The sequence below is a fragment of the Rutidosis leptorrhynchoides genome, chromosome 6 (genome assembly GCF_046630445.1).
Source record: "Rutidosis leptorrhynchoides isolate AG116_Rl617_1_P2 chromosome 6, CSIRO_AGI_Rlap_v1, whole genome shotgun sequence".
NCBI classification, from domain to species: domain Eukaryota; kingdom Viridiplantae; phylum Streptophyta; class Magnoliopsida; order Asterales; family Asteraceae; genus Rutidosis; species Rutidosis leptorrhynchoides.
In genome coordinates, this window is record NC_092338.1 from 73,183,474 (window position 1) to 73,327,652 (window position 144,179).

General features: G+C 33.1%; 5 protein-coding genes and 2 pseudogenes across 5 annotated transcripts; 2 read left to right on the top strand and 5 right to left on the bottom strand.

The window, feature by feature from the left end:
* Positions 1-8,346: 8,346 nt before the first annotated feature.
* On the top strand, positions 8,347-23,284 carry LOC139853756 (proline-rich receptor-like protein kinase PERK4). The gene is made up of 5 exons (XM_071843119.1): positions 8,347-8,416; positions 8,507-8,577; positions 8,656-8,732; positions 8,823-8,970; positions 23,189-23,284. Exons 1-5 carry the CDS (start codon positions 8,347-8,349, stop codon positions 23,282-23,284), a joined length of 462 nt encoding a protein of 153 aa, XP_071699220.1.
* Positions 23,285-24,155: 871 nt separating this feature from the next.
* Positions 24,156-41,162, bottom strand: LOC139853757 (uncharacterized). The gene is made up of 5 exons (XM_071843120.1): positions 41,029-41,162; positions 39,255-39,651; positions 38,673-38,850; positions 37,620-38,564; positions 24,156-24,643 (listed from the first exon to the last, which is right to left on the bottom strand). Exons 1-5 carry the CDS (start codon positions 41,160-41,162, stop codon positions 24,156-24,158), a joined length of 2,142 nt encoding a protein of 713 aa, XP_071699221.1.
* A 6,795-nt stretch (positions 41,163-47,957) lies between these two features.
* LOC139853758 (proline-rich receptor-like protein kinase PERK1) lies at positions 47,958-55,492 on the bottom strand (annotated as a pseudogene).
* A 951-nt stretch (positions 55,493-56,443) lies between these two features.
* LOC139852894 (proline-rich receptor-like protein kinase PERK15) lies at positions 56,444-59,651 on the bottom strand. Its single transcript, XM_071842237.1, has 7 exons — positions 58,867-59,651; positions 57,949-58,500; positions 57,678-57,764; positions 57,513-57,583; positions 57,358-57,434; positions 57,121-57,268; positions 56,444-56,999 (listed from the first exon to the last, which is right to left on the bottom strand). Exons 1-7 carry the CDS (start codon positions 59,486-59,488, stop codon positions 56,538-56,540), a joined length of 2,019 nt encoding a protein of 672 aa, XP_071698338.1. The 5' UTR covers positions 59,489-59,651; the 3' UTR covers positions 56,444-56,537.
* Positions 59,652-68,687: 9,036 nt separating this feature from the next.
* On the bottom strand, positions 68,688-72,172 carry LOC139852281 (probable chlorophyll(ide) b reductase NYC1, chloroplastic). The gene is made up of 10 exons (XM_071841541.1): positions 71,724-72,172; positions 71,243-71,321; positions 71,024-71,159; positions 70,843-70,917; positions 70,537-70,732; positions 70,278-70,346; positions 70,039-70,178; positions 69,726-69,848; positions 69,222-69,414; positions 68,688-69,106 (listed from the first exon to the last, which is right to left on the bottom strand). The coding sequence occupies exons 1-10, from the start codon at positions 72,000-72,002 to the stop codon at positions 68,918-68,920; spliced, it is 1,479 nt and encodes a 492-aa protein (XP_071697642.1). The 5' UTR covers positions 72,003-72,172; the 3' UTR covers positions 68,688-68,917.
* Positions 72,173-84,249: 12,077 nt separating this feature from the next.
* Positions 84,250-87,383, top strand: LOC139853759 (uncharacterized; annotated as a pseudogene).
* A 1,160-nt stretch (positions 87,384-88,543) lies between these two features.
* LOC139853221 (uncharacterized) lies at positions 88,544-89,492 on the bottom strand. The gene has a single exon (XM_071842597.1). The coding sequence runs from the start codon at positions 89,393-89,395 to the stop codon at positions 88,646-88,648; it is 750 nt and encodes a 249-aa protein (XP_071698698.1). The 5' UTR covers positions 89,396-89,492; the 3' UTR covers positions 88,544-88,645.
* Between the last annotated feature and the right edge of the window lie 54,687 nt (positions 89,493-144,179).

Below are 144,179 nucleotides of genomic sequence, written 5' to 3' on the forward strand. Positions count from 1 at the left end.
TATTATTCGAGTTATATTTATATGCGGTTGTTATGCTAGCTTGTAGAATTGGTGAATTATAGCTTGTTACTGTGACGATAAGCTAATTGTGTTTGCTAGCATGTTTGCGATTTGTGTAAGTGTATGCAAGTAGGTATAATTATATATGTATTCGTATAATTAATGCATTCACTAAGCTTTGCTTACCCTCTCGTTGTTTACTTTTTATAGGTTCAGTTGTGGATAAGGGTAAGGGCATTACCTTGGATTAGAGATCCCGCTTCGTTAGGGGACGCTTTTGGATGTGTTGACTTTTGGGAGTTTGACCGAAACGTGGGTAGTTTAATCCCAAACGCCATGCTCATAGTGTAGTTTGGTACTTAAACTTTTTGGTGGTCGAAACTTATAAATTGTATTAAACTTGTATTTTGGGTCGTGTGGGCCCCGCTTGTAAAACATCATTTTTATGTTTAAATCGTGATAGTTTTACATATTTGAATGTGTGGTTAAAAGCGTGTCGTCTAAAAATGTCGGGAACTAGTCGATCTTTTTCGCATTTGAAACTTTCCGGACAGGCCTGAATGGCGCGCCGCACGGCTATCCTGGGGCGCCGCGCCACTTCACTGTACAGCAATTTTTTTTTTTATTTTGTATTTTCACGTGGTTTGGTCGCGGGTTGGTTTGGGTTGTTACACGTTGTTGGTATGGATTGGCTCGATCATAATAGAACCGATATTGCATACCATGAAAAATTTATTCGTGTGAAGACCCCAAGTGGGGGAGAGTTAATTATTCACAGTGATAAGCGTAGAACACTTGTGCCGATATGCACTTTTGCACGGGCACGTCGTTTCCTTGTTAGTGGTGGCATGGCTTTTCTTGCCCATGTTGTTGATACTCGGGATGAGCCACCACCCATTCGTGAAATTCCGGTGGTAAATGAGTTTGAAGACGCTTTTCTAGATGAGTTACCGGGTGTTTCGGCGAAAAGACAAGTTGAATTTTGCATTGAGTTGGTTCCAGGAGCTACTCCCATTGCTAAAACTCCTTATCGTTTAGCGCCGACGGAAATGCAAGAGTTGTTAAATCAAACCCAAGAGCTACTTGAAAAGGGTTTTAACCGACCGAGTGCTTCGCCATGGGGCGCTCCGATTTTATTCGTGAAAAAGAAGGATGGTAGTATGCGGATGTTCATCGATTACCGGGAGTTGAATAAAGTGACAATCTAGAATCGTTATCCATTGCCTCGGATTGAAGATTTGTTTGACCAACTCCAAGGTGCTACGTATTTCTCTAAGATTGACCTATGGTCCGGCTATCACCAAATGCGGGTCTGTGAGGAAGATATTGAGAAAACGGATTTTCGAACGCGTTATGGGCATTTTGAGTTTGTAGTTATACCTTTTGGTCTTACGAATGCACCGGCGGCCTTCATGGACCTTATGAACCGAGTGTGCCAACCTATGTTGGACAAGTCAGTAATTGTGTTCATTGATGACATACTTGTCTATTCGAAAAGTATGAAGGAACATGAACATCATTTGAGGGGTGTGTTAAAGACGTTGCGGAAGGAGGAGTTGTATGCTAAATTCTCTAAATGTGAATTTTGGCTAAGGGAAGTTCAATTCCTTGGCCATATTGTGAACGAAAATGGTATTCAAGTAGATCCGGGGAAGATAGAGACGGTCAAGAGTTGGGGACGGCCGACTACGCCTACGAAAATCGGAAGTTTTCTCTGATTGGCAGGTTATTATCGTCGGTTTATCCAAGACTTTTCTAAGATCGCTTCTCCATTGACGAAATTGACGAGAAAGAACGCAAGATTTAATTTGGAGAACGAGCAAGAAACTGCTTTTCAATTGTTAAAAGAGAAGTTATGTCAAGCTCTGGTGTTAGTATTGCCGGAAGGTGTAGAAGACATGACGGTTTATTGTGATGCTTCTTTAAATGGGCTCGGGTGTGTTCTAATGCAACGGGGTAAAGTCATCGCTTATGCCTCTCGACAATTAAAGGAACACGAAACGAGATATCCGACTCATGATCTTGAGTTGGCGGCGGTTGTGCATGCGTTGAAAATTTGGCGCCATTACTTGTATGGTGTCAAGTGTATGATTTATTCGGATCACAAGAGTTTGAAGCATCTTTTCGATCAAAGAGATTTGAATTATCGTCAACGTAGGTGGATGGATGTAGTAAAAGATTATGATTGTGAAATACTTTATCATCCGGGCAAGGCGAATGTGGTCTCGGATGCGTTAAGTCGAAAGAGTCATCACCCGGCGTTATGATTGGGATTGTTACGTATGATTATTACTAACGATTTTCTTGAAAAACTTGGTGTGATTCAAATAGAGGCTTACGTTCACAACAAGCATGCGGAACGAATAGTGGGGCAATCGGAGTTCATTACTATGGGCTCGCGTAGTTTGATGTCTTTTCAAGGAAGAGTGTGGGTGCCTAAGATGGGGGATTATCGACGAGTGCTACTTGATGAAGCACATAAGTCAAAGTATTCCATTCATCCGGGCGCAACAAAAATGTATCTTGATTTAAGGAAGGAGTATTGGTGGCCGGGCATGAAACGTGATGTTGTTAAGTATATTGAGCAATGTGTCACGTGTTTGCAAGTTAAAGTCGAACACCAAAAGCCGTATGGTAAGTTACAACCGTTAGAAATCTCGAAGTGGAAATGGGAGCACATTACCATGGATTTTATCACAAAGTTACCAAAGACGGCGAGAACCCAATTTGATTCAATTTAGGTGATAGTTGCCCGATTGACAAAAAGTGCTTTGTTTCTTCCCATTCGGGAAGCGACATCATCGGAGACTTTGGCTAAATTGTTTATCAAGGAGGTAGTCGCTCGACATGGGGTTCCTATATCTATTATTTCAGATCGAGATACCCGTTTCACATCTCGGTTTTGGGAAAAATTTCATGAAGATATGGGCACACAATTGAAATTGAGCACGGCGTATCATCCTCAAACGGACGGTCAAACCGAACGTACGAATCAAACTTTGGAGGATATGTTACGGGCGTGTATTATTGATTTCGGTGGTAGTTGGGATGAGCACTTACCTTTGGTGGAATTCTCATACAATAATAGTTATCATACTAGTATCGGGATGCCACCTTACTAGATGCTTTATGGGCGGAGGTGCCGAACTCCGATTTGTTGGGGTGAGGTTGGTCAAAAAGAAATCGGGAGTACCGATTTGGTTTTAGAGACGAATAGCTAGATTGATATGATTCGGGATCATTTGAAAAGGGCGCAAGATAGACAAAAGTCGTATGCCGACAAGCGTAGATGAATGATCGAATTTCAAGAAGGTGACATGGTGATGCTTAAGGTTTCGCCATGGAAAGGTGTTATTTGGTTTCGAAAACGGGGAAAGTTAGCTCCTCGGTTTATTGGGCCATTTAAAATTCTAGCTCGTGTTGGTGAAGTTGCGTATCGTTTGGAATTACCAGAAGAGCTTGCGGGGATCCATAATACATTTCATGTTTCCCATCTCCGTAAGTATCTTGCGGATGATTCTTCTTGGGTACCATTAGATGAGATTGAGCTAAACAATAAGTTAGAGTATATTGAGGAGCCGATTACTATACTCGATGAGAAGGTCAAACGGTTGAGGAATAAAGAGGTGAGAACTTATAAAGTTCAATGGCGTCATAGTATAGGTTCCGAGTTTACTTGGGAGCCCGAAGAGTTTGTGTTAGTGTATCTTCCCTCTTGTCATGCGGCTTGGATCGTGAGGACGTGCTCCGATTCAAGTGGGGGAGAGTTGTAAGACCCTTATAATAATTGTACAGCAGTGTAATTATGGTACATGAAGTGTGGGTGACTTTGTATATTAAAACGGAAGTCAGAGAGTGATATGGGCTGGGTGCGCTCAGCGCACACATAGGGGTGCGCGTGGTACACTCCTCACTGTAGCCGGGTTCTGCATGTTTTAATTAGATATTTTGATGGGCTATTTGGTAATTTCACTTGTGGACGAGTTGGAGGCCAGTAGGTCAGATCTTGGGGTGTCATTCACTCCATTTCTAACAACCTCATCCTATCCACTTCAATTTTAGAGAGAGAGTGAGATTCTTGTGTGAGAAAACTCAAGCAAAGGAAGAAGGAGCTAGTTTTGAGTCTTAGCTCGAGTTATAAAGTTGTTCATCTCTTCTCTAGCTACGTTTTGGTTGTAGTGGTATGTTCTAACTTTAATTTCCTTACTTTGATTTTGTGTAAGGGTTAGGGTTTGGGATAGTGAACATAAAACCCATATTTTTACGATTTTTGGTGTTCTTGGGTAAGATTGAGTCATGAAGACTCAATGGTAACTAACCTAGGGTTTCAAAGTGGTAATTGATGTTTATGAGTCCTAATTGGTTAGTTAATTACTAGCACACCTAGCTAATTGGTAAATGGGTGTTAGTTGGGTTAGTGGATGACCCGAAATGGGTATGTTGACTTTAAATGAGTCAAAGGGGTTAATGATTGACCTAGTTGGGGATTATGGGTATGAATTACCCTAATTATGTTATAGTTAGTGTTGTTGGACCTTAATCACTAGCTTTTAAGTGATTAATGGTGTTCTTGACCCTTAAGGGCGGTTTTGGTAAAAATGGGCCATTTAATGCATTAAGTCATTAAATGCACATAAGTGAATTGTTGGTATTTAGTCCAACTAGATTATGTATTGATTGAAGTACTTATTATATTAGGTACTTTGCTTTGAAGCTTGCGAAAGTATAAAACCATCACCGAATCGTTAAGGTGAGTGGAATAATTATATGCATAGCAGCGTAGGTATATAATGTATTTATTTGTTGTAGCGTGAGATGTGAAGTGTCGAAGTGTTAAGACACCACGTTTCACGTGACGAGTGAAGCATCGAGGTGTTAAGATGCCACTCTAAGTAATTGACGAGTGAAGCATCGAGGTGTTAAGATGCCACTCGGGGTGAAGCATCGAGGTGTTAAGATGCCACCTAGGAGTGAAGTGTCAAGGTGTTAAGACGCCACTCTGTAAAGTAAAGAGTGAAGCATCGAGGTGTTAAGGTGCCACCCTAGGGATTAGTGATACGAGGTACTAAGTACACTAATGGATGTTATGAACTCCGTTGGCCTTTCGCGAGTGCCATTCCCTTGTACGATTGGTTAATCATGGTTATTGTGTTGTAAGCGAAAGCATGTTATATTGTTCGAGTTATATATATTTATGCGATTGTTATGCTAGCTTGTGGTATTGGAGGTGGGTAGCCTCGTATTGATGATAAGCGAATTGTGTTGCTAACATGTATGCGGTATGTGTATGAGTGTTTGCAAGTAGGTATATTATATATGTATGTTTATAATTATTGCATTCACTAAGCTCTACTTACCCTCTCGTTGTTTATCTTTTTATAGGCTCCGGCGTTGACAAGGGTAAGGGCATTCGAATGGATTAGAGATCCCGCTTGTTGTTTAGGGGACGCTTTTAGGATGTGATAGCTTTTGGAGTTTGACCGAGACTTGGGTAGTTTAACCCCAAACACCATGCTCATAGTGTCATTTGGAATTTTACTAATGTGGTCGAAACTCATGATTTGTACGAAACTCGTAAAACGACCGATGTGGGCCCCATTTTGTAAAACTCATTTTATGTTTGAATCGTGTGAGTTTTAACTATTATATCATGTTGTGAAAAGCGTTTCGTCTAAATATGTTGGGAGGTGGGAGATCTTTATTTGAAAAATTGCAAAACCGGACAGAACTGAAATTGACATGTGCGCGCCGCGCACCCTGAGGGGGTGCGCGTGGCGCACTCCACTGTTATAAAAAAAAATTGGTTTGTGCGTTCGGTTGGTTATTGGTTTGGGTTGTTACAATTTTCAAAGGACAATAATTATTGATCATATGCCTTATAAAGTCCCGTGGTCTCAAAGGCAAGTAATTAATATTGACTTTTGTAAGCAACACGAAGCTTGTTCTTGATAAAAGATTTGTGAAAGAAAAAGGTAAGATATGAGATAGATTTAATTTCTAATATGTGTAATTACTAATTATACATGTATAATATGTGGGATATGAGTGTTCTAACTTCTAATAAATCCTATGAAATCTTGTGAATGCAACACAAATCTTGCATCAATAGAAAAAACATTAATGGTTTAGAAATATGAAACAAACTATTGAATACAAGTGTGTACTCATTGACTTATAATGTGTGTTAGCAATTTCACATATCAAGTGACACACCTAAAAACAGCCAAGATGAAATGAGATTCATATGGGTTATCAATCTATATGAAATTAGAACTTAATATAACTTTCTGAGAAATAAGTTTCCAAATTAAAGATTATTCACTGTCAGCAGGTACATAAGCTACATAATCAAGCTTATTAGCACTCCATCCTCCAATTATTGTCCTATAATTAAAAATTTTACCTTCATACAAAAGACAATTTTTTAAGCAAAGTAATATCTTTCTAAACGAAAGTATATTTTATAAGCGAAATCTTGATATGTGTCCAAATACAAAAAAAAATATAATGTTAACTTCATAAGATGAGAAGTTATCATAGAACTAAAGTAAAAGCATTTAAGTAGAATCAATGAGTTTCCTATTTGTCTAATCTCTAGGTTAAATCTGGATGACACCCTCATAATGTGATCTAAACTCTAACATCAAAATCAAGTAATTAAGTACTAGCTTGTCAGGCAAATCTACAATATGAACTTGCATAACAAAATATAGTTAGAGAAATCGTATATGGCATAAATACAGATCATGTCCTACGTAATCAGATACATTGGGTCATATATGATATAGATCAAACTTGCAATGTGAAAAGTCTTTCCTCAAATTGAACTTCTATAGTTAAAAAAATCAGCTCCAATTGTAACCTTGTACTGATTACTAAACTTTTGATTCACATATCTATATTAACACAAATTAAGGAAAATAGAACCACTACATTTTACTTTTAATAGCATACTCTTGTGATTATATCCACTTAAATACAGATTTTTGAAATTTAAAAATTGGTGAAGGATACTGATTCATATGAGATGCCTTACCAACTTTGTAAACAGTTGTTAAACACATAAAAATATTTAAATATATGAAAACAGTTATGAATCATAATTGAGTAAAATTATGGATTCAAATAGATATGCAGACCCGCTGTCACCGAGGATTATGACTTTGAGCAGCATTCGACGACGGGATGCCACTGATTCTGATGAAACTCTTTGATTTAGTTACTATATCTATAATCTATAATATAGAATTGAGTATATAAGTAATAATAAGGTTATAAGGGTTTGAATCAGAGATTAAGGCTTTGTTATTATATCTAAAAGAAATGAAATGAAATGAAATGAAAGGAATGGAAGGGAGGGGAGTGGAATCCTTTTAATTTGGAAGGAAATATTGGAAAGAAAATTAGGCAAAATGATCAATCCATTTTCTTTCCTTTCTTTCCAACCAAAACTCATGAACACCATATATTTTTTAATTTCGTCCTGGTCCCTTTTTTTTCCTTCCATTACAAAACTCTAGAACAGAGCCTAACGATACAGATTCACAATCAGGAAAAGATGAACAATTTTTGCACTTTTCGTCTTATTTTTGGTTATCGTCCTTATAAAACTGTTGAATGTACGAATTACCCCCTTTCAAACATTCAGTGCCTTCCGGGTAACGGAGGAAATTTCTGTTTGTATTTTAACTATTAACTTTAGTTACAAATTTACCCCTTGTCACTTAACTCGGGCACATTTTAGTTAAAAAAATTTCAAATAAATCGGCTAGATGTTTGCATCAATTGAAACTCACAGTGAATATGGGCGTGGAATGCCACTTTGGCGTTTAATAGAGAAAGTTCATGTCACCTCTTAATTTTATTAACTTTTGAAAAAAGATTTTTTTTTTATATCTGAATGGAATAGATTACCGAAAATAGAAATACATGTAAAATAGGTTACCTTTTTATGTAATTTGTCATACTATAAAAGATGGTTTACACTATAGTACTATACTTCTTTTTGATAATTTACGACTAAAAATTATGGCAATTATTATCAAAATTGGTAGGGTCCAATCGATTTGATGAATTAGGAATCGAAGGTTTGTAATGTACAAGCTCTTATGAGTTTGTTCCTAACAAAGCTATGGAGTTCCATTTACATGGTATGTTAATTTCATCAGATTTTATAAAAAGATTTGATCTTTTTACATTATCGTTAATAAAATGTCATTAAATGTCTAAATAATGTTTGGTATGTTAATTCCATCAAATTTTTGCAAAATTTGAGCTTTATTCCATTATCATTAATATAATGTCATTACATGTATAAACAATATTTCAAGGAAAAATCGTCATGTGATGGAGTTTGCAACGCGAATGCGTATTGCTCTTGGATCGGCTAAAGCGCTGGCTTATCTCCATGAGGACTGTAAGTTCAATTTCATTAACGTTGATAAAATGTTTTGACAAAATGGTAATAAAAAACAGTTGTTCTACAGCACCTTTTCTATGTTTGCAGGCCATCCCAAAATCATTCATCGTGATATCAAGGCTGCGTATATTCTTATCGATATGAACTCTGAAGCAAACGTAGGATATTTTCTTGTTTCTTAATTGCCTTTTTGACGTATACGAGCTTTCGTTTATAAAGTTTACATTTTTCTACAGGTTGCTGATTTTAGGCTTGCCAATATTACTTCTGATCTTGCTACTCATGTTTCAACCCATGTGATGGGAACTTTGGGGTATGCCTGTTTTTTATTGATAAATATACATTTAAATATAAAATTTTATCATCTTTATTAATTTTTTTTATTTGAATTAAATGTGAATAGTTATCTAGCACCGGAGTATGCGTCGTTAGGCAAACTGTCAGAGAAATATGATGTTTTCTCATATGGGGTCATGCTTTTAGAATTGATTACTGGTCGTAAACCTGTTGATTCCGCTAATACTTATATGGACGATAGTTTAGTCGATTGGGTAAGTATTCATGGTCTTTTTTTCCATACATATATCAGTTTTCTAAAAAAAATAAAAAGGTTTTAAAGGACAATAATTGTTGATCATATGACTTATATAGTCTTGAGGTATCAAAGGCAAGTAATTAATATTGACTTTTGTAAGCAACACGAAGCTTGTTCTTGATAAAAGATTTGTAAAAGAAAAAGTGAGATATGAGTAGATATAATTTCTAATATGTGTAATTACTAATTATACATGTATAATATGTGGAATATGAGTGTTCTAACTTCTAACAAATCCTATGAAATCTTGTGAATGCAACACAAATCTTGCATCAATAGAAAAAATATTAATGGTTTAGAAATATGAAACAAATAGTTGAATCCAAGTGTGTACCCAGTGACTTATAATGTGTGTTAGCCATTTCACATATCAAGTGACAGACCTAAAAACAGCCAAGATGAAATGAGATTCATATGGGTTATCAGTCTATATGAAATTAGAACTTAATATAACTTTTTGAAAAATAAGTTTTCAAATTAAAGTTTATCCATTGCCAGCGGGTGCATAAGCTACATAATCAAGATTATCAGCACTCCATCCTCCGATTATTGTCTTATAATTAAAAATTCACCCTCATACAAAAGACAATTTTTTAAGCAAGGTAATATCTTTCTAAACGAAAGTATATTTTATAAGCGAAATCTTGATATGTGTCCAAATATCAAAAAAATATAATGTTAACTTCATAAGATGAGAAGTTATCATAGAACTAAAGTAAAAGCATTTAAGTAGCATCAATGAGTTTCCTATTTGTCTAATCTCTAGGTTAAATCTGGATGACACCGTCATAATGTGATCTAAACTCTGACATCAAAATCAAGTAATTAAGTACGAGCTTGTCAGGCAAATCTACTTTCGTAATTGCTGACTTGATTTACATATCAACTTGCATAACAAAATATAGTTTGAGAAATCGTATATGGCAGAAATGCAGATCATGTCCTACGTAATCAGATACATTGGGTCATATATGATATAGATCAGACTTGCAATGTGAAAAGCGTGTCCTTAAATTGAACTTATATAGTTAAAAAAAATCAGCTCCAATTGTAGCCTTGTGTTGATTACTAAACTTTCTATTCACATATCTATATTAGCACAAATTAAGGAAATAGAACCACTACATTATACTTTTAATAGCATAATCTTGTGATTATATATACTTAAATACAAATTTTTGAAGTTTAGATACCGGTGAAGGACAAAGATTCATAAGAGATGTCTTACCAACCCTATAAACAGTTGTTAAACACATAAAAACATTTAAATATATGAAAACAATTATGAATCATAATTGAGTAAAATTATGGATTCAGATAGATATGCAGACCCGCTGTCGCCGAGGATTATGACTTTGAGCAGCATTCGACGACGGCACGCCATTGATTCCGATGAAACTCTTTGATTTAGTTACTATTTCTATAATCTACAATAGAGAACTGAGCATATAAGTAATAATAAGTTTATGAGGGTTTGAATCAGAAATTAAGGATTTGTTCTTCTATCTAAAAGAAAAGTAATGAAATGAAATGAAATGAAATGAAATGAATGGAAGGGAGTGGAGTGGAATCCTTCCAATTTGGAAGGAAATATTGGAAAGAAAATTAGGCAAAATGAACAATTCATTTCCTTTCCTTTCTTTCCGACCAAAACTCATGAACACCATATATTTTTTAAATTCTTCCTGGTTCCTTTCTTTTCCTTCCATTATAAAACTCTAGAACAGAGCCTAACAATACAAATTCACAATCAGGAAAAGATGAACAATTTTTGCACTTTTCGTCTTATTTTTTGTTTTCGTCCTTATAAAACTGTTGAATGTACGAATTACCTCCTTTCAAACATTCAGTGTCGTTCGGGTAACGAAGGAAATTGTTGTTTGTATTTTAACTATTAAGTTTAGTTACAAATTTAACCCTTGTCACTTTAAGCAGGCACATTTTATTTAAAAACTTTTCAAATAAATCGGTTGGATGTTTGCATCAACTGAAAATCACAGTGAGTATGGGTGTGGAATGCCACTTTGGCGTTTAATAGAGAAAGTTAACGTCACCTCTTAATTTTATTAACTTTTGAAAAAAGACTTTTTTTTAATATCTGAATGAAAAAGATTACTGAAAATAGAAAAACAGGTAAAACTGGTTACCTTTTTATGTAATTTGCCATACTATAAAAGATGGTTTACATTATAGTACTATACTTCCTTTTGATAATTTACGACTAAAAATTATGGTAATTATTATCAAAATTGGTATGGTCCAATCGATTTGATGAATTAGGGCAATGTTGCATGCATAAAAATCATGGTTGGTTATCAAATTTAGGAATCAGAAGGTTTGTAATGTACAAGCTCTTAAGATCATACCTAACCATCACAAAACTTTCTCCAAACCCCAACAGTTTCTCAAACTTGCTCCCTAACTGAATGAGAATTGAATATGTGTCATCCATGACAATCTTCTTAATATAACTAGATTAATGCATTAAATACGATCATCTAATTCAATCCACCCATTTTGCAATAACGTGAAAAAGCTCGAAAGTGATATAATTAAATAAACCTTGAGGGCAGTTGAGGAAGCTTTGCTTCCAATGGTGTCCCCGGATGACGGGTCAGAACCAAGTAAGCACCGACTTCGTTAAGAATGCTCTAATACACAATTTAGTGGATTTGTCATAAATTATGACAGACACATCTTCACCAAAAAACCATAGACTAAAGACTTGGTAACATAACTCTAAGGCTTTGTTTTCTAGTTTTATTTTGAAGGAAAAGTATATGAAGTGAAATAATCAAATAAAGTGAATTGTTATTTCTCAGTTTTAATGTTGGAAGGTAGGGGGAAGAAGTACATATATTATTTATATATTATTTAGTATAATTTTCTTTTCATCTTTTTCTTCTAAATTGGAAGAATAATCTTCCTTCTCATTCATTTCGTTTCTTTTTTTTCTCATTTGATCTTGAAACAGAGTCATTGAGGCAGACACTAAAGTCTCATTTTGCAATAAGTTATTCACATATACACGTTTTTTTTTAAAGCAAACATTTTATTAATCTATACACAAGTAATACACAATATGAAGGCCACAATACACACGCCTCTAACTCGATCCATATTACACGCAAGGTGTCAATGTTGCCAAGATAGTAACATTTGACACTATTACACAAGAACACTATTATGAAACCAAGTATGCCAATCTATTTGCTTCGATTTGCATCTTTTCGCGATCCATTCGTAGCTCATCACTTGTATCTCACTTAGTGCCACCGGTGTCGTCCAACAATTATTTTTAAAAACCTTGTAGTTGAGATTTTTCCAAATAAGGTAACCACATGTCCACTCGACTGCCTGCCATATCTTCGAACCCAAATTTGACATCGCACAATTTGCTTGACCCTTGAAGATTTCACTAATGCTTAAGTTTGTCAATCCCCCAAAACCCCATCAATTGTATATCTTTGTCCAAATCTCAAGACTTAGATGTAACGACCCGTCCTTATCCACCTGGACGAAGTCATTAACATTTGGTCCCATTGCGATGATCGACTCCAAGTATTGTCCTTAAAATGAGCAAATGCACAGCGGAAGACTTAATTCGTACCTGAGAATAAACATGCTTAAAAGTGTTAACCAAAAGGTTGGTGAGTTCATAGGTTTATCATAACAATCATTTCAATATATTAATAGACCACAAGATTTCATAATCATAAACATAATACACTCGCAAGTGTATGTAAAGCATTCTAAGTGGTTGAGCACTTGGTAACCATACTTAACATTTAATCAACGTCGCATATTCCCTTTATTATGAAATCTCACTACACCGTACCAAGTGTAGTCACGAAACGAAGTACTGTGCAATCGTTGAATACTGGTCGTCCAGTCCGGTTGGGGTTGTCAGGCCCGATAGATCTATCAACAGGATTCGCGTTTACAATACCCATGTAAATAGTAGTTACCAAGCTACAGGGAAATATGCCAGTGGTACAACTCAACGTAGAATATATTTTTAAGTACTTGTGTCTATTTTGTAAATATTTTTAAAAGCAGCGCATGTATTCTCAGCCCAAAAATATATATTGCAAAAGCAATTAAAAAGGGAGCAAATGAAACTCACCATACTGTATTTTGTAGTAAAAATACATATGACGTCATTTAACAAGTATAGGGTTGGCATTGGATTCACGAACCTATATCATTTATATGTATATTAACACATGTAATGAAAATCGAACAGATTTATATCTTATTAGTGATTTAAATTATGTGTTCCATTAATAACTTAATTAATTACATTTATTAATATTTATTACATAGATATTACTATAATTATGTCACGTATAATAATTATATTTTATATAAATAATATTTGTTGTAATAATAATGATAATATTAATGGTAGTTATTAGTAATACAAATGAAGATAATAATAATAATAATAATGTTAAAATAATAATTTTAATGTTAAAATAATAATAATTTTAATAATAATAATAGTAATAACGATAACAATCTTAATAATCCTATTAATACAAATGATAATAATAATAATAATGATAATAATAATAATAATAATAATAATAATAATAATAATAATAATAATAATAATAATAATAATAATAATAATAATAATAATAATAATAATAATAATAATAATAATAATAATAATAATAATAATAATAATAATAATAATAATAATAATAATAATAGTAATAATAATAAGGAGGGCTACCTTTAAAAGTTTTTCCATCAAAAATACCCCAGACAGGGTTCGAACCCAAGACCTCTCGTTCACCCACCATCACATTAACCATCTAAGCTATTTCGTTTTTCTATTTTAATGAATAACCGGAATCTATATAACCCTTATCATTCGTTTATCTTCCTCTCATTAAATCTCTCGAGCCAGGAATACAACACAAGTCCAACCAGAGGTCACGGCCCATGTGCCTCGGCCCAACATGGAAAAATCGAATCACGGCCCAAATAACATATCATGGCCCCATTTCAAGCAGGTAATCGATCAGTTGTATAAATCGATAATTTAAAAGGAAAATTTCGGTTTATTTTTATTTTTAATCATGAAAATGAACTAGTGAAGTGCATGTGACCCAACAACCCTACCCGTCTGTCGGCAATTCACCTTCAATTTGTCCCCATAAATTCATTAGTGTGAGAATAGAACGTTATAAACTAATACCCCATACATCAATATTCTTTACTTCATATTTTGTTTTCTTGTTTTTCCCTTTTTCTTGCTAAACAAAAATAGTAGACGTACACAGCAGCACATGATAGCAGTAGTTGCAAAACGAAATAAATAACGGTGACGTGAGGTGGTTGTTGATTGTTTACGAGGTGGCGAGGTGATCAAGATAATGAAGGAAAAAAAACAGGAAAGAAAATGGTTGTGATGGTGTATTGACGAAGATGTAATGGTTTGGTCATTTAACATAGTGACGGGTCTAAGTGGGGGTTGAAGTGGTTTTGGGTCAGAGAATAGAAACAGAAAACAGAAGTTAACGGGTGACTAGATGATGATTTTGGTTGTGGGGTTCACGATGTGGTGTTTGTGGTTTATACAAGAAACAGAAAAATAGTGACGGTATACAAGTAAGTAACATCTCACTTGTTAAGTTTTGGTGACGGTGATCGTGGAAACTAATAGTATCCTGCAATAGACGAATCAACAAAAATAAATCATTGTTGCAGTAGCCGTTGATGCAAGTGATGGTGGTTTTCATGTTTGTAGTGAGAAGGAGAGGGATTCAAGATGGTGGAAAGTGTAGGGTGAAGGAGAGGATCAAAGTGATGATGGGTTGAGAAGATGACGAGGGTGGTTTGTTTACATCGACATAACAGAAAGTAAATAAATGGGTTTCAAATATGTAAAGGTGGTGAATTGTTTAACCGGTGGTGGTTGTTCTTGATTTAAAACAGAAATAACAGTGATGGAAGATGAGAGTTTGAGGGGGATAGTGGCGATTTGGGTTGTGAATGGTTGAAGGAGTTGATGGGCAGGAAATAACAAAGCGGCAGTAGCAGTTAGAGATGTGATAGTTCAAATGGGTTTGTTCTTGAATTTACGAATAGAGATCAAGGATGAAGAAGGATAGAGAAATAGGGATGTGACTAGTTAAAGTGAGCGAGGGGTTGAAGTGTAAATGGTGGATGATGATCTCGGTTGCCGATCATGAGGGTGAAGTTTGGAGATGGTGGTCAGTTATCAAGAAGAAGAAGAAATACATAAGTTTTCTAATAACACACAAGAGAGATGAATAAAGAGAGTGGGAGAAGATGGTAATATATATAACCTACAGAAATTCTTAATTCAATAAGATGTGATTTAGTTCACGGACGAATAGGGAACAGTAATATATAATAATATTTTACTCTTATGCGGGCAATCAATTGAGATTGTGAGAAAGGATACAAGAAGAAACAGTAAGCCAATCAGTGTTTCAATTATCTACGGGATGATAGCTATGTGAAATAGATTATGATTTCAAATCCGTATATATAATTTTATATAAATAATATTTATATTTATTAATTATAATTATATTAATGATAATTAAAATACTAATAATAATAATAATAATAATAATAATATGATGATATTAATAATTACAATAATAATGATCTTAATAAATTTAATAATGATAATAATAATAAAAATGGTAGTAATAATTTTAATTAAAAATGATAATTTTTAGTAATACCAAACATAATTTATTTTACGTTTTTAATTCTAGTAACTATAAAATTTTATTAATATATTTTAATTTATTATGTACACCTTTATATATATACATATCTATACACAATTAATTGTTCGTAAATCGTCGAGAATGGTCGAAGGTCAATTGAATATATAAAACAGTTCAAAATTTTGGAGACTCAACCTAACAGATTTCTCTTATCGTGTCAAGAATATTAAATCATATCGAGAATTTGGGTTAAAATTAGTCGAAATTTTCCGGGTCGTGACAGTACCTACCCGTTAAATAAATTTCGTCCCCGAAATTTGATAGAGGTCGTCATGGCTAACAATAAAAATGTTTTCATGACGATATGAGTTGTTAAATCGAGTTTTATCATCATTGAGTAATATAAATAAAACAATTCGATTACGCGAAGAGTATAAGTGAAGCTATCGCAAAAGATTGAAATAAAGAAATAGAGATTCATCTTAACTTTTAACGTAGTTATGCTTGATTTCCGGAATTCATGGAATTCAAAGAAAATCTTCTAAACAGAAAGAAGATGTATTAGCACGATTTATTAGCAATTGTTGGAATTACGGAATAACAGAAATATCAAGGGAATATTTCCGTGATATGCTTAGAAATTTAGTAGAATGAAAAAGTCGTGTAACATGGCACATGATGGGGGTAAGATCTGTGAACCTTCATCATATTCCATTAGAAATTTAGCATGACTTACTGTAATATAATTACGTTGGCCTGACGTCATTATATTATACTAACTCATGCTTCAATTCCCAACACTTCTCTAGAAAATCATTCATAATTCAAACTCGAATTTTTAAAGAAATTTAGAAACTAAAATAGTTTCCTTTATGACGTAACACGGATGGTACGAAGAGATAGATAATTTTGAAAAAAGATATTTATGAAGGTATCTTCAAAAATATCTAAGATATTTATAACGAAAGATACGATGATATCTTAGAATTTAAAATATTTAAGATCAGAAGATGATGAAGAATTCCGTCCGCAAGGATTTAGACTAATTAGGAGCAAGATATTCGCTAGAGTTTTCGTCAGATACTGAATCGTCTGGATTCGTTAAGTATATGTTTACTCCTTGTGATTTGTCCACAGTCTCCTTCATGATTTGCTCAATTCATTTTTCAGTATCAAATTTTCTATCGAGCGTTCCTAATACTTCCTTCTTTATCATTAACTTTTTGGCCATTAAGACCATCTACAACATGCTACTTCGTCAGCATTTTCAAAGTTAACGGATCTGAATCATTGGTTATCAATCGAGGTGGTTTCAGGAGAATTGCATTTTTAGAGGATTAAACGCTGATGGTAATAGGATGGAATATAAAAGGTTCTCCAGTAACGATGAGGAAAGCCAATTGTATATATCAAGGTTATAATAAGACTTATTCGAATGAAAGGTCGAAGTTGCTCTGCTGAAGCTGTGACAAAATTGGCTAATTTGAAGAGGAATTGCAAAGTTATTTTGGGTAATAATAACGCCAAAGGAGCTAGCACGAATATGCGTTAAACGTTTACTCAGTTTCCGAGGGTTTTTCAGGTGCATAACTATATGCATAGATCTTTTCTTCCATAGATGAAGTGCGGTTGGTTCTTCTTCTCGATTGAGATGTTTTCAAGAATCATGAAAGGTTTGAACGCAAATTGTAATCGTCAAGATACGAATGAGGTTTAAGATGAAAATCAAGTGGCAAACTTGAAGAATTGTTTAGTTTCATATGTTAAAATCAATATTTTAATTCATTTTAATTGTCCAAAGTTAGCAGTCCAATAGTCCAATTGTCCAATAGTCCAATATATTCATATATAATTTAATATATAATATTCGAATTAATTAATACGTATCGTGACCCGTGTACCGGTCTCAGTATTGATCACAACTCAAACTATATATATATTTTGGAATCAACCTCAACCCTGTATAGCTAACTCCGTCATTTGCATATAGAGTGTCTATGGTTGTTCCAAGATAAATATATAGATGGGTCAATATGATATGTCGAAACCTTGTATACGTGTCCCGTTATTTAAAGTGCGTAAAATAAATACAGAAATTAAATGACGATAAATAAAATTGCGAGAATGTAAATTGCGAGAATGTAAATTGCGATAATTAAATTGCGATAAATAAAACGTAACCAGATAGCTAGGAACAGTTAGCTAGGAACAGTTAGCGTGGATTCTTAATAATATTTCAATTAGTTAGTTCGTTTGTTTCTAACAAATTTTATTTTGTCCGATATTTTCTTCATTATGCCACTTGTTGGATTCTGATAGGTCAAAATCCAAATATGAAATTGAACGAAAATGGATTCTGTGATGAACGGATACGTATATCTATGGATATAAGTAGAATAGTGACTGACTGTTGAATCAGAGTCGAAGAATGTACAGTGCAACTTATTAATGTGAAATCTAAATATTCCTTGGGTATTACCTACCCGTTAAAATATTTTCACCATTAACAGTTTGTACAAACAAATTTTAAATTACAATCTTTATGAAAATATACTTGCATATATATATTTTCTTCAGATGTAATCATGGATTTAATGAGTTAATATGATATTAATCTCATTTGATTTACTGTTAGAACAAGAATATATAATCTTTAAAACATTAGAGATTACATAATCGTCATGTAGAACAAAGGTAATTGATATAGAACGATACGTAGAACGAAAATAAAGTAGATAGGACGATACGTAGAACGATGATTATGCTCGAGGTACAGAATGAGATGTTGAGGCATGTGATGTTGAAACTTGGGTTGGTGATACTGGTGTTGATGCTGGTGGTACTGTGGGTGCCGGTGTTGACGGTGATGCCTGCAAGTTGTGCATCGTACTCTTCAAAGCTACTACTCGAGCATGAAGTTCGTTGACTTCTTCTATTATTCCGGGATGATTGTCGGTCGGAACGAGCGAATGAATAAGGTTTAGAATTGTGGATAGAATATAATCGTGGCAAGATATTCGGGCAACGAGAGTGAAAATGGTGTTTCGAACAGGTTCGCCGGTAAGTGATTCAGGTTCTTCGCCAAAAGGTGAATTCGGTTGGTGGAAGGGATCGCCTTCTTCTCGTCTCCATTGGTTAAGTCGACTACGAACACATCAGATGTATTGGGGATGGCTGATTGGTTGATTCATTTCGGTCACACTGCTTTCAGAGTTTGAGTGAAAATCCATATCGGAATAGTTGTCGGAATAACTATCGGAATCCGAGGAATTCGAACTGGTTGAGGGATTCATCTCATATGATCAGATGAAGGATTTTCGATAAGAAATAGATTATAGGATGTAGATTAGTACCCTGCAATACATAATTTACATATGCATATATAATACTAAAATCCCATAAGTTACGGAGGAATCTACGGAAGCTGTCAGACAAAGTCTACAGTAGCAGATACGCTAAGATATGAATTTTATCTATACACTATTCATGCAGTCAATGCAGTAAAACGTGTCTAGACTAAGAATGATAAGCAGGAAATTTTCGACACGGAATGATAATCAAAACTTTTGACATGCAGACACGGTCGAAGTTCAGACTCACTAATGCATCTAATCAACTATTAGTTAGACACACTAATGCAAGACCTGGTTCGCTAAGACCACCGCTCTGATACCACCTGTAACGACCCGTCCTTATCCACCTGGACGAAGTCATTAACATTTGGTCCCATTGCGATGATCGACTCCAAGTATTGTCCTTAAAATGAGCAAATGCACAGCGGAAGACTTAATTCGTACCTGAGAATAAACATGCTTAAAAGTGTTAACCAAAAGGTTGGTGAGTTCATAGGTTTATCATAACAATCATTTCAATATATTAATAGACCACAAGATTTCATAATCATAAACATAATACACTCGCAAGTGTATGTAAAGCATTCTAAGTGGTTGAGCACTTGGTAACCATAATTAACATTTAATCAACGTCGCATATTCCCTTTATTATGAAATCTCACTACACCGTACCAAGTGTAGTCACGAAACGAAGTACTGTGCAACCGTTGAATACTGGTCGTCCAGTCCGGTTGGGGTTGTCAGGCCCGATAGATCTATCAACAGGATTCGCGTTTACAATACCCATGTAAATAGTAGTTACCAAGCTACAGGGAAATATGCCAGTGGTACAACTCAACGTAGAATATATTTTTAAGTACTTGTGTCTATTTCGTAAATATTTTTAAAAGCAGCGCATGTATTCTCAGCCCAAAAATATATATTGCAAAAGCAATTAAAAAGGGAGCAAATGAAACTCACCATACTGTATTTTGTAGTAAAAATACATATGACGTCATTTAACAAGTATAGGGTTGGCCTTGGATTCACGAACCTATATCATTTATATGTATATTAACACATGTAATGGAAATCGAACAGATTTATATCTTATTAGTGATTTAAATTATGTGTTCCATTAATAACTTAATTAATTACATTTATTAATATTTATTACATAGATATTACTATAATTATGTCACGTATAATAATTATATTTTATATAAATAATATTTGTTGTAATAATAATGATAATATTAATGGTAGTTATTAGTAATACAAATGAAGATAATAATAATAATAATAATAATAATAATAATGTTAAAATAATAATTTTAATGTTAAAATAATAATAATTTTAATAATAATAATAGTAATAACGATAACAATCTTAATAATCCTATTAATACAAATGATAATAATAATAATAATGATAATAATAATAATAATAATAATAATAATAATAATAATAATAATAATAATAATAATAATAATAATAATAATAATAATAATAATAATAATAATAATAATAATAATAATAATAATAATAATAATAATAATAATAATAATAAGGAGGAGGGCTACCTTTAAAAGTTTTTCCATCAAAAATACCCCAGACAGGGTTCGAACCCAAGACCTCTCGTTCACCCACCATCACATTAACCATCTAAGCTATTTCGTTTTTCTGTTTTAATGAATAACCGGAATCTATATAACCCTTATCATTCGTTTATCTTCCTCTCATTAAATCTCTCGAGCCAGGAATACAACACAAGTCCAACCAGAGGTCACGGCCCATGTGCCTCGGCCCAACATGGAAAAATCGAATCACTTCCAAATAACATATCATGGCCCCATTTCAAGCAGGTAATCGATCAGTTGTATAAATCGATAATTTAAAAGGAAAATTTCGGTTTCTTTTTATTTTTAATCATGAAAATTAACTAGTGAAGTGCATGTGACCCAACAACCCTACCCGTCTGTCGGCCATTCACCTTCAATTTGTCCCCATAAATTCATTAGTGTGAGAATAGAACGTTATAAACTAATACCCCATACATCAATATTCTTTACTTCATATTTTGTTTTCTTGTTTTTCCCTTTTTCTTGCTGAACAAAAATAGTAGACGTACACAGCAGCACATGATAACAGTAGTTGCAAAACGAAATAAATAACGGTGACGTGAGGTGGTTGTTGATAGTTTACGAGGTGGCGAGGTGATCAAGATAATGAAGGGAAAAAAAACAGGAAAGAAAATGGTTGTGATGGTGTATTGACGAAGATGTAATGGTTTGGTCATTTAACATAGTGACGGGTCTAAGTGGGGGTTGAAGTGGTTTTGGGTCAGAGAATAGAAACAGAAAACAGAAGTTAACGGGTGACTAGATGATGATTTTGGTTGTGGGGTTCACGATGTGGTGTTTGTGGTTTATACAGGAAACAGAAAAATAGTGACGGTATACAAGTAAGTAACATCTCACTTGTTAAGTTTTGGTGACGGTGATCGTGGAAACTAATAGTAGCCTGCAATAGACGAATCAACAAAAATAAATCATTGTTGCAGTAGCCGTTGATGCAAGTGATGGTGGTTTTCATGTTTGTAGTGAGAAGGAGAGGGATTCAAGATGGTGGAAAGTGTAGGGTGAAGGAGAGGATCAAAGTGATGATGGGTTGAGAAGATGACGAGGGTGGTTTGTTTACATCGACATAACATAAAGTAAACAAATGGGTTTCAAATATGTAAAGGTGGTGAATTGTTTAACCGGTGGTGGTTGTTCTTGATTTAAAACAGAAATAACAGTGATGGAAGATGAGAGTTTGAGGAGGATAGTGGCGATTTGGGTTGTGAATGGTTGAAGGAGTTGATGGGCAGGAAATAACAAAGCGGCAGTAGCAGTTAGAGATGTGATAGTTCAAATGGGTTTGTTCTTGAATTTATGAATAGAGATCAAGGATGAAGAAGGATAGAGAAATAGGGATGTGACTAGTTAAAGTGAGCGAGGGTTTGAAGTGTAAATGGTGGATGATGATCTCGGTTGCCGATCATGAGGGTGAAGTTTGGAGATGGTGGTCAGTTATCAAGAAGAAGAAGAAATACATAAGTTTTCTAATAACACACAAGAGAGATGAATAAAGAGAGTGGGAGAAGATGGTAATATATATAACCTACAGAAATTCTTAATTCAATAAGATGTGATTTAGTTCACGGACGAATAGGGAACAGTAATATATAATAATATTTTACTCTTATGCAGGCAATCAATTGAGATTGTGAGAAAGGATACAAGAAGAAACAGTAAGCCAATCAGTGTTTCAATTATCTACGGGATGATAGCTATGTGAAATAGATTATGATTTCAAATCCGTATATATAATTTTATATAAATAATATTTATATTTATTAATTATAATTATATTAATGATAATTAAAATACTAATAATAATAATAATAATAATAATAATAATAATAATAATAATAATAATAATATGATGATATTAATAATTACAATAATAATGATCTTAATAAATTTAATAATGATAATAATAATAAAAATGGTAGTAATAATTTTAATTAAAAATGATAATTTTTAGTAATACCAAACATAATTTATTTTACGTTTTTAATTCTAGTAACTATAAAATTTTATTAATATATTTTAATTTATTATGTACACCTTTATATATATACATATCTATACACAATTAATTGTTCGTAAATCGTCGAGAATGGTCGAAGGTCAATTGAATATATAAAACAGTTCAAAATTTTGGAGACTCAACCTAACAGATTTCTCTTATCGTGTCAAGAATATTAAATCGTATCGAGAATTTGGGTTAAAATTAGTCGAAATTTTCCGGGTCGTGACATTAGAGGACATAGAACAAGCGAGTGGTCAACCGACTCAATCCCGCCATCACAAATCGTGCAACAGATTGAATTTAGGTCGACGCCTCTTTTGTCTAGTTCCTCTAAAACCGGGATACGCCTACGCCTAGCTCTCCACACTAGAATCTCGACGTTCTTCGTAACCAAATTATTTCTCAAAGTCTCCATACTATTATTACCAACTTTAAAGGTATATGATTTAATAATATTAGTAACAGCTTTGGTTGAAAATGTAGCGTTATTTACAAGCGTCCACACCCATGAATCCGCCTTATCCTTGTCGCGATGTTGCTGATCATGAAGGCGATCGAGCTGTTGTAGTTCATCAGTGACTCGGCCAGCAGGCTGTCGAGCTATTCCCACCTTCCAACACAATGTTCGCCGTCCCAATTTGTTCGGTCCATCACAGTTGCTTGAAGATTTGTATCCAACCTAGATAGCCTCTTGAACTTGTCTTTTAACGCACCATTAATTAGCCACGGATCGTTCCAAAATGAGGTGAAACTACCGTCACCAATTGTCTTCATGAAGGAATTCCTGAAATTAATACCAAAGGAGTCTATATATTCTCCCACATTAACAATAGTATTCCAAGTAGAGTTATAAAAACACGAATGATGTGTCCCACCCGACCCCAAATGTCCCGATGACCCGTAAATACTCGAAATATCTTTGACCCACAACGAAGTGGTTTAGATTTTAAACCTCCACCACCACTTGCCAATCAAAGCTAAGTTTTTATTTTTTAATGACCCCAAGTTTAGCCCACCCTCCTCGAAAGGAAGAATGACCTCGTCCCATTTAACCCAAGCAATTTTGGAATCACTCCCCGCCCCGCCCCAAAAGAAGGAACGTCTTATGCACTCTTATTTTTTTAACACACACGAAGGGGCACGGAAGAGCGAGAAGTAGTACAACGGCAAGCTATTGAGAACCGAACTAACAAGAGTCAAACACCCACCGAACGACACCGTACATGCTTTCCACTCTGATAACCTTTTCTCAAATTTGTCTATCACCAGTTTCCAACTACTATACTTACTCATTTTTGCACCTATAGGAAGCCCGAGATATTGTAAAGGGAAAAGACCCAATATTGCACCCGAATAGGTTAGCCGTAGATTTAACAATATTTTTTTCAATTCCAATGCCAAATAACTTACTTTTGTTGTAATTTACTTTCAAACTCGAAGTAAGCTCGAATCACTTAAGGAGAGACATGAGGTTTTCGATGTTCCCGACACTCCAAGATCCGAAAAAAATTGTATCATCCGCATATTGGAGGTGAGAGATGAGTACATTATCTTTACCAACTCGGACACCATCAAATAAACTACTTCTAACTGCGACCTTTGTTAAGAGATTTAGGCCTTCCGCCGCAAGTATGAAAAGAAAAGGCGAAAGCGGATCACCTTGTCGCACCCCCCAGCCTAACTTGAACTCTTTTGTAGGTGATCCATTAACAAGAACGGATATGCTAGCCGATTGAAGACAAGATAGGATCCAACTCTTCCATTTTGACCCGAACCCCATAATTCCCATTATTTCCATTAAAAAATCCCAACTCAAACAATCGAAGGCTTTCTCGAAATCGAATTTAAACACTAAACTTTTCATATGCTTTTGCTTAAGGAAGTCCACCGTCTCATTTGCAATTAAAGCACCATCAGTAATGTTTCTACCCCCGTTAGCTACATATTAAAAACACAATTTCATCCCTGCTATGAAGTATCCACCCATGGCACCTTTCCCATATCGTTTGGGGGGGTAAAGGGGAGGAGGGTTTTACTTGGCCGTGCCCTTGGATCAGTTTCAAGGTTTCCTCCCGGGCAGCGGTGGGGGCGGGGTTATTATCGTTGCATTGGCATAATCGAAAAGGGAGATGATCACAACGGGTGATTTAGTCCCCCTTGGGTGATCCCAATCGATGTTCAAAAAAAAATGTTTCTACCCTTTAAAAAAGCACTTTGTTCGTGGCCTACAAGCTTCGGGACAACTTTTCTAAGACGGTTCGAGAGCATCTTCGCCACAATTTTGTAAAAACTACCAATTAGACTAATCGGCCGATAGTCGTTGAGGTTAAGAGGCTCTAATTTTTTTGGAACAAGAGTAATAAAAGAGGCGTTACACCCGTTTGATATTTTTCCATCACACCAAAAATTTGAAATCGCCTCAATTAAATCATGCTTTATGATATCCCAAAAATTTTCGAAGAAACGCAAGTTAAAGCCATCCCGTCCAGGCGCTTTCGAACTACCACAGCCTTTTATTGAAAGGACCCGTTCATATACATTATAAACGATTCACAATAGTTGATTACATTGCGAGGTATTTGACCTCTATATGATACATTTTACAAACATTGCATTCGTTTTTAAAAGACAATCTTTCTTTACATCGAAAATTGACAGGCATGCATACCATTTCATAATATCCACTATCCAACTATAAATTGATTTAATAATAATCTTTGATGAACTCAATGACTCGAATGCAACATTCTTCGAAATATGCTATGAAAGACTCCAAGTAATATCTTTAAAATGAGCAAATGAACAGCGGAAGATTTCTTTAACACCTGAGAATAAACATGCTTTAAAGTGTCAACCAAAAGGTTGGTGAGTTCATTAGTTTATCATAATCATTTATTTCCATCATTTTAATAGACCACAAGAATTTCATTTCCAGTTCTCATAAATATACGTCCCATGCATAGAGACAAAAATAATCATTCATATGGTGAACACCTGGTAACCGACATTAACAATATGCATATAAGAATATCCCCTATCATTCCGGGATCCTCCTTCGGACATGATATAAATTTCGAAGTACTAAAGCATCCGGTACTTTGGATGGGGTTTGTTAGGCCCGATAGATCTATCTTTAGGATTCGCGTCAATTAGGGTGTCTGTTCCCTAATTCTTAGATTACCAGACTTAATAAAAAGGGGCATATTCGGTTTAATAATTCAACCATAGAATGTAGTTTCGATTACTTGTGTCTATTTCGTAAAACAATTATAAAAGCAGCGCATGTATTCTCAGTCCCAAAAATATATATATTGCAAAAGCATTTAAAAAGGGAGCAAATGAAACTCACCATACTGTATTTTGTAGTAAAAATACATATAACATCATTGAACAAGTGTAGGGTTGGCCTCGGATTCACGAACCTATAGTAATTATATATATTTATGTATTTGTCAATATTTGTCTAATAAATTAGGCCAAGTCATAGTGTACCACAATCTAATGCTCGAGACTAATGTGCAAAAGTCAAAGGTTAAAGTAAAAACGAGGTCGCATGCAAAAATACAATAACTTATACAAAAATGATTTTTCGGTCAAACATGACTAAACGGCCACTTCAGCGATTTTTAGAAAAATTATCGGAACTCCGATTGATAAACGGCCAAAGATAAAAGTTACACATTACCAAAAAGATTAAGCATTAATTTTTACAGAAGTAAACTAAACCTAGACAACTCGTAGTTGCCAACGCGGTTTCGGCGTTTCAAAGTTAATTTTTCAGCTTTAATAAATTTACAAAAGTGACCGAGTAGTCTACTTTGGAGATTTTTAGAAAATTCCTCGAAACTCGGATTGACAAACGGTCAAAGCCTTCAAATTCTCGTTACCACAAAGATATAACATGATTTTTGGCAAAAGTAAACACACATCAGGTCGACCATGACAACTGATACAAAACTGACATTTTTAACAAAAAAGTTTCAGCTCTTTTTAGAATTTTAAAATGTGACCCAATAGTCAACTTTGACGATTTTTAGAAAAATCGTCGAGACTCGAATTGACAATTGGCTAGAGTGGTTTGTTAGACCTTACAGCAAAGAATTCAGTGGTATTTTTGTTTTAATCTGAAACAACGCAGATAAGCGAGAATTTCAGTTTCCGTATCGACGTTTCATCAAAATTTACAAAACTTCTTTTATCCATAACTTGACAACCGTTCAACGAAACGAGACGTGCTTTATATGAAAATTCATCTACTCGACGAGTAGAATCCAAATAACCACTTTTTATTACCCAGAAAGTTAGTTCACTAATTATTATCAGCAATTTTAATTACGAAATTAATTGTTTAATTCATAACTTTCTAACCGTTCATCGAATCCATTCGATATCTAAATGAAAAATTCTTAATTTTTCGCTAGCTTTCCAATGACATGCATATCTTATACCTTATTTCATCCCTAGTATAACAACCTTTAAGATTCAACATAACCTATCTAAGGGCAATATCAAATGTACAAATATGCATAATCCTAATTTCTCGAGCACTAGTCAGGGATACACTATTAGTATGTAAAAATTAAATTATGAGTACTCACATATCAATATTGAGATTCAATATTGCAGGAAAGGTACGTAGACGCAACGAAGATGATAAACACTAATTTGACCTCATGAGCTATACCCATGATCCATACCCATGACCTCCATAGCTATAACCCATAACTTTCTTAGCTCTATCCCGCTCGCAAGACCCGTCTTGTAATAATTCACTCATGACTTCGTCGTGATATTTTATGTATAATAATAATACTAATACTAATAATAATAATAATAATAAGATTAATAATAATATAATAATCTTTAATTATAAGATATATAATACCTACGTACTAATATGAAGAAATGAGTGCAATTATGAATCCATTCAATCCCAAACGCATTTGATTTATAGACGGCTCACATGAAGGCAGGTTACATCACATAATCATTTAACCTTTTATGCCGACAGTCGTTTTATATTAATATATATATTATATTAAATTTATATAATTACTTATATATTATATTATATTTACGGTCATGGTAAAAATATAATTTTTACAAAAATGACACGGACGTTGTCACGTGACTCATGTCCCGTTTCCGGTTTTTCAAACGAAGTTTCGTACGTTTAAAAAAAAAAAAAAAAAAAAACTAGCCTTTTAAGTTATGTGACGTGTACCTTTAATAAAAATTAGACTTAATTATCAATAATTTATCTTTATAAAAATATCACTTATAAAATTTAGGGTTGTGGTCATTTACTTATTTAAATCAAAGTCTCGTTGTTTATCAAAATATTTTATTTTAAATTAAACGTTTTGTGATATTTACCTCCCCTCAAAGTATAACTTAATCTTTTGAGTATTTTGGTCATTTCCTTTTATAACTCATAGTCTCGTTATTTATCAAAACATTTTTTTTATAACATTAGTTTAAATCAAAACATTTTATGACTAACTTGATATCATAAATTTATCACTTCGAAAAATATATATATATTTTCATTTTAAAAATATTAACTCGTACGTATCGTGTATAATGGAAATATTAATGTGGTAATATAATACTTAGTTTTTCACAACTGATAATAGTTCTAATTTTATTTTAAGTTCGTTAGAAAGTCCTTTTAGCACGTTACGTTATACTTCAAACTTAATTTGATATAATTTCATTTATGCGCCAACGTTTCACTTACCTTCCATACCTTAAATAAAATATCTTAATATTGATCGAATTAAATCAACAAGTGTTACTATCGTTTAATTATTTTAAAATCATATATAATTTAATATTTATAAACACGTTGTAAATGCACATTGCAAGTTATTTATCTAACAACCAATATTCCAACTTATGTTATTTAAACAGAGATGTTTTAATAACCAAATTGTATTTCATTGAAAATCGTTTTAGCACGTTTGAAAATAGACCAATCAAGTATTATGTAATTCAATTCTCCACTAACTTTTGTCTAACTCTCGATAAGTGACACTTTGTTCTTACTTACAAATCTCTTTACCATTTTTTCCGAATACCGTTAAAAGTAAGGGTTTCCTAATTCAAAGTGGACCTCATACAGAGACTCATAATCATAATTCAATGTATCTGATAATTCAATCATTTGATATTATCTTATAATCTCGTTGATAAACTTAGGTTGAACAAATACATTTATGTAACATATTATTCATTCAATACCTTGATAGCATTTCCAAGTTCATAAAATAGATCTCATATCTTATATTCACAATAACTAATCCGTTCAATGTTTCATTAATATAACTCAATTTAAAATCGAACATATGTATATGTATATATATATTTATTTACACATAATTGTTCGTGAATCGTTTGGCATGGTCAAAGGATATTTGATTACAGAAATATAGTTTCAAAACTTTCGAGACTCAACATTACAGATTTTGCTTATCGTGTCGGATATATATAGAGATTAAAGTTTAAATTTGATCGGAAATTTTCGGGTCATCACATTACCTACCCGTTAAAAGAAATTTCGTCCCGAAATTTGATCGAGGTCGTCATGGCTAACTAATAAAATGTTTTCATGATGAATATGAATCGATAATAGAGTTTTATCATAATTGAGTGATATAGATAAAACGATTTGTTTTTGTGAAGAGCACGAATGAAGCTATCACCTAAGAGTGAAAATGAATAAATGCAGGTTTGACCTAACAGGTGGGGTAGTTAAGATTGACTTCCGAAATTTAAGGAATTTAGAAGAAGATCTCCATAATAAGATTTGATTCGTCGGTAATTAAGGAGATTAGGATCCTCTTTGGTTATACGCGATAATCTGCTTTGATTGCTCTGTCTATAAATCCACCCCCTTCGTTTCCTTACAACTCACACCTTCTATTCTTTCTTCCTCAATTCATACTTTAAAGTACTCATTAATATGCTCCATCCCATCCTGATCCTTGATATCCTCTTAACTTTCATATCTGTCATTCTTCTTTTTAATCTGCCACCGGAAGAATCTATTTACTTTTACTATACCCTAGGGTTTATAGTGTTTTTAGTTCTCCCGTTTCTTTACGTTGCTATATGCATCGATATATACGGTTTGTAATTTTCGGGTTGTTGCTAGATTTTATATCCCCCCTTATATTTCGATGTCCCTGCTTCTGTCTTATATAATCATCGTCATCCACAGTTAATGCTCTCTTCTATTTACTGCGGTTTATACCCCAGTTTCTATTTCGGAGCTTTATCCTTTCGTTTCTTCTTCTTGCGATTAAATAGCTCTTGTAATGGTCCAGAATTCGTAGGTATGGATTTCAGAATGAACATAGTAATTGTTCTAAGATGGAATTTGAAAGGGTACTATCTTGATTTGTCAAATTACCAGAATACCCTGAAAAAGACCGAATCATCAAGAAATATTTTCTTGATATGTTTAGAGATTAGATAGAATGTAAGAGTCGTGTAAATGGCACATGATGACGGTATGTTCTGTGAATCATCACGTTCCATTAGAAACCCAGCATGAATTACTGTAATATAATCACGTTGATCAAGTGTCATTATATTATACTAACTCATGCTTCAGTTTCCAACACTACTTCAAAAACATTCATATTTTAAACTCAAAGGTTTACAGAGTATAGGAACTAAACAGTTTTCTTTTTGATGTAATACAGATAGCGCAAAGAGATAAATGATTCCAGATAAGAATAGTTATGGAAATATCTTCAGAAATATGGAGGATATTTATAATGAAAGATACGATGATATCTTAGAATTTCTAATATCAGAGGATGATGAAGAATATTGTCTGTAAGGGTTTAGTGTCAGGAGCAAGGTATTCGTTAATGACTTCAGCAGATACTGAATCATTTGGATTCTTTGAAGGCAGGTTTAGTCTTTGTGATTTGTCCACAGCCTCCTTCATACTTTGCTCAATCCGTTTTCCAGTTCCAAAACTTCTCTATTTCTGAGCTTTGTTAATACACTAATCTTTATCATCAAACTTTTTACTGCTAAGGTCGTTTACAGTTTTTGTTGCTTCATCAGCATTTCGAGAACTAGTTCGCGGTTCAGAGTGTTTTTCAGAAACTTCACATTCGAAGTATGTAAGCCTTGGAAATAGACGTTATGTATAACTGTTGGCGTCAACATGCTGTGAGATTTCAAAATACTAATTGCTAACTCCCAATGATTCGTATGAGATGAGTAAATGATGAGGTTTCGATAAATATAAAGATTCTTCGGAATGCCCAAGATCAGTGAAGTTGTTGGTAAGTTTATTGCTAATGTGGTGGAATATGAAAGGTTCTCCGGTAACAAAAGGGTAATCACATATATCAAAATTATGATAAGGCTACTCCGAATGAAAAAATCGAAGTTGTCTTGCTGGAGCTGTGATATAATTTGCTACTTTGCAAAGGAATTGCAAGGTTATTTTTGCTAATAAATGCCAAAAGATCTGACACAGATATGTGTTGAATTATGACTTTGGTTTCGAGAGCTTTTTAAGTACATAACTGTGGGTAATATGTGGTTGGATCATCATCTCGATTGCTCATTATTTGAAGTGTCTTCAGAGATTTTTGAAGGGTTTGAACATAGATTGTAATCGTTTGTATACATTTGATGTTCTAACACACTTTTGAAGTCAAAGTATAGCTTTGAAAGATGTAGGAATCTAAAAGTAATGGTACCGGTTATATCTCGAATTGAATTCTGAGATTTTAAAATCAGAATACGTAATTGGGTTTGAATGAGTATGGTTGTTTTGATTTCTATGAAAGAATGTATATTATTATGAAAGTAGGAAGTATAATTGATAATTTGCTTAATCTGATTCGAAGAATGTAACATATTAATTGTGAATTTATATATATCTCTCGGGTATTACCTACCCGTTAAAAAATTTTCACAATTAATATTTTGTACATAAGAATTTTATTACAGTCTTTATGAAAATATATATGTATATATTCTCCTCAGATGTAACATAGATTTTAATGAGTTAATACTAAATTAAACTCATTCGATTTACGGTTGGAACTAGAATTGAATAATTCCTTGAAGGTTTAGAGGTTACATAAGTATTTCTTCAATAATATTGAAATTATGAATCAATACTTCGTTATTTGTTGAGAAGTGATGTTGGTTTTCATTAAATTCTTGTGAACTTCGCAAAGTACGAATGATGTTATCTGAAAAGTTTCGGTTACATCAATGATGAAGTGTAAATCAAATATATACTTGATTTATTAGGAATTGGAATTTGTTGAATTGAGACAGAGATTGTAGTTAACGATGGTTAAGTCGCGGGTGAGGGACGTACATTATTGCATATTTGTAATATGAATTAACTGAGTAGTTAAGATTCACACACAATAGCTTAGCACGGAAAGATTTGTTTTTTATTTCAAAAAAAAATATATATATATATATATATATATATATATATATATATATATATATATAATTTCTTCAGAGGGAATGAGTTAATTCTTCATAACTTGTTGATACAATATACACGTTATTGATTCGTAATGATGTTCACAGTAATTCTTGAACTGACGGAGTTTGTGATGTTATAGGTGTTGTTGATTCTGATGTTGACTGTACTGACGATGCTGGTGACGTTGATGGTACTGTTGATGCTGTTGGTAAAACAAGTTTAACTTGTTAATCACACACCATTTTTGTCAGGGTTTCTACTCTTCTTTCTATCATTTTGGTTCGCTTAACTGATTTATGGTTAGGGCTAGATTAGATAATCTCTAAGACTTTAGAGATTATATAATCGCCTAGGAATGTTTCTCCAATGAAGTTATGAATTAATACTTCGTCAGTTATTGTTGTTGGTACTCCTTGGTATCTATGGTGCGTATGACGTTGATGCTCGTGGGACAGATTGTGAAGTTGAGGTTTACAACGCGGTTGTGGTTGGAGGTGGTAATGGTACTGTTGGCGTTGATGATGGTGGTACTGGTTATGCTGCTGGTGCTGCTACTGGTGTTTGTAATCTCTGCACCATATTCTCCAAAGCCACTACCCGAGCGCGAAGTTCGTTGACTTCTTCTATTATTCCAGGATGATTGTCGGTCGAAACGAGCGGATAAATAAAATCTAGAATTTGATGTAGTATATAATCGTGACGAGATACCCTGGAAATGAGAGAGAAAATGGTGTCTCGAACAGGTTCGCCGGTAAGTGCTTCAGGTTCTTCGCCAAGAGGGCAATGTGGTGGATGGAAAGGATCGCCTTCTTCTTGTTTCCAATGATTGAGGAGGCTACGAACCCATCCCCAATTCATCCAGAATAGGTGATGACTGATTGGTTGATCCATTCCGGTCACACTGCTTTCGGAGCTTGAGTGAGATTCCATTTCGGAATCCGAGTGACTTGAACTGATGACAAATTCCATTTCGTACGATTGGATAAAGGATTTTGGATATAAAAATGATTTTTCGGCTATCGGGTGATATTCTATTTACATAGGATATCTATATATAGAGATCAAAAGATTTCATTGATTACGGAGGAATTTGCGGGGTATGTCAGGTAAAGTTTAAAGTAACAGATACGATAAGATATGATTTAGCAGATACGCTAAGATATGAAGTTTGTCTATACACTACTCATGCAATTAATGTAGCAAGACGTGTCTAGACTAATAATGATAAGCAGGTAATTTCCTATGGATGATAAGAAGATGATTTCCGACTATAAACGATAAGCAAAACTTTTGACATGCAGAAACGGTCGAAGTCCAGACTCACTAATGCATCCTAACGACTTATCAGTTAGACACACTAATGCAGACCTGGTTCGCTAAGACCACCGCTCTGATACCAACTGAAAGGACCCGTTCATATACATTATAAACGATTCACAATAGTTGATTACATTGCGAGGTATTTGACCTCTATATGATACATTTTACAAACATTGCATTCGTTTTTAAAAGACAATCTTTCTTTACATCGAAAATTGACAGGCATGCATACCATTTCATAATATCCACTATCCAACTATAAATTGATTTAATAATAATCTTTGATGAACTCAATGACTCGAATGCAACATTCTTCGAAATATGCTATGAAAGACTCCAAGTAATATCTTTAAAATGAGCAAATGAACAGCGGAAGATTTCTTTAACACCTGAGAATAAACATGCTTTAAAGTGTCAACCAAAAGGTTGGTGAGTTCATTAGTTTATCATAATCATTTATTTCCATCATTTTAATAGACCACAAGAATTTCATTTCCAGTTCTCATAAATATACGTCCCATGCATAGAGACAAAAATAATCATTCATATGGTGAACACCTGGTAACCGACATTAACAATATGCATATAAGAATATCCCCTATCATTCCGGGATCCTCCTTCGGACATGATATAAATTTCGAAGTACTAAAGCATCCGGTACTTTGGATGGGGTTTGTTAGGCCCGATAGATCTATCTTTAGGATTCGCGTCAATTAGGGTGTCTGTTCCCTAATTCTTAGATTACCAGACTTAATAAAAAGGGGCATATTCGGTTTAATAATTCAACCATAGAATGTAGTTTCGATTACTTGTGTCTATTTCGTAAAACAATTATAAAAGCAGCGCATGTATTCTCAGTCCCAAAAATATATATATTGCAAAAGCATTTAAAAAGGGAGCAAATGAAACTCACCATACTGTATTTTGTAGTAAAAATACATATAACATCATTGAACAAGTGTAGGGTTGGCCTCGGATTCACGAACCTATAGTAATTATATATATTTATGTATTTGTCAATATTTGTCTAATAAATTAGGCCAAGTCATAGTGTACCACAATCTAATGCTCGAGACTAATGTGCAAAAGTCAAAGGTTAAAGTAAAAACGAGGTCGCATGCAAAAATACAATAACTTATACAAAAATGATTTTTCGGTCAAACATGACTAAACGGCCACTTCAGCGATTTTTAGAAAAATTATCGGAACTCCGATTGATAAACGGCCAAAGATAAAAGTTACACATTACCAAAAAGATTAAGCATTAATTTTTACAGAAGTAAACTAAACCTAGACAACTCGTAGTTGCCAACGCGGTTTCGGCGTTTCAAAGTTAATTTTTCAGCTTTAATAAATTTACAAAAGTGACCGAGTAGTCTACTTTGGAGATTTTTAGAAAATTCCTCGAAACTCGGATTGACAAACGGTCAAAGCCTTCAAATTCTCGTTACCACAAAGATATAACATGATTTTTGGCAAAAGTAAACACACATCAGGTCGACCATGACAACTGATACAAAACTGACATTTTTAACAAAAAAGTTTCAGCTCTTTTTAGAATTTTAAAATGTGACCCAATAGTCAACTTTGACGATTTTTAGAAAAATCGTCGAGACTCGAATTGACAATTGGCTAGAGTGGTTTGTTAGACCTTACAGCAAAGAATTCAGTGGTATTTTTGTTTTAATCTGAAACAACGCAGATAAGCGAGAATTTCAGTTTCCGTATCGACGTTTCATCAAAATTTACAAAACTTCTTTTATCCATAACTTGACAACCGTTCAACGAAACGAGACGTGCTTTATATGAAAATTCATCTACTCGACGAGTAGAATCCAAATAACCACTTTTTATTACCCAGAAAGTTAGTTCACTAATTATTATCAGCAATTTTAATTACGAAATTAATTGTTTAATTCATAACTTTCTAACCGTTCATCGAATCCATTCGATATCTAAATGAAAAATTCTTAATTTTTCGCTAGCTTTCCAATGACATGCATATCTTATACCTTATTTCATCCCTAGTATAACAACCTTTAAGATTCAACATAACCTATCTAAGGGCAATATCAAATGTACAAATATGCATAATCCTAATTTCTCGAGCACTAGTCAGGGATACACTATTAGTATGTAAAAATTAAATTATGAGTACTCACATATCAATATTGAGATTCAATATTGCAGGAAAGGTACGTAGACGCAACGAAGATGATAAACACTAATTTGACCTCATGAGCTATACCCATGATCCATACCCATGACCTCCATAGCTATAACCCATAACTTTCTTAGCTCTATCCCGCTCGCAAGACCCGTCTTGTAATAATTCACTCATGACTTCGTCGTGATATTTTATGTATAATAATAATACTAATACTAATAATAATAATAATAATAAGATTAATAATAATATAATAATCTTTAATTATAAGATATATAATACCTACGTACTAATATGAAGAAATGAGTGCAATTATGAATCCATTCAATCCCAAACGCATTTGATTTATAGACGGCTCACATGAAGGCAGGTTACATCACATAATCATTTAACCTTTTATGCCGACAGTCGTTTTATATTAATATATATATTATATTAAATTTATATAATTACTTATATATTATATTATATTTACGGTCATGGTAAAAATATAATTTTTACAAAAATGACACGGACGTTGTCACGTGACTCATGTCCCGTTTCCGGTTTTTCAAACGAAGTTTCGTACGTTTAAAAAAAAAAAAAAAAAAAAACTAGCCTTTTAAGTTATGTGACGTGTACCTTTAATAAAAATTAGACTTAATTATCAATAATTTATCTTTATAAAAATATCACTTATAAAATTTAGGGTTGTGGTCATTTACTTATTTAAATCAAAGTCTCGTTGTTTATCAAAATATTTTATTTTAAATTAAACGTTTTGTGATATTTACCTCCCCTCAAAGTATAACTTAATCTTTTGAGTATTTTGGTCATTTCCTTTTATAACTCATAGTCTCGTTATTTATCAAAACATTTTTTTTATAACATTAGTTTAAATCAAAACATTTTATGACTAACTTGATATCATAAATTTATCACTTCGAAAAATATATATATATTTTCATTTTAAAAATATTAACTCGTACGTATCGTGTATAATGGAAATATTAATGTGGTAATATAATACTTAGTTTTTCACAACTGATAATAGTTCTAATTTTATTTTAAGTTCGTTAGAAAGTCCTTTTAGCACGTTACGTTATACTTCAAACTTAATTTGATATAATTTCATTTATGCGCCAACGTTTCACTTACCTTCCATACCTTAAATAAAATATCTTAATATTGATCGAATTAAATCAACAAGTGTTACTATCGTTTAATTATTTTAAAATCATATATAATTTAATATTTATAAACACGTTGTAAATGCACATTGCAAGTTATTTATCTAACAACCAATATTCCAACTTATGTTATTTAAACAGAGATGTTTTAATAACCAAATTGTATTTCATTGAAAATCGTTTTAGCACGTTTGAAAATAGACCAATCAAGTATTATGTAATTCAATTCTCCACTAACTTTTGTCTAACTCTCGATAAGTGACACTTTGTTCTTACTTACAAATCTCTTTACCATTTTTTCCGAATACCGTTAAAAGTAAGGGTTTCCTAATTCAAAGTGGACCTCATACAGAGACTCATAATCATAATTCAATGTATCTGATAATTCAATCATTTGATATTATCTTATAATCTCGTTGATAAACTTAGGTTGAACAAATACATTTATGTAACATATTATTCATTCAATACCTTGATAGCATTTCCAAGTTCATAAAATAGATCTCATATCTTATATTCACAATAACTAATCCGTTCAATGTTTCATTAATATAACTCAATTTAAAATCGAACATATGTATATGTATATATATATTTATTTACACATAATTGTTCGTGAATCGTTTGGCATGGTCAAAGGATATTTGATTACAGAAATATAGTTTCAAAACTTTCGAGACTCAACATTACAGATTTTGCTTATCGTGTCGGATATATATAGAGATTAAAGTTTAAATTTGATCGGAAATTTTCGGGTCATCACATTTATCGCCGAACATATTTCGCCTTCGCTGAACAGCGCCTCAAGAAGGCTGTTTTCATGCTGCCCTACCTGTCCAAAACGCAAGTCCACAACAGCCCATGAAGCAATGGAGGGTCTGTTTGAATTTCTAGCCTTGAAAATATTTTCAAAGTGAGCATGCACAACCTCTTTTACTTCCTCCGGGTTTTCGCACCAATGTCCATTTATGTTCAGTCCCCTTATGTTGCACTTATTGTACTTCCGCTGTAACGATGCATGAAAGTATTTAGAGTTTTCATCCCCCTCTAGAGACCATTTAATTCGCGCCTTTTGTTTGAGCATGTTCGACTTCACCTTTTCTTTTTCCATCCATTTCCTTCTACAATCTAACCACTCTATTCTTTCAACCTCACTAAGAACCCTCGACTCTGCCCTTAATTCCCAATCTGTGGCCATCTTTTTGAGATTATTAATCTCCTCATCTAGTTTACCAAAAGAGTTGGAGCTCCAAGTCCTTAAAGCGTTTTTGACATTTTTCATTTTATCCCTAAAAATACAATCATTTTTGAACCCACGAACCGATAATTGCCATGCTTCACGGATTTTTTCTTCCACACCTTCTTTGTCTAACCATTCATCGAAAACCTTAAAAGGTTTTGGCCCGTAGTCAATTACTTTGTCCCGGAGAACTAGCGGGCAATGATCCGACAAATTTCTTTCCAACGCGATGATTGAAAGATCTTCCCACAATTGCGAAAATTTATCATTAACGAGGAATCTATCAATTTTACTAAACTTTGTCCTGTCGTCACTTATCCGAGTGTACTTTTTCCCGCTAATTGGTATCTCGAATAGTTTATTTCTCATGATAAACTCATTGAACATGGTAGCATGATGTTGAAGAAATTGATTATTGAACCTATCCTCGGCACACCTAACCTCGTTGAAATCCCCACATAGTAACCAAGTCGTATCAACACCTCACATAACCGAATCAAGAGAGCTCCAAAACAGCTTCTTATTAAGGTCATTGTGAGGTCCGTATACGTTAACAATAATAGACTCAAGCCCCGAGGTCTTCCACTTACCTTTAATTGCTAAAAAGAAATCATTTCCAACCGCATTAATTATCTCAAAGCAAGAACTATCCCAGATCAGTAGTAACCCACCCGAGCTCCCTATCGCCTCCTTTTGAACGTACCCAAAGTCACTATTCCCCCAAAGTGAACAAACCCACTGATCACCAACAGGTCTACATTTTGTTTCCTGGAATGCCGCAATACTAGGTCTTTTTTTAACACACAAATTTTTTACCCACCCGAATTTTCCTTTTACAGCAAACCCCCGAACATTTAGCGAAAGAATCTTCATAATAACATACAAAAAATGATAGAAGGGAAAGGAGATTACTGAGGATTAGGGTGTTGCCACCTTAGTCCGATTTTCTCCCCGTAGCGCCTTAATTTGGTACTATCCCCTGACACCTGCTGCGAATTGCCCAAATCCTTTGAACCCCTATTTTTCGACTTTTTGCCACAGGTCTTACACTTTCTGGTTTGGTCCTTTTCGCAATTCTTTCCACCTCTAGTAGCCTTTTTGATTCGCTTGACTCAAGATGAAGCACGCATGTTACCCATTGTATACCAATAGCATTCGTTGCAACAAGAAACCTCGATGTATTTGGAGCTTGTGGATGAAGATGCTTTCTGTCTAATTGTTTGATTTAAACCCTGGCCAGTCGGTCCTGTTTCACAGCATCCGGATGGGAATTCTTTTCCATCATTTGTTGGATCAGTTTTATCCTTTGTACTTCTATTCGTTTTAGGCCCAAGCCCAATTTTTTCACCTTTTTCTGATGCAGGTGAAAATCCATCTTCTGTTGGGCCGTAATTACCATCATCTGCTTTGCCTGAATTGGGCCCAAGCCCATTCGAATTACTTTGGGTGCATCCAAGCCCACCTATGTTAACCTTTTCGAATTCGTTATTTCTCCCCGTGTTCACCTTGGGCCCACTCGACACCTCCTTCCACACATTGGCTGACGAGGATGAAGTGGAAATTGAATCGCTAAAATCACACGAGTCATCTGCATTATTACCTATATTACTCTTTTCACACGTTTCCCCTTTTTTGGGACTAGGGCAACAATAATTGTGACGGCCCGGGAATTTCCGACCAAATTTAAACTTAATCTTTATATGTTTCCTACACAATAAGCAAAGTCGGTAATGTTGAAATCTCAAAAACTTTGAACTGTGTTCATATAATCAATTGCCCTTTTACTGCGTCGACGATTCACGAACACTTGTTTGTATATAAATATGTAAATATAATATATATATATATATATATATATATATATATATATATATATATATATATATATATATATATATATATATATGTTATTATGAATCTATATATGATTTCTATAAAATATATATAAAATAAAAAAATATTAACTATTCAGTAAATATCATCATAAAATATTACATAAATGATAAATGATATTATATCAAAGTTAACTGTAAGTTTAAATATAATTGTTACATTGATATTATTATCATTACTTTTATTATTGTTAAAATTGAAAATTGTAATATTGATATTATTATTTTTAATATAAAATATATATATAAAATTTGGTATGTATAAGTTATTATATTATTATTAATGTTACGGTTATCATTAATAAAACTAATAAGATTACTATTATCATTTTTATTATTATTATCATTATTAGTAATTAAGATCATTAAAATTATCATCATTGTTAATAATAAGATTATTGTTTGTCATATTATTACTAAGCTCTTTATTAATAATATTATTAATAATATTATTATTAGTATTATTAATAACCTTAATATATTTATATTTATTAAATATCAAAATTTAAGAAATTGATATATATACATATACAAAAAGTTATATAAATACAGAGATATATAAATATATATATATACATATACAAAATAACAGAATTATGTATGTAAATACATATATAATTAATGATATACATATAACACTACGTATATATATACTTGCTGATATAGAAAAATACGTGTTATGAAAACAGATATATACATAGTTATATATAAACAAATATAACTACAGATTTATATAATTACATATACAATATATACATATAATTACAGATGTATGCTTATATATTTATATAATCAAACGCGTTCTTTTAGTCAATATAAGAGATTTAGATCCTTGTTTTCTGTTACTCTGTGAATACTTGTCGACTAACATACACTAACTAACAAACAAATTACTACTTCAATTGTTGAATTAACATCTGTATTATCATCATATAATGATGGAAGCTGCTAAATGATAGGATCACCACATCACTACCATCTTCCTTTCTCTCTTTCTTTCTCTTTTCAATCAAATAACCGCAAACATCACCAACCCTCGCCGAATATCATTCACCATGAACACTCATCACTACCACCTAACATCATCACTGTTGTCTGCTGCATCTGTTCTATCTTTATTTTGTTTTGGAACCGAAGACCTACCTGCAACCAAACGTTACCAAACACGCCACCATGACCAAAACCCATTTGTTGTTTGTACTAACCAAACACCTTATTGGACCATTGATCTGTTAGTGCTGCTGCTGTGATATATAAACAATATTTCTGCAGCTTACCTTTCCTGTTTTTATTTTTGTTGTTGCTTCGTTTGAGAACCCCCCAAACCCTATCAAACAAACACCACCATCTAATCATCAATTTCCCGTTTATCTTTTTTCAACAATCATCACAACCCATATACTACTACTCTTGCTTGATCATTTTTTTGTATACTGTCCGACTTCAAACGCAAAAGACTACACCAACCCAATTGCTATTACACAAATAATAATGATGGTGGCTAATTCTCTTTTCCTCCTTCCTGTTGTGTGGCCGACACTTTTAAACAAAAGGGAAGTTTACTTGATTATTTTATTAGAAGCATAAATAATCATGATGAATACCATGAGTGAGATGGTGCGTTGGAAGTACTAGTACAGACTAACCCCACAACCTTTTGCTCATTATGCAATTTATATAAAAATAGATTAAATCGGTTATGGGGTCATGTATTGTTTGACCGAACATATGCATGGATATCATTTGCTTATTCTTCCTTATCTATGGTGGGACAAGTTAACAAGTAATGGCAGACAACCAATTCACAAACAACCCACTTACAAATAAACAAGTCTTTAAACTTCTGCATGCGTATTAGTTGGGACCAAGGGGGTTGTTTTGTAATTGGGTCGAGACACAAATTATATTCTTGACTGGATCGAATTATGATATTAAGAATGATACGTTGTAGTTGCAGCTCCCAAACGAATCCTTCTCAACCATGAATTTATCGATCGTTTTATTTAAAATGTATTGGGCTTATTAAATTTGCTAAATGGAGTTCCATGTATATTTAACATGTTGGGCTGTGTTTCTGTATTGGGCCGAGATAATATATAATTCTCACTTGGGCCGTATCTCTTTTCCTGTTGGGCCGAAAGGATGACAATGATGAACACTAAATTGATGATGGTTGCGTTTATGAGGGTGATGATTAGTAAGAAAAGATGATGATTTATGGTTATCATAATAATAGAAATCATATTATAATTATGGGTACGATATGATTATGATGATATATTTGATGATAATGATAAATAAGATCACGATGATGAGTGACGAGTATAAGAATGATGATTATGATTCGTTAATGTTATGTTAAATAACGATAATAATAAATATGATTAAGGATGTTATCAGGTTAGCGGGACGTCGCGGGTTCAAACTCAGACTTGGGCATTTTGTTTAGGGCTACTTCTTTGAGGTAGTAATTTTACTCTATTTATTATTTTTACTATTATTATTATTTTTATTATTATTATTATTATTATTATTATTATTATTATTAATTGTTATTATTGTTAGGTTAATTATTATCATTACTCACATTAATATAATTGATATTATTATTATCATTAGTATTATTAAGATAAATATTATTAGTATTAATATTATTATTATTATTATTATTATCATTATGAATAAAATTACTATTTTTATGGTTATTATAGTTATCATTATTATTTTTGTTATCATTAATATTATTACAAAAATTATCATTTAAATTATTATTATTATTATTATTATCATCATTACTATTATTTTCACTATTTTAGTATTATAAATTTTATTTTAATAAACAAATGACATTTATATATTTTACATCTATATTAATATTAGATACTATTTTGTTTAATAAAATGTTATTATAATTAAGTTACAAATAATATATAAATATATTAAAGCATATATATATAAATATGAGTTCTAATACATTATTTAATATTTTCAAGCATTAATATATAATATTTATAATAAATAACATATATTATATCCTAATTAAAATACTTTAATAAGAATCTGTTATATAACTACTAAGCATCTAAAATGTATAAAATAGATATAATTTATTTATTTATTAATATAACATACAAATTCTTAATATAAGAAGTATACTAATAATATTAATATATAAACTTGTTAATTGTTATTATGTGTTTTAATATATATAAAAATGATATAGGTTCGTGAATTCGAGGCCAACCTTGCATTGTTCAGTTCCGTCGTATGAATATTTTTACTACAAAATATTGGATAGTGAGTTTCATTTGCCTTTTTACCCTTTATATTTTTGGGCTGGGAATACATGCGAAATTTTTATAAATGTTTTACGAAATAGACACAAGTAATCGAAACTACATTATATGGTTGAATAATCGAAGCCGAATATGCCCCTTTTTGCTTGGTAACCTAAGAATTAGGGAACATCACTAATTTTGAGAATTAGTGCACGCCTAATTGACGCGAATCCTAAAGATAGGTCTATTGGGCCTAACAAACCCCATCCGTTTTAGCGGATGCTTTAGTACTTCGATGTTGTTTTATCATGTCCGAAGGATTTCCCGGAATGATAGGGGATATTCTTATATGCATCTTGTTAATGTCGGTTACCAGGTGTTCAATCCATATGAATGATTATTTTTGTCTCTATGCATGGGACGTATATTTATGAGAAATGAAAATGAAAATCTTATGGTCTATTAAAATGATGGAAATGAATATTTATGATAAACTAATGAACTCACCAACTTTTTGGTTGACACTTGAAAGCATGTTTATTCTCAGGTATTAAAGGAATCTTCCGCTATGCATTTGCTCATTTTAGAGATATTACTTGGAGTCATTCATGACATATTTCAAAAGACGTTGCATTCGAGTCATTGAGTTCATCAAGATTATTATTAAGTCAATTATAGTTGGATATATTATGAAATGATATGCATGCCGTCAACTTTCGATGTAAAGCAAGTTTGTCTTTTAAAAACGAATACAATGTTTGTAAAATGTATCATATAGAGGTCAAGTACCTCGCGATGTAATCAACTGTTATGAATCGTTTATAATCGATATGGACTTCGTCCGGATGGATTAGGACGGGTCGTTTTAATAATTACCCTCTTCTCTGGTCTCTGACACAGCCTCCTTCTCATCGTATTCCCCAAAAAGTTTCCTCATCCCCAAGCAAGAAGATCCTTGGTATTCCACCTCCACACCATCGCCGTTTTCCGACGATTTTTTGTTACCTGAATCTTTCTCCATTTGGCTAGCATTATCTCTTAAGGGAAAATCTTCTTCTTCCTCAATGGAGTAAATATCGTCATCACTACAAGATGCATCGTCTGAATTAACCATATCTGTATTGTAACCAGAGTAAAGTGAATCTGATTCTGAACTTGAATCATCAAGTTTGGTTTTGACCGGACATGTCGGCTTTTCTTCTTCCACATAAATAAAATAGGATTTAGACCTAAACGCAAGTTTGATTGAGTCCTTTACGAAGTCAGGTTCATGTAATTTTACAAAGACCCTATCGTACAACAAGTTTTGATTGCCTGTTAATGTGCAATTATCCAATCCGTATACATCACCCCACCATTCCGCGATAGAAGAGAACGTTTTGTCTGACCAACAAGGAACTGGTACACCGCTTATCCTTAACCAACACATACGACCTTCAGGCCAACAGGAGAAATCCCCCCTCTTAACTTTGTGGACCCAGCGTTTTAATGGATGGTCGTCTCTATTGCAAACGCTTAGGGCAGCTTCTTCAGTGCTGAAGACAATCAACAAACCTAAACCGCCCAGGAACTTAACTTCAAGATTCTCAAATCCTTCTGCCTTACAAATATTGATAAAATTTGAATGAATGTCTTTGCTTTTGGTTTCGCATACAATAGCCTTTTGCAGTGTATTATTGTTGCCCACCTCTTCATCAACTACCACAACTTTTTCTTTCAACCCCACCCCTTCACAGTTTGAGTTCAAATTTCCCGTCTTTTTGTTGTTCAACAGGTTTCGCAAATCGCCAACCACTTCTGAGAATCGTCGTCCATCTTGATGACCATTGTTTTGACCCCTATTGTTGAGTGGGATCTCATAGCTCTTTTGTGCCTCCGCCATACCTTCAGTTTTGGGATTACAGTTTTGGGATTACGCCTGGTCACTTTGAAGATACGAATGCTATTGCCATTGAACTTAACCTTTTCCAGATCCTTCAGCAAACTATCACCGTCTTTCACATCACCGAACCTAACGAAGGAGAATCGGTTTCCATTACGTAGTCTCTTGCTTGCCACGTAAACGTCCCGAACCGCCCCATAAGGTTTGAAGAGTTTCCAGAAGTCCACCACTTTCCATTCTTCCCCGAAGTTGAAAAACACGTAGGATGTTAGTCGGTTGTTGTTTCTCTTCTCGTAGTTGTTCTCAAAGTTGCCGTTGAACCTATCCCAGCCTCTTCCGTTGTCCCTCTTTGCCGGACTCACTCTCTCTCTCTGTTCTCTCTCTCCCATTCTCTCTCACTTTGCTTTGAGTTCCTTCCTATGAACCTTCCTTTTCACATATACACGTTAATGTAGCTAATATTGCTGATATCTAGCTATTGAACATTTGACTTAGTTTCAGTTTAAAATCAGCCGGTTGATTAATTAAAGATAAAATTTTATTCCTCGTTCCTGAATTTTACATCAATTTTGAGCTCTCGTCCTTTTTCTTTTTTTTGTGCATCCCTCGTCCCTAATGTATTAAAATTGTACATCCCTCGTACTCCCGTCTACTTTCTGTCAAATTCAGCCGTTAGGTCAGTCATGTGCTAAGCATGTGAGGGTATTTTCGTCAATTTACATTTTTCTTTACCATTTTAATCTCTTTTAATAAAAACAAGAACCCAATACACCACCATTAAATCTTAAAAACATAAATGAAAAAAATATAATTACAATCAAAATCACCATCAAATAGTCGCCGCTGGAGAATTCCGTGGTATTAATATTATTGGAGTCTCTAATGAGAGGTCCAACTTAATTGCAACAGATCCATCCATCTCATACTTCTGAATTAGCCATTCAAACCCACCAACTTTATGAACAAACTTGATCGCCTCTTCTGTATTGGGAGCTACCAATGCCACAAAATAGGCAGAGCTGCAACATTGTTTCAAAAATGATAAAAAAAAATAAAAAAATAAATAAGCATTTAGTCCTTGACTAAAACAAAAATATAAGAATCTATCCATTAAATGATTAACCAACACCAAGTCCAACTACCATCAATGTGATATAAAAACTAAAATCCCAAAAAAAAAAAAAAGATCCTTCAACAATAATAGAGAAGATACCGAGCTTACTCATTCAACTGAAAGGATAGGAAAGGTCCAAACTAACCTCTTGAATAAATCTGTTGAGAAACACAATACGAACAGCAGACAATTTGCCGCTTAAGCTATAATTGTACCCTTCGTAATCATCATCTTCAGCTATAATTGCACAACATTAACTATAACTGTACCTGGATAAGAGAATCAGCTCCCTAATTGCGTATATCACAAAGCCATCCCCAACAATGATCTGTACCGAGTGAAGAAATTATATCCTTCAGTGACAGAGTTTACTGATGATTCAATTGATGATTTTGAACTTCGATGTAGAAATTTTCTGATAATAATTTGTTCAGAATCGATAGATAATAATGAAAGAGATTTGTGGTGGTGGTTGAAGATGGTGGCGGTGATGGGGTTGAAGATAGATTTGGTGGAAATATAAAATTAGGGTTTTTAATTTGGGGATGATTAATATGAGATGATAAGGATGAGGGTGAAAAAATAAATTAAATAATAAAGAAAAGAAAATAATATAAAAAGACTAAAGTACCCTCACATGTTTAGCACATGACTGAACTAACGGCTGAATTTGACAGAAAGTAGACGGGAGGATGAGGGATGTATAATTGTGATACATTAGGGACGAGGGATGCACAAAAAAAAGAAAAAGGACGAGGACTCAAAGTTGATGTAAAGTTCAGGGACGAGGAATGAAATTTTGTCTTAATTAAATAATAATTAACAATGAAACCGGTAAAGTATGCCGAAGTCTGGTACGGACTACGGAGTATTTGGTACGTACAAAATGGTAACGTTTCATGGGTTGTATATTTGGTAGTTGAAATATCACCATTTATGTATTAAAAACATTCATTAACAAGCTGTCACTAACAATAGTATAAATATAAAATGATTTTCACACCCTTAATATTTAATTATATAAATTTGATTCTTGTCAACTTTAGTATACCGAAAAATTAAAGAACCAATTAAGAGGGATAACTGAAGCTCGTTATATTTTCCTTACTAAACATTGAAAGTATATCGTCTATCTTAATGTATAATACGGAGTATTTGTTTAAAAAATCAGATATATTAACCTTGCAAAAATAAATTCTTTTAATATTTATTCATCGAAAATTCTAATGGCCCTTGACTATTGTATTAGACTACTCGTTACAATGACGGTAATGTGGAGACATTTTTAGGGTTTTTAGGTGGGATGATTGTGACATGACAATGTCATTATTGGACGTGCTGTTAAAAAGTTTGGATGATGCGACAAGATATTTGTATAATTGAGAGTTGATTGAAAAAGATAATAATAAGAATTTGACATAACGTGTTTTAATTGGGTGTAATATGTCATCTATGCCCGTCATTAACTTGCCCGACCTTCACATAAATGTCAAAAACGACTCCACATAAGAGTGTCATGGGTGTTATTTTCAACACTCAGAAGAAATGGTGAAAACGACGCCAAGTAAGAGGTAGTCTAAGCAGGAAAACATGCAATCAATAAACTATTACAAAATTACAAATGACAGCTGCAATTATTATATTGTCAACTTAAATAAACAAAGTATATAACCGTGTAAAACCAACTGTCAGTATATATCCATTTCATATTCTAGTCTAACGTTAACAAATGTCTCACCAAGTTAACCAACTCTCTTTGAATGTTTCAAATTCAAAGAATTGTAATTGTAATTATTGTGTATATATTATCATTTATATATCGTTCAAAAAGGACTTATAAAAAACAATTCAAACTAAATACAAGTCGAAAAAATAATTAGCATAAACTTTTGTACAATTCTTGTCAAAACAAAATCAGAACCCGTCGCTATAACCACGACCGTCTTTCCTCAACTTGCCCATTTCCATTTCTCGGGTATTCACCCCTTCACTATTTGAACCCGACGGGTTCAACCCGTATTCACTCGTGGGTCGGCTATACTCACTGCTAGCATACTCTTGTGTGTCTAAAGCCATTTTCCTGAACTTGATCATGTCTTCGTTGTACCGAGCCGTATCGTAATCTGAACTCCTGTTGTAGACTGAACTATGCCCAGGCTTAATGCCTTCGTCTAGATCAGCAAGGGACACGTCACCTTCTAAGGCTCGAGCCACCTGGCTCATTTTAGGCCGGCGACGAGCCGAGTGGCGGACGCATACGGCTGCTCACGAGACCATTCTAGCCATTTCGTTATGGTTGTAGTTTTGTTGTAACCGCGAGTCAACGAGAGAGTCAAAGTTTCCATCTTCTAGAGCCCGAGTTAGCAATGGCCTTGCCTGCATTTTCATCATTTCATACATATAAGCCATATGATCAAACATTTATCCTTTGAAACTTTTTTATTCTTTATAAAACTGATAAATGTATGCAAAAAAGACCATGAATATTTACCGAATCGACTAAACTACCGTCCATATAAGTATTAGCAGAATCAACAGGTTTGCGTCCAGTATTCAATTCTAAAAGCATGATCCCATATGAGAAAACATCAGATTTCTCTGACAGTTTGCCTGACGACGCATACTCCGGTGCTAGATAACTACACACATTTTCCCAAATTAAAAAAATAAAGTTAAAAATAATATACCGTACGATAAAATTTGACATTAAAATGTATATTTATCAATAAAAATGGGCATACCCGAAAGTTCCCATCACACGAGTTGAAACATGAGTAGCAAGATCGGAAGTAATCTTGGCAAGCCCAAAATCAGCGACCTGCAGAAAAATGCTTTATAAACGAAAACTCGTATACGTCAAAGAAGCAATTAAGAAACAAGAAAATATCCTACCTTTGCTTCAAAGTTCATATCGATAAGAATATTAGAAGACTTGATACACGATGAATAATTTTGGGATGGCCTGCAAACGTAGAAACAGAGGCGAAGCTAGAATTTTAGGTTAAGGGGGGCTCGACTTATTTATAAAGAATAGCAATATATATTATATGTTACAATAAAATAACATAATCTTCCTTTCTAATCGTTTTATTTTTAGATGTAAAGTATATCAAATAAAATCATTGTGAATATCATTTATTTCCTTACATTTCCTTAATGTTTCCTTTCATTTTCTTTTGTTTCTTTTATTTCCATTTGTTTCCTTTCATTTCATATTATTTTCATTTGTTTCCATTCACTTCCTTTCTTTTAATTTCATGTCATTGTGTTTTTCTTTCATTTCCTTCATAAAAAAGATTCACAAATATCATCCATTTTTTTATTTATCTTTCATTTATATTTAATAAATTTTCGTCAATAATTTTAGTAGTATGTAGTAAATAATAAAAATATATATATTTGAACTTTGACGCAAATTATTAAAGAAAAAACAATTAAAAAAAAACCTTTAGAGAAAGTCGGGAATGACATCAGATTTTATTTCGTATATTGTGTAGTAAGATCTTATAATATAGTTGTCGAATCTCTAAATGAAATTTCATTTAAATATATTGTGAGCTTGGGCTGATAAAATATAGAATAGCTATGTAAATGTTCAAGAATAGAATATAAATCTACTCTTGAAAGATTAAGGTAGCAAGACTTTGTTGCTAAAGATTAGAATAGCAAGACTTTGATGCTAAAGATTAAGATAGCAAGACTTTGTTGCTAAGTAGATTAGAATACATAATAAAAGTGTAGAATAGAAATAATATGAAGGTTGGTTATATTATTTGAAGATTTGTTATCTTATACAACTCTTGATTACAACTCCTATTTATAGGCTACAAAAAACTAACTTTCTTAACCTCTAAGAAAACTTAAGAGGTAAGTATCACGAATATCGATAATTTCTTAACAACTAAGGATACTAAAATATCTATGTATCCTTAATGGATAAGATTACTTAATAACTAAGTATCCTTAATGGATAAGAATACTTAATGGCTAAGAATACTTAATAGCTAAGAAATCTTAATAGTTAAGTTTTCTTAGTAACTAAGTTTACATAACATAAGACGGATGTCTAATAACAATCTTAGATACACCAACACTCCTCCTTAAGATTGTTGTTGGACATCATAAGTCGAGTCTTCAATTGATCTAGCTTCATTCCCGTGAGAGACTTTGTAAGCATATCTGCCAATTGATCATCAGCAATATTTCAGCTAGACTTTTCCATTCTTCTCGGCTTCTCTAATAGCATGATATTTGATATTGATGTGCTTGTTCTTCCGTGTTGCACCGGATTCTCTGCTATAGCAATAGCAGACTTGTTATCACAATAGATTACTGTTGGACATTCTTGAGTTAGATCCAAGTCGGACAGCACATTTCTCATCCAAACAGCATGATTAAGAGCATATGCGATTGCTATATATTCTGCCTCTGCAGTAGATTGTGCGACAATTCTTTGCTTCTTTGAGTTCCAGCAAAATGCACTTAAACTCCTCCTAAAATTATGATTCATCAAATGAGTGTCGATCTCAGAATACCACGCCTTTGGTGCTTTCTTTAGACCATAAAGTGTCTTATATAGTCTGTACACTTTTTCTTCTTGACCAACTACTTTAAAGCCTTGAGATTGCTTTACATAAATCTCCTCCTCAAGTTCATCATTCAAAAATGCAGATTTCACATCAAGATGATGTATTTTCCAATTGCGTTGAGTAGCTAGAGCTATCAATACCTTGATCACGTCATAATGAGCCACTGGAGCAAAAGTTTCTCCAAAGTCCACACCCTTTGGCAGATCAACAAGCTTCCGTGTTTCATTTTTCTTAATCATTTCAAGTTCTGCTTTCATGGCTTCATTCCATTCATCGTGTTTGGAAGGTTCAATATAGCTTTTGGGCTCCATAACAATGTGATTACAAGACTCTTAAATATCAACAATTTTTCTGGTTCTCAAAACTTCGGTGTCAGTTGTGTCTTCGACCTCAAATTTTGGATCATCATAATGAGATTCATTTTGGAGACTTGAAATAGTAGCTTCATGCCTTTTAACTTCTTTCATCTTCCAATCCCAATAGGCTCCTTCATCAGCAGTCACATCTCTACTTTTGTAATCGACATGCGAGGCCATGAACAAGTGTTCAGTTGCTTCCTGATCTTCCTCAGAAACATTTGCTAACTGAAATTCTTTTGTTTGGCCCAGATTTTTCTTTGCTCTACAATATTTCTCAATATGTCCAAACCTTTTGCAAAAATTGCACTTAAAGTTTGGTTTATCTTTGAACCAACAATCAACTTCTTCATGATTTGTATTTTGACAAATTTTACATGGAGGAAAAGTACCTTTGTAATTTCCTTTCTTGTACGTTTTTTGTCTTGAATTTCCAGCCTTGTTATTTTTGAAAGACACTTGAAAAGCACCTTCAACCTTTTCTTCAGATCTCATAGAGACCCTTTGTTCTTGTGCTTGAAGCTTGCTAGTTAGTTCAGAAACTGTAAGCATACTAACATCACAAGATTCTTCTATTGCGGAAATTTTAGCTTCAAACTTTTGAGGAACACTTATCGTTATTTTCTCCACCACTTTCTGGTCTGAAATCTTGTCACCATGAAGTCTAATTTGATTAACAACATCCACTATTCGCGATGAATAATCTTTTACGAGTTCATCATCGTTCATTTTCAACAATTCAAACTCTCGTCTGAGAGTCAATAATCTGACAGCTTTTACTCTATCAGAACCTTCATAGGTATCTTGAATTTTATCCCACATAGCTTTTGGTGTGTCCAAGTCCATTATTGAGGTGAAAATTTGATCAGCAAGTCCTGAATGTAAACAGGTAAGTGCCTTATCTTTCTTCAGCAACTCTTCTTCATAATTTCTTAGTTGAGCAACAGTTGGGTTTGCTCTGAGTGCTGGAGGATCTTCATCAGTCTCTACAACCTTCCATAAACCTTGAGACTTCAAATATGTCTTCATCTTTACTGCCCAAATATGATAGTGCAATCCATTAAATGTTGGAATTGCTGGAGCAGTTGAACTAGATGTCATGTCTAGTCTAAAATTTCTTTATCGTGAATAAAACAGTCCCTTAAGAAGAGAGCTCTGATACCACTGTAAATGTTCAAGAATAGAATATAAATCTACTCTTGAAAGATTAAGGTAGCAAGACTTTGTTGCTAAAGATTAGAATAGCAAGACTTTGATGCTAAAGATTAAGATAGCAAGACTTTGTTGCTAAGTAGATTAGAATACATAATAAAAGTGTAGAATAGAAATAATTTGAAGGTTGGTTATATTATTTGAAGATTTGTTATCTTATACAACTCTTGATTACAACTCCTATTTATAGGCTACAAAAAACTAACTTTCTTAACCTCTAAGAAAACTTAAGAGGTAAGTATCACGAATATCGATAATTTCTTAACAACTAAGGATACTAAAATATCTATGTATCCTTAATGGATAAGATTACTTAATAGCTAAGTATCCTTAATGGATAAGAATACTGAATGGCTAAGAATACTTAATAGCTAAGAAATCTTAATAGTTAAGTTTTCTTAGTAACTAAGTTTACATAACATAAGACGGATGTCTAATAACAATCTTAGATACACCAACAAGCTAGACTCGTAATACAAAAAGATGTAAGATTACTAATTGACTATTGGACCGATTAGTTAAGATAATTTTCTCAAATTAATATACTAAATATTTGTTTCGAAATAGCAAGTTGGGGGCGGTTGAGCACCCCTAAGCCACCCTACTGTCTCCGCCATTGCGTAGAAAAGGTGCTGTAAAACAACTGTTTTTTATTTATTTATTTATTATTATTATTACCATTTTGTCAAAACATTATATGAACGTTAACGTAATTGAACTTACAGTCCTCATGGAGATAAGCCAGTCCTTTAGCTGATCAAAGAGCAATACGCATTCGTGTTGCAAACTCCATCACATGACGATTCTTCCCTGAAACATTGATTATACATATAATGACATCATATTGATGATAATGGAATAAAGTTCAAATCTTTTTATAAAATTTGATGAAATTAACAGTTAACATACCAAAAATGTTAACCAGGTCCGTGGTTATATGTTTGGTTTGATTAATTCGGTCCGGTTTATGATGATCAATACAATACAATTATCGTTTAGTTAATTCAACTTTTTGTTCGACCCTACTTAAATTGAGAGTGAGTCTATGTAACTATTCTTTATCGCTATACCATAATGGCTACAATCTCGTACGCTGTACCACCTATAAAATTTATTTGGTAATTCACGATTAAAATTAATGGCAATTACAAGCTCTTAAAAACATTTTCGATTGTTACTAAACTTTTATCTAGAATTGACTACTACATCTACATCTACATCATCTCACTCATATCAAACTATCTCAAAGAATTGAACTTGTGTCATCCATAACACTATTCTTAGAATAATCGAAACCCGTTACATTAATCAATTAAACTGATATAAAAATATCAATGCATTGTATACAATCATCTAATTTAATCCATCCGTTCTGCAATAAGTTGAAAAAACACCAAAGTAAGAACGTAGACTTTGAAGATGGTCGAGGAAGCTTTGTTCTCAATGATGTCCTCGGATGATGGTTGAGAACCAAGTAAGAGTGGATTCCATTAAAAATTCTCTAATTCACCATTTTAATGGATTTGTCCATCACCCAAAATCCATAGACTAAAGACTTGGTAACATAACTTTAATGAATATTGAATCATCTTGATAAACAGAACTAATCATTGAGGCAGACACCAAAGTCTTGTTTTGCAGTAGGTTATTCAAATATACACGTTAATGTAGCTAATATTGCAATTTAGCTCTTGAAGAGTTGACTTATAGTTTCAACTAGATTCAATATCCACCAAAACTCTTCTTATTATCTTGATTAATTTCTACTTCTGAAAGTTCTAATTCTTCTAAATCGAACATCATCCTTATTATAATTCATTTTCTCTATCACTCTTCTTCTTACAAAGTCACCAAATTTTATCACAACTTACATTCTTTTTAAAGAACTTGGTGAACAACAACAACTAACACTTAAATTTAAAGTAGGATGTGCTATTTATATCTTCAACCCAAACCAACTACAACACCTAAAAATCATCATCATAATTAAAAAACCCATTTGTGAATTTCAACATAATACATGTTCATCATCCAACATTTTATTTTAAAACAGATACATAACATAAAAAACATATATTAACCATTCAGGCTTGCCTGAGTGGCCACCGAGTTGCCCAATAAAGCACACCACCCGGGTTCAATTCCTGGCTATGCCAAATTGTTCAAAAAGGGAGTGTGACTAGAGGGTGCGCATAATGCGCAATTCACCCGGTATCAGGTCTCGCGCTCGGGGGGCTTGATTACCCGAGGTTTTACCTTCTATGAGGGAGCCAATGTGCTCGTTCATAGGAGGGTTTAATTGCTTACCCAAAAAAAAAAAAAAAAAAAAAAAAAAAAAAACATATATTACAGCTACAAATCGTAAGTACTTCATTTATTTAATGAAAATCACACTATAATTCCATACCTTTATTGCGAGGGTTTTTAAAACCCTAAATTGAGCAATTAAAAGGGGTTCAATTTATTAAATCAGGGATAGCATCAAAAGATTCAAGCTTCAACTTTTGGACTTGTTTCGCTTCTTGGTTCGCAACTCACGACAGCAGGTAGTGAGCTGTTGGAATTGAACGGGTTTAATTTTGGAAAGGAACCACCCCAAATGTAAACCGGTTGTTTCGTAACCCTAGCTCGTAATCAAATACAGAACTTTTGTATGTTAAGATTATTTTTTAACAAGCTGTTCCAACAATAGTAAAAAAATCATTTTCATGCCCTTAATCTAACTACTTAAGTATGTTTCATTATAACGGATTAAGGAGAAAATTGAAGCTCGGTCTATTTTTTTCCTTAGCAAGCACTAATTAAGGTATCGCTTGTTTTTAAGTGTGCAAATCTTATAACACGTCTTATGTCTGCACGCCCCCCTACAAACATTTTTACTACAAAATGTTTGACTTTACGATGACTTAAGATAAAATAATATCTTATTTTGTTTGCAAACTCGCAGATTTTAAAAAATGTACTTATAAGTGTAGCAGATAAGATTAATCTATTTTACAGACATAAAAACAAACATTTTTCAGTATTCAGATCTTTATACCACATCTTCTTTACAAACATAGTCCGCAAATCTTCAGACATAAACATTTTAAAAAACAAACAACACATGTCTATAGTTTCTATTAAAATTCTATAATGATTATGTCATTATTATATTAATTTCTTTGTTAAGAAATAATCAAAAAGAAAAAGAAAAAAATCTAAGCCCTTAAAGTGATATCATTAATCTAATTAATGACTAATTAAATTAAATCTTCTTATTTATTTATTTCATGTTTTTCGGGAAAAAAATTCACTCTCATTAATTATTAATTATTATTATATTATTATTCAAATTCAAATATGAGTTCTATTTACGAGATTAATTACGTTATATATTAATACGAAATACACGTCTCAATAAAAGGTTCCATGTAGGTTTTTATGACAAGGAAAATAGTAATTGTGATAAAAATTGAAAGATGGTGGTGAGAGAATATATGCAGTTCATTTATTCCGATCAAGTTAAGTATATCAACGCGTCTGTAAAAACAACGAGAAGTTTCTTAGTCGTAATCCATCGGGTCATTAAACTAATTAACTTTATCGTTTAAATTCACTTAATACCTAAAATATATTATTAAAAGATTTCATTTAAACACACCCATGATTCTACGAGTGTATATATCATCTTTCTAAATATATACTCGTAGTATCGGTTCCAAATAGTCATACATAATAAATTATGATTTAACTTTTGTGTTAGACGTGTTAATTAATAATAAAAAAAAAAAAAACAAAGAACCTTACAAAATATAAATAGATTCTTTCAATATTTGTTATCGAAAATTCTACAGGCCCTTGGATTAATATATTATGTACTGCAATTGTATTGTCAACTTAAATAAACAAAGTATATAATTCATTTCATTCTAGTCTAATAATAACAAATGTCTAACCAAGTTAACCAACTCTCTTTGAATGATTCAAATTCAAATAATTGTAATTATTGTGTATATATTATCATTTAATTTATATTTATATATCGTTCAATTCAAAAAGAACTTATAAAAAAGACCAATTCAAATTAAATACAAGTCGAAAAAATAATTAGCATAAACTTTTGTACAATTCTTGTCAAAAAAAAAAAAAATCAGAACCCGTCGCTATAACCACGACTGTCTTTCCTCAACTTGCCCATTTCCATTTCTCGGGTATTCACCCCTTCACTACTTGAACCCGACGGGTTCAACCCGTATTCACTCGTGGGTCGGCTATACTCACTGCTAGCATACTCTTGTGTGCCTAAAGCCATTTTCCTGAACTTAATCATGTCTTCGTTGTACTGAGCCGTGTCGTAATCCGAGCTCCCGTTGTAGACTGAACTGTGTCCAGGCTTAATGCCTTCGTCTAGATCAGCAAGGGACACGTCACCTTCTAAGGCTCGAACCACCTGGCTCATTTTGGGCCGGCGACGAGCTGAGTGGCGGACGCATACGGCTGCACATGATACCATTCTAGCCATTTCGTTATGGTTGTAGTTTTGTTGTAAGCGCGAGTCAACAAGAGAGTCAAAGTTTCCATCTTCTAGAGCCCGAGTTAGCAACGGTCTTGCCTGCATTTTCATCATTTCATACATATAAGCCATATGATCAAAATTGTGTCCTTTGAAACTTTCTAATTCTTTTAGAAACTGATAAATGTAAGATAACAAAAAAACGACCATGAATACTTACCCAATCGACTAAACTATCGTCCATATAAGTATTAGCAGAATCAACAGGTTTGCGTCCAGTAATCAATTCTAAAAGCATGACCCCATATGAGAAAACGTCAGATTTCTCCGACAATTTGCCTGATGACGCATACTCTGGTGCTAGATAACTACACACATTAAATTCAAATCAAAATAAATAAATAAATAATACGTTAAAGTTTGAACTAAATTGCATATTTCAAGAAATCAGGCATACCCGAAAGTTCCCATAACACGGGTTGAAACATGAGTAGCAAGATCAGAAGTAATCTTGGCAAGCCCAAAATCAGCAACCTGAAGAAAAATGTCAACTTTATAAATAAAAGCTCGTGCACGTCAAAAAGGCAATTAAGAAACAAGAAAATATCCTACCTTTGCTTCAAAGTTCATATCGATAAGAATATTAGCAGCCTTGATATCACGATGGATGATTTTGGGATGGCCTGCAAACATAAACAAGGTGTTGTAAGACTACTGTTTCTAATTTACCATTTTGTCAAAACATTACATGACGAACATTATAAAAAGCGAACTTACAGTCCTCATGAAGATAAGCCAGCCCTTTTGCTGATCCAAGAGCAATACGCATTCGCGTTGCAAACTCCATCACAGGACGATTCTTCCCTGAAACATTATTTGGAAATTTATTTAATGACACTATATTAATGATAATGGAATAAAGCTCAAATCTTTAAAAAATTTGATGAAATTAACATACCAAACACTAATTAGACATTTGTTGACATTTTATTAATGATAATGGAATAAAGCTCAAATCTTTTTATTAAATTTGATGAAATTAACGTACCGTGTAAATGGAACTCCATAGTGTTGTTAGGAACAAACTCATAAACAAGCATTCTTTGATCTCCACTAATGCAATATCCAACCAATGAAACAAGATGTTTATGATGAACACGACTAATGATCTCAACTTCGGCTTGAAACTCACGTTCACCCTGTCCACTTCCGACTTTCAATTGTTTAACGGCTACTTCTTTACCATTTGGTAGGACCCCTTTATGCACGTACCCAAACCCACCTTGACCAAGAAGGTTAGCCTCCGAAAACCCGTTAGTAGCCATTGCTAGTTCTTCATATGTAAATGTACTTTTCGAGAACCCGAGTGATAGGCCAGGAGTAGGTGGCGGAAGTGAACTTGAACCACCGGAGTAATTTGACCCTGAACCACCGCTGTTAAATGGAGGATGTTGTTGAGGTTGTTGTGATGGTGTTCTAGCGGGTGAAGGTGGCGGTCTTGCACCCATCGGTGGAGGTTTTAGTGGCGGCATCATAACAACATGATCACCCGGAGGTGGCGCATTATGCTGCCATTGTTGTGGTCCACCACCATAATCAACTATACCATCAAACACCATAATGTAATGTCATTTTCAATACTTAATTACACCTAAATGCAATACAACTTAAGTACTTTAGCTTTTACCATTTTTAATGAAATACTTGCATTTTTGTGCAACTTCATGCTAAAATAGTTACATGAAAATGTAATCTTATTTCAAGACTTTTTTTTTTTTTTTTTTAAAAAAAATCTCATTTCTGCTTACGAGTTCAACACGTTCCTTTTTAAGGGCTTATTGGTTTTTTTGAATCTCAATAGAATTATATTCAAATAAACCTAAAATGTAACTAGAATTATATTCACAATCAATCAATAAAATAAGAACCCTAATGAAGTTTTGTGAAAAAATAATAAAAATTATACCTTTAGGTGGAGGGGGTGGGGGAACATAGTAATCAGCATGATCATGGCTTCTTCTTTTTTTCTTTTTACAGCAAATAAATAAAAGACTAAAAATTGCAAGTATCAAAACACCACCGATTGCGATCCCAATAACAGCCCCTGTTGATATACCGGATGAATTGTTAGACGCCGGTGGGGATGAAGAGACACTACCGGGAGGCGGCGGAGATGATGAACTGCTTCTTGGAGGGGGTGGCGATGGCGGAGATGGTGGGCTGTTTCTTGGAGGGGGTGGCGATGGCGGCGGGTTAGAAGGGGTAGACCCAGGTGGTGACGGTGGCGATGGTGTGGTTGGAGTGGGGGTGGAAGGTGGTGGGGAGGTGGTAGTGGGTGGCGGTGGAGAGGAAGCGGGTGGTGGCGGGGACGAGACTGGGGTGACGGGGGGTGGTGGGGATGGTGTAGCTGGCGGCGGAGCTGCCGGGGTGGTTGGTGGTGGAGCTGAGGGGGTTGGTGGTGGTGGAGAGGAGGGGGCGGATGGTGGTGGGGCAGTGGCGGCGGGTGGTGGGGTAGTGATAGCTGGTGGTGGTGGTGATGTGGTGTTAGTGGGTGGTGATGGTGAAGAGACCGGCGGTGGAGACGACATAATAGGAATAGAATTGTTATTACCGGCGGTAGTCACCGGCGTGGATTTTGTATGGGGTTGTTTCAGGCGAGATTTACTCCGTGGAAGACGCTTAATTGGAAGAAAAAAAATGAAAGAATTAAATTAGATTGATCGAGGGGAAATTGAGTATTGTGGTATGATTATAGATACATTAGTTTATGTGAGTATGGATAACAGGTTGTATATAACGGTGGGCCCAACACGGAGGGGCCACGCTTGCTTTGTTTTTATTTTATTTTTTTATGTTTTTTTGTCTTTAGTAGACTGCAATTTATACCTTTTTTTTGTTTTATTTATTTATTTATAATTATATTATACTAGTAATTTTTATTATAATTATATTTATATATTTATATTTATGTATTAATATATAGTTAAAATTTCAAACGAAAAAAAAAAACGAAAACTACGAGAATTTTTAATTTACAAAGATTTTCACAAGCAAGTAGAAAATCATCCATAAACGTTGATAGATAGTAAGAATGAACATAAAATAATTTCAATAAACTTATATTTAATCAGATATATAGTTTGTTGTTCATCTGTGCATATTTTTTTTGTGAAAATCTGAACATTTCATATAATTATGAATTTAACATGTAATTTTTGGTAATGAACATATCTTTATTAATGATATAAGCGTTAATTAACATTTGCATATAATTTGTTGCATTTAAATATAAAAAACTGTGAAGTCAAAAATTTCTTGTAATTAGCAAAATCAAATTTTAGTCGAGATTGGTTTCAAGATGACGAGCCGGGAGTTGTCGGCTCGCCAATGTCGGTTAAAATATTATTATACATCGACCACTTGTTTGGGTTCAGGTTTAACATTGTTTAGAAATTAGTGAAGTAGAAAAGTGGGAGAAAATATATATATGAGATGAAGTGTAAAAAATGAGGTGTTTGAAGTGTATTTTATAAATGAAAATTGTATTTATTTTGGTATATGTATTTATTTTTCTAGTCGTTGCATTTAAATTAGTCAATGTATCCGTTTCAGTTCAACCATGTCACCAATCAACCATTTGAAACATGCCACGTCACTAAAACCATCCCTACAAGTAGTCTTCTTCTTCGTGCCTGGTTCCATCACGCCGTCGACAAAACCTACCCGCGTTAGCAGCGTGCTTGCGACGTGTTAGGGGCACATCGGGTGTAACACGGGCGTGATAAATAAAGATGGTGTTATAGTAGTGTAGATACTAAACTAAATACTAATACTATTGTGTTGTATGAAGTAAGAATTAATTTACTCTATTTAAATATTAAATAAGTCAGAGTATAGAGTTGGTAAATGGTGTTTGCTGTAAATGAAAGACAAAATGGGTTTGATTGAACCATAACACGGTGACAACCTTCCTAATATCCTTTTAATATTGCACCAAATGGTACATTTTCAAACATCCACCAATCAAATACCATAATTGAAAATTCTTAAAATATTCAATCGTAACAACTTAGATGCATTATTCATATATAATGAATAATTCACCGTCATTGTTAGTTAGATATACTAATGCTTAAAAGGTGGATAATTGATATCGATATTCATGATTCATGATAACTATTACTTGTAGTACTTATAAAGATAAAGTGACAAAAAAATAACAAAATTAACTAGGTAGAAAAACTAAAGTAAAAACAATCGGATGAACCTTAAATATTAAAAAAAAATAAAAAAAACATCTCCGGCCTATTGTTGGGACCCGTTGCGAGTGACCATGTTCCGGTGACTGGACGCCAAAAATGAGTTGCCCCACTTCATATACTCCAACGTACATGAATGTTCTTTGGTGTAACTTCATATTTTTTTGTACAACAATCATTTTTAGTACAACAATAAGTAATGCATAAATAAAATGGAAAACCTAAAGAAAAATAATAGGGTTCTAATTTGAGCACTTTTTTTAGATATTTCTATGTGGTCCCTATGATATTCAAATTTGTGACCTCATTTCCTTATCTAATGCTTTATTCTGCTTTCATAGTATCTTTAATTTTGATTCTAACAAGAGGTCGATGGAATGGAGAGGGTGGAGGGAGGTGGGTAGGTGGGAGTAAAATATCACTTGCAGTAGAAAGACGAAAATAGCCCTGAGTGCTGTTGTGAAAATACAAAAATACCTTTAAAGTGAGTGACAAAAGACAAAAATACCATTAACTGAATATAATATGCTGGTGAATAGTAAATTCATAAGTTCAAATGATATATTATTAATTAATTAATATTAATTAATTTAATTAATATATGTATCTGACTTTACATTATGCGTTTTCAACGAAATAATAAACATATGTATATATTACGAGTATTATTTTTTATCAGATAAAAAAGAGCACAAAAACAAAGAATAGGCTCACATGGGCCGGCCTTATTATCGATTGTGCCATATTATGTGAATTCAAATGATTGACCGTTTACTAGGTCCATTATTGGAGCCCGGTTGACCCGATTTACATACTTTCGTTCCATTTTATGTCACATGCTTTCTAGAATGCAATTGTTATAATAATAATAATAATATAGATATGGATAGTCAATTTTGGTGTATACATATAGTCAATTTTGGTACACAAAGTATGTATTTTTATATTGAGATTTTAGGCTATAAATACTCATGAATGCAAGCATTAAACTTGCACCATTTCTCACACTTACAAAGTGTTTCTTTCTTTCTCTCCATTATCATCTTTGTTCTTACACTTCATTATTAGTATTCTAAATCAAGAATCAAATCACTAAAGGTAGTTATAAGCCTACTGAATTATAACATCAAGAATCAAACCACTAAAGGTAGTTATAAGCCTACTGAATTATAACATCAAGAATCCAACCACTAAAGGTAGTTATAAGCCTACTGAATTATAACACGTTATCAGCACGATAATCTTAATACTAAATATGGTTGGCTCTGCCACCAAAATGATATATGGTCGGTTATACCACCAAAATGATATATGGTCGGTTATACCACCAAAATGATATATGGTCGGTTATACCACCAGAATGATATAGGTCGGTTATACCACCTGAAAAAATATATGGTCGACACTGTCGCCAAATTTTCATTTATGTTTACTAATATTTATATTTTTGTTATATAACATTTATTTATGATTGCTTACACATGGTCGACACTGTCACCTACTTATCATTTATGTTATATTAAATTTATGTTTAATGTTTATATACTTATGAATATAAATTGACTCTAATTTATCATGATGTTTGTTTTAATTTTTGATAATAGAAAATGTCGAATCTGGAAAAGCTTAAATTTACTCCTTTAGAATCAACTGGAAACAACTACATGCCATGGGTTATAAAAGTAAAAATGCATCTTAAATCAATGGGCATTCTTGAAACCATAAATGAAAACAACACTTGTTCTGAAAAAGAACAAGCTACGGCATGTTGCTTTATTCATCAACATATTGATGAATGCTTACAAAATAATTATGTGACTGTAGAAGATCCCCATGTTTTATGGGAAGGTCTCAAAAGCAGATTCAATAATCAAAGAGAAATTTTACTTCCAGCTGCAATGGAACAATGGAGAACATTAAGGTTCCAAGACTTTAAGAAAGTAAATGAATACAGCTCAGCTCTGTATAATACATGTTCACAACTTAAATTCTGTGGACATGAAATTAGTGATGCAGACATGATGGAGAAAACTTTCTCCACAATGAATGCTGCAAACATCACAGTGCAAAGAAATTTGAGAATGCTAAAGTTCAAAACATATCCTGAACTTAATTCATATCTCTTAGTTGCAGAGCAAAAATGATGAGCTATTAATGAAAAATCAGCAATCCCGTCCTACTGGTACACTTGCAATCCCTGAAGCAAATACTGCAAATAATTATAAACAGGGACAAGGACGCGGGCAAGGTCGTGGTTATAATAACCATCACCATCATCATGCCAAAAGCCATAACTATGGTAGAAACCATCCTTATGGTAATGGTAATGGGCGTGGACGTGGTCGTGGTCGTGGCCGTGGTGGTCAAAGAAATAGTAATCCACGAAAATATAAATATCAACCACAAAACAAGCCCATTAAACAAGATGTTGAAGAAAATTCTTCTAAAAATTCTGAAGAATCTTGCTACAGATGTGGTAGAATGGGCCACTGGGCTAATACTTGCCGAACATCTAAACATCTTGTTAAGATGTATCAGGATTCGCTGAAAGGTAAAGAAAAGGAAGTAAATTTTGTGGATAATATTGATCCAACAGTCACTGAGAAACCATCTGATTTATATGAAGATTTCTTGAATGTTTAAGTTGTGTGTCTTTTGAAAAATAAACGATTTAATATCGTCTGTCTTTGTCATTATGTTTGCTAAATGTTTCAGTACTATCTATTTGCGTTTAAAATATTGTGTAATATTAATGTACTCACTATTTATTTCTTATATATGAAGTTCAATATGAATTTTGATGGAATACAACATCAATCAAGTGGTGGAGATCTCTGTATAGCAGACAGTGGAACTACACACACTATACTTAAATCCGAGAAATATTTTATTGATCTAAAACCAACGGAAGGAACTATACATACAATATCAGGACCTGCTAACTTGATAAAAGGGATAGGAAAGGCAAATTTCATACTACCAAATGGTACAAAATTTTTAATAAATGATGCCTTATTTTCTCCCAAGTCAAGCAGAAATTTATTGAGTTTCTCCGACATATACCTTAACGGGTATGATTATCAGTCAGTGACAACAGAAAATGAGAAATATTTAAGTATCACTGACAAGAGTCATGTGGTTGAAAAACTGCCAAGACTTAGTTCTGGATTACATTATACACATATAAATGTACCAGAAATACATATGGTAGTTAACGAAAAATATATTGATCCTGGTGTATTCAGTTTATGGCATAACAGATTAGGCCATCCAGGATCAACAATGATGAAAAGGATTATTGAATGTACTCATGGACATCCACTAAAGGATAGAAAAATCCATCATGATACAATGGTTCCATGTACATCTTGCTCTCTTGGAAAATTGATAACTAGACCCTCACCACTTAAGGTTGAGAAAGAATCACCAATGTTTCTTGAAAGAATTCAAGGTGATATATGTGGACCAATTCATCCACCATGTGGACCATTTAGATATTTCATGGTTCTAATAGACGCATCTAGCAGATGGTCTCATGTTTGTCTGTTATCAAGCCGTAATGTGGCATTTGCAAAATTTCTTGCCCAAATTATTAAATTGAGAGCTCATTTTCCTGATTACACCATTAAAAGGGTGAGACTTGATAATGCTGGTGAATTTACATCTCAAGCATTTAATGACTATTGCATGTCTATAGGAATTGTTGTTGAACATTCTGTTGCTCATGTGCATACACAAAATGGTTTAGCCGAGTCATTGATTAAACGTTTACAGTTAATCGCTAGACCATTGATAATGAGAACAAAACTCCCTGTATCTATATGGGGTCATGCAATTTTACATGCTGCTGCATTGATTCGCATCAGACCAAGTGCAAGTCATAAATATTCCCCCCTACAACTTGCTTTTGGTCAAGAGCCAAATATTTCCCATCTTAGAACATTTGGTTGTGCAGTGTATGTTCCAATTGCGACACCACAACGTACAAAAATGGGTCCTCAAAGGAGGTTGGGAATATATGTTGGATATGAAACATCTTCAATATTAAGGTATATTGAACCTATGACAGGTGACGTTTTTACAGCACGTTTTGCTGATTGTCATTTTAATGAAACATTGTTCCCTAGATTAGGGGGAGAAATGAAAAATAAAGAAAATGATGTTTCATGGTGTGAACCTCAATTAAAGTATCTTGATCCTCGCACAAAAGAATGCGAGACAGAAGTTCAAAAGATAATGCATATACAAGAACTTGCAAATCAATTGCCTGATGCATTTACAGATACAAAAACGGTGACAAAATCATATATACCAGCAGTAAATACTCCAGCTCGAATTGAAATTCCAAAAGCTGGCAATAACGTCACTCATGAATCTTTGCCACGTCAGAAACGTGGAAGACCAATCGGTTCAAAGGATAAAAATCCTCGAAAAAGAAAATCAGCTGATAATGAAGTAAAAGAAAGTGTTCAAGAAGAACCACAAATCAGTACTCCTACTGCAGAGGAGATTGATGATGTCAATACAGAAATTGCAATCAATTATGCATATTCAAAAATATTATGGAACCGAAATGAAATGAAAAATCTTGATGAGAAATTTTCATTTAATGTTGCATATGACATCATGAATAATGATGATGATCCAGAACCAACATCTATGGTTGAATGTCAAAATAGACATGATTGGGCTCAATGGAAAGAAGCAATACGAGCTGAATTAGAATCACTCAATAAAAGAAAAGTTTTCGGATCCATCATTCTCACTCCTAAAGATGTGAAACCTGTAGGATACAGATGGATTTTTGTCCGAAAAAGAAATGAGAAAAATGAAGTTACAAGGTATAAAGCTAGACTTGTAGCTCAAGGTTTTTCTCAAAGACCGGGAATTGATTATGAAGAAACTTATTCTCCTGTTATGGATGCAATTACTTTTAGGTACTTAATCAGTCTGGCAGTTTCTAAAAATTTAGAAATGCATCTCATGGATGTTGTGACTGCTTATCTATATGGATCACTTGATAGTGATATATATATGAAGATACCTGAAGGATTTAAGGTACCAGAAGCATCAAATGCAAAACCCAAAGAAATGTATTCGATTAAATTACAAAGATCTTTATATGGGTTAAAACAATCGGGACGTATGTGGTATAACCGATTAAGTGATTACTTGATAAGCAAAGGGTATACAAATAATCTTACTTGCCCTTGTGTTTTCATTAAGAAAACAACATCCGGATATGTGATCATAGCTGTTTATGTTGATGATCTTAACATCATAGGTACAAATAAAGAGATCCATGAAGCCATTCAACTTCTAAAGAAAGAATTTGAAATGAAAGATCTCGGAAAAACCAAGTATTGCCTTGGTTTACAAATTGAGCATATGCCTAATGGTTTACTTGTACATCAAACAACATATACTGAAAAGATTTTGAAACGTTTCAATATGGACAAGGCAAAACCATTAAGTACTCCTATGGTTGTTAGATCACTCAATGTTGAAGCTGATCCATTTCGTCCATGTGAAGATCAAGAAGACATTCTTGGACCAGAAGTACCATATCTTAGTGCAATTGGAGCTCTTATGTATCTTACAAATTGTACAAGACCTGACATTTCTTTTGCAGTTAATTTGTTGGCAAGGTTCAGCTCTGCTCCTACCAAAAGACACTGGAATGGGATCAAACACATATTTCGATACCTTCGAGGAACTACTGATTTAGGATTATTTTATTCTAACAAATCAAAACAAGATTTGGTTGGTTATGCAGATGCAGGTTATTTATCTGATCCACATAAAGCTAAATCTCAAACTGGATATGTATTCCTAAATGGAGGTACTGCAATATCATGGCGTTCTCAAAAACAAACACTTGTTGCTACATCGTCAAATCATGCCGAAGTGATTGCATTACATGAAGCTACTCGAGAATGTTTTTGGTTGAGATCAATGACACAACTCATTACTGATTCTTGTGGACTAGAACGCGATAAAAGTCCAACAACTATCTATGAAGATAATGCAGCTTGCATAGCACAGATAAAAGAAGGGTATATCAAAAGTGACCGAACAAAACACATACCACCTAGATTCTTCTCATACACTCAAAATCTCATTAAGGACAACCAGATTGAAATGAGATATGTGCAATCTAGCAAAAACTCTGCTGATCTTTTCACGAAAGCACTTCCAACTGCTATTTTCAGAACACACGTTCATAACATTGGCATGAGACATGTTCAAAAGATGTAACAGCTGAAGCGATGTCTACTTGAGGGGGAGTCAACTCCATGCTGCACTCTTTTTCCCTTAGCTAAAGTTTTTTCCCACTGGGTTTTCTTTAGCAAGGTTTTTAACGAGGCAGTAATTTATAGTTGATCTTCAACAAAATAAAATTGCTATCCAAGGGGGAGTGTTATAATAATAATAATAATATAGATATGGATAGTCAATTTTGGTGTATACATATAGTCAATTTTGGTACACAAAGTATGTATTTTTATATTGAGATTTTAGGCTATAAATACTCATGAATGCAAGCATTAAACTTGCACCATTTCTCACACTTACAAAGTGTTTCTTTCTTTCTCTTCATTATCATCTTTGTTCTTACACTTCATTATTAGTATTCTAAATCAAGAATCAAATCACTAAAGGTAGTTATAAGCCTACTGAATTATAACATCAAGAATCAAACCACTAAAGGTAGTTATAAGCCTACTGAATTATAACATCAAGAATCCAACCACTAAAGGTAGTTATAAGCCTACTGAATTATAACAGCAATAACAATAACAAAGCATTTGATTCTTGAAACATATATCCACTTGCAAGATTGGATTCATGTTGGTTTTGACTATTATAACAGCCACAATAAACGATAACATATTCGGCTTTTAACTTTAATCACGAATATTTACGTATCACTTTAGTGAAACTTGAACTTTCAATTTCTTAGTTATATGGTTCCTCTTATATAGCTGAACTATGAGCCCTTTTGAAAGACACATCTGTTTAGCATCTACTCAAAGCATCCGAGCACGATGCTCATCATCCTATTATCGCACAATGCTCGTGTGGCCCACATAATGTAAATATGTACTCCGTAATATATAAACCATATATACACGATTACACGTTATGCATCATACCATCGGTGATGGAACCAGAAATTTTTTTCACCGGCGGCGAATTTTTTTTTCAATAGCGTTTAGTAAATTTTTTTCTTCTATTCTTTCATGAAAATACAATCTTTTGGGTGATTGAGCTTTTAGGTTGGAGTAAAATCTGGAGGCTTTTGGTCAAAATCAAATTTTAAACTTGAAAATTTCAAATCTACGTGGAGTAAAATCAAAAAATTTAAAATTTCAACACTGAACATTTCAAATTCACTGGGGGCATGTGCCCCTTGCCCCCGTGTAGTTTCGCCCCTGTGATACGATATTCCAAAAATCTGTCATTCAGTTTACTCAGGGAGTCAGGGATGATGATATTATTTACTCGAGTATATACGATATAATAATATACTTGAACCAAGTCTATGATATATTACCATCAAAATTTACAAATTTGAATATATCATTTAATTTAATTGCTTTGGGCTAAAATTTTATACAATATCCACACAACATATCAATGTTGAATACATTCACAAACCATAGTTGCTTGAAGCAATTTCTCATCCATTTCTTCAGCAATTTAGTCATAGATTGAGCAGGATCATCATCTTATAATGCTATGATCTCTAACTCTCTAAGTCCCCGGTGATGCATGTCCGGTTGTACTTTCAAGAATTATGAATGCACAAACAACTGAAAGTGAAAACACAGACACCCAAGTGTTTTCTGTGTACAATTCAATTGCATCCGTAAACGAAAAACGAGTTCTGCTCTCTGCCCAGTTTCTTATTCTATCTGCTTCTGCAGCATATAATGCTCTTCCCTGCATCACACAACAGTTCATCTTTTAAAGATGTTCGATGCAGATCCATTTGAGTGTATGGCATAAAATTATATAAAAAATTTTGACACTTCGTATTTTAAAATTCTTGTATTACCTCATTATCGAACCACCGTTTTCTTCTTAACCAAGCGGTGACTAAAGCAAGCAAGATTCTTGGAGGAGTTAAGTAGTTAATGGCTTTACCACTTCCTTTTACGACCCGCATCCGTGGGACCAAAGTTCTAGCAACTGTCTCCGGTAGCTCGCAGATTATGTTAAACATTTGCTTATTCTGAATACTTGATCCACTGCGCATCACAAAAGTTGAACAAATTTAGTACTTATGGTCTTTGATCTATTCTAGAGGTGACAATGTCAACCCATTTACATGGGTTCATTTAGGTTATGCTTTATCTCTAACGGTACAGATGGGTTGAAAATTTGATTAAAAAAATACTCCGTTTGTTTATGGGTCGGCCCAACAAGACCTAACTCATTTTGAACCATACTAAAAACTAAAAGATTTGTTTGACTGAAACCATTTTGGTCCGTTAACCAATTAGCCACCTCTCGGCCTCTAATCAAAATAACACACACGACAACAACGGGGTTATCTTACCTCAACAGCAAGTCAGTCAGAACCATGCCGGGGGAGGCTGTATGAACTCCAACGTTAGACTTCTTGCATTCTTTGAACAACGAAGACTGAAGTTGTCTAAGACCACATTTGGTTGACCCGTACCTATGGTAAACAATAAGAGATCCAACGACGCAAGCATATATCATCAGCTGATTCTAAAACAGAAAAACCAGTAACAAGCCTTAAACTGTACCGTTAAAAAAAATAATAATAATATAAATAAGCCTTAAACTGAACACGAAACTGCGTTCGAAATCTTATAAGATAAAATACAATGTCAAGGAAAGCTTACACAGCGGTCAAAGGGGTGCTTGAACCACCCGAACCGGCACCATCCATGTTGAAAATATGACCTCCTCTGACCTGGTTACCCATGACACGCATCGCTTCACGAGTGCACAATATTGATCCAACCAAATTCGTAGAGACAATCTAATCATACATGAAAGACATAAATAACTTCCGAGTTGAGAAAAATCTTTCCAATGACATCATTTAGTAGATAATATATAATTATAAGTAGAAACAAACCTGTTGTATATCTTCATCACTGAATTCTAACAATGGTCTAAAACCTTTGTTTGTCCCCGCATTGTTTATCTGCGGATTGATTCAAAGGTTAAGAATAATTTGCAACAGAGAAAGTAACTAATTTCAAAATTCAACTCCCGTATTCTTTTTAATACGTTATAGAACAGAAAAGGGGTGTAAGGATGTGCATTTAAAAGTGATTATGCGATAACATTTTACTAATGCAAATCGAATGCAATAAAAGAATTTAAGTGCTAACCCAAATGTCAATGGAACCAAGTTCGTCGACAGCATAGTTTGCTAATTTCCGAACATCGTTAGGGTCACAAACATCACATGAAGTACCCACCACTTTCGCATATGCTAATTTTTTCAAAGATGCTTTTTTTGTGGTTTCCAGGCCTTCTTGTAAACTCTCCTCAAGCTCTTTAATGGTCATGTCAACAGATTCTTGGCTGTTCTTGGTATAAGAAAATAAAAAAATAAAAAATATCAGTTAACAAATATATGAAACATTTTTTATTTAAATATATGATGACTTGAAATTCTTGATTATTAAAGTTACCTTCTTGAAGCAATAACGACACGATCCCCAGAAAGTAAAAACTCACGCGCAAGAGCTTTTCCAAGCCCTCTAGTACTGTACAAGCAATGATGCACAAAGTTGTGAAATGGAATTGAATTGAACTGAACATTTTAAAATGTAATCGTACTTTGTAAACTGTACAAGAAAGAGAGATGTGTACCTTCCGGTTATGACCACATTTCGTGGACCTGCACGGCTAACTTCATCCAACACCATGTTTGAACCAATCATGGTTCCAATTATAATGCCTCCAAGCCAACTATACCATATCAAATCATTCATTTGACCTTCTCCACCTTCATATGAAACTTCAGTTAAAATTTTTGTGTTTAATTCATAAATCTCTTAATCTTATTCAAAAGATATCTGTTTGACTAACCTACTAAATTGAATCCAACTGCAACTACAACGCCGGTGCTCATCATGGTTACAATATATCTCCCTAAATGAAGAGCAATCTACACAATTTCAAAGATACATGCAATAGTGATAAGGGACAACAATTAACTTCATTAACCCCTAAATTTAGCATAAAGTTTGTTACTTTATTTATATTGCTATTAACCTGCTTAATTGAATGCTTGAACAAAGTTTATTGGTACTAATTTCTCTTCACATTAAATTTAGTTTTCAATATTCTAACCAATTCTATTAAGCAATAATAAGATAAGATCAAGAATAATAAGGTATAACAAATTCAAAACTAGGTCTTTTCAACAAGACATAAAAAAACATATAAACTCACATAAATTCTTAAATTAATAATACACTACTGTACTACTACAATTAATAGTGAAAATTAATTGTATAACCGCATAATTTAAGTACAGGTAATCATAAAACAAAATTCAAGAACTAACCTTTGATAAATTCTTTTCCAATTTCTGGATCGAGCTATCATTCCAAATAATCAATGATTTAATCGCTCCCAATAACTTAAAATTACTAAAAATCCTATCTTTTTCATCATTATCTTTCTTGAACGACCTACAAGGTTGCACACACAACCCACGTTTAGAAACTGAGAGTGAGTCCCACAAGACTGATCTCCGGCAGAAACCCAGTTTCAGCGGCGGCGATAGGGTGGTTCTACGGTGGCCATCCGACAAAATTGCCTGAAATTTGGCTACAGTTGCCATTTCTCAAGATTCTGGTAAAGGTCTCTAATTTCTTTATAATTAAGCGTTTGTGGGGTTTTATTACATATGGGTTTTATGGAAACTGAGATAATAATTAATAATAATTAAAAAAATTAAGTTTATAAAAAAAAGTAGATCGGAGATTGTGACGACCACACGTTACAGAAAGCTGATCATCTGGTCCCGTTAGTTTGGCATGATAAGTTGGTTTCTTTTTTGTTGAAGTTCCCAAATTACCCTCGTGAATGGCGCCACGGTTTTTACACCGTTTGTTGATCTGAGGGTAAACTTGTCTATTTATTTTTTTCCTATTTGTGTACAAGCAAAATCCTAACTTTCACGTTTATTCATACAAAAACAAACAAAACAAACTTTGGACACATATGAAGTTTTAAACCTTGAAGTTAAGTGTACGTTATTTGTTTAAAAACCTGCATTTGGATAATGAATTATTATATTGTCACAGCTTTGTTCCATAGTTGACCTGTTAAACACAGGTGTAAAAATTATGTTGATGATGAAGGCATGAAGCAAAAGGAAGAAAAAAAGGAAATTTCTTAAAGTAGTTGTTTTAACATGATCAAGAATGATGACCAGTAATATATGATTGCTTCAAGCAATATCACTCTTTTTAGGTTGTTTCTTTCACTTTTGAACTAGAAAAAATTACACCGGTAGTACCTATGGTATGTACACTTTTGCACCGATACACCTAAACTTTTATTTTTGCACCGTTGATACCTGAGGTTTTATTGAATAATCTCACACTAACAACCGTTTACTCTGTTAATGTGTAGGGTGTGTGGTTTACAAATCTAAAAAAATAAATAATAATAAGGGGTAGAACTGGATATTATTAATAGTATGGGGACCAGTTATACAAATTACTAAAAGGTATACAAATTACAATAGGGCTGATATTCCAGACACTCCAAATTACTAAAAGACCGACTAATTATGCAATGTTGATGCTACTAGTTTTCTCACACTATTCGTTGTAAATGCATTATGATTCACTTTTTAGCATTTTGTATTTTCTGGATCAGACAATTTTTCTGATACGGTTAAAACTGAATGTATGAGTTGACATGTGTACTGTGCAGTGTGCACCCAATTAGCCATGACAAATGATTACTTTAATAATTTGTACATAAGATCTTTTAAGGAAGTACTTATCTATTGTGAATATCAATTTTATATTAAGTTAATTAATCACATGCATCTATAAGGTGAAGAGGAACTGTAGAAAATCTTAACTAACTAGCCATAATTGATTCTTGTTCTCATATGAAAGTATGAAACAGTTATGTGATTTTGGATTTGCACGAGCAATGTCAACAAATACAGTTGTTCTACGGTCAATAAAAGGTATATATAGTTTTATTTTATTTTTTTACGGCGAAAAATTAATATATTAAAAACTTCATCAAAACAATGAAGCTAACCGAAAAATTACACTGCAAGAGGCATAAAAAGCCCAAAAGTAATGAAACGACAAACTATAGAAAAATACATTGAACAACACTCTGAGCAAAATTAAGGCACTTAAATCATAGGAGAGCTTTAGAGTCTAAATTGACTTTGAGATCATCTTGAACGAGGCTATGCCGGCAAATACAAAAACACCGAAGACGATGTAGTAATTGTGAAGGAATACGAACCAAAACCTCGAAGACGTTACAAAACGAACAACCTTGAAAAACTTTGAAAGAATTGAAGGAAGTTGTTTAAAAGCCGACACCTCAAATTGAAACCGGCCATAACCAATCCAAACCAGGCAACAAACCGCATTGACACCGTCATTCGCCCTATTAACTTGTTTCCGATCCTCATGGTTTAGATTTGTAGGTTGGAGTCTCATCGTCGGTCATATTTTGCATAAACTCACCAAATTTGACCATTTCTTCTTTAAAAGAAAGCTTTTTGCCCCCAAATTGAACTTGACTGACTTTGTTATCCTTTACTTTTGAATCATTACCAACAACATGATGGATTTCACTAGAAGTATCGAACATACCAGAGAGATTTGGAACATTATCAACCCACTTGTCTTCGATGCCCTTACCTTTATCCTTACCGCCTTTGTTCTTAATATGAAGGAAAGAGACGTCAGCGGAATCTAACCGAATGCATCTTGCTTTGAGTTTTTCACATTCAGCTTTGCAATTACTGTCATGACATTGACATTGCTCATTTTGCTCAATGTTAGTGGGATGGTTTGATTTTAATTTTGCAGCAAAGGTTTCATCATTATTGGTACACGTAATATTTTTAGGAGAGTGGTTGGAAAGAGAATGGGAAGAGTTGTTTGGCGAATTATTAGATAGGGTAGGATAATCATTAAGGTTAAGGTTGTAAGGTGTACGTTGCAAAGAGCCATTGGGAGTCGTTTGTATCTTATCTGCATTTGCCAAGTTGTCTGGTTCAATGTAGCGACCCCGACAAATCGTCAAGTGACGGCGTCGGCTACGTGGGTCCCATTACCTGATTATAAGTCTTTAAGATAACGTTTGACCAAAATATGTCGCCTTCATTTCAAAATAAAGATTGTTTCAAAGTTTACAAGAATTGTTCAACCAAAAGTTAAGTTACAACGTTATAAGTACGATTGAAATCTAGGCGACACGGTTTAAAGTAAAGTCAAAAGACGCTCCATGAAATGCATGTATACTCGACATCGGATGCAAGTATCAACTAGTAAGCGGAAGCATGTTTCACATATCGTGCAAGACCTGAGAAAAACATAGAAATCTGTCAACGAAAAACGTTGGTGAAATCATAGGTTTAAGTAAGTAAGTACAAGTGAACCACAAGATTTGCATCAATGAAATAATAGTAATACATTCCAAAAGTTTGTTTCACGAGCACCCAATTATCAAAGCTTAACATTCCTTCCATTGTATACCCCATCACTTAGTGCTAGAACAAACACTGATTCTCGAAAATATATTTCATCCGTAGACGGTAGCGAACCGTCAAAGATGAGGGTTGTCAACCCATATGGCCATATAACATAAGTTCTCGCTTACACCCGGCAAGTGTAACTAATGATAATCGAATTGAGGATTTTTGTTCTAAACTCGTATGTAGAATGTTTGTTTTCCCGTTCTTGTGTTCACTTAGTTCAAAAGAATCGTTTATGTTTTCTCATCCCAATATAAGTTCAAAAAGAGTAAAAGTGGGACTATGATCTCACCTTGAGTGCAAGAGTTAATAAAGTACTTCAACAAGTAGACGCGTGCAAAGACAAAGCTAGTCTTGACCTAAACATATAGGTTGTATCAATAACGGTAAACACAAACGGTCAAAGATGTTCAATTAGTCCTATGGCTCAATACGACTCGATTATGTAGCATGTGAAGCAAATTGTCAAGTTTCATGCAAGATACAAGTATAGAATCATGTTAGAAAGATTGCATAATTAACTGGTTAAGTTTGACAAAAAGTCAAACTTGGTCGGGTCAAAGTCAACAAAAGTCAACACGTTCGGGTCGGGTCCCGGACAAATTTTCTATGCTAATTATTCATATACAAGTATATTAAAACAAGTTTCATGTGAATCGGAGGTCGGTAACTAGTCAAACATTTCGCGTGAATTGGGACAAAGTGGGCAGAATCTGGCCAGGCCAGATTGCGCGCCGCGCGGGGATGGGGCGCGCCGCGCCACCATCTGTGCAGGTCTGTTTCTGTTTTTCCCAAGTATGCACGAGCCAAAATCAATTCTAACACAACAATTGACCCGCAAACACTTATAATGCCTATCATATATCGTTGGAAAGGTATTTTGACGAGGAATACAACTAAGCACATTTCATCAATCAAACTTCCACTTACAACAACCAAAAACCGTAATTAAACATTCATAATCAAAGTTCAAGTTCCAAAAACGCATTTTATGATTCGGGCAACCAATTTACATGTATGTTATGCCGTTTCGAAGGTAATCAAACACACATTGCAACAAAACACTTAACAACAATATCTCATAGCATTTGACGCATCAAAAGTTCATGTAAAGCTCATCAAACCCTAATCCAAGTTCACAAAATCATTAATCATGTTCTTGGAGTTTCCTTAATCAACCTATACATCAAAACGAAGCTAATGATACTAGTAACACTTTTAAAACATGCACTTTAACAATCTAACAACATTTGATCATCCAAAATCAAGGATTTAGCAAGTAATTTTCATATTGAACTAGTTACACCAAAAACAACGAATCGAGCATACAAATTACATACACGACATCACAATGAGCCATAGACACTAATTAACAACATTTCAAGTCAAAAACACGAATTTAGAGAAATCTAGAGTTTTAGAAATGTTACCCAAACGAGACGAAGTTGGTATCAAATTGTAGAGGATGAAGAGAGGATTCCAAATATGTAATTTGTTTTGTTGTAAGCCTAGATCGGATTTAGATGATGAATGATTGAATTGGGTGTTTGTGTGTGTGTTCTTGCTAGAGAGAAAGAGAGAGAGATGGAGGTGATTGAATGGTGGTGATTGGGGTGGACTAGTTGACCTAGTCAACTAGTTTGCCCCGTGTCAATTTTAGTCCCTCGAGTTTAGAAGCGGGTGCGGGATTTAACCGATCGAATATTTTTAAAACGCAAGTTAACGAGAGGTGTTATAATTAAATGACGGAATTATTATGAACGTTAGTCAACGGAAACTACGAATTTAAATAACGAAAGGTATTATTTAAAAAAAAAAGACGGACGTTAAAATAATTTAACGGAAAAATGCGGGATGTTACATTATCCACACCTCAAAAGAAATTTCGTCCCAAAATTTAGTTGGAAGTAGTAGTCGATATCTCTTACTCGAGACTTTACGTTGTCCATGCAATGAATAAGTGAAAGTACGTCCTTGAGTGTTCTCATGAGTTGGATAGTCAGGGTTTTACGTTGTATTTGGGTTTGGTTTTACGATCCCCGGTTTCAACTGGTTTCCCTATGAAGAGAAGTTGTCATCGATAGTTGATGTATCTAGCAGGATTGCACGCTCCTGTTCCGCAGGACACGTTTCTAAGTTTGTTACACGAAATGTAGGGTAAACGGAAACTTAATTGAGTCGGGAGTTCTAAACGGTAGGAAGCGGTTCCAATACGCCCCAAGGTTTCAAAAGGTTCGATATTGCGGATACAGCCTTTCTCGATTTCCCACAATGGATTACACCTTTTCAAGGTGCGGTTTCTCAATATTACGCGGTTACACACTGGGATTTGTGAGGTTTTCATCTAAGTTTGGTATAACTCTTTTGGCGACTACGGATCGTCTCGAGCCCTCCTCGGATTTGAATGATCTCGATTGTTGTTTCTTGATGGAGTTCAGATTTCGGTGGTTGATGCTTTGGTTAAATGAACAGGGGTATGACATTAGCGGTCATATAGGGTTTCGGAAAGTGCGCGTGAACACACGAGTGGTAACTACTGTTGTAAGAGTGATCTACTAAAGGTGACAATACGAGTTTGTGACATGTCTTTCCAAGACGTAAATCGTTCGTTCGCTCGGTTCGTCGGTTGTGGGAGATACGCGGTACATGTGTCTAAGCGAGTTCCCAAGGTTTCTTGTAAAACTAGAAGTGAAACGAGTATTTCGATACAGGATAAATGACAAAGATACACCGTGTTGGTGTAGAATCTCTTAAGATATGTTTGAACAAGTCAGTTAGGGTTCGAAAAATGTTCGTTAGGACTATTCACCCTCGTGGCGAATACTAATGTAATATAAGGAGTTTCTCTATCCATGGAGAAATGTTACAAGGAGTTTCCTTAAACGGAAATGCGAGCGATAAAGATAGGAGTGAAATGAGGACCTAGAATAGGATGAGCTTACATCTCGAGGTTGCCATAACGTGCCTCTAGTTGTCAAAAGTTGAAGTCTGAAAGAGAAACGAGGTAGTACACGTAGTTGTATAGTTCGGGGTTGAACAATAGTTGACCGATTATCAGGAACACAAGGGCGTTAAGTCAAGGAAGAGTGAAGTATCGTTGGATTGTGTGTTATCTTAAATTCCAGTAATATCAGACGGTAACGGTGAAATAACAGAGGTATGTAGTGTGGTACGTGATGACGAGAAAATTGATCGGATTTACAATTTAGTATTAGAATTCTTCGCGCAAAATAACGAATTTCAGTTACGTTGATTTTGAGTCGAGAGGGTATGCCTTTCGGCGTTCAAGTAGAAATATTTTGAGTTCCACCTGTTGCTATACGAATTTAGCTAGAAATGTTGGTGTGAAGAATCACGCTCAAGGTTCGAACACGGAGAGGTTTAAAGTTTTTCCTTAGTGAGTTAACGAGTTTAAAAGTCATGTAACACGAGAAAAGTCAGAAATGAATCTTCGGTAATAACAGACGAGATCTAAGATTTTTTTTTTTTTTTTTTTTTTTGTTTTTTTTTTTTTTTTTACGAATACAAATCCGAGTTGGTAGAGTTTCCTGATTACATGTGGCTTGATTTCGAGATTGATTGTAATGCCTTGACCATTAACATCATGGTCTAGAAAATTGGACTTCGTTCAACAGAAATTCTCACTCGGAGAATTTGGTATAGAGTTGCTCTTTTCTCAAAAGTTCGAGCATAAGATGGTGATGTTGTTCGTTTTCCTTCTTTACTTAAATAAATTAAGATGTCATCCTTAAATACGATAACAGATTTGTCTAGATAAGTTGCATACGTGGTTTAGGAGGTTCATGAATACGGACGGAGTCCTAAATAAATCGAACGGTACTAAGAGAGATTTACAACTAACGTTGCGAGTTCGGAAGATGGCTTAGGAGACATCGTCTCCCTTAACCCCCAATTGGTGATAACCGGAACGGAGGTCGATTTGGAATATACGGGATTCGTGCAAATAATCATGAGGTCATGGATGCGAGGGAGAGGGTATCGGTTTACAACCGAAAATTTCTTAGTTCACAATAATCTATACATAAATGTAGGGCAACAATTTCTCCTTAATGAATAGGTTTTGAGTTCCTTAGTTCTATTGGTGTCGAGTTAAATTTCTTAACGTATGTCCTCCGATAATATTTATAGGCACACAATATTTTTCCGTTGGTCGCTTAAATTGCCTAAGTAGTGTCTAGGGAAAAAAAGTAGAGTGCAAAGAGCACGAGTCAAAGACTTGGTTATAAAACGTCTAACGGTAATGAAATCGATTAAGTATGAAGTATACGGTTTGTTGTGAAGAAACGTACCCGTTACTAGTCCATCGTCGTTCCGGGCATCCTAGGTGTCGATGTTGAAGGTTCAACGGCGTGCGTTGGGGTTGATTTTCTTATTTGGGCACACATTCCTAAAATGACCCAGTTGGCCACATTCGAAGCAAGCACCCGTTCTGTGTGCGTTGGGCATCTTTCGAGCGACGGGTCCTTGGCGCCGGTGGTGAAACCTGCCACATCCTTCAAAGTGATGCTTGTGGCATTCGTTACAAAAAGGTAGTTTTCCGGTATAGCCTTTCTTGTCGTTGGAGGCGAAAGGCTTCTTGGCGGGGTTGTTGTTATTGTTGTGGTTGCTTGATTGAGAGGCTTCCCATGTTCTTTTGTTGTTACTCGGGTGGTTCTCGACCATTGGTGCCGGTGCTTCCATTTCATTCACCGTTTCTAAGGCTTGGCGGGCCATTGTTAAAGTCTCTTGTAGGTTAGTGGGTTGAGATGTCATTACCTTGTGTTGAATGCTCTTAGGGAGGCCATCCATGTAAAGTTCGACTCTTAGGGATTCAGGAGTCATGAGATTTGGACACATCGAGACTAGTTCGGTAAACCGTTGATTATAAGCTTCGAGGTCATTTCCGGCCGTTTTTAAATTCCTTAGACCCTGTTCGAGCCTTCGAGTCTCGTCGCGCGGGAAGTATTCGGTGATCATTCTTTCTCTTAATTCGGTCCAAGAGAGTGTGTGGGCTTCATCGCTCCCCACCAATTGTACATACGTGTTCCACCACGAGAGAGCAATGCCGGTGAAGGTGAGGGTGGAAAACTTGACCTTATCTTGGTCTCGACAACCGCTTGTGTTAAAAACGGTCTCCATTTGTTCAAACCATCGGGTGAGAGTAACCGGTCCTCCGGTTCCATCGAAAGTGGGAGGATTGTACTTCATGAAGTTCTTGTAGGAGCAACCCTCGATTGAATTACCGGCTCCATGATTGTTGTTGTTAGAAAAGTGATCGGCCACGGCCGTACCCACGGCGGTGGTTATCATTCGTTGAAGAGCTTGTCCTAGAGTTTGGAGAGGAGTATTGTGTTGACCTTGGTGAGCCATTGTTCCTTCATGACACAATAATATCGTTGGTTAGTATTTTCAACAATACTAACCGGAGTATGGAATAAGGATAGAGAGGAAATTTTTCCTTGACTCGCCTTAAATTCTTTACGTCATAATGTCGGAACGTCCATGTGAATCACCGTAATATAATCCCGGAAATTATATTACCCTGATTTACATGTGCATTTAACATTACTTTATAAAGTCAAGGTGGCGCGTCAACAAAATTTATCAACGTAAGATCGAGATCGAATACGAGTCAGATATGATAGAAGAGTTCGAGTATAAATGCACAAATAGTCAAGTAATTCCTACTTTAGTCTATATGCCGGTTGTAGTCTAGATTCACCTATGTACCCTATGACTCGGGGTGGACACAAATGAACTCTAAATCCCTACAACCAACGCTCTGATACCACTTGTAGCGACCCCGACAAATCGTCAAGTGACGGCGTCGGCTACGTGGGTCCCATTACCTGATTATAAGTCTTTAAGATAACGTTTGACCAAAATATGTCGCCTTCATTTCAAAATAAAGATTGTTTCAAAGTTTACAAGAATTGTTCAACCAAAAGTTAAGTTACAACGTTATAAGTACGATTGAAATCTAGGCGACACGGTTTAAAGTAAAGTCAAAAGACGCTCCATGAAATGCATGTATACTCGACATCGGATGCAAGTATCAACTAGTAAGCGGAAGCATGTTTCACATATCGTGCAAGACCTGAGAAAAACATAGAAATCTGTCAACGAAAAACGTTGGTGAAATCATAGGTTTAAGTAAGTAAGTACAAGTGAACCACAAGATTTGCATCAATGAAATAATAGTAATACATTCCAAAAGTTTGTTTCACGAGCACCCAATTATCAAAGCTTAACATTCCTTCCATTGTATACCCCATCACTTAGTGCTAGAACAAACACTGATTCTCGAAAATATATTTCATCCGTAGACGGTAGCGAACCGTCAAAGATGAGGGTTGTCAACCCATATGGCCATATAACATAAGTTCTCGCTTACACCCGGCAAGTGTAACTAATGATAATCGAATTGAGGATTTTTGTTCTAAACTCGTACGTAGAATGTTTGTTTTCCCGTTCTTGTGTTCACTTAGTTCAAAAGAATCGTTTATGTTTTCTCATCCCAATATAAGTTCAAAAAGAGTAAAAGTGGGACTATGATCTCACCTTGAGTGCAAGAGTTAATAAAGTACTTCAACAAGTAGACGCGTGCAAAGACAAAGCTAGTCTTGACCTAAACATATAGGTTGTATCAATAACGGTAAACACAAACGGTCAAAGATGTTCAATTAGTCCTATGGCTCAATACGACTCGATTATGTAGCATGTGAAGCAAATTGTCAAGTTTCATGCAAGATACAAGTATAGAATCATGTTAGAAAGATTGCATAATTAACTGGTTAAGTTTGACAAAAAGTCAAACTTGGTCGGGTCAAAGTCAACAAAAGTCAACACGTTCGGGTCGGGTCCCGGACAAATTTTCTATGCTAATTATTCATATACAAGTATATTAAAACAAGTTTCATGTGAATCGGAGGTCGGTAACTAGTCAAACATTTCGCGTGAATTGGGACAAAGTGGGCAGAATCTGGCCAGGCCAGATTGCGCGCCGCGCGGGGATGGGGCGCGCCGCGCCACCATCTGTGCAGGTCTGTTTCTGTTTTTCCCAAGTATGCACGAGCCAAAATCAATTCTAACACAACAATTGACCCGCAAACACTTATAATGCCTATCATATATCGTTGGAAAGGTATTTTGACGAGGAATACAACTAAGCACATTTCATCAATCAAACTTCCACTTACAACAACCAAAAACCGTAATTAAACATTCATAATCAAAGTTCAAGTTCCAAAAACGCATTTTATGATTCGGGCAACCAATTTACATGTATGTTATGCCGTTTCGAAGGTAATCAAACACACATTGCAACAAAACACTTAACAACAATATCTCATAGCATTTGACGCATCAAAAGTTCATGTAAAGCTCATCAAACCCTAATCCAAGTTCACAAAATCATTAATCATGTTCTTGGAGTTTCCTTAATCAACCTATACATCAAAACGAAGCTAATGATACTAGTAACACTTTTAAAACATGCACTTTAACAATCTAACAACATTTGATCATCCAAAATCAAGGATTTAGCAAGTAATTTTCATATTGAACTAGTTACACCAAAAACAACGAATCGAGCATACAAATTACATACACGACATCATAATGAGCCATAGACACTAATTAACAACATTTCAAGTCAAAAACACGAATTTAGAGAAATCTAGAGTTTTAGAAATGTTACCCAAACGAGATGAAGTTGGTATCAAATTGTAGAGGATGAAGAGAGGATTCCAAATATGTAATTTGTTTTGTTGTAAGCCTCCTAGATCGGATTTAGATGATGAATGATTGAATTGGGTGTTTGTGTGTGTGTTCTTGCTAGAGAGAAAGAGAGAGAGATGGAGGTGATTGAATGGTGGTGATTGGGGTGGACTAGTTGACCTAGTCAACTAGTTTGCCCCGTGTCAATTTTAGTCCCTCGAGTTTAGAAGCGGGTGCGGGATTTAACCGATCGAATATTTTTAAAACGCAAGTTAACGAGAGGTGTTATAATTAAATGACGGAATTATTATGAACGTTAGTCAACGGAAACTACGAATTTAAATAACGAAAGGTATTATTTAAAAAAAAAAGACGGGCGTTAAAATAATTTAACGGAAAAATGCGGGATGTTACATTCAACACCATCAGAAGATTTAAACAGGGTCCTTTTGATCTCTTCAGCAACTATTTTAGAACCACACTTGTTAACTTTTTGAGACAACAAAGCAGAAGATACCTTTTCCAATGAGTTATGCACTTCAACAGTTTTCTTGGTTTTTGTAGGGTTTTGGAATTTGAAATTACTAACGGTAACATTAATTTCTCCCTCCTCAAGAACAATATTCGGTGACACCTGTACTTCCGACACCGGAGACTCCACATTCTGTTCAAACTTATGACCGTTCACAGCATCAGTGGACAATTGAAGTAAAGAATTATATTCAAAGATGTCTTCATCTGATACTAATTCAATATCAACATTGTAATTCACCTCTTCTATCCATAGGTTAGAGGTGGTCTGATTAGCTACATTAGCAGAAACCATTGTATCAATAGGCCCAGGACTAAAAATTTCAATTAAAGCGAACACAACATATGATCTTTTAAGGTTATGTGAACTGCTATTTAAATGAACTACCCTACCAAAATTCTTAGCAACCTCAATAGAACAATTCGCTTGACAGCAGTCGAAAGGAATACCTGAGATTGCGACCTTAGCAAACCTTGAGTATTTGTTTCTTCTTTGTGACATTGGGATAACCTCAAGAAATTCCTCTTTATTCAAGGTTGGTCCCATTGTCATTCTTTTAAAACTCTCTTCGTCTGAACACTGAACGATATACCCAAAAAGGCCCCACGCAGAGATTGAATTAATGGCAATAAAACGACTCTTGAGCCAATTTAGTAATTTCGCAGACCTGATTGGAGATTTGTCAATGATTAGTGCTGTGAAGTGTATACTTTTAACAGTATCATCGTTGTAGGGTAGGTTGATGACAGGTGGAATTTGAGATGGGTTTAAAGGAACAGGGATTGAATTTGAAGAAAAAGGGATTGAAGATTGGTTGGACAGGATATCAGTGTTCAACTCCTTTTTGGCATAACCTACTGTCATTCTCATACCATTGATAATTCTACCATTTAGTGAAGTTAGCACTTTAGTTGCTTGAGTTACTGTTTGAAATTTAACAAAAGCATAAGATCTACCTTTAATCCATGAAAGACCCAAAATTGTTCCATACTCTTTAAGAATATTATGAATTACAGAAGGATTGGTAAATCTTGAAAGATTACCCAAGAAAACGGTAGATTTCTGTGAAAAAGGAGCGTGAGAATTGGAACTATGAAGAACATAGGGCTGGTAATTTGTGGGAATAAAATTGATTGGAATGGAATTGGGGAAAGTGGGTTTGAAGGTTTGGGAATGTTTGTATAAATGTGCCATTTTTTTGAAATGAAGTAGTTGAAGCTGAGTAAAAAAGGATGATTAAATTCACCGGAGGAAAAAGAAATAGATCGGAAAAGTTGAAAAGCATACGTTACCGGCCAAAAAGGGCCCGCATTTCAAGACAGAGAGAAAATTTGTAAAGTTGAGGTATATATAGTTTTAATACCACCTTTGCATTAACTATCACAATTCTTTTAGACTATCTTCTTACCTCTGTAAGTGTGTTTCAATAAAATGATGCTACATTTGTATAATTGGTCCCCATACTATTAATAATATTCAGTTCTACCCCTTATTATTATTTATTTTTTTAAATTTGCAAACCACACACCCTACAAATTAACAGAGTAAACGGTTGTTAGTGTGAGGCACCACATACGTTATTCAATAAAACCTCAGGTATCAACGGTGCAAAAATAAAAGTTTAGGTGTATCGGTGCAAAAATGTACAAACCACAGGTACTACCGGCGTAATTTTTTCTTTGAACTATTAGTTTGAGATGCAATATTTATGTAGTACTCTCACTCAAAATATACCATAGGTATGATAAAAGTAATTTCAATATTTGATCTTTAATAGTTTCATTTGAATATCGAACATAATAAAAATTGAAAAATTTACATAGAATTTGATTCTGGTTTCCCATTCAGTTTTGGTTCGATTTACAAATTTAAATTCGATTTTTGATTTAATATATTAAATTCGATTAAAATCAAAACCGAATTTAACTAATGATATACTCCGGAGTAATGCATATATACAACCCAATTTTTATAACCATAAGTACGAATTCAAAATCAATTTTAGTAAGATTATGTTTTTTTAGTTATTCGCTTCTAACTTAAACTGAACCATTTTTTGAGAACCAGTTTCCTATTTACCTTTTATAATTATGTAGTTATTTAATTAGATATTTTATCTATTAAACTAGAAGTATTTAGGTAAATGATATAATCACATAATTTTAACAAGAAACTATCCACACAATTATATGGATAATGAGATTTAAAAAACCGGATTCCGGTTAACTGCATACCGCCATTGTTACACAATTATCTTATTAAGTTTTAAATAAGGATTTAGTTGTTATATTTATCTTTTGATTTTTGAATCTGTAGGTGGATTTTATCAACCATCCACATTGCAGATAAAGAGTAAGATTAATTTACTTTCATGTTATTTGTTAATGTAATGAAATCATTTTTATTACATACTACTGTTGCATTTTGGTGTGATTGTCCCTTGATTATATTGTCATACAGTATATTACTCAAGGATGTTAACGTTATTTTTTACTCCGTATTAGCTTTTGGAATACTTGGTCAACAAATTTAACAGTTTTTCATTAATCATGTATGAAATGAATGAATGTGGAAGCTAGATATGGTGCATATGATGAAATATTATGAATAGGTTAATAGGTACTTTGCAACGTTGCATAAGAAGCTTTGGCATTGGCGAATGTACATGTCGGTGGTGGAGTCGTATCACCCCACTACTTTGGAATTTTGTTTATATTTTTGGAATTTATGGTGTTTTCTAGAGGTTTACAAGTTTACAATCATTAAAGTATCATTCAAATATAAGAAAAATATACTTGAGATCCCAATGAGATTTCATCCTAAATTCGCGACTCAGTTTGGGTGTATAATTGTGTGCTCTATGAAATGGTGGCTAGCAGGAAAAGTTTAAAAAACAACATAAACTCTTTAGCCATTAAACAACTAATGAAGACAATATGATAGGGTTTATACAACGCGAAATGACTAGAACTCTCATGCTCGATTTCCAATTAGATTGTCTTGACTGGTACCATGCTGATCTCGACTTTGAAACCTTCAAGTTACTTCAGGTGCGCTATTTCCTTCCGATTTTGGTTTAAGCTTTTTTATTGATCATCATTAAGTTTGATTAAAGCGGTGATCACAACTTCCCAATATGTTTCAGTTAGTAGAAAATATGGACATCATTCTTTCGCCTCTTGTTGGGCTTTTTTTCATTAGCAGTATTTGTGCTGATGTGGGTGATGAGCGAGCTGATTATCCAGAATTAGAGGCGTTATCAAGGCTTCATTTTGATGCTGCAATGAAGGTCTTTTTGGCAAAAAAGATTAACATCCTAGTAAGTCTAGTCTCTTTGTTGTTTGATGCTCCTTTAGATTGTGATGTTTCACTAGGGTTACTACCTGTCAAATGCCTAATTATCCTACCAAAGCAACATAAACTAAGAACTTTCAGGACTTATCCTTCCACAAGCAACAAAAATTTAAGAAATTTTAAGACTGAAATCATTGCCACTAGAATAGGTAGTTGTAGTTTTTTTCGTTATAATGCTCTAAAAAAGTTGTGTTGCTAGCAAAAGGGACATCGTTGTGGGTCAACCTGTACAGAAAGTTACCTTTTTTACCAGATATCTATCAACACAATTTACCTTCTTTTTTTTTCTTTTCTTTTTTTTTACCATTATCTGTTAACTCAATTTAGCACCTCTATGGCATACCATTCAATGAAAAAATGGGAAACATCTCGAGGACGCACCATTATAGAAAGAACAAATGTTAAAATCTACATTGGACTTACTTGAAGGAATTTGTTGCAGCTATGGAAAAATGTTTTCAGATTTACACAGGTAACAACAAATGTGGAGCAGATATCAGTCACTATAGGTGAGTGAAACAGGGCTGCAACAGAAGCAATTGAAAGAGCAATCAACAAGGATCATAACAAGATTTTAACACTATAGGGTGGTGGGCACATGCCGGACTTGGGAGGGAGGGAGGTTAAAAGACGAATATGACCTTATTCCTTTGCGGGTTCAGTGGGTAACATCATGGTCTATTAAGAACTGAAATTTAACGAACAATTCTCTACCTTTCTTAAAGAAACTCGCGGAAGTTTCCGGTTGGCCATTAAATCGGTATCAAACTTTGGCATTACTCATATTTTCATCTGTTCTTGCTTTGAACCTGTGGTTCTGGAAACTCTTTTTCGGGGACAACAGTCGATTTTATTACACAAGTTGTGTCTGATGCTCTTTAATTGTTGATAATTTGATCAAATCTAATTGAACACTATGTTGTTTATACAGATACTGTATAATGTGAACGGCTTAAAGATTTTAACATCATTTTAGGGGGTTGAAACTTTATTTTTATACGCACGGTAATCTAGAATCATAAAGATCTTTATTTTACATGGTATGTAACAATTGTAAAATTTAAGATTCATTCTGAAAAGACAGTTAAAAACTTGATTATTAATATTTTTAAGTACTTGTACAAACTATTTGCAATATTAATATCGGTTCCATGGGGTTACACAATAATTTCTACATTCTATACTGTAGATAGTAAGTCCCCTTATGCTTGTTTAATGCATACTATGATATTTCTAAGGGTAGGATCTAAACAAATATGCACACCAACAATTGCATATGATGCTACGCACATAGATCATCCCCATTTATCTCACACAACTACTCTGGCAGAAACGTTCACAAATCTTAGTATTTAAAAACCTAAAACCGCTATTTTGGAAAATCAAATTTGACTGTAAAAGCCTTTGTGGGGGGGGGGGGGGGGGGGGGGGGGGGGGGGGGTTAAATACTTGAATTAACATTAACTGCATTCTGTAGATGAAAGTTGTTGCTAGTTTTTAGATTTCCGTTAAATTTAGTCTGCACATGGATAATTATGTTTTATGTATTTTTAAGATGGGGCCATCTTAATCTGCGGAAACATCTACAAATACAGTAATATTTACAATTCTAAACATCAGCCTACTGTTTCACTAAGTACAGATCAGTTTAGATCAAATGTGGTTCAAGATTCAATCTTTTGGATGCTTCCTAATTGGAATTAATGTGTTGGTTTTTGCTTTAAGAAGTTATAGCCACTACACGATTAACCAACTGTGGCAATTATGTTATTTACAATTGTATAAAGGTATTATTACAACTGCACACTTTATCTAATAGCAGTAAATTTTATATTTGCATGTCATTGCTAACAATGAATAAGCTCGTGTTTTTAAGGAATTTAGATGACTCTACAAATCAACATTTGACGTGTGGATTACAATGACACATGTTTTGCCAACAGGTAGCTAAAAGAGTATTTGTATTCTCTATAGTACATGTACACAAACAAATCTATTACTCCATATATTTAAAGTTAACTTGCGATAAGAGGACAAAAGAAGAAACTATATGATAATAAGTGATCATCCATTATATCCATATAAATTAAACACAAATGACATATCTTAAGCATAACAGGAACACATGATCAGATCAAAAGACAACTAGTAACGAAAAAAGCATGTAAATCAAGAAACAAGCGTACCCAATGAGGCCGCGATGTTCATCTCCACACGACGCCAATTCCACCAACAACTTAGTACAAACTCGAGTAGCCCAAATTACAAAAACTCCCATCATCACAAATATCACAATCCCACCTTGAGGAACAAACAATGCGGCCGCAGACAATATCACAATCGGCAACATACAGTAACCAATCAAACTCAAACACCTATACAAATCCAAATTCCCATTCTTTCCAGCTAACATATTAAACACCACATATAAAAACAATGAAGCTACAGTCACCCACCCTAATATGATCCCAAAATGAAGTTTTCCAGCAAGTAATTGAAACAAACCAAATGCCATAAGAAACAAAAACGGTCCAGATAGATCTGCATCTTCATGTAGATCTGATTTTACTCTAATCGGATTCAAAATTGAAGCTGTTTTGTTCCAGATTTGTTTCGTGTTGATACCTAATTCTTCAAGGAGCGGTGGTTCGTCGTCGAAATTGGCGGATCCACCGCCGCCGCCGCTGGAGATGGTACCGAATTGAGGTGTGGTGAATGACGTGGATGCTGGAGATGAACCGATGTCGAACGACATGAAGGGGATGCTAGGGTTTGATGATCGGGGCGGTTGAAACGGCGCCGTTGGGAGACGGCGTTGTGGGCCGGTGTTAGGGTTTCCACCGGACGGGAAGATTACTGGAGGGACGTTGAATTCTCTCGACATCGTTGAGTGAGGTTGGTGTAATTGTGTAAGGAATTGATATAATTAGGATTTGAAATTTTGGGGATTTCGATCTGATAGAAAGACTTGAAGATGAAGGAATTATATTTTCTGGATGGATAGTGATATATATACACCAATTTTTACAAATACACAAACAAACATGTTTTACAGTACCAAACATGTTTTACAGTTTTATACTGTACAACACTGTAAAGCATGTTTGATTGTGTATTTGTAAAAATTGGTTGGGTATATATATCACCCTTTCTGGATAGTGATACTCCATATTAACATTCTTTGTTGCCAATAGATGCCAGCCAAGTAGCTGCAAATACCCGTATAAAATGCTGCCGTTTATAAAGAGTTGCCATAGTACTGTAGTATTTAGGATTTGTCTAACAAGGTTGTCTTTAATTAAAGTGTTTAATGAGTGTCATTTTAAAGTTAATCCTGTATAAAACGTTTGTTTTGCGTATATAAAGTAATTTTAATATTAAGTCGAAATCAAACGCCCGACAATTTATCTTAAATACGCATTGCATAAACAGACACACATACTTGGGAGTCAACTCGGTCTAGTATTCCTTCTCATGCTGGAATTAGCCTTCACTTATGTAGAAACTTGTGTCGGGTTCTAAGGTGTCGGTGGTTGTCCGAATAAGTTAAAGGTTACAAGGGCGGGTTATAATTCGTAATTCGTTTTCTGAGAAAGACCTTGAAGACAACATCGATTTTGGAGAAGTGGTACAAAACTTGTTCAAAGAAGGTCATGTGGATGGCCTCGATGGTGGTTCTAGTATACATAATGGTATATATAAAGGTCGGGTGAAAATATTGGGTTTTTTTGAAGAATTGACAATGAAAGGTTTGATTCATCCGTCGTCGAGAAGACGGCTCTTCAAACGTCGTGTCCTGCTCGTTTGACAATCGTGCAGGTAAATGTATCAACCGTCTTACGGTTGATGGGGGCGGTGGTTAAATTGACCATCAAGACTCGGTAAGGTAAACACGCTTTTGGGAATAAGTAATTGTGTCCGGCTTTATTGTATGGTTTTGTGAATGGATGTATTACTTTATTAGGTGGGTTTTCTTGTGTTTCTTTGTTGGTTTAGATGTCTTTGTAATCCAGTTTTTGTTTTGGTTGACGATGATCGGTTGTAGTTAGCGTTAGTTAGTTCTATTTGGTCTGTCTTACCTATGCCGGGCAAACGGGTCAGGTTGGTTCGGTTTAGGTAACGGATCAAAAAAGTTTTGGGTTGAAATGGGTCATAGGTCAACCGGGTTAATATTTTAAAAGGGTAAATAATGGGTCAGGTTGGGTCGGTTTGGGTAATAGATCAGAAAGGTTTTGGGTTGAAATGGGTCATAGGTCAAATAGGTTAATTTTTTTAAACGGGTTAAAATGGGTCAGGTTGGGTCGGTTTGGGTAACGGATCAGAAAGGTTTTGGGTTGAAATGGGTCATAGGTCAAACATGTCAATTTTTTAAACGGGTCAAAATTAGATCAGGTTGGTTCGGTTTGGGTAACGGGTCGAAACGGGTCACAGGTCAATTGGGTCAAATGGGTTACATCGCTTTTTTTTTATTTTTACATTTATTACGTTATTTTAGTTATTATTATTTATTATATATACATAAGAAATATTAATATACATAATAAATGATATAACCATGTATACTTTCATAAATTTTAACGGATGAAACCTTTTGTACTCGACCCATTTGACCCATTCACAAAATCCATTAGACCTATTTCTATTTATTGATCTTTGAGTATTGATACACATTAGACCCGTTCCTTCATTTTTAGTATAGGATTTAATAGGTTGGAGAGTGATAATGCTAAAAACGAACATATATTTCATAGCATTATCCCTCAAGAAAGACAAGCTTTTAGTTGCAATTGTTCTATTTACAAGTGATATTCGTTTAAATAATAAAAGGTGAAGACAAAAGACAGATTCGACGAATTGAAGACGCAAACGACCAAAAAGCTCAAAAGTACAAAATACAATCAAAGAGGTTCCAATTATTGATAAAAAACGTCTCGAAATTACAAGAGTACAAGATTCAAAACGCAAAGTACAAGATATTAAATTGTACGCAAGGACATTCGAAAATCCGGAACCGGGACATGAGTCAACTCTCAACGCTCGACGCAACGGACCGAAAGTTACAAATTAATTATGTATATAAATATAATATAATATATAATTAATTATATAAATTATATATTTATATTATATTTATATTATTAAAATCTGTCGGCAAACTAGGATCCAAACTTGTGTGAGCTAGATTTACGAACTCCGCGACTTGCGGAGTTTGAAGAGCAAGAGTGCCGCGACTCGCGGAGCAGCCAAATTAGAAAATGCCTATAAAAGGCAACGCATTCTGAACGTTTTATCCATCCTAATTCTATCTATCTCTCTATATACGTAAATATATATATATATATATATATATATATATATATATATATATATATATATATATATATATAATTTATATTTTAATTTATAATTTTAATTTTAATTTCCAATAATAAGGGTATGTTAGCGAATATTGTAAGGGTGTAAGTCGAAATTCTGTCCGTGTAACGCTACGCTATTTTTAATCATTGTAAGTTATGTTCAACCTTTTTAATTTAATGTCTCGTAGCTAAGTTATTATTATGCTTATTTAATACCGAAGTAATCATGATGTTGGGCTAATTACTAAAATTGGGTAATTGGGCTTTGTACCATAATTGGGGTTTGGATAAAAGAGCGATACTTGTAGAAATTAGACTATGGGCTATTAATGGGCTTTATATTTGTTTAACTAAATGATAGTTTGTTAATTTTAATATAAAGATTTACAATTGGACGTACCCATAAATAACCATATACACTCGATCGGACAAGATGGGCGGGGTATTTATATGTACGAATAATCGTTCATTTAACCGGACACGGGAATGGATTAATAGTCACTAGAATTATTAAAACATGGGTGAAATTATGTATAAGGACACTTGACATAATTGATAACAAAGTATTAAAACCTTGGGTTACACTCAGTCGATATCCTGGTGTAATTATTAAACAAAGTATTAAAACCTTGTTACAGTTTAAGTCCCCAATTAGTTGGAATATTTAACTTCGGGTATAAGGATAATTTGACGAGGATACTCGCACTTTATATTTATGACTGATGGACTGTTATGGACAAAAACTAGACGGACATATTGAATAATTCAGGACAAAGGACAATTAACCCATGGGCATAAAACTAAAATCAACACGTCAAACATCATGATTACGGAAGTTTAAATAAGCATAATTCTTTTATTTCATATTTAATTTCCTTTATTTTATATTTAATTGCACTTCTAATTATCGTACTTTTTATTTATTGTTATTGTATTTAATTACACTTTTAATTATCGTACTTTTTAATTATCGCAATTTTATTTTATCGCACTTTTATTTATCGCAATTTCATTATCGTTATTTACTTTACGCTTTAAATTAAGTCTTGTATTTATTTTTAATATTTTACATTTGGTTTTAACTGCGACTAAAGTTTTAAAAATCGACAAACCGGTCATTAAACGGTAAAAACCCCCCTTTATAATAATAATATTACTTATTTATATATTTGTATTTTTATAAATTAAAACTAATATAGCGTTAAGCTTTGTTTAAAAGATTCCCTGTGGACGAACCGGACTTACTAAAAACTACACTACTGTACGATTAGGTACACTGCCTATAAGTGTTGTAGCAAGGTTTAAGTATATCCACTCGATAGATAAATAAATAACTTGTATAAAATTGTAGCATATTTAATAGTTTTTCCTAGTAAAATATAAGCTATTTCATATACACCTCTGCGCACATCAAGTATTTTTGGCGCCGCTGCCGGGGAACGCCGAAGCGAAACGCCACACAAAAAAAAAGATTTTTATTAAGTTTTATTTAGTTTTTGTAAAAATACATTTTTTTATATCAAAAATAAAAAAAAACCGAAAAAAATATATATATATAAATCTATTTTTAAGATTTTTATAAAATTATAAAGTATTTCTATTTTTATTTTAGTTTTTCAAATATAAGTTTTATTTAATTTATATAAATATTTTATATAAATATTAAAACAGAAAAATATATAAAATATAAATAAAAAATAAAACTGAACCTGTCGAAACTTGACTTGTCTCTTTTGAACCTGCAATCTCCGCGACTTGCGGAGGAATTGAAATGGGTTCACCGCGACTCGCGGAGCCGTCCAGACAGGTCACACAGAAACCCTATTCTGCATTAATTACGGTGTAATAATAATTATTATTATTATTTAATTAAAACCCTAATTAGGGTTATTATTTTAAATAATTAATTAATTTAGTTTTATTTATTTAATTTGTATTTTAAGTTTAATTAGTTTAATTAGTTTAAAAAATTAATACTTTTATAAAATAAATAATATAAAAATAATATTTTTATAAAAATTGTACTTTTTACAACTTTTAATATATTTTTATATTTTGTCTCTTTTCATTTGTTTTTAGCGTAATTTTTGTATTTTTCGCTCATTTTTACTTTTAAGATATAGTTTTTACCATAATTATTTTTATTTCTAGATTTTTAGGCTTTGCCGTAAAATCCCTTAAGTGCTTTTTCTTTAGACTAAGATTTAGGTGCTTTAGAATTTTGGGACGTTTTTTTAGTTTTTAGTACCTTTTTAAGATATTGCCATTTGGGATATAGTATTTCTTTTAAGCTTTAATATTTTTAGACGCAACTTTTAATTCTTAGTTTTTAGTTCTTTTTTAAGTTTCAACGCGCTACTTTCTTATTTTTATTTTTCGACGCCTTTTACCTATGTATCAATTATCACTCCAATTAGTAATCTCAATTTGCAATTTTAATTTTAAGTTAGTAATAATAATAAGGCTGGGTTAGTCAAGTGTTTTAAAGTTTTATAAGTCACTCTTTTTCTTTCTTATTTCTCCAATTTTAATACCGACGCGCTCTTTTTCTTTCTTATTTCTCGCCATTCTAGTTTTTAGGAGTTAGAATTTTTCTACTTCTTCTCTAAATTTCTTTAAATTACGAAAATTTATTTTAAGTGGTTAAATTGATAGACATCAAAATTTTCTGGTTCGTAGTAATAGTTGGATTTGTACGTGGACCGGGTTATTGGAGCCAAACAGTACTCAATTATATTGAGACCAAACGAATCCTGCCCCTCTGCTGCATCTTTTGGCTATTCGAAATGAGGGCAAAATCAAAAAAGTCTATTAACTGGATAACTTATATAATTTTTCTTTCCTTTTAAAAACTAATAGGATATTCAGTGAATGCACCGAGCAAGACGTTCACCACCTTTTGTACGTTCACCACCTGTAACTCGATCAAGACATCTAGCAAATATTGTCGCCGTTGATTTTTCTTTAGAATCGTCATCCAGTCGACCAAGTACTCCAATTCAAATTTCCGATAATCCATTTTTTGAACCCGATCTCACAATTGAGAATCCGGAGAATATTCAGGAACGATTCATAGATCCTGAACCATTAATTTTTCCTCCGGAACCACCAATCATTCAAACAGAGATTGTTGAGGAACCAACCATTAAATCAGAATCCTCTAGTGATTCAGATTCAACAAATTCAATCATGGAAAATCTGGAACCTTTAAGTATAGAAGACCGAATGAGAGCTAAACGCACTGGTCAAGGTCACGCAATTACTCATCCTGACATTAATGCGCCAGATTATGAAATCAAAGGACAAATTCTACACATGGTGACTAATCAATGCCAATTTAGTGGTGCACCGAAGGAAGATCCAAATGAACATCTTCGTACCTTTAATAGGATCTGCACACTATTTAAAATAAGAGAAGTTGAGGATGAACAGATATATCTCATGTTATTTCCCTGGACTTTAAAGGGAGAAGCCAAAGATTGGTTGGAATCGTTACCTGAAGGGGCGATTGATACATGGGACGTTTTAGTTGAAAAATTTCTTAAACAATTCTTTCCGCCATCTAAAGCCGTAAGACTTCAAGGAGAAATTGTTACATTCACACAGAAACCAAATGAAACTCTATATGAGGCATGGACCAGATTTGGAAAGTTATTAAGAGGATGTCCGCAACATGGTTTAGACACTTGTCAAATAGTACAAATATTCTACCAATGATGCGACATCACTACAAGGAAAGACATAGACATAGCAGCTGGTGGTTCTATTATGAAGAAAACAAAAACTGATGCTTACAAAATTATTGATAACACTGCTTCCCACTCACATGAGTGGCATCAAGAAAAAGATATCGTTAGATCATCTAAAGCAGCTAGAGCCGATTCTAGCCATGACTTAGATTCTATTTCCGCAAAGATAGATGTTGTCGAGAGACGAATGGAAAAGATGACTAAGGATATTCACTCAATACGAATTAGTTGTGAGCAGTTTGGAGGACCACATTTGACAAAAGATTGTCTCAGTATTGAACTAACAATAGAACAAAGAGAGAATGTTTCATACGTAAATCAAAGGCCTGGAAATAATTATCAGAATAATTATCAACTACCAAGATCGATTTACAACCAAAACCAGAATTATAACCGAAATGTTTTATACAACAATCAACAAGGTCCTAGCAATCAACAAGTATCCAATAATACTTACAATCCGCAAAGACCTAATTTTCAAAACAAACCACCACAAACCGATGATAAAAAGCCAAATTTAGAAGATATGATGACGAAGCTAGTTGAAACTCAAACGCAGTTTTTCACATCTCAGAAACAAACGAATGAACAAAATGCTCAAGCATTTAGAAATCAACAAGCTTCTATTCAAAATCTGGAACAAGAAGTAAGTAACCTAGCAAGGTTAATAGGTGAAAGAAAACCGGGAAGTTTACCTAGTGATACAAATGCTAACCCCCGGAATGAAACAGCTAAAGCCATTACCACAAGAAGTGGTATTACACTTAAACCACCTGAAATACCTGTAATTTCTGATGAAGCTATTCCTACTCCACAAGAACCACAACCTGAACAAGATAAGGAAAAAGAACCGGTAGTTGAAAAGGTTAATGAAGATAACACAGTTAAGGCTAAACCTTATGTTAAACCATACCAACCACCACTTCCTTACCCAAGTAAAATGAAAAAGAGAAACTTGAAGCCGAGCAATCCAAATTCTTGGATATGTTTAAACAGATAAATGTAAATCTTCCTTTCATTGATGTGATTTCAGGAATGCCTAGATATGCTAAATTCTTGAAAGATCTGATCACAAATAGAAAGAAAATGGAAGAACTCTCGGTCGTTACTATGAATGCTAATTGTTCAGCAGTGCTGTTGAATAAGATACCAGAAAAATTATCTGATCCAGGAAGTTTCACAATTCCATGTTTTCTGGGTAGTCTTAGTTCAATAGAAGCATTGGCAGATTTAGGTGCTAGTATAAATTTAATGCCGTATTCACTATACACTAAACTAGACCTTGGAGAATTGAAACCAACAAGAATAAGCATACAACTAGCCGATCGATCAATAAAATATCCTAGAGGGATAATGGAGAACATGCTAGTTAAAGTTGGTACTTTAGTATTTCCAGTAGATTTTGTTGTTCTGGACATGGAAGAAGATTCTCAAGTTCCTCTCATATTAGGAAGACCATTCTTAAACACGGCTAAAGCAATGATAGACGTGTTTGGTAAGAAACTGACCCTAAGTATAGAGGACGAGAGTGTTACCTTTTCAGTTGATAGAGCAATGCAACAACCACAATCTGCAGATAATACATGTTATTATATTCAAACTATAGAATCACATGCAGAATTATTAGAAGAATTTCCAGAATTACAAGGAACAGGAGAATGTTCTTTAGGAGAAGGAACTGAACCAATTGATGAAACTGAAATGTTAGATACACTTATGGCTAATGGATATGAACCAACAACAGAAGAAATTCAAATGCTAAAAGAAGAAGACAAATATTGATATAAATCATCGATAGAAGAACCACCGACATTAGAGTTAAAGCCACTTCCAAACCATTTGGAATACGCTTATTTACATGGTGAATCTGAATTACCTGTAATAATATCGTCTTCTCTTACTAAAAATGAGAAATCGCAACTCATTTCTGTGTTGAAAGCTCATAAAAGTGACAACCCGGAAATTTCCAACCAAATTTAAACTTTAATCTTTATATGTTTCCGACACGATAAGCAATATATGTTAAGTTAAATTTCAAGAATTTTAAACTATGTTCATACATTCATTAAACCTCGACCAGGTTCCAACGATTCACGAACCATTAAACGAATATGATTATATATGTATATGTGTATATATATTATAACTTGAAACGTAAACAAAATATTAGATTAAATACTTTATATGATTGTATCTGTTTCAAAATGTTTATCAATGGAATTAGAGGATAAGATCAAATGATTGAATTATCAGATATATTGAATTATGATTACAAGTCTCTGTTGAAAGGCCCACGTTAATTTGAGAAATCTTTTCATTTTAACAATATTCGGAAAATGGTAAACTGATTTATAAATAAGAACAAATTGTCAATCATTGAGAACTAGACAAAGGATAGTGGAAGATTGAATCTCATAAAGACTCGATTGATCTATTTAGTTTCAAACGTACAAAAACGTTTTCAGTTTAAAAAGAACTTTATTATTAAAACGTATATAACTTTTATAAATATCTAGAACCACTTTTGACAACTCATTACTTAACTAGTATGATAAAGATAATGATATTTATATTTTATTTTATTAAATATATATAACGATTTAAATTAATATTATATATTTATACGCGTATTATACGTACATAGTTTTATAGTTTTACTATACTTAAACTTTACCTTTACTTTATTTTTACTTTACTTTAACTTTAATAATTCACTTTAATAATTCATACTTTAATAATTCACTTTAATAATTCATACTTTAATAATTCATACTTTAATAATTCACTTTAATAATTCATACTTTAATAATTCAATTTAATAATTCATACTTTAATAATTTACTTTAATAATTCAAAAATCTATTATAAATAGAATTCAATAGGTTTCATTATTTCATAGAAACTTGAAAATATTTTTCTCTAAACTCTCTCAATCGATTTACATATATATATTTACTCCGTATTATTTCAAGATATTATTAGTATACATAAAATATTACGACGGAGTGCTGTCCGAGTGATTTCGAAATTGTTTTTCGAGTGGGATAGGATTAAGGAAATTATGGGTTATAGCTATGGAGGTGATTGAGTATGGTTCATGGGTATGCTCGTGAGGTCAATATAGTTTTTATCATTTCCGTTGCGTCTACGTATCTTTCCTGCAATATTGAATCTCAATATTGATACGTGAGTACTCATAATTTAACTTTTACATACTAATAGTGTATCCCTGACTAGTGCTCGAGTATTTAGGATTATGCATGCTTGTACTTTTGATATTGCCATTAGACAGGTTAGGTTGAATGTTGAATTAGTTACACTTGCGGTTGAGATAAGGTATAAGATATGCATGTCCTTGGAAAGCTAGCGAAAAATTAAGAACTTTTCCTTTAGATATCGAATGGTTTCGATGAACGGATTAGAAGTTATAATCAATTGAATTTTCGATATTTTTATTAAAAATGATTATTATTATCGTCGTTTTTATCGTCGTTCTAGTTTTATCTTATTATTATCATTATTATTATCTTTATCAATAAAAGGGATTTATCATTAAAAATTGTTATTTTTTTTATTATTACTATCGTTATTATCGTTAAAGTTATAATTAGTATTATTATTACTATCCAATTATTATTATTATTATTATTATTATTATTATTATTATTATTATTATTATTATTATTATTATTATTATTATTATTATTGGTATTATTATTATTATTATCATTATTAATATATATATCATTATTTAAAAATGGTTATTGTTATTGTTATTATTATTATTACTATATTATCATTAATATAATTATTAGTATTATCGTTAATAATGTTATAGTAACTATCATTATTAATATTAGTGTAATTAAAACAACTATTTGTAACACCTAATTATTTTGATTACTATTATTATCATTATTATGAACACGATATAAAAGACGATTAAAAGCTATTAAACGAAACGATTAGAAAATAATGGGTAAGAGTATCATGATGAAATTAAAATATTATAAGATATAGATTTAGATAAAATTATCGTTCTTATTATTTTTATCATTACTATTATTATTAAAAGTATCGTTAGTATTAAAACTATCATTTTAACAAAAATTATCATTTTAATAGAAATGTCATTGTTACTATAAAATATCATTATTATTATTATTTTAAATAGAATTATTATTTTAAAGATAATATTAAAAATTATCGTAAATATTAAAGTTATCATAATTAGAATTATCGTTTTATCATAACGTCATCTTAGTAATTATAAATATTGATATTTTTATAATAATAATTATTATTACAAAATAATACAACTTTTACTTACTATCATTATAGATATTATTTTATAAAATAAATATGTGATAAAAACATATTTTACTACGTGTAATAACTTACTTTAATAATACCTATCATATTATCTTTATGATATTAAATGAACCCTATAAATTTTATTACTTAATATATATAAAAGTATATTTTATTATATAAATTTAATATAAAATTTTATTTATTAATAAATAAATTATATTATTTACTCTAATAAATCTTTTAAAAATATTTAAAAATATAAAACAACGATATTTAAACTATATATTAATCATGTATAGATTTTTGGAAATTATTTTGAGTCAAATTTACTTTTGTTGACTTTTGCATATTAGTCTCGAGCATTAGGATTGTGGTACACTATGACTTGACCTAATTTGTTAGACAAATATTGACCAACACATAAATATATACAATTAATTTAGGTTCGTGAATCCGAGGCCAACCTTGCACTTGTTCAATGACGTTATATGTATTTTTACTACGAAATACAGTATGGTGAGTTTCATTTGCCTTTTTACCCTTTATATTTTTGGGACTGAGAATACATGCGCTTTTATAAATGTTTGACAAAATAGACACAAGTAATTGAAACTACATTCTATGGTTGAATTATCGAAATCGAATATGCCCCTTTTTATTAAAGTCTGGTAATCTAAGAATTAGGGAACAGACACCCTAATTGACGCGAATCCTAAAGATAGATCTATTGGGCCTAACAAACCCCATCCAAAGTACCGGATGCTTTAGTACTTCAAAATTTATATCATGTCCGAAGGAGGATCCCGGAATGATAGGGGATATTCTTATATGTATCTAGTTAATGTCGGTTACCAGGTGTTCACCATATGAATGATTATTTTTGTCTCTATGCATGGGACGTATATTTATGAGAACTGGAAATGAAATTCTTGTGGTCTATTAAAATGATGGAAATAAATGATTATGATAAACTAATGAACTCACCAACCTTTTGGTTGACACTTTAAAGCATGTTTATTCTCAGGTGTTAAAGAAATCTTCCGCTGTGCATTTACTCATTTTAAAGATATTACTTGGAGTCTTTCATAGCATATTTCGAAGAACGTTGCATTCGAGTCATTGAGTTCATCAAAGATTATTATTAAATCAATTTATAGTTGGATAGTGGATATTATGAAATGGTATGCATGCCTGTCAATTTTCGATGTAAAGAAAGATTGCCTTTTAAAAACGAATGCAATGTTTGTAAAATGTATCATATAGAGGTCAAATACCTCGCAATGTAATCAACTATTGTGAATCGTTTATAATGTATATGAACGGGTCCTTTCAATAAACCAGCTATTGCATGGAAGATTCATGATATTAAAGGAATAAGTCATCCGTATTGCACACATAAAATCCTTATGGAAGAAGGTCATAAAACGTATGTGCAACGCCAATGAAGACTAAATCCTAATATGCAAGATGTAGTTAAGAAAGAAATTATTAAACTGCTTGATGCAGGTTTAATTTATCCAATTTCTGATAGTCCATGGGTAAGCCCAGTTCAATGCGTGCCTAAGAAGGGTGGCATGACTGTCATTACAAATGAGAAAAATGAACTTATTCCTACTAGGACTGTAACAGGATGGCGTGTTTGTATTGATTATAGAAAATTAAATGACGCCACCAGAAAAGATCACTTTCCCTTACCTTTCATTGATCAAATGTTGGAAAGATTAGCCGAAAATAGTTACTATTGTTTTCTTGATGGTTTTTCCGGATATTTTCAAATTCCAATAGCACCCGAAGATCAAGAGAAAACCACGTTCACGTGCCCTTATGGTACTTTTGCTTACAAACGCATGCCATTTGGACTTTGCAACGCCCCTGCAACCTTTCAAAGGTGCATGATGGCGATTTTTCACGACATGATAGAAGAATGCATGGAAGTTTTCATGGATGACTTTTCAGTCTTCGGTGATACATTTGAATCATGTTTAGTTAATCTTAAACGAATGCTGATTAGATGCGAACAATCAAATCTAGTTCTTAATTGGGAGAAATGCCATTTCATGGTTAAAGAAGGCATCGTTCTTGGACATAAAATCTCAAAGGAAGGAATTGAAGTGGATAGAGCTAAAGTAGATGTAATTGCTAAACTTCCACATCCTACCAATGTTAGAGGAGTTAGGAGTTTTCTAGGGCATGCCGGTTTTTACCGACGTTTCATTAAAGATTTTTCTAAAATTGCCACTCCTATGAATAAACTCCTAGAAAAGGATGCTCCATTCATATTTTCAGATGAATGTATCAAATCTTTTAATATTCTTAAAGAGAAACTCACTAATGCGCCGATCATGATAACACCAAATTGGAATCTACCGTTTGAACTTATGTGCGATGCAAGTGATTTTGCAATGGGAGCCGTTTTAGGACAAAGGATTGAAAAATGATTTCAACCTATATATTATGCTAGTAAGACATTACAAGGAGCACAAACAAATTATACAACTACTGAAAAAGAACTCCTTGCTATTGTCTTTGCTTTTGACAAATTTCGATCATATCTCGTTCTAGCAAAAACGGTGGTCTATACCGACCATTCTGCTCTTAGATACCTATTTTCGAAACAAGATGCTAAACCAAGATTAATCCGTTGGATCTTACTCTTACAAGAGTTCGATATTGAAATCCGAGATAAAAGAGGAGCAGAAAATCTCGCCGCTGATCATATTTCTCGTCTTGAAAATCCCGAATTAGAAGTTCTAAATGAATCGGCCATACAAGACAATTTTCCTGATGAATATATCTATTGAAGATAGATTATAATGAAATTTCATGGTTTGCAGACTATGTAAACTACTTAGTATGTGGATTCCTTGAAAAAGGATTATCGTACCAAAAACGAAAAAAATTCTTCAGTGATATAAAACACTATTTCTGGGAAGATCCACATTTGTTTAAAAGTTGTCCCGATGGAATAATACGCTGATGTGTATTCGAAGATGAAGCTAGTAAAATCTTAAACCATTGTCACACAGGACCAACAGGAGGGCATTATGGGCCTCAACTAACAGCAAGAAAAGTTTATGATGCTAGATTCTATTGGCCTACAATTTACAAAGACGCACACCTTCTTTGCAAATCCTGTGATGCTTGTCAAAGGGCCGGAAAAATAAGTCAACGTGATGAAATGCCGCAAAATGTCATTCAAGTATGTGAAGTATTTGACATTTGGGGTATTGAATTTATGGGTCCATTTTCAAAATCTCATAATAATTTATACATTCTCGTAGCCATTGATTATGTATCTAAATGGGCGAAAGCACAAGCTCTCCTAACTAACGATGCGCAAGTTATAGTCAACTTTTTAAAACGTCTTTTTGCAAGGTTTGGAACACCGAAAGCTTTAATAAGTGATCGGGGAACTCATTTTTGTAATAATCAACTTGAGAAAGTTCTTAAAAGATATGGAGTAACTCATAAAATCTCCACCGCTTATCATCCACAGACGAGTGGACAAGTTGAAAATACCAACCGAGATTTAAAACGTATTCTAGAAAAAACCGTAGGATCAAATCCGAAGGAATGGTCCATAAAATTGGAGGATGCACTCTGGGCTTTTAGAACAGCCTATAAAACTCCAATTGGAACCACACCTTTTAGACTCGTTTATGGAAAAGCATGTCATCTTCCAGTAGAAATTGAACACAAAGCATTTTGGGCTTTGAAGACATGTAATCTTGATTTACATGAAGCTGGACGTCTACGGTTAAGTCAATTAAACGAATTAGAAGAATTAAGACATGAAGCATACGAAAATTCGTTAATCTATAAGGAAAGAACGAAGAAATGGCATGATAAAAGAATCAGAAGTTCAAAAGAATTTAAAGAAGGAGACAGAGTTCTTCTTTTCAATTCACGATTCAAGCTATTTCCTGGAAAATTGAAATCAAGATGGTCTGGACCATTCATAGTCAAAAGAATTTTCCCATACGGAACAGTAGAATTAATAAATTCAAATGGGATTGAATTTAAGGTTAATGGTCACAGAGTTAAACACTACATAGATAGTCCGATGGAAGTCGACAACGAAGTTAATCACAATTTTGATACCACAGCTAACTAAGTGTGGGGAGAATCAAGTCTTTAAAGGATAATATGTATTTCTGTTAGAGTTAGATTTTCTGTTTTCGTGTAGTTCTTGAAAATGGAACCCGAATGGTCTTTCCCTAGCAGACCCTAAAGAACTAGTCTTCTCCCCCTATTCTGAATTTTTATTTTTTTAGGTTTTTCGAAATGAAGACTTCCTGTGAATTAAACCATGGTCTAATGCTACACGCTTTGATCACTAAACGTAATAATGACACACTTCCAAGTGAAATCGTATCATTAATCAGAGGTAAATTGGACGGAGTAAGAAAAGAATCCAGATGCGAAGATAATAAGTTACAATTTGGTAAAGGAAAATCAAAATTCGCAGCGAAAAGAAGAGCACGACACCTTGAAAAATGTCACAAATGCGGAAAATGGTCACACGAAGGTAAATGTTCAAATAATCAAACCTATTCAAACACCGAATTTGTTACTTTATGCAGAGATGGACCGTTCATATGTTTAGAAGAAAAAACACTGAATGCTCGAGGTTACGCCTATGTAGCCATGAAAAACCAATTAGTCCGACTATCTTATGAGTGGGCTAGAACATATCACTAAGAATACTATCTCACAGGTAAGTCTGTACAATTTTTATTTTTATTTTTATTTTTAACCTTTTGATAATAAACGCTAATTTGTTCGTTATAAAGTATTAAATTGGTATTCGATAAAATTAGGTCTTGCGACCGAAATTATTGTTATCATTCAAAAATTTATTACATCACTGCAAAATTTAACGTTTATTCTTAAGGTATAAATATCTTTAATCAATCAACCCAAAATATTTCAAAAATTCGTCATGAGTTAAATTAGGTCATGGAACCGAAATTACTTTACCGAAAAGAGGGGCGTATATTTTTGATAATATTTGATTGATTAAAGTGGGATAAAAGCCAAAAAGATTTTTAATTTTATTTTTACCATTTTTTAAAATTAATATATAAATCTTAAATTGATATTGTAAACTTTTTAAAATCAATATATTTAAGTTTGTAAATATTTAAAAAAATTAATATTTTTAATATAAGTTTGTATGTTTAAAAAATATATATATATATAATATAAATTTGGTTTGAATTTTTAATTTTATGCATTTTAAATTTAAGTTTGGTGTGAATTTAAAAAACAAAAAAATTTACTTTATTTTGCTAAGTTAAAAATATGATTTTTAAAAATTCGTCGTAAGTTGAAGACTAGGTCGTTGAACCGAAATTGCTTTACCCGAGGGAGGGACGAGAATTTTTATTATCATTATTTTTAATCTTATTGATTTATAGTATGCCAAAAACATTAAAAAATCCAAAAATCTTTACTTTTAAAACCGCGCTTTGAATTGACAAATTTTAAAATTTTGTCGAGGGACGGACTAGGACATTGTTCCGAAACACCCTCATTCTAAAAAGAAACAAAATTTTAAATTTAATTAATTATATGTTCTAAAAGTGTAAGGTTTTATAAAAAAAAAAATGAAAAACAAATGTGATGTAACAACAAGACGGAATGAGCAAATGATGTGCACCATTTATCATTCAGCAAATAAACGCCAATATGTTTGGAAACTTTGGTAAAATTTAATCATTTTTCTACGCTAATCACCCTCAATAATTTAAATTGTTACTGATTTCTTGCAAATGAGGGCATTGCAAGATCTTAAGTGTGGGAAGGGGTTAAATTCTTTCGGATTTTAAATTTTTTTTATTTAAACACTTGGTTACCATTAGAAATACTAGTAAAGCAGTAGTTGTATTAGAATCTAGTGCTCTTTGATAATAAAGAACAGCCCTAGTCTTATATACTGACTACCCAATTCTAGTAAAATTTTTCAAAATTTTCAATTAAATGAACTCAAAATTATGTTTATACATATTTATGAACGATAAAACTAGGTGTTAACACCGAAATTATTGTTACCTCGGAAAGGACATAAATTGAGAAACAAACCAAAATGTTAGAATTCATTTAAAATGGAATAGAGGACAATAAAAAGGAAAATAAAAGCCAAGTGTGGGAAAATTTACCAAGTTATTTTAAACATATGTCACATATTTCTGTAACAAATAACTGAAAATACTTTTGCTTTGGACTAAACTAAAAAGTTTTACCCGATTTACTGTAAGAAAGATGGATCTACACGATGAATCAATTCCATCATTAAAAGGAAGTAAAGTCTTCCGAAAAAGAAACGCGCTTCTTGATTTAGGTCATGAAGTTGTCGTCCAGACCAGCTGTAGGTTGACGAAAAACCTAGAAAAGTCATCTCTAAAATCAGCAGGAAATCCACGGACCTCAGCATAAAACAGGGTCGCCAAGTGGTCAGACTTATCCTAACCATGAGAGGATCTGTCTCGTAAAATGGGGAGGACGCCGTGCAAATTAGCTGGATAAGACTAATGAATCAGATCCCCAGAAAGGATAATCTCCTTAAAAATCAAAAATCAGCTTTTAAGACTGATATTACTCAATCCTAGAGATTGACCTTAAAGATTGAGAATTACAAACTCATGGAATTCAATGATATCTAAACTCGAGCTTGAACGAGAAAATATTTTGATCAAAATTTCAAACCGATTTGTTTTCTAAAAACCCATTTTCAATGCGTTCATTACCATTGAAAGTAAAATCCTAGGAATTCACCTGGAATTCATTAGGTCACCTGAACCAAATCGGGTGTCAACCGTAAGAACGGTGGTTGCATAGTATGGTCAAAGACAGGACCTTGTGCCAGACCGAAAAATTATAAGGGTGAGCTTTACTATTGCTCCTACAAAGGATAGTAATTGCGTCCGACACGTTATAGACCATAATTAAAAGCATGTCAGGGGACATTGTCTTAACAGTTGCTTGTTCAACGCTTTTCTTTACAACCGGACGGTAGTTTACCGAAAGGTAATATACGGAGCAAGTATACTGGACGTGTTGCTTTCCTAATACAAGGTTAGTAAGTGGGTGACACAAAACCATAAATTTTGAGCTAAAATTTTCAAATCTGAAACCCACCAAACCCACAAAAACATTTTGCATACACCGGTGAAGGGTTATTCCGGAAAACTTATCTAGGGTAAAAACTAGATTTAATTTTCAAAAGATCAAATGTTTTCATAAAGATCCAATTTCCTTAATGGATCTAAATTTTTATAGTCATGTGGGACTGTAAACCACATCGTTACTACCATTGTTTATACCGCCGTATAGAAATCACTGAAGTACAAAGTATGAAGAATAAAGAAGTGATTCTAGTATTTCAAGACTATATTGCTTGAGGACAAGCAACGCTCAAGTGTGGGAATATTTGATAATGCTAAAAACGAACATATATTTCATAGCATTATCCCTCAAGAAAGACAAGCTTTTAGTTGAAATTGTTCTATTTACAAGTGATATTCGTTTAAATAATAAAAGGTGAAGACAAAAGACAGATTCGACGAATTGAAGACGCAAACGACCAAAAAGCTCAAAAGTACAAAATACAATCAAAGAGGTACCAATTATTGATAAGAAATGTCTCAAAATTACAAGAGTACAAGATTCAAAACGCAAAGTACAAGATATTAAATTGTACGCAAGGACGTTTGAAAATCCGGAACCGGGACATGAGTCAACTCTCAACGCTCGACGCAACGGACCGAAAGTTACAAATTAATTATGTATGTAAATATAATATAATATATAATTAATTATATAAATTATATATTTATATTATATTTATATTATTAAAATCCGTCGGCAGACTAGGATCCAAACTTGTGTGAGCTGGATTTACGAACTCCGCGACTTGTGGAGTTTGAAGAGCAAGAGTGTCGCGACTCGCGGAGCAGCCAAATTAGAAAATGCCTATAAAAGGCAACACATTCTGAACGTGTTATCCATCCTAATTCTATCTATCTCTATATATACGTAAATATATATATATAATTTATATTTTAATTTTAATTTTAATTTTAATTTCCAATAATAAGGGTATGTTAGCGAATATTGTAAGGGTGTAAGTCAAAATTCTGTCCGTGTAACGCTACGCTATTTTTAATCATTGTAAGTTATGTTCAACCTTTTTAATTTAATGTCTCGTAGCTAAGTTATTATTATGCTTATTTAATACCGAAGTAATCATGATGTTGGGCTAATTACTAAAATTGGGTAATTGAGCTTTGTACCATAATTGGGGTTTGGATAAAAGAACGACACTTATGGAAATTAGACTATGGGCTATTAATGGGCTTTATATTTGTTTAACTAAATGATAGTTTGTTAATTTTAATATAAAGATTTACAATTGGACGTACCCATAAATAACCATATACACTCGATCGGACACGATGGGCGGGGTATTTATATGTACGAATAATCGTTCATTTAACCGGACACTGGAATGGATTAATAGTCACTAGAATTATTAAAACAGGGGTGAAATTATGTATAAGGGCACTTGGCATAATTGATAACAAAGTATTAAAACCTTGGGTTACACTCAGTCGATATCCTGGTGTAATTATTAAACAAAGTATTAAAACCTTGTTACAGTTTAAGTCCCCAATTAGTTGGAATATTTAACTTCGGGTATAAGGATAATTTGACGAGGATACTCGCACTTTATATTTATGACTGATGGACTGTTATGGACAAAAATCAGACGGACATATTGAATAATCCATGACAAAGGACAATTAACTCATGGGCATAAAACTAAAATCAACACGTCAAACATCATGATTACGGAAGTTTAAATAAGCATAATTCTTTTATTTCATATTTAATTTCCTTTATTTTATATTTAATTGCACTTCTAATTATCGTACTTTTTATTTATTGTTATTGTATTTAATTGCACTTTTAATTATCGTACTTTTTAATTATCGCAATTTTATTTTATCACACTTTTATTTATCGCAATTTCATTATCGTTATTTACTTTACGCTTTAAATTAAGTCTTGTATTTATTTTTAATATTTTACATTAGGTTTTAACTGCGACTAAAGTTTTAAAAATCGACAAACCGGTCATTAAACGGTAAAAACCCCCCTTTATAATAATAATATTACTTATTTATATATTTGTATTTTTATAAATTAAAACTAATATAGCGTTAAGCTTTGTTTAAAAGATTCCCTGTGGACGAACCGGAATTACTAAAAACTACACTACTGTACGATTAGGTACACTGCCTATAAGTGTTGTAGCGAGGTTTAAGTATATCCACTCGATAGATAAATAAATAACTTGTGTAAAATTGTAGCATATTTAATAGTTTTTCCTAGTAAAATATAAGCTATTTCATATACACCTCTGCGCACATCAGAGAGAAACTCATTTGAATCTTTTTTTTAGGTTTTGATTTACATTGTAAGGCCTAATTTTCTCAAGACTCAGTTGACCCGATAGCTTGACCCATTTGACCCGAATTTGAGTATTTAGGTCTCAATTGCCAGGTATATGTGACGATCGCTCCAAATCCATATGGACGAACACGTCATTCATCGATTTCATTGCGAGGTATTTGACCTCTATATGATACGTTTTATAAACTTTGCATTTTTTTGAAAAGGCAAACCATATATGAATATTTAAATCAAAGGTTTTCGACATCTGATGATTTCTACATATAGACAATCACCGTAAATAATAGTTTACAACCGTACTTCCGTTGACAATGCAGTCAAAATAAGATACATGGTGATGATTTGGTGAATGCAACGTTTTCTTGAAAAATATGCCATGTAAGACTCCATGCACATAGCTTGTCTATCATATAAGCAAACAGCGGAAGACTTCTAGGAAACCTGAGAATAAACATGCTAACAAGTGTCAACACAAAGGTTGGTGAGTTCATAGTTTTAGTGTTTCGTATAATCTGTATATAAAAGTGGATCACAAGATTTCAGTTGTTTCATCCAAAAACGTTTATCAATAGATTCTACATAACAGAGCACCCTGGTAACTAAGCTTTAACGTTATAATGATAAATACCCCATTCGTTTTAATACACGCAAACTAACGTGTCCAAAACTCAAATAACACACGTCCGTTAAAAGGCTAGCGCTCTAGCTCGGACCGGGATGTCAAGCCCTATGGATCCATATACTATTATTCGCGCCCACCAGTCCATATCCTATGTACTGGCAGCTACTAGTTACGAAAGCTAAGGGATTTTCGGTTCAAACTCAGTGTAGAATTTAGTATGTACGTGTATCCATTGCGTTTAAAATAAAGTGCATGTATTCTCAGCCCAAAAATATAGATTGCAAAAGCAATTAAAAAGGGAGCAAATAAAACTCACCTTAGCAGCATATAAAGTCGTTCACCAAAATGTGACTGAAACTCGGATTACCAAATAACCGTAGATCTCAACCTAGAGAACATATATTGGTCAATAAATGTCTATCAAGCTAGGTCAGGTCATAGTGTATCACAATCCTAATGCTCGAGATCGACATACAAAAGTTATCAACAGTCATTTCAAAAGGTCAATTTTGACAATAGTTCAACAAAACGAGACGTACCTTATATAAGGATTCATTTACTCGGTTGGTAATATTCAAAAATCCAATTTATCAATCTTACAAACAAGTTGTTGAAATATTAATTGCAGATTCAAAAGCAATTCCAATTAACGTCAATCATAATTCAGTTGACCATATCTTTTGATTCGTTCATCGGAATTACGCGATTTCTAAATGAAAAGTTATTGATTTTTCGCCAGCTTTCCAAAAACATGCATATCATATACCTTTTATCAGTAATATATGTATTTAATTAGTGATTCATCATAAACTGTTTAACGACAAAATTTAGCATACAAGCATGCATAAACATATATACTCGAGCACTAGTCAGGGATGCACTATTAATATAAAAAAAATAAGATATGAATGCTCACGTATCAATATTGTGATTCAATATTGCAGGAAAGTACGTAGACGCAACAGAGATGATAAACACTAGGTTTGACTTGCGAACAGTACCCATGAATATTACCCATAACCTCCATAGCTATAACCCATAGTTTCCTTAGCTCTATCCCGTTTAAAAACCAGTTTTGAAAGTGACACGCTCATGACCTCGTCGTAGTATTTTATGTATAAATAATAATAATAATACTAATACTACTAATAATGATAAGATTAATAATCATATTAATCTTAATAATAATAATAATAATAATAATAATAATAATAATAATAATAATAATAATAATAATAATAATAATATAAATATATACATAGAGAGAGATATCGAGAGATATAGATTGATAAAACTGGAACCAGATCGAGTTTTTATAGTATGTGGCCTGCTACAGTACCCCATGCGATCGCATGGGTTTTCAGTGCTTTTGCCATGCGATCGCATGGCCTCCTGATCCGCTTTTGTTTGCTAGTTCGTCGACATAAAAATACTGTAGCAAATAGTATTTTACTGTAACAAAAGTCGTTTTTACTGCAGCAAATAGTGTTTACTGTAGCAAATAGTGTTTACTGTAGCAAACAGTGTTTGAAATGTCCCGTTCATATTGATTATAAACGTTTCATATTAATTGATTTCGTTGCGAGGTTTTGACCTCTATATGAGACGTTTTTCAAAGACTGCATTCATTTTTAAAACAACCATAACCTTTATTTTATCAATAAAAGTTTTAAAAACATTACGTAGATTATCAAATAATGATAATCTAAAATATCCTGTTTACACACGACCATTACATAATGGTTTACAATAGAAATATATTACATCGACATATGTTTCTTGAATGCAGTTTTTACACAATATCATACAAACATGGACTCCAAATCTTGTCCTTATTTTAGTATGCAACAGTGGAAGCTCTTAGTATTCACCTGAGAATAAACATGCTTTAAACGTCAACAAAAATGTTGGTGAGTTATAGGTTTAACCTATATATATCAAATCGTAACAATAGACCACAAGATTTCATATTTCAATACACATCCCATACATAGAGATAAAAATCATTCATATGGTGAACACCTGGTAACCGACATTAACAAGATGCATATATAAGAATATCCCCATCATTCCGGGACACCCTTCGGATATGATATAAATTTTGAAGTACTAAAGCATCCGGTACTTTGGATGGGATTTGTTAGGCCCAATAGATCTATCTTTAGGATTCGCGTCAATTAGGATGTCTGTTCCCTAATTCTTAGATTACCAGACTTTATAAAAGGGGTATATTCGATTTCAATAATTCAACCATAGAATGTAGTTTCACGTACTTGTGTCTATTTTGTAAATCATTTATAAAACCTGCATGTATTCTCATCCCAAAAATATTAGATTTTAAAAGTGGGACTATAACTCACTTTCACAGATATTTCCTTCCTTGGAAATAAGACTTGGCCACAGATCGATTCACGAACCTATACAAATATGTACATATATATCAAAGTATGATCAAAATATAATTACAACCATTTTTATTATGTTTTAAAGATTTGAGTGTATTAAGTCAGCTGTCCTCGTTAGTAACCTACAACTAGTTGTCCACAGTTAGATGTACAGAAATAAATCGATATATATTATCTTGAATCAATCCACGACCCAGTGTATACACGTCTCAAGCTAGATCACAACTCAAAGTATATATATTTTTGGAATCAACCTCAACCCTGTATAGCTAACTCCAACATTACTGCATATAGAGTGTTTATGGTTGTTCCAAATAATATATATACATGGGTCGATATGATATGTCAAAACATTTGCATACGTGTCTATGGTATCCCAAGATTACATAATATATTAGAATACATGTATAATACAATATAAGTTAGCTAGGATATGATTTGTATAGATTTGTTAAACATTTCCCGTAGCTAAAAAGATCAAAAATATCCAATCTTGTTTTACCCATAACTTCTTCATTTTAAATCCGTTTTGAGTGAATCAAATTGCTATGGTTTCATATTGAACTCTATTTTATGAATCTAAATAGAAAAAGTATAGGTTTATAGTCAGAAATATAAGTTACAAGTCGTTTTTGTAAATGTAGTCATTTCAGTCGAAAGAACGACGTCTTGATGACCATTTTAGAAAACATACTTCCACTTTGAGTTTAACCTTGATTTTTGGATATAGTTTCATGTTCATATGAAAAATCATTTTCCCAAAAGAACAACTTTTAAATCAAATTTTATCATAGATTTTAATTATCCAAACCAAAACAGCCCCCTGTTTCACTATGACGACGTATATCCGATTTTATGGTGTTCATCGTGTTTCCAGGTTTTAAATCATTAAGTTAGCATATCATATAGATATAGAACATGTGTTTAGTTGATTTTAAAGGTCAAGTTAGAAGGATTAACTTTTGTTTGCGAACAAGTTTAGAATTAACTAAACTATGTTCTAGTGATTACAAGTTTAAACCTTCGAATAAGATAGCTTTATATGTATGAATCGAATGATGTTATGAACATCATTACTACCTCAAGTTTTCTGGATAAAACTACTGGAAATGAGAAATATGGATCTAGCTTCAAAGGATCCTTGAATGGCTTGAAAGTTCTTGAAACAGAATCATGACACGAAAACAGTTCAAGTAAGATTTTCACTCGAAATAAGATTGTTATAGTTGTAGAAATTGAATCAAAGTTTGAATATGAATATTACCTTGAATTAGAAAGATAACCTACGGTAAATAACAAAGGTTCCTTGATCTTAGATGATTACTTGGAATGGATTAGAAAGCTTGGAAGTAGACTTGCAAACTTGGAAGTATTCTTGATTTTTATGAAACTATACTTATGGAATTTATGAAGAACACTTAGAACTTGAAGATATAACTTGAGAGAGATCAATTAGATGAAGAAAATTGAAGAATGAAAGTGTTTTTAGGTGTTTTTGGTCGTTGGTATATGGATTAGATATAAAGGAAATGTAATTTTGTTTTCATGTAAATAAGTCATGAATGATTACTCATATTTTTGTAATTTTATGAGATATTTCATGCTAGTTGTCAAATGATGGTTCCCACATGTGTTAGGTGACTCACATGGGCTGCTAAGAGCTGATCATTGGAGTGTATATACCAATAGTACATACATCTAAAAGCTGTGTATTGTACGAGTACGAATATGGGTGCATACGAGTAGAATTGTTGATGAAACTGAACGAGGATGTAATTGTAAGCATTTTTGTTAAGTAGAAGTATTTTGATAAGTGTCTTGAAGTCTTTCAAAAGTGTATGAATACATATTAAAACACTACATGTATATACATTTTAACTGAGTCGTTAAGTCATCGTTAGTCGTTACATGTAAATGTTGTTTTGAAACCTTTAGGTTAACGATCTTGTTAAATGTTGTTAACCCATTGTTTATTATATCAAATGAGATGTTAAATTGTTACATTATCATGATATTATGATATATAATATATCTTAGTATGATATATATACAGTTAAATGTCGTTACAACGATAATCGTTACATATATGACTCGTTTCGAAATCATTAAGTTAGTAGTCTTATTTTTACATATGTAGTTCATTGTTAATACACTTAATGATATATTTACTTATCATTTAGCATAATTAACCAAGTGTATCAATATCTTAATATGATTCATATGTACCTAGTAAGACGTTGTTATAACGATAATCGTTATATATATCGTTTTCGAGTTTCTTAATTTAATAGACTCATTTTTATGTATATAACTCATTGTTAAAATACCTAATGAGATACTTACTTATAATAAAATCATTTTAACTATATATATAACCATATATATGTCATCGTATATTTTTTACAAGTTTTAACGTTCGTGAATCACCGGTCAACTTGGGTGGTCAATTGTCTATATGAAACATATTTCAATTAATCAAGTCTTAACAAGTTTGATTGCTTAACACGTTGGAAACATTTAGTCATGTAAATATCAATCTCAATTAATATATATAAACATGGAAAAGTTCAGGTCACTACAGTGTTTTACTGTAGCAAAGTCGTTTTCACTGTAGCGCTGTAGCAAAAGTCGTTTTTACTGTAGCAAATAGTGTTTACTGTAGCAAATAGTATTTTTCGAAAACACTGTAGCTTTTCGGGTACTGTAGCAATTCGAAAATACTGTAGTAAATTAGTGTTTTACTTGTTCATCTTAAACGTTTTAGTTAACTTATCTAAATATCAATCGAATGTTACTATCGTTTACTAATTAACTTGAAATCAATTATATCTAATTCTAACTGTTAATATTACTTATTATTGTATGTGTCCAAATTACGTTATTTAAACAAACACTTTACCATTTATTCTGAATACTATTAAAAATGAATGATTTCCCAAATCAACGTGGACCTCACAACAGAGACCCGTAATAATATCATAATCCTTAAGGGACTCAATAAATATCCTTTCATTCAATCGTTTGGCATAATCTTTTAACTCCGTATTTAAATATATAAATCAGATAATCAAACCAATAAGTTTAATGCACAGTATCATATACTCCATACTTTGTTACGTTTTCAAATTATAGTATATGTATCTATTTACATATAATTGTTCGCGAATCATTGAGAACAATCGAAGGGTAATTGAATAGTTTAAAATTTTGAGATTCAACTTCATAGACTTTGCTTATCGTGTCGGAAACGTTAAAGATTAAGTTTAAATTTGGTCAGAAATTTCCGGGTCATCACAGTATAGAACTCTTACCGTTCCCCATCATTGTTGTATCGTATCGTTTTGTATCCTTGTTTGTTTCTTTCATCCGTCAATAAAAAGACTTTGTTTATATAGTTATCGTTATTTTTGAAAGAAAAAGTAAAAGAAATATTAATTGTTATTTTTGGTCCCTGCAAATAGTTGCTAGTATACTCCATAGTCCAGTCCATGTTGTATTATAGCAAACAGAAGTATGAAAGAAACCAGACAGTTTTTACATAGTAAGAAACATTAAACATTGCCAACATTAGGAAACTATAAATAAAACATCATATCGCCAACATACGGAACCACCAAGGTCGACGAGCATAAGAACAGCTGGGTTGATCAAGGATTAAGGTCAACATGGGTAGCCATGCAAGTGTTGCCAAGTATGCGGTTGCCAGAAGTAGCAACAACGTTAGCAGCTGCATGACAATAGGTATGGACTACAGTATTGCAACATTGGATATCACGTCCCAGTACCGATGTTGCAACGAGCAACAACATGATAATGCAAACTGCACGTATCATATTTGCATTTGCAACCATTTTGCATAAGGACAAAATTGTACTCCATACGTACTTAACTTGTTTGAGTGATTTAATCAACTGATATCTCCATCTGTTTATATAGACAATTAACTAAGACCTGGTCACTTACTATACTACCAGGCCAAAATTATATGTTGCTATAGAACAAGTGAGATGACGTGGTACTACTATACGATTTGACACACGTTAATGACTCCCTTTTTAGCGCAACTTATATTGCCAAAACTTTCCTTATAAAAACTACATTTCAATGTCCAACATGGTTAAATTTTGGCATCATACTAAATAAGTCTAGGCTACAGAATAAGAGAGACTGCGTAGACGCGTAGTGTTGTTGTACGATTTTGTCACTTACAGTACTAATTTTATGTGTTATAGGAACTTAACTTATACTGTTAGAACTTTCTCTTTACATCTACATATCACTATCAAGTATCTAAAGGCAGATATTTATTCCTTCATTAATAAAACCACATTATTCACAATAAAATACCAACTCTTATTCTGTTTGTAAATTTTGTAACATAATTAATGGTAGACATATTTCGCGTTGAGCCTCACATTTACAGCTTCAATACAAAAGTAACTGATGCGTTGAAACAGTACTTTTATTTATGAACGGATTTGAGTTGTTTTGTTACACGAATTAATTTATTGTATATATGGTATTTTAAACATTTTAGGTTGGTTTCAAACATATATAGGTAACTGGTCCTATCCGTGTAGTTTAGTTTGTTGGTAAATCCGGTTCGTTCCACAGGGAGACAGTGTTCAATGGTTTTTAATAGTCTTTGAAGTTAAACTTATTTTAAGGGGGTTTTGGATTAGGAATTGATAATACTACATAATAATAATAAAATATAACTTAATCCTAATTTAATTGAACTACTTATTAATTTATACGAATACATTATTTATAATTATTAACTTAAAAGCGAATTAATTGAAATTATACTAATAAGTTTATTTCTAAATGATAATTAATAAGATAATAACTTTTAATAAAACTAATTGATTAGAATTTTGTTTTGAGCAATTATAATATAAATTTATTTAAATTAACTAAATAACATGTTTTAACTAAATTAATATAAATTAATAGGAATTATAATAATTAACTAGTTATAAACTAATTACTAAATATAAATTAATACTAATTATAAATTAACAACTTAAATATAATAATAAAATAAATAAACCCTAAATTTTAACCTAGTTCGCTACAGTACTCGTATTTGTACTTACACGTTTCGCGTAGTGATGTACGCGTTCTGCGTATGTATTAAAAGGTACTCATATCGTGTAGAATTATACGCGATCCGCGTATGTTATAATCCAGGTGACAAACAGTACTGGTATAAACTTGAATTATAATGTTGTATATTTTTTTTTCTTTTTAGTTTTACTGAATAAATGTACGTGAATAATAAAAAATAATAATTAACAATAAATAAATGGGAGTGTTTACTTAAATGTGTCACCTCTAGGTTCATGGATTGTTTTAAGTTTAAGTTCGTATTAAATTGTTTAGTATAAAACTTATATTTTCCTTTCGAATAAATAATAAGTTTTTACTAACTAAATTAAATCTAATTTTCATTGTATTATATTTAGATAGTTACTAGTTCTTAAGTATTTAAATTGAGACCCAACCCAGTTTTGACCTTCACCAAAACCCAAATCATAACGGTTTCCCTTTTTACAATTTCATTATTATATGACTCGTGATATTACCCAAACCACCGAACCTTACTTTTAATTTAGTGTTAGTAAATTAGTCATAAGTTCGTCTAGATCACTTTTAATGTTGAAGCTTAATTTATATAAATAAAAATAACTTTCGTTATATTAATCTAACAAATTAAGTGACAAGGGTTAAATATCCAAATACATAATAATGGTTCTTTTAATTAGGCTCAATGTTAAAAATACTAAAGTTACATTTTAATTTTTACAAATGATAACAATCCATTTCACTAGGGGCTCTACATCTAAGCAAACACTAGGGAAATTAGCTACTCATTATACTAAGGAAAACATAAAAATATAAATATACAAACATAATAATAATGATAAAAAACTGATAACGATAATATTAACAGAATATACTTATGAAAATCTTCACTCTCATTTACTTTAAACGGTAGAAAATTACAATAATAACACTCCTTTAGCGCGTACAATAATACCCTTAATCACGAACAATACCCTTGAAAACTGAAACTATCCTAAAAATTGAACCTTGAAGTTAAAAATAATACAGATTACAAAATATACTTGAAAATAAATTTGATGTGTGCTGTATTAATTTGTATGTGTGAAAATATGTCTCTTGAAATGTGTACTGAATTCTCCTCACTCTGTATCTCTCTTTTCTTGTAACTGTAAGTGTACTCCGTATTATACATGTTGATAGTTGGTGTAGTAGGTCAAAAGTATCCCTTTGCTGTACCACTTGAAAAAAAATCATATTAAAACATAAAAGCAACCGTCCCATTTGCATTTGAATCTGGATCTGGACTGGATATTACGCGTTTCGTGTAGGAGGCCACACGATCCGCGTAAGAGAAAATTACTACGCGTTTCGCGTAGGTGGCCACACGATTCGCGTAAGAATAGCCGACAGTTTTCTTGTTTTTATTTTATGTTTTGTTCTCTTTTGATCCCGTGTTTACGTATATCGACTTGGAACTTTTTATTTGAACTCTTCTTCTTTGCTCATCTTGAACTTGTATTCGGGTAATGTTATCTTGATATACATTTGGTTTAAATCCATTGTTTATCGTCTTTTCTTCAAACTTCGAGTTCGTATTATCTTTTGTCGTTTTTCTCGTGATTTATACATTTGAATGTGTTAGTAAACGATAAAAGCTGATGAAATATAAATGATATTGTGTCGAATTATATGTATGTTAAAAGCAATATCAAAATACCCCACACTTGAACGTTGCTTGTCCTCAAGCAATTACATCTTCTAAATAGAATCGAAACATTACATATTTTTCCTTATCGAACATTAAATCACACAACACACGCTACACAAAATGAAACACACGCTATATGGAATAAGTTAGAAACACTACACAATTTTTATTGGATCACACGCACACCACACGAAATGAAATTCTGACAACAGAAACAAAGTTGAAACTCGTGATTAAGGTTTAAAAATTTGGATCCTTAGGGAAAATTGGACCTTGTGAAAACGTTTTATGATTTTATAAAATGTCATGCTAGTTTTTACACTAGACACGTTTTTCGGTTTTAATCTTAAATTCCGGTTGAGGGTAACTGAAAACCGTAGTCTCAGTCGGCGATTAGCAAGCTATCCGCCCCCATAATTGAAGTATCATGGAACTTGAAACCGAATGTCCAAAAAATGGTTTTACACAATATAATTCATAAAATTGCATAAGTTTTAGAATAAAATTATATCGTGTCCAAATATCATCGGTGAACCATGAGTTTGTACACCTCAATTTGTTATGGCATATGTATGTTGACCGCGGTCAAACATAGATGCGGTTGATCTTTACGGAGATCATCCATCTGGGGATTAGATTCATTAGTCTTAAAAGCTAATTTGCAATGTGCCCCCCCATTGTACGAGACAGATCCATCTCATGGTTAGGATAAGTCTGACCACCAAAAACCCTTTTTGATGCTGAGGTGAGGTGGATTTCCAGCCGATGATAGAGATGAATTTTCAAGATTTTTCGTCAACCTACAGCTGTTCTGGACTACATCTTCTAACATAAGTTAGCAAGTGTGTCATTTTGGAAGACTTTACTTCCTTAACGAGATATTCAGGTTTATACATTCCAAAGCGATGATATCTGCAATACTTCATAGAAAAATGTGATAAATAGTTCTAAACATATGGGGTTTATAAATTCTGTTATACTTGGTTTTCTTTTATATATTTCAATCAAATAAACTTATGTATTTTTAATGTATGGAGACAATAATTTCGGTTCTTGACACCTAATCTTTAATTGCTCGTAATTACCTTAAAAATTTGATTAGATTTATTTGTTTAAAAATTTTCAAAATTTTCATAAAAATCACCAAGTTATAAGTTCTCGAAAATTTATATATTCCCACCCCACACTTAAGATTATGTAATGCCCTCATTACATAAAATCAGATTAAATGTATAAATTTGAGAGGACAAAAAGTGTACAGTATATAGAACTTCATTTGTTAAGTAATTGGATATTGTAAAATGCTTATCGTATGAACATATCCAATCCATTTTATCACAATAATACTTTCGTGTTTCGCTATGTCGAATCTCATTATCATAAGTACCTGCCAATAAATATGTCAATCACAAACGAGATGGGGTTGTACTTTAATAGTACAAAATTTTTACCCCACACTAAAAGTTTTTGTAAAGATAAATAAAGGTAAAAATAAATTAACACACCATAAAAATCACTTAATACAAACAAATACAAAATAAAAATGTTCTAAAATTAAAAAGAAAAACTAGAAAAATGACCACGCAGGGCCTCCCTGATCTTCCTGTTCTCGCTCCTGTTGCTGCCGTTGTTCGTTTAGGCGTTGTTCCTCATAAAAACGCCTATAGTCTTCCTGACTTGTGGCTAGTGCAGCGTTGGGATCATAAGGTGGAGGTAGAGGGTCACTGGGTCCTTGCCATTGAGGGTATGATGGAAAGGTTGAGGGTGCGTATTGTTGTGGGTTAGCTGCGTATAAATATGCCTGATGATGCGCCCACTCTAACTGTGCTCCCTGGCCCCTCTGATCGTAGCGGATGTTTTCTAACATACTATCCTGAGCCAGTTGGGTATGCCTAATTTCCCCTATTTGCCTAGACAAACTAGTGTATAGTTCTTCTGATCTCCGTCCCCAGTTATCATACGAGTTCCTTAAATCTAAACTCAATGAATTAAACGAATTTTGTAGCATATCGAAATCAGAAACACCTACATTAGACGTACTAGCCTCATCTGGCTGTCTTCGTCTCCTCCTAGTTTCCCTAGCGGGTTCCTCATCCTCCTCCATAGGAGCGTGAGTGACAACTTCTTGCCGTCTCAAACTAATTACCCCACCCCTCACTTGTATAGCCTTGGCCGTCCTATACACGTCCAATCCTAAAGTTTTAACAGCTTGATCTACCGGTTGGATTGGAGGTTCTGATTCACTCGGGTCGAGTCCGAACCAGCTTCCTAGACACGTGATGTAGTGACCCCCCGACATGTCACTTGTCCCTCGAGCACCCTTACCAACATGGGCCAAAAAGTAAGCAACTCCATAGGGTATACTAATAAATGTATCCCTATCTCTGATCGCATCCAAGTACCAAAGGTCAATATAATTAATTTTATCTGTATTAGTAAACGACCTTTGGTTTATTGTGTTCGCTATAAACTTATGAATTATTCTAAAGCGAACATCAGTGATCTTTAGATAAGATTCCTGGCCTGGCTCATATGTATTTCTATTAGTGAAAGATTGCCAGACTAAACCAGAATCATAGTTACCTGTATATCTAGCCCGTGTAAAAATATATTCCCTAAAACCGGGAGCTATCATCTCCTCAACGGTGTAAATCCCTAATGCGGTAGTCACGTCGCTGAGGGACATTGCTCTATCTACCCCACCCAGCCTAAATTGTAGAAAATTAATATCATCGATATTTTCTGGGTGTAAACTTATTCTAACGGTAGAATAGAACTCTAAACACCATTCTCTATATACAGGGCTATTTAAACTAAACAATCTCTCAAAATCATTAAAAACCAAAGTCATTCCAAATTCGTTTGTAAAACTTTGGTTTAAAATTCCCCTTATTTGCACATCTAAATTGACTGGTGGTCCTAAAGGAGCCCAGTCCACAACGTATACTGGAGAGATGTTTCTATTGACCAGAGAAAGTAAGTCCTTAACCTTTTGTAATCGGTTAGGTACATCATCAGGAAATCTCAGGTTTGGGTGTAGATTCTGTAGTTGTTGTTTCATTTCTGGTGTTACTTTTTTCTTCCCCTTGCTGTTGGTTAACAGCTCTCATTCTAAATAATCTCTGCATAACATTTTAAAACAAGAGAATTGTCCCGATTGAGTATGTTAATGCCAGCAGAGAGTTTATCCTTGACATACAAGCTTGTTTAAACACTACATGAATCAAAATCTTAACAACAAATTAAAACAAACAAAAATAAATCAAAAATTCCTAATCAAAAATCAAGTTTCAAAAACAAAGTGTAATTCATAATTGGAAACACGCAATGAGCTAAGCATATATAATCCAATTCAATCACATTGTGTATAATCCATCTTCTAATCATAATCCAATCTATAGTTGATTCATGACAATTACAAAAAATTATCAAATTTAGACGAAAATTAAAATCACAAAATCAATCAATCAAACTTAAATTCAAAGCTTCTACTACTATCAAAACATCTAAAAACATCAAAAAAGACCCAAAATAACACAATTTAATAGCAATTCTTCAATTTCCCCAATTTACATAAACCCTAATTTTTCAATAATCAATTAAACATCAAATTCTTATGCTAATCGGGTTTAACATCACACTAACAACATAGATATAGCATTAATCAAACAAAATTCAACAATATCATGCATTAATTCGGATTAAGACTAAACCAATAAATAATGAAAAACTTGAAAAACAAGTGGTAAAAACGAGTTTAGGACCCTTACCAATCTCGGCATGTTGAAAGGTAGATGAATTGGAGGAGATTGATGGTGTTAAATTAGTGTTTGGGTGTGATTTTGGTGATTTTTGGGGTTAGCCTTCGTTCACAGCAGAGAAAAAATAAGAAATTTTGAGTGAAGAACAAGCTGCTCTCGACCAGTTATCTGGTCAGATTTTTCAACCTACGCGTTCCGCGTGGTACTACGCATTCCGCGTAGTTTTCAATTATACGCGTTTCGTGTGGAACACTACCCGTTTCGCGTAAGCTTTAGACCCTTTTTTTTTTCAACTTTATAATTAATCAAAATTTTAAAATTTCTTTTATAAATTTATATTTGTTGCTACGGAAATTTCGGTTGTTATACCTAGTCTTTATCCGTTTATAAATTTTAAAAATTAATTTATAAAATTTAATAATTTAAAAGTTAAGGTTTTTAATATTTTATAAAAATAAAACAAAACATAAACATTCTTATTTATTTATTTAATTTCTTATTATATATATATATATATATATATATATATATATATATATATATATATATATATATATATATATATATATATATATATCAACTTTATAAGTACTTAAATTTCAAAATATCAATTTTAAATTTATATTTGATGTAACGGAAATTTCGGTTGGTATACCTAGTCTTTATCCGTTTATAAATTTTGTAATTTCAATTTATAATTTAATACTTTTAAAAGTTAAAGTTTTAATATTTTCCAAAAACAACTTGAAAATAAAACACTCTATTTCTTTTTAAATTTAATAAAAGAAAATTTAGAATTAAAAACAAGTACATGAAAAATAAAAATTAAATGAATTTAAAATACACTCTTTTTTTTTTAAATTTTATATATACTTTTAAACCAACTAATTTTCAAACTTAAAACTTTGTTTCCTATCAACTAGGTAGAGACAATCTCGGTTTTTACACCTATCATTACCCACGACAAAGGTTTACAAGTTATATATCTTTACGGTTATTGATAAAAAAATATATTTTTAGTAGTTTTAATTTTCTTATGTTTTTGTGGTTTACTATTTAAAAGATATATTATGAATCCAACAATTAATTTCGTGCAATTTGAAAAACGACAATTCAGTTATTACACTTAGCATTATCGTTTTCAATGAAAACAGGTTAAACTCAAGGTTTATCAAATTTAAATGGTAGACCCTTTTTAATAAAAATACAACAAATAATTACAAACTAAAACACACCAAAACATAAACACAAAAACACAAAATTGCACAAAATTACAAAAATGCACAAACACACAATTGGCGAGAAAAAGGATTAGATTGTGAAACTGCGTTGACTCGCCTCGTAGTGGAGTCGCATCATTTCGCCCCCCATGGCTTCGTAGGCGTAACCTCGTTGGTTTAAGAGGTTTCCTTTGAACATTTAAAAGGCCCTTCTCGGCATAAGGCTACGTACTCGAAATTAGAGTCCGTCTGGTTCTTTGGGCAATTTCCGTAATGAGCTGGTTTTCCACATTTTACACATTTTCCCAAATGACGCGCTCGACGTTTCTTAGCTGATTTTGATTTTCCTTTGGCATAATTTTTCTCGTTAAGTTCTTGCCTTATTTCTTTACTCGCCTGATTGCATCTTCTCTTTATATCTAACACCACATCTCTCGGTAAAATTTTATCGCACATTAAAAAAAAGTGGTTGTAGACATATTGATTGCGCATCTTGAAAATAAACAATAAATACAAATGAAAAGAAGAAAATAAAAAGGTAGAATGGAGGGAGAAGACTAGTTCTTTAGTGTCTGCTAGGGAAAGACCAAACAAACCCCACTCTTAAAGATGAAAATAAAGTTTGAGAATGGAGTTAACAAGCTTTAAAGTTACCCTGAATTTACTTGTCCTTAGTGTAGAATGTGATCTCATCTCCTTCCGTAGTATTGATCCCTTCAAAGTATAATTTGAGTCGGTGATCGTTCACTTTGAAAGTTCCACCGTCTTTGCTATATAATTCTGCATATCCATATGGAAAAACTTGTTTTATTATATATGGTCTAGTCCATCGGGATCTAAGTTTCCCAGGTGAAAACTTAAAACGTGATTGGAATACTAATACTTTATCCCCTTGTTCAAATTCTTTCTTTTCTTTTAACCGTGCATCGTGCCATCTTTTAGTTTTCTCCTTGTATGTTTTAGAGTTTTCATACGCTTGTAGTCTTAATTCATCTAATTCATTTAGTTGTAAGAATCGGTTTTCTCCAACTTTCACAAGATCGGTATTACATTCTTTCAGAGCCCAGTATGCCTTGTGTTCAACTTCGACAGGTAGATGACACGCCTTACCGTAAATCAATCGGAAAGGTGTAGTACCGATGGGTGTTTTGAATGCAGTTCTAAATGCCCAAAGCGCATCATCTAGCTTTCGATGCCAGATTTTTGGATTATTTTTAACCGTTCTTTCTAAAATACGTTTAAGACCTCTGTTTGTGTTTTCAACTTGACCACTCGTTTGAGGGTGGTAAGAAGTTGAAAAACGATGATTAACTCCGTACTTTTTAAGCACTTTCTTGAGTAGTTGATTTGTAAAATGAGTTCCACGATCACTGATTAATGCTTTTGGAATCCCAAAATGCGAGAAAAGATTTTTAAGAAAGCTGACAACGACTCGAGCATCGTTAGTGGGTAGGGCTTTTGCTTCAGCCCATTTAGAAACGTAATCGACTGCCACGAGAATGTATTTGCATTTGTTAGAAGCAGGAAATGGACCCATGAAGTCAATACCCCAAATGTCGAATACTTCGCATACTAAGATGCCTTGTTGTGGCATTTCGTCTCTCTTGGAGATATTTCCAGATCTTTGACAAGAATCACAAGTTTTTATCATATTGTATGCATCTTTAAAAATTGTAGGCCAGTAAAAACCTGAGTCAAAAACCTTTTTGGCTGTATAGCTTGGTCCGAAATGTCCACCAGCCGGTCCTTCATGACAGTGCTCTAGAATTTGTTGCGCTTCTTTGCCGTATACACATCGACGAATAACTTGGTCAGCTCCTATACGAAAGAGGTCAGGGCTTTCCCAAAAGTAAAACTTCAGATCAGCAAAGAATTTCTTCTTTTGCTGATAAGTTTGATTTTTAACAAGAATTCCTGCGGCTAGATAATTAGCATAGTCCGCAAATCATGGAATTTCTTCTTCTATTTCAATTCTCATAAGGAACTCGTCTGAAAAAGTATCGTGAATAACAGATTCGTCGAGTGTTTCTAAGTTAGGATTTTCAAGACGGGATAAGTGATCTGCAGTGAGATTTTCAGCACCTTTTTTATCCTTAATTTCAATGTCGAATTCTTGTAGGAGAAGAATCCAACGAATTAGTCTAGGTTTAGCATCTTGCTTTTTGAATAAGTACTATAGAGCTGAATGATCGGTATAAACAATTGTTTTAGATAACACTAAGTAAGATCTAAACTTATCGAAAGAAAAAACTACTGCAAGGAGCTCCTTCTCAGTAGTCGTGTAATTCAACTGAGCTCCTGTAAGTGTTTTACTTGCGTAGTAAATTGGTTGAAATTTGTTATCTTGACGTTGATCTAAAACAGCTCCCATCACGAAATCACTAGCATCACACATTAGTTCGAAAGGTTTGGACCAGTCGGGTGATACCATAATGGGTGCATTCGTAAGTTTATTTTTTAGAATGGAGAAAGCTTGTTAGCATTCGTCATTGAAGTCGAATGTACTGTCTTTCTCGAGAAGTTTAGTCATGGGTCGAGCGATTTTGGAAAAGTCCTTTATGAATCGTCGATAGAATCCCGCATGACCCAAGAAACTTCGAATTCCTTTAACGTTAGTTGGAGGAGGAAGCTTTGAGATTACATCGATCTTAGCTTTGTCTACTTCCATTCCATCTCTAGAAATCTTTTGTCCTAAAACAATGCCTTCCTTTACCATGAAGTGGCATTTTTCCCAATTTAAAACAAGATTTGATTCCTCACAACGAATTAACATTCACTCGAGGTTGGAAAGGCATGAATCGAAGGAGTCTCCAAAAACAGAGAAATCGTCCATAAAGACTTCCATACTTCCTTCTATCATGTCATGAAATATTGCCATCATACACCTTTGAAAGGTGCCTGGCACGTTGCATAATCCGAACGGCATTTGTCGATATGCGAATGTACCAAATGGACAAGTAAATGTCGTCTTGTCTTGGTCTTTTGGATCAATGGGAATTTGAAAATAACCGGAGAATCCATCAAGGAAACAATAATATTCTTTTCCTGCTAAACGTTCTAACATTTGGTCAATATAAGGAAGTGGGAAATGATCTTTCCTTGTGGCGTCGTTCAAACGACGGTAGTCTATACAGACTCTCCTGTGAAGACCCGTCCTAATCCATCCGGACGAAGTCCATATCGATTATAAACGATTCACAACAGTTGATTACATCGCGAGGTACTTGACCTCTATATGATACATTTTACAAACATTGCATTCGTTTTTGAAAAGACAAACTTTCATTACATCGAAAGTTGACAGGCATGCATACCATTTCATAATATATCCAACTATAATTGACTTGATAATAATCTTGATGAACTCGACGACTCGAATGCAACGTCTTTTGAAATATGCCATGCATGACTCCAAGTAATATCTATAAAATGAGCAAATACACAGCGGAAGATTTCTTTCGTACCTGAGAATAAACATGCTTTAAAGTGTCAACCAAAAGGTTGGTGAGTTCATTAGTTTAACTTAAACAATCGTTTCCATCATTTTAATAGACCACAAGATTTCAGATTTCCATTTCTCATAAACATACGTCCCATGCATAGAGACAAAAATATCATTCATATGGATTGAACACCTGGTAACCGACATTAACAATATGCATATATAAGAATATCCCCATCATTCCGGGATCCTCCTTCGGACATGATATAAATTTCGAAGTACTAAAACATCCGGTACTTTGGATGGAGCTTGTTGGGCCCGATAGATCTATCTTTAGGATTCGCGTCAATTAGGGTGTCTGTTCCCTAATTCTTAGATTACCAGACTTAATAAAAAGGGGCATATTCGACTTCGATAATCCAACCATAGAATGTAGTTTCACGTACTTGTGTCAATTTCGTAAAACAGTTATAAAAGTTGCGCATGTATTCTCAGCCCAAAAATATAAAGGGTAAAAAGACAAATGAAACTCACGATACTGTATTTTGTAGTAAAAATACATATGACGTCATTGAACAATGCAGGGTTGGCCTCGGATTCACGAACCTATATCAATTGTGTATATATTAATACGTATAATGTAAGTTACAAAATTTCATTTATTAATATGTATTATTTATATATTATAGTTTTGTAGAATTTATTCTAACCTTTATTTTAGAACGTATACTTATATTATATTTTAAGTTATATTTTATATATATATATCTATTTTATGTATATATATCTATAATGATTTACGTTTATATAAATAGTGACATTAATATATTTATATACATATATTTGTGGTTAGTATTGTATTTATGAAATTTTATTAGTTTGTTATGTGAATTATTAATACAATCCTAGTATATACCATAAGTATATATATAGTGTACAAAAGATTTATTTGTTAAAATAATAATTTAGATAATAATGATTTACTAATAATAATAATAATTTTATTAATAATGATAATACTAATAGCAAAAAAAATGAAAATGATAACTGTTAATGATACTAATAATAATAACTCTAAAATAATATTAATACTAATACCATACTTATGTTAATAATAAGGGTTCTAATATTTATAAAATGATAAATGATAATCATAATAATACTAGTAAATATTAATGATGATACTGATAAATATGATATTATTAATTGTAAATGTACTGATGATACTATTATTTATAAACCGGTACAAATTCTAATATTGATGATAATAATATATTTTTATTTCCTTCATAATAATAATAATGATAATCATAATCATAATCCTAATGATGATAAAATACTAAAATGATAAGTTTATTACTAATAATAATATTATTAATACCTATCATAATAATAATAGTAATGTCTATAATACTTTCAAATATGATAACAAGTATGATACTAATAATAACAATAACAATAACAATCAAAACAATCACAATAATAATAATAATACTAATAATAATTAATATATAATAACAATAATAAAATTAGAAAAGAAAACTACCTCACATGAAAAGAGTTTCAAAAAAAAAAAAAAAAAAAACTACCGTCCTCTGGACTCGATCTCGTGACCACATGCTCACACGCAAACACTCTCGACCATCCCACCAATTCTGATTCTCTGTACTAATATCGAATTTAAATTTTATATATAAACTGTTTTTCTTCTATTCCTCTTCTTCTCCACAAGTCTCATGGATTCAACAAAACATCAATAACCAAAAAAAAAAAAAAAATCGGGGTTCCCTTTAAAGCTTCAAAACATTACAGAAAAAAAAATAATTTGGGTTCTAAAAAAAAAAAAAAAAAAAATCCTAAAGGCCTACTGCAGCGTCGGTTCTTGGAACAAAACAAAAAAAATTGATTTCGTAATAGATAACATTATAGATAATGTTTATAACACGAAATAGTTTTCTAAACATGTATAAAAACTACTGGAATCGTCAATTTGATCAGAAACATATACACGAACGCGAATTTGTCTCAAGAACAATTGTTGACTTTTTTTAAACTAAACTTTGACTTCAAAATTCAAGATCGATATAAAGATTTGAGAGTTGAGATTTTGCAGATAGATTCAAAGAAAGATTTCTAACCTTTCTGCATTTTTAGATTTTGAAACTTTATTCGAAATTGAATTAAGAGAAAAAAAAAATTGGAGCGTGCAGAGAAGAAGAAAAAAAAAATATCGCTGTGCTCTTTAATCCCATTGGATTTTCTTTTTATTTGATTTGCAATTATACATAATCATGTTGTAATAATAGAGATCGGTTGATAAAAAATGGAGAAAATGTCAACACAGGTTCACGAGTTGGGAGCAGGAAAGAAACAAAAAAAAATAATAATAATAGAGATAAAGGATACAGAGGTCACGCGTATAATATAGATCCCTACTGTTTTTTTTTAATTAATAATAATAATATATAATAACAATACTATTAATATCTAATAATATTAATAAAATTAATAATAATGATAAATATAATATTAATGATAATGATAATAATAATTGTAAAAATGATAATAATAATAATAATAATAATACCATACTAATTATGATAATATTAATATTTTATCGATAATAATAATATTAGTAATAATAATCTAATTTATACATCCAATTTCATCTTTATATGATATAAAGTGATATTATGAATACAAATATTGATATTTGACGATACAAATAACATTACTACAACAACTATATTTGTATTTAAATTTAATTTATTAATATCATCTATTATTATGTAATATTTAATAATTATGTAATATGTATTGTAACATATACTGAATATTATATATTTATGCATTTTAATATAAATATATTATAATATTTATTTACATACTAATTATATTATACTTATGTATGTAATTATGAAAAATATAAATGTTTTATATATGTAAGTATTATATATATTTATTAAAATAGTACATTATTTCATCATAGATATATTATAAATTTCTACATATACATAATATAATAATTATGTATAAAATCATATATATATAGTTATATTTATGTATATATGTATACTACCATATATATAAAATCATGTTTTAAATGTTGAGTAGATGATTAATTATGTATATTAAACAATTAACTACAAAGTATAACATTGTACATTTAATATTTTGATAACGTTGGTAAAATATGTTTGAATCATTTATATACAATATACTATATATATTCAAAATGAAAATTTTTAGTTATTAAATGTTATCTTTTATAATAACAAAATTACTTAATAGTTCATTAATACTAATATAATTAGTTTTATATATAATTATTTATATTTACATTCTTAGTTACAATTAAAGGTTCGTGAATCGTCGGAAATAGTTAAAGGTCAAATGTTATCATGAAATAGTTCAAACATAATGAGACTCGGTTTAATAGACTTTGCTTATCGAGTCGAATCATATAAGATTATGTTTAAATTTGGTCGGAAATTCCCGGGTCATCACATCTCCAGCCAGTGACTGTTCTTGTAGTAACAGGTTCATTATCATCATTAAGAACGACAGTTGTACCTCCTTTCATGGGTACTACTTGTACAGGACTAACCCATGGGCTATCGGATATAGGGTATATTAACCCAGCATTGTAGTGACCCAAACTTTTCCATGTTTATATATATATTAATTGAGATTGATATTTACATGATTAAATGTTTCCAACATGTTAAGCAATCAAACTTGTTAAGACTTGATTAATTGAAATATGTTTCATATAGACAATTGACCATCCAAGTTGACCGGTGATTCACGAACGTTAAAACTTGTAAAAACTATACGATGACATATATATGGTTATATATATAGTTAACATGTTTTTATTATAAGTATGTATCTCATTAGGTATTTTAACAATGAGTTATATACATAAAAATGAGACTATTAATTTAAGAAACTCGAAAACGATATATATAACGATTATCGTTATAACAACGTCTTACTAGGTACATATGAATCATATTAAGATATTGATACACTTGGTTAATTATGTTAAATGATAAGTAAATATATTATTAAGTGTATTAACAATGAAATACATATGTAAAAATAAGACTACTAACTTAATGATTTCGAAACGAGACATATATGTAACGATTATCGTTGTAACGACATTTAACTGTATATACATCATACTAAGATATATTATATATCATAATATCATGATAATATAACAATTTAACATCTCATTTGTTATAATAAACAATGGGTTAACAACATTCAACAAGATCGTTAACCTAAAGGTTTCAAAACAACATTTACATGTAACGACTAACGATGACTTAACGACTCAGTTAAAATGTATATACATGTAGTGTTTTAATATATATTCATACACTTTTTAAAGACTTCAAGACACTTATAAAAATACTTCTACTTAACAAAAATGCTTACAATTACATCCTCGTTCAGTTTCATCAACAATTCTACTCGTATGCACCCGTATTCGTACTCGTACAATACACAGCTTTTAGATGTATGTACTATTGGTATATACACTCCAATGATCAGCTCTTAGCAGCCCATGTGAGTCACCTAACACATGTGGGAACCATCATTTGGCAACTAGCATGAAATATCTCATAAAATTACAAAAATATGAGTAATCATTCATGACTTATTTACATGAAAACAAAATTACATATCCTTTATATCTAATCCATACACCAACGACCAAAAACACCTACAAACACTTTCATTCTTCAATTTTCTTTATCTAATTGATCTCTCTCAAGTTCTATCTTCAAGTTCTAAGTGTTCTTCATATATTCTACAAGTTCTAGTTACATAAAATCAAGAATACTTTCAAGTTTGCTAGCTCACTTCCAATCTTGTAAGGTGATCATCCAACCTCAAGAAATCTTTGTTTCTTACAGTAGGTTATCATTCTAATACAAGGTAATAATCATATTCAAACTTTGGTTCAATTTCTATAACTATAACAATCTTATTTCAAGTGATGATCTTACTTGAACTTGTTTTCGTGTCATGATTCTGCTTCAAGAACTTCGAGCCATCCAAGGATCCGTTGAAGCTAGATCCATTTTTTCTCTTTTCCAGTAGGTTTATCCAAGGAACTTAAGGTAGTAATGATGTTCATAACATCATTCGATTCATACATATAAAGCTATCTTATTCGAAGGTTTAAACTTGTAATCACTAGAACATAGTTTAGTTAATTCTAAACTTGTTCGCAAACAAAAGTTAATCCTTCTAACTTGACTTTTAAAATCAACTAAACACATGTTCTATATCTATATGATATGCTAACTTAATGATTTAAAACCTGGAAACACGAAAAACACCGTAAAACCGGATTTACGCCGTCGTAGTAACACCGCGGGCTGTTTTGGGTTAGTTAATTAAAAACTATGATAAACTTTGATTTAAAAGTTGTTATTCTGAGAAAATGATTTTTATTATGAACATGAAACTATATCCAAAAATTATGGTTAAACTCAAAGTGGAAGTATGTTTTCTAAAATGGTCATCTAGACGTCGTTCTTTCGACTGAAATGACTACCTTTACAAAAACGACTTGTAACTTATTTTTCCGACTATAAACCTATACTTTTTCTGTTTAGATTCATAAAATAGAGTTCAATATGAAACCATAGCAATTTGATTCACTCAAAACGGATTTAAAATGAAGAAGTTATGGGTAAAACAAGATTGGATAATTTTTCTCATTTTAGCTACGTGAAAATTGGTAACAAATCTATTCCAACCATAACTTAATCAACTTGTATTGTATATTATGTAATCTTGAGATACCATAGACACGTATACAATGTTTCGACCTATCATGTCGACACATCTATATATATTTCGGAACAACCATAGACACTCTATATGTAAATGTTGGAGTTAGCTATACAGGGTTGAGGTTGATTCCAAAATATATATAGTTTGAGTTGTGATCAATACTGAGATACGTATACACTGGGTCGTGGATTGATTCAAGATAATATTTATCGATTTATTTCTGTACATCTAACTGTGGACAACTAGTTGTAGGTTACTAACGAGGACAGCTGACTTAATAAACTTAAAACATCAAAATATATTAAAAGTGTTGTAAATATATTTTGAACATACTTTGATATATATGTATATATTGTTATAGGTTCGTGAATCAACCAGTGGCCAAGTCTTACTTCCCGACGAAGTAAAAATCTGTGAAAGTGAGTTATAGTCCCACTTTTAAAATCTAATATTTTTGGGATGAGAATACATGCAGGTTTTATAAATGATTTACAAAATAGACACAAGTACGTGAAACTACATTCTATGGTTGAATTATCGAAATCGAATATGCCCTTTTTTATTAAGTCTGGTAATCTAAGAATTAGGGAACAGACACCCTAATTGACGCGAATCCTAAAGATAGATCTATTGGGCCTAACAAACCCCATCCAAAGTACCGGATGCTTTAGTACTTCGAAATTTATATCATATCCGAAGGGTGTCCCGGAATGATGGGGATATTCTTAAATATGCATCTTGTTAATGTCGGTTACCAGGTGTTCACCATATGAATGATTTTTATCTCTATGTATGGGATGTGTATTGAAATATGAAATCTTGTGGTCTATTATTATGATTTGATATATATAGGTTAAACCTATAACTCACCAACATTTTTGTTGACGTTTTAAGCATGTTTATTCTCAGGTGATTATTAAGAGCTTCCGCTGTCGCATACTTAAATAAGGACGAGATTTGGAGTCCATGCTTGTATGATATTGTGTAAAAACTGCATTCAAGAAACTTATTTTGTTGTAACATATTTGTATTGTAAACCATTATGTAATGGTCGTGTGTAAACAGGATATTTTAGATTATCATTATTTGATAATCTACGTAAAGCTTTTTAAAACCTTTATCTATGAAATAAAGGTTATGGTTTGTTTTAAAAATGAATGCAGTCTTTGAAAAACGTCTCATATAGAGGTCAAAACCTCGCAACGAAATCAATTAATATGGAACGTTTTTAATCAATAAGAACGGGACATTTCAGTTGGTATCCGAGCGTTGGTCTTAGAGAACCAGAATTTTGCATTAGTGTGTCTTATCGAGTTTGTTAGGATGTATTAGTGAGTCTGGACTTCGACCGTGTTTACTTGAAAAATGATTGCTTAACAAATTTTGTTGGAAACTATATATTTTTAACATGTGAATATTATGTGATATATTAATCTCTTAACGCGTTTGATATTATGTGATAGATGTCTACCTCTAGAACAAGTCCCATTGACTCACCTAATAATAATGAAGAGTCAAATGTAAATTGGAATGATTCGTGGACTGATTCACAAGTTCCCGAAGAGGAACCGGAAGAAGAGTCGGAACCGGAAGAAGAATCGGAACCGGATGAAGAAATAGAACCGGTGGGGGAAATAATAAAATGGTTAAGTAAAAGAAAATCCTCAACCAACCGACCAAGGTTAATTATGGTCAATGGTGTTTCCGCCAAGGAAGCAAAATATTGGGAGGATTACCAATTCTCCGATGAATCGGATTCCGACGAGAATTCCGATGATGTTATAGAAATTACCCCAACTGAATTTAAAAAGGCAAAAGAAAATAATAAGGGAAAGGGCATAAAAATAGAGAAATCTAATTCCAACCCCGATGAACTTTATATGTATCGTCAACCCCCGAAGTCCTTAAGTTGTAACAATGACCCGGGAACCTCTAAACCACCAGGTTTTTCTAAACCGTTGTGGAAAACGACAGTTAGTATTAGGGGAACATCATATATCCCTAGAAACTTGGCAAAACGAACCAAGACCGAAGAAGAAGAAACAAGAGAGTCGGAATAAGATAGTTGTATTCGTGTGGTGTAATATATGTAATATAGTGTGCTTATGCTTTATGATATATGTAAAAATTTCTTGTATTAATAAGTATTTTTTATGAATCTAACTCTTGTCTATTTTACAGTTTAAAAACACAAAATGGATAGACAACCCAATATTTTAAGAGACCTACCCGGAGACATGATTGATGAAATCTTGTCTAGAGTCGGTCAGAATTCCTCGGCACAACTATTTAAGGCGAGATCGGTTTGTAAGACATTCGAAGAACGTTCCAAGAATGTCTTGGTTTATAAGAGACTTTCGTTTGAAAGATGGGGGATATCACATTGGGAAACCCATAAGTTACGATGTGTTTACTTTGACGCATATATTGCGGGGAACCCAAATGCTATTTTACGCAACGGGTTAAGAAATTATTTTGACTCAATATATCCGAATATTGGACTTCGTGATTTAGAAAAAGCGGCTAACATGCAACATAAAGAAGCATGTTATGCTTACGGATTAGTAATGTTCGCTTCTCACCAAAGTGAGAACAAGAACATCGGGCTACAACTATTATACAAAACGTTTCCACAACTGACGGAGTCGGTAATTGGGGTAAGAAATGAGGTTTTTAGATTGTTACGGGACTGTTGGACATTACGTAACCCTCGTCCCTTTGACGACGTTACAACACGCTGTCTTATCAACGGCCATAACGGTTATGTTCCACAAGACCAAGGATGGGAAGTAGTCCTAGTAAAACCAGAATGCATGACTTGTTTCTGGACGTATGAATTACGTGTCTTTATTGCCTTTGTTGAACGACTTGTGTACTAGCTAGAATTATCTTCACAACTATCTTGTATCAAAGTTATTGTGTGCTATATTTCATGCTTTATGTAAAATAAGCGGTATTGTAAGTTTGTAAAATATTGTATAAAAGTTTGAACGCGAAATATTATTATAATCAGTTTTTCATATAGAATTGTAGTAGTTGAATTGTATATTAGCTACTAAGTATGAACTTAACGGGTAGGTACTACCCGAATTTAAACTTATAAAATGCTAATATGAAGAAAAAACTTTTATAAATGAGTTCATATTATGCTACGAAATACTATTAACTACTCTTAATATTCTGTATGATTAACTTGTTCCATTTGACTATTTTGAAGGAAATGGCACCGACTACTCGACACACCGTGAATATGAATGAAGAGGAATTCCGTACTTTTCTAGCTTCAAACATAGCCGCAGTACAGGCTGCGCTACATACCAACAATAACCTTGGATCTAGCAGTACAGGAAATCGTGTAGGATGCACCTACAAAGAATTCACTGCCTGCAAACCTTTGGAATTTGATGGAACTGAAGGACCGATCGGATTGAAACGGTGGACCGATAAGGTCGAATCGGTGTTTGTCATAAGTAAGTGTACTGAAGAGGACAAAGTAAAGTACGCTACGCATACCTTCACAGGTTCTGCGTTAACATGGTGGAATACCTATCTAGAGCAAGTGGGACAAGACGATGCGTACGCACTACCGTGGTCAGCATTTAAGCACTTGATGAACGAGAAGTACCGTCCCAGAACCGAGGTCAATAAGCTCAAGACAGAACTTAGAGGGTTACGAACCCAAGGATTTGATATTACCACGTACGAAAGACAATTCACAGAATTGTGCCTATTGTGTCCGGGAGCATTCGAAGATGAGGAAGAGAAGATCGACGCGTTTGTGAAAGGATTACCGGAAAGAATCCAAGAAGATATAAGTTCACACGAGCCCGCCTCTATACAACAGGCATGTAGAATGGCTCACAAACTAGTGAACCAGATTGAAGAAAGAATTAAAGAACAGACTGCTGAAGAGGCCAATGTGAAGCAAGTCAAAAGAAAGTGGGAGGAAAATGGTGATAAGAATCACCAATACAACAACAACAGCAATTATAACAATAATCGCAACAATTATCCCAACAATCGCAACATCAATCGCAACTACAACAAACGGCCCAACAACAACAACAACAACAACAACAACAGCAACTACAATAATCATCCCAACAACAATAATAACCGCAACAACAACAACAATCAGAAGCAGCTATGCCAAAGGTGTGAAAAGTATCACTCGGGGTTCTGCACCAAATTTTGCAACAAGTGTAAAAGAAATGGTCATAGCACGGCGAAGTGTGAGGTCTACGGACCAGGGGTTAATAGAACGAAAGGAACAAATGGTGTCGGAATGAGTAATGACGGAGCAAGTAGTGTCAGAGCAAGTTATGCCAATGTAGTTTGTTATAAATGTGGAAAACCGGGCCACATTATTAGAAATTGCCCGAACCAGGAGAACACGAATGGACAAGGCCGCGGAAGAGTAATCAATATTAATGCGGCAGAGGCACAGGAAGACCCGGAGCTTGTTACGGGTACGTTTCTTATTGACAATAAATCTGCTTACGTTTTATTTGATTCGGGTGCGGATAGAAGCTATATGAGTAGAGATTTTTGTGCTAAATTAAGTTGTCCATTGACGCCTTTGGATAGTAAATTTTTACTCGAATTAGCAAATGGTAAATTAATTTCAGCAGATAATATATGTCGGAATCGAGAAATTAAACTGGTTAGCGAAACATTTAAGATTGATTTGATACCAGTAGAGTTAGGGAGTTTTGATGTGATAATCGGTATGGACTGGTTGAAAGAAGTGAAAGCAGAGATCGTTTGTTACAAAAATGCAATTCGCATTATACGAGAAAAAGGAAAACCCTTAATGGTGTACGGAGAAAAGGGCAACACGAAGCTACATCTTATTAGTAATTTGAAGGCACAAAAACTAATAAGAAAAGGTTGCTATGCTGTTCTAGCACACGTCGAGAAAGTACAAACTAAAGAAAAGAGCATCAATGATGTTCCCATTGCAAAAGAATTTTCCGATGTATTTCCGAAAGAATTACCGGGATTACCCCCACATCGATCCGTTGAATTTCAAATAGATCTTGTACCAGGAGCTGCACCAATAGCTCGTGCTCCTTACAGACTCGCACCCAGCGAGATGAAAGAACTGCAAAGCCAATTACAAGAACTTTTAGAGCGTGGTTTCATTCGACCAAGCACATCACCGTGGGGAGCTCCTGTTTTGTTTGTCAAGAAGAAAGATGGTACATTCAGGTTGTGTATCGACTATCGAGAGTTGAACAAACTTACCATCAAGAACCGCTACCCACTACTGAGAATCGATGACTTAATTGATCAACTACAAGGCTCGTCTGTTTATTCAAAGATTGACTTACGTTCCGGGTATCATCAAATGCGGGTGAAAGAAGATGATATTCCAAAGACTGCTTTCAGAACACGTTACGGTCATTACGAGTTTATGGTCATGCCGTTTGGTTTAACTAATGCACCAGCTGTGTTCATGGACCTTATGAACCGAGTGTGTGGACCATACCTTGACAACTTTGTCATTGTTTTCATTGATGACATACTTATTTACTCAAAGAATGACCAAGAACACGGTGAACATTTGAGAAAGGTGTTAGAAGTATTGAGGAAGGAAGAATTGTACGCTAAGTTTTCAAAGTGTGCATTTTGGTTGGAAGAAGTTCAATTCCTCGGTCACATAGTGAACAAAGAAGGTATTAAGGTGGATCCAGCAAAGATAGAAACTGTTGAAAAGTGGGAAACCCCGAAAACTCCGAAACACATACGCCAGTTTTTAGGACTAGCTGGTTACTACAGAAGGTTCATCCAAGACTTATCCAGAATAGCAAAACCCTTGACTGCATTAACGCATAAAGGGAAGAAATTTGAATGGAAGGATGAACAAGAGAAAGCGTTTCAGTTATTGAAGAAAAAGCTAACTACGACACCTATATTGTCATTGCCTGAAGGGAATGATGATTTTGTGATTTATTGTGACGCATCAAAGCAAGGTCTCGGTTGTGTATTAATGCAACGAACGAAGGTGATTGCTTATGCGTCTAGACAATTGAAGATTCACGAGCAAAATTATACGACGCATGATTTAGAATTAGGCGCGGTTGTTTTTGCATTAAAGACTTGGAGGCACTACTTATATGGGGTCAAAAGTATTATATATACCGACCACAAAAGTCTTCAACACATATTTAATCAGAAACAACTGAATATGAGGCAGCATAGGTGGATTGAATTGTTGAATGATTACGACTTTGAGATTCGTTACCACCCGGGGAAGGCAAATGTGGTAGCCGATGCCTTGAGCAGGAAGGACAGAGAACCCATTCGAGTAAAATCTATGAATATAATGATTCATAATAACCTTACTACTCAAATAAAGGAGGCGCAACAAGGAGTTTTAAAAGAGGGAAATTTAAAGGATGAAATACCCAAAGGATCGGAGAAGCATCTTAATATTCGGGAAGACGGAACCCGGTATAGGGCTGAAAGGATTTGGGTACCAAAATTTGGAGATATGAGAGAAATGGTACGTAGAGAAGCTCATAAAACCAGATACTCAATACATCCTGGAACGGGGAAGATGTACAAGGATCTCAAGAAACATTTTTGGTGGCCGGGTATGAAAGCCGATGTTGCTAAATACGTAGGAGAATGTTTGACGTGTTCTAAGGTCAAAGCTGAGCATCAGAAACAATCAGGTCTACTTCAACAACCCGAAATATCGGAATGGAAATGGAAAAACATTACCATGGATTTCATCACTAAATTGCCAAGGACTGCAAGTGGTTTTGATACTATTTGGGTAATAGTTGATCGTCTCACCAAATCAGCACACTTCCTGCCAATAAGAGAAGATGACAAGATGGAGAAGTTAGCACGACTGTATTTGAAGGAAGTCGTCTCCAGACATGGAATACCAATCTCTATTATCTCTGATAGGGATGGCAGATTTATTTCAAGATTCTGGCAGACATTACAGCAAGCATTAGGAACTCGTCTAGACATGAGTACTACCTATCATCCACAAACTGATGGGCAGAGCGAAAGGACGATACAAACACTTGAAGACATGCTACGAGCATGTGTTATTGATTTCGGAAACAGTTGGGATCGACATCTACCATTAGCAGAATTTTCCTACAACAACAGCTACCATTCAAGCATTGAGATGGCGCCGTTTGAAGCACTTTATGGTAGAAAGTGCAGGTCTCCGATTTGTTGGAGTGAAGTGGGGGATAGACAGATTACGGGTCCGGAGATTATACAAGAAACTACCGAGAAGATCATCCAAATTCAACAACGGTTGAAAACCGCCCAAAGTCGACAAAAGAGCTACGCTGACATTAAAAGAAAAGATATAGAATTTGAAATTGGAGAGATGGTCATGCTTAAAGTTGCACCTTGGAAAGGCGTTGTTCGATTTGGTAAACGAGGGAAATTAAATCCAAGGTATATTGGACCATTCAAGATTATTGATCGTGTCGAACCAGTAGCTTACCGACTTGAGTTACCTCAACAACTCGCGGCTGTACATAACACTTTCCACGTCTCGAATTTGAAGAAATGTTTTGCTAAAGAAGATCTCACTATTCCATTAGATGAAATCCAAATCAACGAAAAACTTCAATTCATCGAAGAACCCGTCGAAATAATGGATCGTGAGGTTAAAAGACTTAAGCAAAACAAGATACCAATTATTAAGGTTCGATGGAATGCTCGTAGAGGACCCGAGTTCACCTGGGAGCGTGAAGATCAGATGAAGAAGAAATACCCGCATCTATTTCCAGAAGATTCGTCAACACCTTCAACAGCTTAAAATTTCGGGACGAAATTTATTTAACGGGTAGGTACTGTAGTGACCCAAACTTTTCCATGTTTATATATATTAATTGAGATTGATATTTACATGATTAAATGTTTCCAACATGTTAAGAAATCAAACTTTTTAAGACTTGATTAATTGAAATATGTTTCATATAGACAATTGACCACCCAAGTTGACCGGTGATTCACGAACGTTAAAACTTGTAAAAACTATACGATGACATATATATGGTTATATATATAGTTAACATGCTTTTATTATAAGTATGTATCTCATTAGGTATTTTAACAATGAGTTATATACATAAAAATGAGACTATTAATTTAAGAAACTCGAAAACGATATATATAACGATTATCGTTATAACAACGTCTTACTAGGTACATATGAATCATATTAAGATATTGATACACTTGGTTAATTATGTTAAATGATAAGTAAATATATTATTAAGTGTATTAACAATGAAATACATATGTAAAAATAAGACTACTAACTTAATGATTTCGAAACGAGACATATATGTAACGATTATCGTTGTAACGACATTTAACTGTATATACATCATACTAAGATATATTATATATCATAATATCATGATAATATAACAATTTAACATCTCATTTGTTATAATAAACAATGGGTTAACAATATTCAACAAGATCGTTAACCTAAAGGTTTCAAAACAACATTTACATGTAACGACTAACGATGACTTAACGACTCAGTTAAAATGTATATACATGTAGTGTTTTAATATATATTCATACACTTTTGAAAGACTTCAAGACACTTATCAAAATACTTCTACTTAACAAAAATGCTTACAATTACATCCTCGTTCAGTTTCATCAACAATTCTACTCGTATGCACCCGTATTCGTACTCGTACAATACACAGCTTTTAGATGTATGTACTATTGGTATATACACTCCAATTATCAGCTCTTAGCAGCCCATGTGAGTCACCTAATACATGTGGGAACCATCATTTGGCAACTAGCATGAAATATCTCATAAAATTACAAAAATATGAGTAATCATTCATGACTTATTTACATGAAAACAAAATTACATATCCTTTATATCTAATCCATACACCAACGACCAAAAACACCTACAAACACTTTCATTCTTCAATTTTCTTCATCTAATTGATCTCTCTCAAGTTCTATCTTCAAGTTCTAAGTGTTCTTCATATATTCTACAAGTTCTAGTTACATAAAATCAAGAATACTTTCAAGTTTGCTAGCTCACTTCCAATCTTGTAAGGTGATCATCCAACCTCAAGAAATCTTTGTTTCTTACATTAGGTTATCATTCTAATACAAGGTAATAATCATATTCAAACTTTGGTTCAATTTCTATAACTATAACAATCTTATTTCAAGTGATGATCTTACTTGAACTTGTTTTCGTGTCATGATTCTGCTTCAAGAACTTCGAGCCATCCAAGGATCCGTTGAAGCTAGATCCATTTTTTCTCTTTTCCAGTAGGTTTATCCAAGGAACTTAAGGTAGTAATGATGTTCATAACATCATTCGATTCATACATATAAAGCTATCTTATTCGAAGGTTTAAACTTGTAATCACTAGAACATAGTTTAGTTAATTCTAAACTTGTTCGCAAACAAAAGTTAATCCTTCTAACTTGACTTTTAAAATCAACTAAACACATGTTCTATATCTATATGATATGCTAACTTAATGATTTAAAACCTGGAAACACGAAAAACACCGTAAAACCGGATTTACGCCGTCGTAGTAACACCGCGGGCTGTTTTGGGTTAGTTAATTAAAAACTATGATAAACTTTGATTTAAAAGTTGTTATTCTGAGAAAATGATTTTTATTATGAACATGAAACTATATCCAAAAATTATGGTTAAACTCAAAGTGGAAGTATGTTTTCTAAAATGGTCATCTAGACATCGTTCTTTCGACTGAAATGACTACCTTTACAAAAACGACTTGTAACTTATTTTTCCGACTATAAACCTATACTTTTTCTGTTTAGATTCATAAAATAGAGTTCAATATGAAACCATAGCAATTTGATTCACTCAAAACGGATTTAAAATGAAGAAGTTATGGGTAAAACAAGATTGGATAATTTTTCTCATTTTAGCTACGTGAAAATTGGTAACAAATCTATTCCAACCATAACTTAATCAACTTGTATTGTATATTATGTAATCTTGAGATACCATAGACACGTATACAATGTTTCGACCTATCATGTCGACACATCTATATATATTTCGGAACAACCATAGACACTCTATATGTGAATGTTGGAGTTAGCTATACAGGGTTGAGGTTGATTCCAAAATATATATAGTTTGAGTTGTGATCAATACTGAGATACGTATACACTGGGTCGTGGATTGATTCAAGATAATATTTATCGATTTATTTCTGTACATCTAACTGTGAACAACTAGTTGTAGGTTACTAACGAGGACAGCTGACTTAATAAACTTAAAACATCAAAATATATTAAAAGTGTTGTAAATATATTTTGAACATACTTTGATATATATGTATATATTGTTATAGGTTCGTGAATCAACCAGTGGCCAAGTCTTACTTCCCGACGAAGTAAAAATCTGTGAAAGTGAGTTATAGTCCCACTTTTAAAATCTAATATTTTTGGGATGAGAATACATGCAGGTTTTATAAATGATTTACAAAATAGACACAAGTACGTGAAACTACATTCTATGGTTGAATTATCGAAATCGAATATGCCCTTTTTTATTAAGTCTGGTAATCTAAGAATTAGGGAACAGACACCCTAATTGACGCGAATCCTAAAGATAGATCTATTGGGCCTAACAAACCCCATCCAAAGTACCGGATGCTTTAGTACTTCGAAATTTATATCATATCCGAAGGGTGTCCCGGAATGATGG

Excerpts from the sequence above, each read along its gene's own strand:
- LOC139853757 (XM_071843120.1), bottom strand. The coding sequence starts at position 41,162 with ATGGGTTTTGGTCATGGTGGCGTGTTTGGTAACGTTTGGTTGCAGGTA. Across the intron at positions 38,851-39,254 it reads CAAGCTCCAAATACATCGAG|GAAACAAAATGTAGACCTGT; the intron begins GTTTCTTGTTGC and ends GCGGCATTCCAG. Across the intron at positions 24,644-37,619 it reads GTTCAGCGAAGGCGAAATAT|CTAACGGGGGTAGAAACATT; the intron begins GTTCGGCGATAA and ends TTTAATATGTAG.
- LOC139852281 (XM_071841541.1), bottom strand. The coding sequence starts at position 72,002 with ATGGCAACTGTAGCCAAATTTCAGGCAATTTTGTCGGATGGCCACCGT. Across the intron at positions 69,849-70,038 it reads AGCACCCCTTTGACCGCTGT|GTACGGGTCAACCAAATGTG; the intron begins GTAAGCTTTCCT and ends TGTTTACCATAG. Across the intron at positions 69,107-69,221 it reads AACGGTGGTTCGATAATGAG|GGAAGAGCATTATATGCTGC; the intron begins GTAATACAAGAA and ends TGTGTGATGCAG.
- LOC139853221 (XM_071842597.1), bottom strand. The coding sequence starts at position 89,395 with ATGTCGAGAGAATTCAACGTCCCTCCAGTAATCTTCCCGTCCGGTGGA.
- LOC139853756 (XM_071843119.1), top strand. The coding sequence starts at position 8,347 with ATGGAGTTTGCAACGCGAATGCGTATTGCTCTTGGATCGGCTAAAGCG. Across the intron at positions 8,417-8,506 it reads GGCTTATCTCCATGAGGACT|GCCATCCCAAAATCATTCAT; the intron begins GTAAGTTCAATT and ends CTATGTTTGCAG. Across the intron at positions 8,971-23,188 it reads ACGATAGTTTAGTCGATTGG|CGTTATTTACAAGCGTCCAC; the intron begins GTAAGTATTCAT and ends TTGAAAATGTAG.
- LOC139852894 (XM_071842237.1), bottom strand. The coding sequence starts at position 59,488 with ATGTCGTCTCCACCGCCGGTCTCTTCACCATCACCACCCACTAACACC. Across the intron at positions 57,584-57,677 it reads GGCTTATCTTCATGAGGACT|GCCATCCCAAAATCATCCAT; the intron begins GTAAGTTCGCTT and ends TTATGTTTGCAG. Across the intron at positions 57,000-57,120 it reads ACGATAGTTTAGTCGATTGG|GCAAGACCGTTGCTAACTCG; the intron begins GTAAGTATTCAT and ends ATGAAAATGCAG.